Source organism: Plectropomus leopardus, chromosome 11 (genome assembly GCF_008729295.1).
Source record: "Plectropomus leopardus isolate mb chromosome 11, YSFRI_Pleo_2.0, whole genome shotgun sequence".
Classification (NCBI taxonomy): domain Eukaryota; kingdom Metazoa; phylum Chordata; class Actinopteri; order Perciformes; family Serranidae; genus Plectropomus; species Plectropomus leopardus.
This window is the reverse complement of record NC_056473.1, coordinates 29,100,215-29,237,224: the sequence shown is the minus strand read 5'-3', so window position 1 is coordinate 29,237,224 and position 137,010 is coordinate 29,100,215. Positions and strand designations below refer to the sequence as shown.

The 137,010-nt window shown below is 38.6% G+C and overlaps 4 protein-coding genes across 4 annotated transcripts in view; 2 read left to right on the top strand and 2 right to left on the bottom strand.

Annotated features, from left to right (window-relative positions):
• Nucleotides 1-15,467: 15,467 nt before the first annotated feature.
• olfml1 (olfactomedin-like 1) lies at nucleotides 15,468-20,711 on the top strand. Its single transcript, XM_042496412.1, has 8 exons — nucleotides 15,468-15,931; nucleotides 17,475-17,578; nucleotides 17,679-17,869; nucleotides 18,139-18,242; nucleotides 18,775-18,966; nucleotides 19,597-19,777; nucleotides 19,861-20,020; nucleotides 20,277-20,711. Exons 1-8 carry the CDS (start codon nucleotides 15,788-15,790, stop codon nucleotides 20,431-20,433), a joined length of 1,233 nt encoding a protein of 410 aa, XP_042352346.1. The 5' UTR covers nucleotides 15,468-15,787; the 3' UTR covers nucleotides 20,434-20,711.
• A 1,546-nt stretch (nucleotides 20,712-22,257) lies between these two features.
• Nucleotides 22,258-86,089, top strand: si:ch211-266k8.4. Its single transcript, XM_042496620.1, has 15 exons — nucleotides 22,258-22,488; nucleotides 24,925-25,012; nucleotides 25,514-25,621; nucleotides 26,477-26,669; nucleotides 26,863-26,988; nucleotides 28,436-28,559; nucleotides 29,199-29,268; nucleotides 32,076-32,190; nucleotides 32,967-33,084; nucleotides 38,153-38,265; nucleotides 59,463-59,567; nucleotides 61,536-61,726; nucleotides 64,665-64,771; nucleotides 69,504-69,797; nucleotides 85,595-86,089. The coding sequence occupies exons 1-15, from the start codon at nucleotides 22,346-22,348 to the stop codon at nucleotides 85,659-85,661; spliced, it is 1,962 nt and encodes a 653-aa protein (XP_042352554.1). The 5' UTR covers nucleotides 22,258-22,345; the 3' UTR covers nucleotides 85,662-86,089.
• A 24,297-nt stretch (nucleotides 86,090-110,386) lies between these two features.
• Nucleotides 110,387-114,130, bottom strand: LOC121950693 (ras association domain-containing protein 10-like). The gene has a single exon (XM_042496771.1). It carries the CDS (start codon nucleotides 113,657-113,659, stop codon nucleotides 112,208-112,210), a length of 1,452 nt encoding a protein of 483 aa, XP_042352705.1. The 5' UTR covers nucleotides 113,660-114,130; the 3' UTR covers nucleotides 110,387-112,207.
• Nucleotides 114,131-135,413: 21,283 nt separating this feature from the next.
• tead1a (TEA domain family member 1a) overlaps nucleotides 135,414-137,010 on the bottom strand; it is a 52,231-nt gene continuing 50,634 nt past the window's right edge. The window contains exon 12 of the mRNA XM_042496097.1: nucleotides 135,414-137,010. This exon is cut by the window's right edge and continues 3,322 nt beyond it. The gene's annotated coding sequence lies outside the window, so the exon portion shown is untranslated.

Sequence of the window (137,010 nt, the reverse complement as noted above, 5' to 3'; positions counted from 1 at the left end):
TGCTAAATGGTCTGCTATGCTCATCAACTAGTCACTAACTTAAGTGTTTTTTTCCTGAGGCCAGCATGGTTTCTTAAAAATATTTTTGCGGTGGGAGTGCCACGTAAATACAGATTGTTCTCATCTCAACTCATCACATGGTGCCACTTTGTCAGTGACCTTCTCTGTCTACTTATGACATTTTAAGTATCCTTATGCGTCAGCTGTTTATACTCCAGATGCTGTCACTGCGATGCTTACAAATGCACACGGTGGGATGACAGCACGTTGTTATGTATACACAACAGCACATGGCAACCAACACCAACCGTGACAATGGTTAGGATTGGGCAACAAAGTCGTGACTGCTTAGGTTTAGGCAAAAGATGCACAAGGTAAGGTGTGGGGGAAAAACAACGTACATCCACATGGGAAGCAAATGCCGGACTCCCGCATAATAGTTGGTTGTTTGTGGGACCCATCCACATCCCCACCAACCCACCCACCCTATAAGCACATTTGCACTCCTTTTATTACATTGTTACCAGGAGTATCAATACCTGACGCTGTATTTAAGCATTTCATGCGCAAGCAACCTGTCCATTCAGCCCTGTGCTCAAGTGACGCCGTCTGTGCACATTGCATATGGACAGGCCCAGCGCTGTCCGACTGTCCGCTGGTGTATAATAACAACTGCATTGGTTCTGTTCAAGCGCGTTCTCATCTGTGGCCATCTCGCCACGTTCCAGTTGGATGCAGAAGGTGGCTTTTGGCGTCACGCTCTATGCTGAAAGCATTGACAGAGTGGACGTATTTGACAAATTTGGAGTGGGAACAGCTGGTATATATCGCTGCACTACAAATGCCAGCAGCGTGAGGAGGCGCTGGGCATAAAGTTGAAAAACTGAAAGCTGAAAAATGTTCAACTTTGGTTAAAAACACAGGGAACATCACTGTCAATTCAGCCATTCACTCACAGTGGAGAAGGGACAAATACATCAAGGACAAACTGTCATGTAGAAGTACAGGAACAAGTGCTGAAAAACAGGAGAAATATGTTAACATACTCTACATGTATCATGTTTTCTCTCATGAAGCAACACAGACCGGCAGGCCCGTCCTCTCCTTATATGCTTCAGCCATCCTGACATCCAAAGCAGATACTCTACCTTGTGCCGACATGTTTACTTCTGCGTATATTCCATAACATAGCAACCAGATGCAACCAAAGCATGTCAGCTAAAAAAAAAACGTGGTGCCTTCAAAGTGCTCTGAAACGCTCCCAGCTGGGTGTTCTCTGAGGAGTGGGAGGCATTTTCAGTAGGGGAAAAATGGTTGGATGGACATGGCCCCTAACTTTGTTGCTGTTATGTTGGTAGGCACAGGACTTGCAGCTTCAATGCCTAGATTGTAAAGAAGTTCTCCTCCAAAAGGCAGATAGCCATATTGACCATATGGGATGACCTTCAGTGCGATCAAAAGCAATCAATGATTCCTTTCATCCCCTCAGTCTGCAGACTGATTTGGACAATACTCAGGCCATATCTGTTCAATAGCTATTGAACCATCTCTCAGTTTATGTCTTGAGTGTGCATTTGAGTGTGAGTATTATACTGTTTATGCAATGACCCATTGGTCACTCTCAAAAACATTTTAACCAGCTTTGTATTCAGGCATAATTGTAGTATGAAAGTGCAATAAAACAATGTTATCGTCTCTTATGATTCATCCCAATAATCTGATACTACAGCATTCATTAGAATAAACTGGTTCTTTTTATAATTTTAGTATTTCTGGGAAAAGCTTTGGACCAGCCGGATATTATCTCCACTGTCTAACACACCCTGCGAATTGAAAGGTTCTTTTTTATGGCCTGGAGTGAATTTATAATGTAATCTGGGGAGGATTTGAATTAGATTTTCCTATTAGCCAGTCCCTGACTGAACCAAGACATCTGCTTTGAATCTCGCCTTATACAATAGAATTATCTCTGAGTCTGTTCGGGCAAGGTCTTCCTGTCCAGTCTTTCTTTCGACTTCAGCTCTCCATCATATCTTACACTCCTACTGCTGTTTGTATTTAAGTCTTAACGATGCTACTGTACCATTTTGATATGTACCTGATTGGTGGATAGCACTAACGGTTGATTTTCACAGCAGCATATTGTGTTAAGTGAGAATCTACACAAATGCTGACAAAGTGTTTGGACTCTGTCTATCTCTCTCTCATCTTAAAAAAATTGTCAAAATTCGGAGTATAAACTGTTTGTTCTTTTAAATAACATATTTCATTGTTAGAACTTAAGTATTTTTGCTTGCCACTAATGAAAAACCTGTAATGTAAAATATGTAACTGCAACTCATGTGCTTTTAAGCAGCAGAAGTGAAATTGTTTTACAATGTTGGATATGTAACTACAATTCCATGGCAGAGCTTTTTTTTAATGAATAGATTTCTACTAAAACTCAGACTGAATGCAGACTTCTCCCATGTGTTTTTAATGGCCTGATAACAAATGGGTAAAAATGGTATGCAATGCGAATTAAATGAGCAGATAACGGCCTTTCAACCTAATAGTGGGTGTGTCAGGCCACCTCAGACTCATATCTACTAGGCTTAAAATGACAGATAATGGCCATTAAATAGGCTGATAGCATCTTAACATGGTTGCACAGTTTTGTTAGGTTACACTGTAACTCTCATCTTCATGTGCAAAAACTATGTGTTAAGTTTAATAAAAATACAATATTGTACACAGGCGAGAACAACAGTCAGTGATAACCTTTGGTTACCCATAGGTGAAGGTTGTGTGTTTCTTTACGTATCTGCCACCCCTCCTTCCCACCTACCTACTTGACAAAGACTTTCTTTGTCCTTATACTACATCACCTGACTCCCTTCTTTACTCCTTTCATCATTATTACAGCCATAAAAGGATTAACCCATGTTTATTAATAACTACCATACCGATACCATGTTCTTGTGGGGCAATCTGCGTAAGATAATGAGGACGGTTAGTTTGCACACAAGAGTCCGTCTGACGAACTTCCCTACTCACATCAACTTAGCGTTGGCAAAACGAACTACGCAACAATCTCACTACAATAAGATCACAACAATAAAACTGAATGGACGATTAACACATTATGTAATAATAATAATGCTGAAATACTCATCGAAGGTGTTCAGGAAAAGATGTGGTAAACATTGCTTTCTATCTGAAAGTAATAATATTTACAGATTTCTCTCAGGACAGCTTTTTTGTCTGTTTTGCACAACCTTAAGTGCTTCCCAGCAAACATAAACATGTTAGGTGTGAGGTGGGGGAGTGGGGTGGGTATTTATGCAAATAAAATCAGATCACTCTATTATGCCCATGCTATTTTAAGAGCTTCTTTGCATTAAACTAACCAAATTATGACCTCGACACAGTTTCTGTTTTGTGAGCATTAGCAGTAAATGTGGCCACTCACGCAGATGCAGACTTGTTTATAATATTGTTTTCCAGTAATTACATTATCTCTCACCTGATAATCAGAGAGAATTGACATGTCAAAATGTCTTCCATAAAAAAGGTCTGATGACTTTGTATGCAGTCGCACCACCTCTAAAATTTGTTCCATCTGTGATCACACCTTTAAGCTGCTTTAAATGGATCGATGGGGTTCGTCAAAATGGGGCTGTATGAGACACTAATCCATAGTCAGTGTATCATATATAGTATGTCAGTCGGTAAGCGCCCACTTTGGAAAGGCAGGGTGCCATACTGACACAGAGGCTAAGCAATGTACTGTTATGGACGGAGGCAGCAACAAAACGTATTTTAACCACCTCTTGTCGAAACCACCTGTCTCCATTCAGAAAAACAATAATTTAAGCTTGCTGAACACAGGAGCTTTAGGTCTGCTGCTGCTGCTTTGGTCAGTTAGATAGTTTGTGTTATTGTTTGATGTGAATCCAAATGAACCCTTTTAAATTCCAGAGTCACACATAACACCAACTAACTAACTCAGAAGTGTCAGAATTTTTATGAATGGGTGCCAGATTAGATGATGTGAAATGCCTACAGACCAGCTGCTTCTACTTCCACCACTCCTAAAATTGAAGGCCCTCACTGTTGCTGTGGACACCTAGCATGAAATGACTGCTGCCGATAGTCATGCCATCGTGAGGTGAAGGGAAAAAATGCAAAGTGATCTTGCTTGATTAACCAATATCGTGTGGTGAGCCACATATAATATATTTTGAAAGACAAGCTGGGAGCTGCTTAAATGGGTCGGTGGGGCGATTGGCCCTGGGGATGGACTTTTGACATGCCTGAACCAACTAGAGACCAGCGGCTTCAGTGATTTTAAATCACTGTTTTTCCCAGTGGAGTCAAGCTTTCATGAGTTCAGAATACCGGCTTTGTTTTCCCATTTGAAATCACTGTCTGACATCAACGTAAAGCAGTGAAAATACTCTCAACACTCTCACAGCAGTACTTTGCTTAGCTTCGATGTTGGACTCCAGCCTGTGTGCCGAATGAGATCTACTTTTGTCATATACTGTCTATGAACATCTATTAAACTTCATATAACCTCACTTCAAAAAATCGGAACAATCCCTTTAAAAGTATTAGCATCACACTTACACACTCACGCACAGCATTTCAAATTTATCCTTATCTCAACTGAAGATGTACAGACACCGTGTGTTGTGTCCTATACAGAATTTAAAGGCCCACAAGAAAAATAGGTGATTTTGTGATATTGGGCTATTTGAGTATAAATAATATTTACTTAACTTTACATTTTATCTTTTTACTATGTCAATGAATAAATCCCATGAAGGGACAGAAACCTACATCAGAATTTATTTCCCAGCAAACACACCTCTGTAGCTGTAGCTTGGAAAAAAGGGAACAAACAGCACACTTTTCTGCAAAAGAACTTCACTGTCATCCAAAACCAATTAAGTGTGCATAAAAGAGCTGTACCTTAAACTTAGGTGACATATTTCTTCACCATGAGCGGATCTAGCATAGTTTATTCCTCTCCACTTGTTAAATCGGGAGCTGCGTATTGGACCATGTGCAGACACATCTGCCAGATCAACACACCGGGCTGCTTTCCAGAGATCGATAATACTGTTGCAGAGTTTTTCAGGAAAAAGCCATGCTTTTCAGTGAAGCAACATGTCACCAAAGGGCATCTGTGTGGCCTCTGTATGTGTTTTTGATTGGTTTTGGACAAAAAAAACTATAGCTCCCATGAAAGTTTAACCCTTACGAGACAAACTTTTTTCTCAGCCAAGGCTTGGATAGTCAGATCTCAGTCCTCATTGGTGTATTACAGGTGAGGTAATAACAAATATTAAGCGTGCAGGAGGTGTCATGAAATAGAGTGTGGAAGCTTGATGTTTTACTGTGATAAATATCATATAAGACCCAGCAGAAACATTTGAGGGGTTAGAGTGGTTTGTTGGGTAAACAGGAGTTAAAAGGAATATTGTGTCGAGCAGAATACTAAAGAAATAATAGCCAACTTTCAGTTTTAAAGATTTAAAACAAGATTAGGGGAATAGAAAACAGTTCAACCATTAAATTGTGTAGCTCAAGAAATCCCACGGCTCCTAATGTTCCTATGAATCTTCTTTTAAGAGGCTGTTTATTCTTACATAACTCTATGCAGGCAATGTACTATTTCATGAACACTTATGTATCGCCAATTAGCTTCAGACAAGCTTCGCTTAAAACGATCCAAGAGAACAAGGAGCACATTCTTAATCTTTGGTTTTTGTGTCACATCTAAAAACAAAAAGAACATCTGCTCTGAGATATCCTCCCACTGAAACTCTCAACAGGGATCAATGGACACACCTGGTTGCACAGCACACTTCAGTGAGTTGCATTCCCCGCTGATTGTGTGTTTGTTTGTCCTTGAATGAATGAGAGCATTTGCTCATTAGCAGGGTGTGGTTTCCTGCATATGCACCATGGAAATGGGCTTCTAACAGTAGCACTTTACTGAGAGTGCTGTGATGGCCGAGATAGCATCAGACCCTCATGGAGCTATGCATTTGAGTAACGTCGGTGTACGGATATGGTTCTGTTTGTTATTTATACAGCAGCTAGCTAATTAGACTGGCTGCATCATTATACAACATTAAGTTGTTGTATAAGTTTATTATCTGCATTTTATATAATGTACAAGCTCTTAAATCACGTGCAAGCAATAACAAAGTCGGGTTTAGTTGTCATAGTGCATGTCTGTTCTGGCATTAAATGCAATTATGAATAAATACATCATTGCATTATCTTTAAAAACATATTTCCTGATCTGAAATCAGGGAGAAATGAACATCAGCAAGCAAGATTACAATATGGAACAATCGATATTATGAAACATCCTTCCATACGTCCATTATCTGTACTTCATAAGGGTTGCAGGGGGCTGGAGCCCATCCCAGCTGACTTTGGTCAAGAGGCAGGTTACACCCTGGACAGGTCGCCAGACTATAGGGATGGCACACAAAGACAGACAGACATTCATGCTCACATTTACACTTAAGGGCAGTTTAGAGTCAACAATATGACCTGATCTGCAAGTATTTGGAGTGTGGGAGCAAGCTGGAGAATCTGGAGAAAATCCACATTCAGTACATTTACATGCACAAGAAGTTGAGCCATGGTTTTGTAGCTCAATTAGGTCACTTTATTAGACTACTCTCCTTGTCGAAGATTACAAGCAACGGGGGAGAATCAATTTCTTGCTGGAAGTATATCCAACTCCTCCAGGTGGCGCTTTGCTTCCTTTCGGCTAGTTGCGATTGGACTTTATTCCAGTTAATCTATTATGTCACATACCAAACAAGTTAGCAAGTGGCAAACGGGTTGCATGTTGAATGGTGACAACACAGATGACTTTTCGGTGCTGTACATTTTGTACGTACTCTACTACTTTTTGTTTATTCCTTCATCTTGTCATGTTTTCTTCTCTTCCTCTTAACTTTTTTTTAAAGGTTACTTTTTGGGTGTGAAAACTACACACAGTACAGCATCAGCTCTCAAAACCAGAGAACAAGGTCCACATTTTAGATGTTTATTTTTTTGTCAAAGCTGCTGTGAGGCAAGAGCTGCTAACTGTTGCAACGACTGGCAAAATAATTAAGTAATCAAAGTAATAGTACACTGATTACTCTAGTTACTGTTCCCATGTGTTATCCTGACCAAACATTAGTCGTGTCGGACCAGTGAGACTTAACATAATGAGGCTTTAACTTGATGGATTGGGTGTATCCTGTACGATGTAGACATAACTGAAGGTGAAGTTATAGATCTTACAAAGTCACTTGTGATGTTTCTTCAAATCACAGTTGCATGTTTCATATGTATTTTATCAAGGTTTCTAAAGTGACGTATATAAGCTGACTTTGTCAGCAGGCAGCAGAGGGGATGGTAGATGGTGTGACACCTGCAAAGTTGCACAGCACTACAGACCACGTTTCAAGACCAATAAACAACTCAAACATTTGCCTTTTGCTGTGATTTGAGCACCTTTATAGGCACCAAATTTGGGTGTCTTTTTAGCAACCTGTGGCCCTTTTGCCAGTGGCTATTCTGCCCCCAAAGGTAGGTGTTTTTAGGGACCTGTTGCTGGGTTTCTGGCAGGCACAGTGCCCCCAAAAGTTGTTTTTGACAGTGACATTGTTGCATTTTCTACTAGAATAGAGGCAAAAAAAAAGCTTTTTTTTTTTTTTTACATCACTACTCTTCTAGCTGATATTATGCCCCCAAAATATGGTATTTCAAGCCAAAATGAGATCTTTGCCTCATCTAAACCAAGTGGTTTTGTGCCTAAACCCAACCTCCTGTTAACTACAGCTTTCTTTAAATGTGTCATTTTAACATATCCACAATGTAATAACATGGCTTACAGAACAAATCAGCGTAATGAATCCAAGTCACTGTTCTGCAAGATGAGAATTAAATGTTTCTATCCTTAATTAGATGTGAAAGCTCTGATGCAACATTCCCCTGTGCTGAAGAAGGTGTTTTGTCTCTCAAAATGTGTTTTGCAGCTCATAGAAGTCCTGAAAAGGTCACCCAATAAAGCTTTGGGTTGCGTGTTGCTGTGTATGCCCATGACTGCTTTTGTGTGTCTGTGGAGAGGTGCTTTGTGACCCTACTATTACATTCCTTCACCAGTACACCTATACACTTCACTCCAGTCTCTATAGCAACTAATGTCCACTGTGGTGGACATTAGTTGTTCTTCAGAGCCTCTCCACTGCAGTGTAGTCTCTGCAATCATTTACCAGTTACTCATCTTCCATTGTATTTCTTACTAACAGTGATTCTAAGGTTCACTTCGTAACTTCCTGAAGAAGGCTGGACGCCAAAACGTGTCATTTTTTAATCACGTTCTACTTTTTGAACCTGCAAATGAAATAAAGGCATTTTAACTTTCTTTTCAAATAAATAAATGCATTGAAACAAACTGCTTGTGATGCATGTGTAAACAGACTTAATTGGACGTGAAAAATGATCTAACAAAAGTAAAAATGCTGTGACCACTGGTGCCAGATGCATTACTTTTAATGCCTCTGAATATCCTGTGATTTTGGCAAAACAGCATGAAGAGTTTAGAAGTAAGGTGCTGTTAACAAAAACACATTTGTCTAGTGGTAGTCATTAAGACAAAAATGGCAAAGTCCACATGAGGCAGGCCACAAGTATGCAAATAGCAGGTCAGTACAATAGTGTAGTGATTAATGACTCGTGAATGTGCTGTGTAGGTCATTTTATTTCAGCACCACAGACAGCTCTGCAGGCAGAAAATCCCAAGGCTGTTCATGTGAGATTTTGTTTACCCTGAATATAGCCCTGCAGCCAGGCATTTCTTTCAGTCTTTGCACACATTACACATCCTTTTCAAACAACAGATTTTTGAAATAGTAATTTAACATAAAGCGAGGTGACACATAATTACAATTTTTTCAGTCTGTTTCATTATTTACTTTGTCCCTGTGTCTGGCATAACTGATGATTGCATGAAAATATTTAACTACAATGATAAATGATCCCACTCATGACTTTTCTAAAAAGCATCAAATGACTCACATGTGAAATGAGATTTATGCCTTCTCTCTCAGTTGCCTGCTATAAACAACTTCATTTCTTGTCTGAGAGTGTTGGTGTATTTCTGATTCAGTTGAAATGCCCTGGGCACTAATTGTTCTGTGGATAAGGAGCTTAAACTTAACACTCTTTTTTAGCACATGGCACCTTATTGCTCAAAGGTAATAGTGTATTTCTGACATAGGGCTTTTCTTTAAACCTGCATTAATCTATTTTCAGACCACTTGCGGGCAGCTCAACAAGCTTTGAAGACCACTCTGACATCTCATGAAACTAGAAATCACTTAGCAAACAGTTGACAACATTAGTGTTTATATTGGGTTGTATATATTTTCACCTGATAAATGTGAGTCCAGTATTCAGTATTGCAAGGGTGGCATGAAGTACGAGTGCTGCTGTAGATACACGCATTGACTTAGCTTTAATTTACCATTTTTGTCTACACTATCCATACCCACTTTACTAACATGCAGTGTCTTACATTCCTGATTATAATTTAGTATCAACTTATTTGCATGTAAAATTATTCAGGCTACACAACACTCACACATTACTGCTTCTCAGGTTTAAGACAGAAATAAACCTATAGATGAAAATGTGTTTTACTCAAGTTGTTAAACAGTTCCAACTGAACATATCAAGGCCAGCTGCAGATAGTGTCATCAGTCTCAGTCAGATCCCGCCCTCGCTCCTCTACAGTGCCAGCCTCTCAGCCTAATATGGCCACTTCTGGCTGTAATACACCAAAAATGGCTACAGCTAAAATGCCGAACTTGAGGATTAAAAATAGAAACCAAGGTGTGATCTCACACTAGCTATGTCCATTTTTTTAGTCCTTTGTAGTGTACAGTGGGTTATTACTGGGGAAAAAAAACAAGAAACCACTTGCTATGGTACTGCAGCTGCAACACAGCAATGTAAAACATATTGATCCAGGGTTGTAAATTTGGGCGGGGGCAGTCTCTTTACTGATTGTATATCAGAAAGAACCAGACATGGTGGAAGCAAGAGGAGAGTCATAACAAAGGGTAAGACATTTTCCATTTGTCTTATTGGGAAATTAAGCTTTTTTTGTTTTTTTGTTGTTTTTTTTTTGCAATAAATGTCATAATAAATTTTAAAATTTTAAAAAATTGGGAGATGACAAGATGTCACAGTTTGAAAAAGAAATGTGTGCATTATTTGGGAAGAATTTATAAGAGACTAAGGAATATACAGAAAGACGGGACAAACAACAGCTGATATACAGTGTCATGCACCTGTGTTGATTTACCTTAGAAAATCATTGTGATAGTCTTGCATACTTTGAATAAGAAGAGTTCTCTCTTTAAAGGATTAACCTCGTTGTAGTTGTGTTATGTTCGCTCTAGTTACATGTTCATTAGCAAATGCAGACAAGTCTAATTTGCTCTGAAATATAAATAATGGAAAGGGTGAAGTTCCTGACAGTAGAAAGGTCACAGTGAAGTAACAATACATTTTACTTGAATTAAACCTAATTAATTTCTATACCTGGGGTTGACTTGGCATTCACCTTGACTTACTGCACCAGGGAGCGTCCTGGTAATTAAATTTTTAAGAGTGGAACCACGGGAAGTCAGACGACCCACGGAGTGACAGAGAGATGGATGAAGTGAAAGAGTGAGGTGGAGAACAGAGAGGGAAGGTCAGAGAGCAACTGTGGAACAAGAGGAACAAGACGCACTTTGACACACAGGAGATATTGCACACATGCCATATGAAATGGGAAGGTTAAGGTGTTTTATACAGAATAGGATGAGTAGACGAGAGTAGAGAAGGATAGTAGTGAAAAACAGAAACAAGACTATGAAAATACAGCAATGTTAGCTAATCATGACATTACCTGTAAGCAAGATTTCATTAGCTGTATTGATATAAGTTCTTCATCTGCATAGACAGATACCGAAGCAGTAGTCTGTCAAATTAATCCAAATCTTTGGGGAATCAGCATGAAAAAAATAAATAAAAATTTCACCTTATGGTTTCTGTTGGGGTTTTTTTCTCCATGAAGTGACTGAGTTCGAGTGAGTGTGATATAGTGGACACATGTCTTTTTTCACTCTCTGTCCTCCACATTGTTCAGCCTCTACAGAGTCAGCTGTCTCCAGGCGGAACCTGTCTGCACTGGCTGGCATTAAAACCTCATCATCTGCCAGAAACAAAGACTGGCAGGAAAGGTCAGAGATGATGTCAGATTCCCAAGAGTGATGGGAAGTTGGCATCACTCAATCACTCACACACACACACACGCACACGCGCACACACACACACACACACACACACACACACTATACTGTAAAAGTAATACATTGAAAGCGCATCCACAAACAGGTACTAACACAAACTAAATGTAAACACATATACAACCTTGGCCTTGTTGTAACAGAAAAACACATTTGCAACAGTACTTAGATAAAAATGCACATACAGTGTAGGGCCATTATTGTTGCAGAATTATGTGCAAATGTGTGTAGAGAGCAGGGGTAAAGTATAGTTTATTGTTGTGGGTATACTGTGATCACCAGGATCAGAATGGCCATAAGCAATACCCAGCCCAGTAATGTCCAACTGAAAATCTCTGAGTGCAACTGCTGACTGGCCGAAAAGCTACTGAGGCACAGTGCAGGCAGAGCAGAGCAGTACAGGCGGATCTCCACAAGATCTCCTGCCTGAGTTGTATCTGATGACTCTCTTTTCAAGCTCTCTTCTTGTATGCATTCACAAACATCAGTAGGCATTTAGAGATTATTTTACGCATTTACAAATTTGATTAAACAAACACAGATTGATATACGGTTGGACTACTCTCCACACACATTTGCAAATAGTTCTGCAGCAATAATGGCCCCATACACATGCATAAAAACACACACAGGCTTCATACACAGATCCACATGTATACACAAACACACTAAGATAGTAAAAAAAATATACAGGAATACAGTAAATATGAGCAAAAAAGTAAACATATTGTAAACATACTAAGTACAGAATCAAGCACAAACCTAGCCTACACACACATGCACACACACACACACACACACACACACACACACACACAGTTCTATGGATTGCTGCTGTGAGTCCTGAAAGTGAACCCAGTCGGATGTCTTGCTGAGACTCTATGGATATTTTATAGGTCTCTTCCATGAACTGGAATGAATCTTTCATGAGGTTACATCCCATTGTGTGTGTACATGTAGTTGGTTTGTGTGCCCACGTTTGTTTAGAGCACAGTTAGAGGACTACAAAGTAGCAGTTAAGACTATCAACTAAAATTAGATAAAATCTTACTTTACCTTACCTCTCCACATGTACCTACTCCCTGAAAACGGATACTTAGCATAGGGTGATTCTTGTACTGTATTCTTCTATGTTTCACTCTGTTTTGTCAATCTGAATGGTCCAGATGGACTTCAATCTCTGGAAAGTATTTAGGTTGGCAGTGAGTCCAAAATGATATGCAGAGGAAAACAGAATGTTGAGCTTAAGTTATCAGGATGGTGTTATGAAGCTACTGGCCTGGAGGGTGTGGAACAAAAGATTTTATTTTGTTACTGGAGCGTTGTGAAAACACGGGAGAAAGTTACAAGTTGTGAGTAACAAGATAACTACCAGAATTTTAGCAAAAACAAAAAGAAAAAAATGTGTAAAAAAAAAAAAAAAAAGATAAATAGATATATTGATATGCCTTTGTAGCCATGTTTTCAAAAGAAGTCAAATCAATTTGCACAAGGTTTTAAGGTTTACATGCATGTGGGGGGCATCTGAATGCAACACGAGAAAATTAATTTATAACAAGGCAAGGGTGGCAAAAAAAAGTTGTAGAGCCTCAGTTGTGTTCCACTAAGACAGCTGTCATTCTGCATCCATTCATTATCCATAACAGCTTATAATAACGGCAGACTGGAGCTAATCCCAGCTGATATTGGGTGAAGGTGGGGTGCACCCAGGGGGTACACCCTGGACAGGCTGCCAGACTTCGCAGAGCTGACACATATTCACACTCACATTCATTCTTACAGGCACTTTAGAGTCAACAGTTAACCTAACCTGCATGTCTTTGGACTGAGGCAGGAAGCCGGAGGATGCTGGCATCCTCATGCTGGCACAGCGGGAACATGCAAACTCCACAAAAAAAGAAGCCTGAACCTGAGCTTGAACCCCAATCCCTCTTGCTGGGAGGTGACAGCACACCCACTGAGCCGCCCTCATTCTGTATAATGAGTACTGTATTAGCACTTAAAGTACTCAAGGAAAGGTTGACAATTTTTGAAGTCTGTTTATGCTGACCAATAAAAAAAACTCCATAATATGCATTTAATGTATGTGATAGATTACAGAGTCCACAGTTGTTTCTCTGCAAAACAAAATATTCAGAAGTTTTAGCTTTCAAATGAGGCTTCAGTAGTTTTTTTTCAGTCAATCTTTAACCGGGTTGCCAGAAGAAAATGTTGGCATTGCACTTTTCTGTAAATCACGCACTTTTTTGTACCTTTCATATGGATCAAATAAAATTTCTAAAGTGATGTAGTTAATGAGCTGACTTTATCATTGGGAGGAGGTGTGGATGGTGTGACTCTTCACTCTGTTTTCTGCTGTTTTTCAGCACCTAAACGTAGACATTTTTTAGGGATCTGCAGCTGTGTCTCCTGTAGCTTTTTAGTGAGAAACATGGATGTTTTTAGCAACTAGTCGCTGTTTCTACACTTGAAATAATACCACAAAAGCAGTTTTTTTTTTTTACAGAGATGTTGCTGTGTTTTCTGTCAGTACCAAAATCAGCTATGTCAGCCAAAATATGTTTTTTCCCAATGAAAACCGCAAGGATTTTCTGTGGAAAACTAACCGCACATTAATCATAGTGCTGTTGAAACATAAAGAAAGTAATGCACAGTTGTAAGATATTCTTGGTTTGCAGAGTCCTTTCAGTGTTTATACATTAGGTATACTGCATGAGAGACTATTATAAACATATTTCAGGGCTACATTTAAAATAGCTTATGAGTCATAGACTGAAGTCACACACAGAGATTTTTTTTTTTGTATTTAGGCGATGCAAGCCAAAAGGTTAGAAGCCACAGCAGCTGAGTGCATGTCTAATAGGAACCTGATTGGTCCCTACGTATTCCCAGCTGCCTTATTATTACCACTGCACCCTACAAAGGATTTAACAGTAGGCTATAATAACAGACCACAGGTGAATTGGTGGGGAGGTGGGTGGCTGTGGTGGGGACATGGTGGTTAGGTCGGCTCCTAAAAGACTAGTGCAAAATGTTGTATGTGGTATTCCTTTTGTGATGTGGCGCCATCTCATGGTAGAATCCTTGTAAAAGCCTGACAGAAAATAAAATACTCAAGATCTCAACCGAAGATGTTGAAAGGGATATACTGTATATTTCTTTGTTAGCATGTTAGTGTCTTATCTTCTACTGTCCTCGTCTTGTTCACATAAAGTTGCTGCTCTAAGCAGTGCTCTGTGTTCAGTATGCACCAGATCTAGCAGAGTGTTAAAAGCTGACAGCCAGATGTTGTCTGTCATAACAAAAAAAGCCCAGGAAGCCAGCCCAGGTGGCTCTGAAAAGCACCAGATGGAGATTAAAGTCGTCAACCAAGAGCAGCAAACCACAAATTATCCATAATGGCAGTGACAACTTTTGGACCTAAATCAGTCAGAGTGTCACCAAGAAGGGTAATAAGACCAGAAACCTCACTGCCAAAAAATGTTCGAACTTGGATTCTTAAAGTCAGATATCTGTTCATTTTGTTTTGTCTGACTTGTTAAGCCTTCAGTCTCGTCGGTCAAAATAATCACTACTTTTGGGGTTATGGGGACATTAGATAATAGCATATCTTTTACAGTATAGTCTAGAATTAGTAGCAAAAAATTACAAGGCAGCTATGTAATATTTGCTTTGTGTCTATATAATATAATATCAAAATACAAACCTGTAATCCTGCAGGTGGGAACATCCGTTGTGTCTCACAAGATAACAACATACTTAGTGTGTTTAGTTTTCTGATTTCAGTATTCTTAACTGTGCTTAATTTTTATACAAAAGGATGCGATGCTGATGCTATTGTAAGTTACAACCTTGTTAACAACTTTATTAAACAGCCTCTGCTCTGTTTGAGAACTGAGGACGTGTCAGTGGGCCATCTGGAGAGTATTACAACAAAAAACTTGCAGGATTGACCAATAGGATATGAACTGTCTTTGTTGTTTCTCTCTCCCCCGTCTCTTTTGGTTTTTTTCCTCATACCTCAAGTACACAAACTCCAGAAATGAGAAGAGTGGGCGAGAGACAGGCAGAGAGACAGAGTGAAAGAGAGAGAGGGGCTGGGAGGGACTGTGGGTGAGGTTCACTTGGATCCCTTCCACTAGAGCAAAAATTGTTTAAAGAAGCAAGACGGAAAGTTCTGGAGCTCTAACAGTGCTAAAACACTTAGTGAGCACAGCAGGAAGAAGGAAGAATATTCATCCATTTAAGAACCATTAGGGATTTCTTTTAACACGGAAACAAACTGGAACTGAAGCCACATGGATTGATCTTTTTTCTTACTTTCAGTGTTCAGACTGTGTCAGTGGGTTTTACTCAGCAGGAGTGCTGCAGAAAAGGAGAAAGAGTGAAGTTTTTACTGCATCAGTTTCAGCGGTGATTTGTTGATGGAAGTTCGAGTGATGTTGGGCAGAGTGGTTCCTGTCCTGCTCCTGTCTTTCTATCTGACTTTGGGTTCAGTCCAGAGCCAGGGTTCCTCTCAGGATGCCTTTATCATCCAGTACCTGGAGAGGAGACTGTCTCAGATAGAGGTATGTACAAGCTGCACTTTTTCTTTCTTTTTTTTTTTTTTTTTTGCACAGCTAAAAACATTCATTTTTTTCACTGCTTACTCCACCTGATAATGACTGCAGACATATCTTAAACTTCATTTTATATCATTTTGAATAATATTTTTATCTTTGCATCTCTTGTCTGCACTTTTGCTGTTTTCTATTTTACCTTATATGTCATTAATTGTAAATCTGTATCTTTTATTATGTTTCGAATTTACATCTAAACATCAGCTACCTGCATCCGTCAGGCGACATCAGAGCACTATAATTTAAACCCTTGCAGCTGTTGCTCATACATGACTGACATGGAGATTTTCAACTTTTCTTGCTATGATGTTCTTTTAAAAATCACATGTTAAAATGAGCAGAATAATGAATTACGTAATGACAATACCACATGTGTTATGGTTATACCATGCTCAGATTATCTGGCTTCCACATTTTTGGCATCCACCTAATTTTATAATGTCTTCCTGTCACTGGTAAGAGCTGAGTCAACAAATCTCTAATGAATATCAATGAATGTGTTTGCCAGATCTGTAAAAATACAGTGTACTGCATGTCTCAGTGAGGTTGTGTGGTATTTTATTTCAGTGCTGTCAGGTTCTAGTGTGAATAATCTATCATTAGCATCGGCAGCGTTTAATGCTCATGCTGAGACAAAGTGCAACAAATTGTACTTTAATATACTTTTGAGGTACTTACAATTTACTTGAGTATTTCTATTTCACGCTACTTTGTACTTCTATGGCATTATGGAGGCAAATAATGATTCAGTTTTATTCATTGTGATTAAACCCTTAAGATGAACCATCTTGTTTTTGAGGACTCCTACAGTAAAATGTTTTACTTTATACTCCTTTACATTTATCTTGCAGCTTTTAAATCATGAATACATAATAAAAAAAAATCAAGTAAAACTAAATATGATACACGTTTATTATTTAAGACACCCATCAGTATAAGTAAGCTCCACTTGTACCACCTGCAGCATTAATGCATTATGTATTATAATCCAGTAATGTTTTGCATATGATTCTGAAACAGACAGTTATGCATAGTGTGTTTTTACTTTTGGCACTTTAAGTATACTTTGATGCTACTTGAGTAAGATTTTGAATTCAGGACTTTTACTTGCAAAACAGCATTTTTATACTGTGGTTTGTGTAAGTGATACTCATGTGACAATAGTAACTCAGCTCGAAAATATTGGTGTAATATCAACTTAGGCCCAGACACACCTAAATGACATCAAAGAACTAGTAGAGACAAAGCCAGTTGTTGCGTTGCTTCAGGTGTCTTGTGTCTAAGCAAAAAGTTCTTTGAAAATACCGCCAAGACTACAGCCAGAAGCCATCTTGCACAAATGTTCTGCACCTAATATGACGAGCCTGTTGAAATGAGCAAGGGTGCATTTTATTCCCTTTGAATTCACCAATTGTAAGAAGATGCATTCTTAAAAGGTGATACATTATTGCTTTAATTCTGTATTTATAACATTTTTCTGTGTCAATGCCAGGAGCGTCTGAGTCAATGTGAGCAAAAGACAGTGAGCGTTACCCAGAAGACCTATGACCTCTCCTCTGAAGTCAGAGGTTACCTGTCCACTCTCAATGTTCTGAGGTAGGCCTGTCTGTAAAACTAATGTATCATGTGACTTAATGAAGGAACCACAGTAGTTACTTAGTGAGATCTGTGATAATTAAATTGTTTTGTACCATAGGTCAGAAGTGAGGAGCCAGGTGGACAGCGTATGCGTGCGTGTAGACAGGGTGGAGAGAGAGCTGGAATATCTTGAAAACAAGATTCCCACTCAGACTGACATTGAGATGGAAGAGGCGCTGCTGGAACAACAGATAAAGGCTGCAGAGCTGGACCAGCTGAAAAAGAGAGCCACGATCAAAGTGGAGAATGGTAGGTACTGCACATTGTGTTTGTGTGTGTTGCTACATAGCGATTTTAGGGTTTGGGATGGGGGTAGGCCTTTGATGTAATAGTTAAGGAATGGGTAAGAGGTTTCTGCAAAGATAGAAGTAAAGGGGTGTGTGTGTGTGCTTGGATGGTATTAATGATTACCACATTTAGCTGTTTAGTGGTCAAAAAGAAAAAAAGGAACGGATACAGGATGTATTGCACAGGACATTGTGCTGCAGTTCATTCAGTCTTCTTTCCAACATCCCCAGACTGCAGCACAGCTTTGAATCAAATCAAGTCTCTCAAGATCGTGAAGAGGACAGGAGACCCTTATGGTTCCTGGTTCAGGGACCCAACTGAAGGATCAGAAAAGGTCTCTACTTTTTAAAGATGACATGATTACTGTGATAATGGACTGTTTACAGTGGAGAGATCTTTCTGTGTGGGCAGCAGACTTTCTCCCAGTATGGGGCTGCTGGTCAACAAATCTTAATTTTTGTACTTATATTTAGGTCTAATTACGGAAGCCCTGAGGGGCAAGTTAAAAAAAATTCATGTATGAAATAGAGTGGGAAAAAAATTATTTGCGAGAAAAAAAATTAGAAGAAAAAAAATAATTTAGCAAGAAAAAATGTTCTTGCAAAAAAAAAAATAAAAAAATTCTGCACTTTATTTCACGCATGAATGGTTTTTTTTGTAACTTAGAAAATGGATCACCAGAAAAAAAAAAAACTCACTTGTCCCTCAGGGCTTCTGTATCTAATACACCCATTGATGTTTAAAAAAAAAAGGAAATTTGCCAAATGCATGAACACCACAGATTAATTAATAATATAATTGTACTTATAAAAAGAATAGAGGCCAAACTGCAACTTCTCAACTGGTCACAACTGTAAATCTTTCAGGTCTACCTGCTCAGTGGAATTCGAAACGACACTCTGCTGGAGTACGTTTCTCTGCACAGTTTCACTGAGAGGACCACCAAACCACCAGCCAGGGTCGTGCAGCTGCCCTTCTCCTGGCAGGGAACAGGTCATGTGGTCTACAGCGGATTCCTCTACTACCACAAGGCAGACACTCCCAACCAGATATTGAAGGTGTGTGACTGAGTAAAGTAATCAGAGTCAGGCAGTTCTTTGTTACTTCTATGTTTGTATAACATAGAAGTTGAATAAAACAGTTTTTTCCCTGTCATGTTGAAGAAACACATTGCTTGGCAACAGTTACTGACTGCTGATTGCAGTTCACTGATTGTGGATTTTGACAGTGGAGGTAAAACTGCAGTGCAGCTTTTGTCTGGAGACTGACTTTAGACCATTTCAAAAGGGCTCAGACATTTGGAGATGATTGTTGCCTTATTTCCTGTTAGCTGAGGTCAGTGAGCTAACAATGCCAAAAGAAACACTTTCGTTCCAGTGAACTGAGTTGACTTTTCTCAATATACTCACAGTGTTTTGGAACAGATAATTGAGAGTCTACTGAGAAAAAGCATGTTTTAAAAAATAAATAAATACAATTATACTATTGGAAATACACTAGCTTGCAAACCCATACCCACTGAGCCTAACTATAGCATGTTTAACACGATTATATCAGAATTGGATTACCATTATTGTACGCTTCCAATTGTGTACCTAAAAACATGTCTAATAAATCTAAACAAAATCAGTACTATAATGATAGTATTTCTGAATGTTTCCATTGTAATATGTTTCCATCACATAAAGGTAGACCTGTTGAATGGTACAGTGGTTGATAGCACACTGCTCCCAGGAGCAGGCCGACTACCAGTCTACAGTCTGAACCCTAACACCTACCTGGACCTGGCTGTGGATGAGCTAGGCCTCTGGGTCATCCACGCTGACCCCGAGTATGGAGAAAACCTGGTCATCACCAAACTGGACAAAGGTACAGAGCGTTTGTACATGCATGTATGGGTAAGGTAACTTCGTCAATAATTGGCTTTTTTTGTTTTTTGTTTCTCACCTCAGTAAGTTTGGCAGTGGAGTATACCTGGGATACACAGTGTAGAAGCCGTGATGCAGAGGGAGCCTTCCTAATATGTGGGACCCTCTATGTGGTCTACAACACACGTTATGGAGGTCGCTCCACCATACAGTGTCTCTACGACATCCATGACACCATCCACAGGTTGGATTACATACTAACAGACCAATAAGATACAGTATAGCCAAGATACTCGCACAAACATGAATTCTTATAATAAACTACCCCCATGTGTATGCACTTTAAAACAAAGAGCTAAACTAAATGTTAAATCACAATGTTATACTTTTTACCCAGCTCACACAAGCATACTTTGAATTCACATCATCATGATTTCTCAGCTGAAGCAATGTCTTAATTGGATTCTACATTTTCCTTTTTCTGTGCCATCCATCTGCAGTGGTGAGAGTCCTGTAATGTTCTTCCCAAAGCGTTACACCAGCCACAGCAGCATTCACTACCACCCTGGAGAAAAACAGCTGTACACCTGGGACGACGGCTACCAGACGATATACAAAGTGGAGACACGCAGAAATGACCAAATCCCTGCAGAATGAGGATGATCTGCAGTGTTCATCCTTTTAAAATGTGTGTTATCTCTTCAAAAATAATAAAAATTATGCAAAAACAGCACTTATAGAAACATCAGTTAAGGAAACTTATTGATAAGCAGCTTAGATTCAACTGTTGCTCAGTACAGTGATCCTTTGCTGGCAATGGATGCTACCTTTATCACTATTAATCTTACAGACATAAAGATCATGTCCAAGCAAAGGCTTTTTATACATTATGTAGGCTTTACTTTGTATTACCACAATAAAAAACATTAATGTGTCATGTGGATTTTTTAGTTGCCCTCAATGAATGATTTAAAATGCTACAATAAGATAAGAGTGCGGGTCCAAATGTGGCATACAGTTGTAAATGTGGAAATTTTGGAGCTTTCTAAGTACTCTACTCTTTTGCTTTTTATTTGAAAATAACTTACACCTGTGTCACTGCTTAAAGGCAAAATATCTATCTATCTATCTATCTCTATATATATATATATATATATACACACACACACATATATATATATGAATGAATGACACAATAGTTTCAAAAACTACATTTCACGTCTCATTAACTTTTTTTAAACATATTTTTTTTTTAGCAGAATAGGAAATATAAATGAACTAAAAAGAAGTTTCTTCAACTAGCTTACTCACTCAATCATCTAATAATTGATCTGAATGTAATAACATATGAAAATGTTGTAATATCTCTTTGAAACAGAGCTCCTTTATAGCTATCTATTGTTATTACCAGAATAACTGGAAGAACTATTTGTATCCTATGGCAGGATATTTTGGAGATAACAATGGCCATCAGCCTATTAAACATTTACCATTATCTGAAATTTAAACAACTAAAGAGGGTATTGCACCATTTGCATGATCCCCACATGTTACAGTAATAAGTCAGGAAAGAGAAGACTAATCCACATAAATTAGTGATTTACCAACAGAACTGTATCGTGAAACCAATATTCCCAAAAAAGGGGTTGTGTCCTCGTTATTTAAAATGACCATAGACAGGCTATAAAATCTTTATTTACAGTGTGTGCATATGACACACTGTGTATATTCTGAGTCATCCCGCCCATTTTCAGTTGACGGTGACGTAATTGAATAAAGGGGGCAAGCTTACTATGACCGTTGAATTTGACAGCAGCGACTCCACCAACAGGGGACTCCCTGAACGGGGGCGGTGCCTTACGTCCTGCGTCACATAGGCTGTTGTGTGCCTGATGCGCGTTCACGTCGGCTCGCAATGGGTCGTCTCGTCACATTTTTTAAAAAAGTCAAACCAGCATAAACGTGATTTATGAAGTTGTTGTTTTTTTTTCTCTTCCATTAACCCCAAATTTCATGTCTTTTTTAAAATATTATATACATACATACATACATACATACATACATATATATATATATATATATATATATATATATATATTCCCTAGCTTTTTCTTTTTTCCCTAATGCAACTGTGACTTAACTCCCAGTGCATATTTTCATGACTTTTATCTCACTGTTCATTGACCAGCATAACATTATATGATATTTCTTCATAGATGACCAGCACTGGCATTCCAGGCAAAGTTTCAAATTTCCTGTTTGCTACACCGGTGTGAGACCAAAAATATAAATTATAGGGGAACATGAATAGTATTTTCTGTATGCTTTCACACTTCACATGCATATAACTCCCGTCATACTATATACATGAGCGTGCACACAGAGCACGAGACGGTTACGGAGCTCGCTGCAGCGTGCACTGTTACGTCCTGCTAAGCCACGCCCACCGCTCGCGCACCACCAACAGCCGGCCGAGCATTGTTCATTGCGGTCATTTTTGAAACGGAGCAAACTGTGTCCAGACAGCGTTGCTCCTCTGTTAACCTCCTCTGGAAACCCGTGGACAACTATGAGAAGGAGAAGCAGTAGTAACGCCAGCAGGAGAAGCTCAACTATTAGGAGACGCAGTGACAATTTGCGTTTTGATGAATTCGGCTTTGCTCTCACTAAACGAAAGGACCAAAAACTTCACCATCGATGTCACGACTACAGGTGAGGGACACGGAAGGTAACGTCAACGCTAGCTCCTCAAAACAAAAACAAAACACAGTTAAAGCTCTTTAAGCTTTTTGTTTGCTGTTATCTGAAGCTAAATTGACAAGACCAAGAGCATTTAAAGTTCGCGAGGACGGTTAATTTTACGGTTGTGTTCACTTTTTAGTCGTGTTGCCGTACTCGTATCACTTTGTTCCTTTTTTTAAATGGTTGTCAACGTTAAACCTCAATAAAATTGTGTCAGGGGTAACGTTAATGAAATCTTGTTTAACCAGTTCGGTATTTGGAAAAAGTGAAAATTACACCCATGCCTTTGTGTCGTTTAATGTGTGTTTAAAGTGGTGTTTTGCTAAATTTGAGGTAATATTCAGCCAGGAGCGTTTCTAAGATTTGAGGACAAAAGGGGGGCTTAGGTTAGCTCTGTTGTGTCAAAGACTGTTTCCCTGTCAGTATGGGTTTCTATTTATCTAAACCAGAACCAAATCCTTAGGTATTTATGGTTTGACATTTACAGCACAAATCGGTTTATGGTATAATTACAAGACAATAAAAAATAACAGATAAAAAAAACAAATAAAAAACACAAGAAAAGAAAACACTGAAGGACAAAAACCTGAAAATAAAAATCAGAGGCCAGAGGGTCAATAGTAGAAAAAAAGCACTGGAACCACTTCTATTTGAAATTATTTAGATCTTTTAATTTGTTTTTCATAGATGTATTTTCTTATATTTTAATATTTCCTGATCTATTTTTTCTTTTAAATGTTTTATATGTTGTATTTTATATTGTTTAAACTGTCGTTTCTGGTTCAGTGGTGAACCTTAGGAGCTACATAACCAGTCCTGCTTCTGCCCCTCCTTAGCATCTTGTCCAAATCCATTTTATATGATTTTTATTAGAAAATAACAATCTGTTATTACCTCCTCGAGGATCCTTCTCTAGAAAATTTTGATGAGCAAGCTTTTTTAAATGCTTTTTGTTTTTTACTTTGGTAACTTAAATACCCTTAAAAAGATTTTTTCCCAAGTGAATTATGAATTAAACATGGATCCATATTATCCTCTTTAAGGCGCGCCCTTATTTTGAAATTCTGTGTCACCATGAGACAGCGTCTGGCGGATGATGGCGAGAAGCGACAGAAAGATGTTGAGGATAAAGCTGTTTACTGGGGAATAAATCATCTGTGTGGAAATGTTTTGTTTTCGGAGAAACTGCGAGTCAACAGACAGCACACGTCATACGTAAACAAAAGCTGTATTCAGGAAATAGGATGTACCTGCTGGGCCACTTCACAGACTTCTTGCTAATATTACCTTAGCAATGTTGACTGAAAAAAACGTGCATGTAAGACTGAAAGTCATCCGTGCTGTTCTGTCAGGAGATACAGGGACTTAATCCAGCGGCAAGTAAGTCAAAGCATAAATAATAAAGTGGTAAAGTTAGGAGTAGAGGAAAACTCCGCTAGCCGCTAGGCTAATTTGTGCAACGTAAAATGCCATAGGCTTATGCTAACGTCGTTAGCATGTTGTATATGTGGGCGTAATGTGACCTACCAAAGACAGTTGTTTTGCCTGTTATGCTTGATAGTTATTATTGAGTTTTATATTTTATCGAAAAGCTGTTGTTAATCCACGTTTTGAGGATGTTGAGAGAAGTCTGTAGTCATGCCAGACAGCCCTGAAAGGGGTTGCAGCTTATCCTGTAACCGCCTGTTAAATAAGCACATAGTATTGGCTCATATCAGTCGCAGGCCCCTAAATCGAATGGAATCGAAAACGTATCGTGGTAGACTTTGCGTTATCGGCAAATATCATATTGTTGTCCAAAGTATCGGTATAATATTGTATTGTGATTAAACCAGTGATTTACACCCTTAGTTAACAGTGGTGGAATGTAACTAAGTACAATTATAAGTGCTGTTTGAATGGAATGACAGTTTATTAGATGTGGGGATAAAAATAGTCATAAAATTAAATAATTTAAAAGTAGGCCAATTTGGTGCTTTCTTGTCAGACAAACCTTTGAGATAGAATCAAGATTATTAGAGGTTATATAAATGTCTCCACTGCTTGTCAAATTCATTAGTTTGGGGGGAAAAGTCCCGTTACTTCCAGCACTTCTGAAAGTAGGTAACTGGAGCTGTGGAGAAAAGTCCCTCAAACCACACTGAAATGATTTCAGCGATCACGGGATGAAAAGCAAAAGTAAAATCTCGTCATGCACACTTAATACTTAGAGGGAAATAGAAACTGAATGAGGTCAGAGGAGTCACATCAAGTCAGGCCGGGTGTGATCATTGATGATCATCCGTCTTTGAATCATCAGAAGATGAACGCTTGATGACCAGTGTTTACAGTGAAAGCCAATATCTGCCTGATTCCTATAACTGCTGAATCAGTCCGAGCTCACCATGTTGTTGTTTTCTCTTTCAGCTACCCCCAGCTGAGCTCAGTGAGGGTGAAAGAGCTGTGTGAGCTGCTCAGCTACTGGAATGGAGCCAGCTTCATCTGCAAGAGCCAGGTTGGACACTGTGTCATATAAACTGGCTCACATGTTAGACAAAAGGAGGGAGAATACACAAACAAGGGCAGAGGTCAATTATGAAACTATTTATCAAATGATTTCATTTAGAAAACAAATTATGAGAACGATCAGTAATGTCAGTGGTGTATGCAAGTGCCAGGGTAAGTGGAAAATAGCGTATGAAGATGTTGAATGCCAAAGATAAAACAAAGCAACCATGTGGGAGTGGAGAGAGCTGTAAGAGAGCGTGGCGGACTAAACTGGGCAACTTTTAAGGCTCGCTAGCTCACAAACAACCTGCACTGCCAGCCCACTACCTCAGAGCGAAGGAGAAACCCAAGCAGGCAAAGCAGAAACACAGGAGAGGGTCATCACACTTGTATAAACTGAGAAAAAGTTAAGATGTTAATCATCACCCCTGATTTTTCAGCACTGTTACCATGCAGTTATTGTTTTATCAGACAACTTGTGTTCTTCACTCTCTTGCTGTGTTTTCAGATTGAGCGATTTATCAGGATGGGTGTTCCTCCAAGCCTGCGAGGGAGAGTGTGGAAGTGTCTTCTCACCATTGACAGCCTCAAAGAAACCAGTGATTTCAACTATCAGGTAAAGTGTGACATGCAATGGAACAGACTGCTTGTGTTATCCTAATATAAATAATCTTGCAAACTGATTTGATTTGATTTATTTAGTACATATTAAAAAAAACAGCAATGTTATACATTTCAATAAAAGGAGGCATGCAGGGGAAACAAGTGAGGTTCCCCATGAAACTATCAATCAGTGCATACAGTCTCTTATCATTGATAAGAAAAAAGGTTATAAAATTGTTTAAAAATATATATACATATCGGCCATAATAAAAAAAAATCAGCTTCTAATGTATGCAAGTTGACATTCCCTCTACGGTTTGCTTTTGAGCTGAAACAGTTAGTCAATTAATCGATGTCACAAAGTGAATTAGCAAATAATTTGAGGATCAAATATTTGCTTCAGCAATTTGTCAAAACAAAAAAAAACAATATGACAATTTCAGATTCTCTGATGTGAAGAATTACTGCTTATCAGAGAGGTGCTGGGCTGTTTTAGAATATGAGATGTCCCTGCCAATCTACCACACTGATTAAAGCAGAGCTGTAGACTGTTTAAAAGTAGTCACTTTGTTTAAAATAACTTTTATTAAATAAATTAAATCAGCAGTGAGACCACTTGTATTCTGATTTACAATTTTATCCTTCCCATAAATGCTACACGAAGCATTGGCCGGCAGATGTCCCCATTTTGCCTCATTGTGTCAGAAAGCTTAATTTTCACCATCGCTACCCGTAAAAATACTTTTATTGTAGTTAAACAGGCTGGCTCTGCATGTTTTGCTGCCTGAACAATCCTGGTCATTCAGTAGCAGCAGAAATGTCACTAATTGATTTTTAATAGTGAAATGTGTCGGGCTTTCGCCAACAGAAGTGTTTGTTAGAGGTGCGAGGGCCCCTGGTGGATTTGGGAGTCAGTGAGTATGGCATCCTGTCGGCGATCACCACACTCAGCGAAACCCAGAATGATCTGGGTTTGAATAATCAGCAGCCCTCCAGCTGCCCCGAGCGCAGATACTCTGTGGACGACATCACACTCTTCAGACAAATCGCCCTCGACCTACGTGAGTTCACAGGGGGGAATTAAGTTGTATAGGACTAAAGTGTGTGTACTTTGAAAGTTGTTTTGTGTTGACAACATGGTCTCACTTTTTTAAAAGGAGGATGTTTTGGCGATTGAGAACAAGCAGATTTTAGATCTATTGTCAGGGAGGAAAAGTAGAGGCATACGTTGGACTAATTTGATCTGTTCCACAGAACGTTCCTTCCCGACGCACCGCTCTCTGATGGGGGAGAGCCCAGAAGCCATTGAGGGTCAGGCGAAACTCTTCAGGATTCTCATCGCTTATGCTAAATACAGCCCAAAGGTTGGATACAGCCAAGGTAATGAGTGGTAAAATCATATGACTTTGCTATATTTATTTAAATAACACATTTGGAATCCTAAGAGCAGTCTTAAACCAGTATAAAATGCCGCTCTCTTTGCCTCCCAGCAAATAACATTTAAGTGATTATAATCAGGCGGTTGGTTCTGTTTCAAACGCCCATTGAGAGGATTTTTATGCACGTCATTATTTTCCACATTCTTCAGTAATTTAATGAAGATATCTGCAGTACACACTGTGAACACTTGATGGAAGCAGAGGCCTATTAATCTAAAGAGTAACCGCCTTATGTTTTTCTTTGGTCATAGATTCTGAGTGAGCTACAAAACACATCTTTTTCACATTATTAATTACACATAATATCAACAATAATATTTTTCATTTATTATTTATAATAAGCCAATGTTCTAATTTATATGTGTACATATATAAGACACATTTGAATGTAGTTTAAATATTCAGTAAAGGTTGATATTGGATGAAAAAAATTTGCAGTACACAATGTGGACACTGGATGGAAGCATACGATTATTAATACAAAGAGGTACAACTTCATGTTCTTCTCTGCTCAGGAAGTCTGAGTCAGATGAAAAATGTATTCCACATTATTAATTACACATAATAGTAATAATAATATTTTTGGATTATTATATATAAGAAACCCATGTATTTATGTATCATTTATTTATTTAAAAATATTTATTAAAGGCGAAAATGGGATGAAAAAAACAAAAACGCCAATCTGGGTGAAAATCAGATTGCAAAAACATAATTTATGTTTTTATTTTTATTTTTTTCAGTAGCTCTGGATTATCAGCAGCTCTCTTTAATTATTATGTTAAGATCAGAAACTTGTACAAAGCGGTTCTCGCCATTCTTGAGAGGCTGCAAAACCTGAACAAAAAAGATCTTAAACCTGAAGTCTTGAATCCCTAGATATTTGATATATTTTCCAAAGGACTGCACATTCATTTTTTAGTTTTTGCAATTTTATTGCTTTACTTTTTGTTTCTAGAAAATAGTGTGTCCATTGTGATAGCATGGCATAGCAGTAAGTGGAAAAATCTAATGAAACTTTCCTTCTATTCTTGATTAATATTTTATTCATGGTTTACATTTCCCACTCTCCAGTGATACCTCTCCGCATTACACTTTGACCTGCCATGTATGGAAACATTAACCACTGCATCTTTCCTTTCCTTATGGCGAGATCAGATATGCATATTTTGCTATACAAAGCATGCTGAGGTTATGCTCTGCCATCTTGCTTAGTCATGTACTTTACTGCTCCTTCTAATGAAGTATTTTTGTCACGTCAGCCATTTCAGAAACATGTTTGGACCTGCTTCTTAAATGTTTATAATGTAGTGTATCAAACACCCATACCTGATACTGTAGGTAATGCAGTTTTAATTTTGGAAAAATTCTGTGCGTGTGTCTCACAGGGATGTCCTACATAGCTGCAGTGCTGCTGATGCAACTGGGAGAGGAGGAGGCGTTTTGGGCTCTGACAGCCTTGTTGGATAAACCCAAATATTTGGCCGAAGTGTTTGACCTCAGCCTCACCAGGTAAAAATGGGCTAAAAGTAAATAATAAATAAAGATACATACATGTAAATAATACTGAACTGTGAACGATAACTCTAAAGTGATTATACAGATGATTTAAAATGTACCACAAACTACTGGATGTAATGAACTTTTAAAATAACAAAATTTCTTTAAAACAATAATAAAGGGAAATCAGGAAAAAGGTCTGATCCACACTCAAAGTGGCATTTTCTATTGGACTGTGTTTGTTTTGTGCAAAGAAAGATTACTTTTTTTGTTACATATAAAATAGGAAGAAAGCTGTTGGAAAGAGGAAAAGCCAACTATGTACAAACAGCAGGGCAACTTGTAGCAGCATAACTTTTGCATGGGGCTCAATAGAAGAAACCTAATTTCAATCCGTTATACAGGTTTGACAAACAACACTTCTGTGGTGTAATTTGTGTATGGCCATATGATGTTGATATATGTATATATATATATTTAAAATTCCAACTACTCACTTTTTGCAGTTGCACCTGAAAAATAGATCTGCTAAAATTGTTCCGAAACATTTTTTTAATGTGATTCCCAAACTCTGTTGCTGTTTTCTTGAAATTCTTGATGTCAGTGGTACAGATTCAGTAAACTAAAAACAATTATCGTTGGTCTTCTCAGGGTCCAGCATCAGGTGAAGGTGTTTGACCAGTTCCTGAAACACAGGAAGCCACAGCTCTCTCAACACTTGGTGAGTGTTTTTGGATTTTTACTTCAGGTCAGATTTTCTCTCACTTGGGTTTTACTGATGACACACTTCATTTCACTGTAAAGTGACAAGCTGAGTAGGAAACGTTTCAAGTATGAATCCTGTCATGTATTTATGCTCAGACATTGAAAACTGGGAAGAAAAATAGTATCTGATTGTACTGAATTTTTGTGAGTTGACTGAGAGGGAAAGGACACTAAAAACACAAAGACAAGAAGTATCTTAAAAGTGTGTGTGTGTGTGTGTGTGTGTGTGTGTGTGCGCGCGCATGTCAGTATGTGAGTGTTTGCAGAATTTGTTTTTTAGGCCAGATATGGCCAGGTGTTGAGTAGTTCCTCCCATCTGCGAGGAAGAGGTCGCTGTAATGTATCCATCAGCAGCTGGGCCTCTCCTGTCATTCACTACATTAGGCTCTAGGCTCGTCATGTTCAGCAGCATGGGGGGTTGCAGCCTACAGCTGTGTAATTTCCGTCCCCTGCCTCTACTGTTATTTAACTATTTTTACTAACTTCAAATAGCCCCCAGCTCTCCCACCTTCCTCCCAAATGACCTCCATGCCAAATTTAAGCCTCCCAGGGCTTGATATCTTGATATTGGATGGATTGCATTGGAATTTTGTACAAACATTCATTGTTTCCAGAGGATGAATCATACTGACTTTGGTGATCCCCCAACTTTTCTCATAGCGCACCATGAGGTTTATATTTCTAGTTCTCAGCAAAACATCTCAACAGCTAATAAATAAGTTTCCATAGAATTTGGTAGAGATATTCATGCCCACTTTTGAAAGAATTGTAATACATTTGGTGGTTTCTTAACCTTTCACTTTTTAATTTGTCCAAAAATCTTCTATATGGCTAAATGCCTGCAAAATTGACATTACCATCAGCTTCAGCTGTGTCAAATTGCCAAATCATGCTTTACTATGATGACTTGTGAGAAACATTATACCTAATAAACGTAACAATTGTTATTAGGGCTGCAAAATATGCAAAAGAAATCCTATTGTGATTGTTTTGACAGACATGGCATTGCGATATAAGTTGCAATTTAAGTAGGAATAGTACATTTTAGATTTCTTTTTTCAAAAAAAAGAAAACTGTGATTTTTGATGGCATCTGTAGTAAACAAAAATGCTCCATTTTGTCTGGAATGTGCTTTGTAGGCTGGAGCGTTTCTGTAGCTCAACAGTGTTTAATTTTTTAATGGTATCAAAAATGCAAGAAAAAGAGCGCTTCCTGGACTCAAAGTCAGTCTGTTCGAGGTTCTCTTTTTCGTAGGGATGCACCGAGACTTGAAAAATCAAAAGAAAACTCCAAGATATTCTCTTTAAAAGGTTGTTTTAACATTTTAAAGACTGTGCCTTGGAGTTTTCTTTTGATTTTTTAAAAATGTATAATGGTATGTTGTGACAAATTTTACCTTTATTAAAAAAATGTAGCTCCTGGAATTTGAATATTGCACTTGATAATATTGTGATTTTGATAATATTCTGATTAATTGCTCCACCCTTATTGTCTTTGAAAGCATGTTAGCATGTTTATGTGGACATTTAACTCAAACTCTACTGCGCCGAAGTACAGTCTCATAGAGCTGTTTGCATGACCGTTGACTCTGAAGGCAGCAGTATGCTTCATCAGTTGCCTGGGTCCAGACCTTTGAATCCGCCCTCTCAACTGAGTTTGAGTTGACTGATTCTGAGGATGGAAACTGTGTCACAAGTTGACAGTTCTTTCTGATAACATGCAACTTCATCTGTGCTTGTCACATGGTCAAACAGCTTCAGAAACTGTCCTTAGTCCCTTTTGAAAATAGTGAGCCTTCCTCTGAGTGTTCCTCTTAGCCATGTTACAGTTGCAGTTTAGTTCTCCACTGTTCAGAATCACTTTTACCATTTGTGCTGCTCAAGTGTCTTTGAAGAGATTGTTATACTTCACGTCGACTCAGCAAGTCTGGGAGGAAAGCTGCCCTTTTGAAGCCAACACACATACACACACACAGCACAGGGGCTTATAGTAGACACAATAGTTACCCGCCCTTACAGAAAAAATCTATTACACATCAGTGGTCAGCGTTTCCTTTGTAATAGAGCAGTTGAGTAAAGTAAAGTAATTTTGTACTTGGGCTGTACCCACCAGACCCGAGCAAACAGCGACTGAATGCATTGTTAGTGCCAAACATTAAGGGCCCATAATATTATTATGTCCACAATTTCAATGATTAACTTAACAAGACATGTCCTGCAAATTACAAAAACAGTATTACTATAAAAAATCAATAAGGTGTATTGGGGCGGGGTGGGATTATTAGGTATTATTGAAAAAACTAGGGGAAATGTAAGTAAAACTAAAATTCTAGTAATTACATATTCAAAAAAGAACAAAACAAAAAAGAATTTACAGAAAAAAATGACAAAAAAATTAAATTCACCTCTTTTCTTAACATTGTTTTCTTCAATTTTAATTTCTGTTCTTTTTGTTTATTTTTAGGTAATTTTCTTGTAACCTTTTACTGATTTCTTGCTCATTTTTTGAGCAGTTTCTTGTTAAGTTTCTCATTACCTTATTGTGTTTTTGAAAGAAATCTAACCAATGTGCTTAGGTTTCAAGGGTTAGGAAATTCATTCAACAATGTCTCCACATCAGCTAAACTGCATATGTCTTGGAAGGGTGTTTCAGTGAGGAGCTCAGTAAAGGAGTAAAGTTGACAGAAACTGGCAGAGAAGCAAGTCTTCAATCCATTTGCTTCTGCCAAATCACCCCCCCACTGTTTTCCCATCCTCCCTGCAGGAGTCAGTAGGAGTCCTATCAGTCCATTTTGCGATGCCATGGTTCCTCACTCTCTTCACTTCCCTGCCCTGCTGGGACTCTGTGCTGGCTGTCTGGGATCTCATCATTCTACACGGTATGTATTCACACATGCACAAATGTACAAGCAAGCTGATGAAACAGACTGACATTATTGTAGATTTATCATTTGCTCACATTCACTCAGTGGGAAAGGGGGAATAAATTAGCTTTAATCTGTAGTTTTAAATGCCCAAGAAAATAATTATCTCTTTACTCCGACTTTTTTTTTTAAATTAATGTGTGCATAATTCAGTTTGATCCAGTGCCAGGGAAAAGATAAGTGCGTAAATTAGAGTGGTTAAAAGGAATACTTCACCCACAAAAAAACTATTTGTCGAAGTCAACTTAATTGTTAATTCTGCCATATGTAGAGGACACAGTTCATCAAGGTTATGCTCACTTTTCACTGTTGAGGCATGCAAGGTAAAAAAAGGTTTTGTTTATGAATTCTGTGTTATATAATGTGAGTAATGGATATGCAAATGGTCATGTTTCGGGTGAATGGGCGCCTGGTGGCTCAGTGGATAGAGCAGCGCCCCACATACAGAGGTTGTATCCTCGCCACAGCGGCTGCGGGTTCGATTCCGGCCTTGACCCTTTGCTGCATGTCGCCCTCTCTCTCTCCCCCTTTCAAGCTTAAACTGTCCTGTCCATTAAAGACAATGAACCCCCCCCCAAAAAAAATGTTTTGGGTGAGGTATTCCTTTAATTGGTCGGTATGTCACATGTAATTATTTTTTTCAATCCTATATCCTTCACACCGACTTTGTATTGAAAAAGTGTTTTGTGTATACAGTAATCATTTCTGGAAATCTTTCTGTCTCTCCTCAGGCCTGTCAGCTGTGTTTCGCACTGCTTTGACCATCATGGAGCTCCTGGAGCCTCAACTGATGGACCTGAGTGATGAGGGAGCAGTGTTACCCCTGCTGTTGAGAGTGCCTGTTGATGTGTGAGTAAAATTAAGTTTAACATCAAAAAAGCATCATTAATGAACACTGCCTGGTCTGTAGACAAACTGTTGTTTCTGTGCTTGCAAACAGAAATTATCTAACATAAAATATATAAATATACATCTCAGTGACTTATGAAATCTTTTGGTTTTATTCTTCCAAATGTGGGCAGTTTGAATCTGTCTATAATCTACATTTTGTTTAGCACAAAACACCATGAGACATGTTGTCTGAGACCTGCATCCATGAATATTGTCCCGGACCACCCTCGTGAAAGTATTGAAAGCGATAGTTCTTTCTGAAGAATGTGCAGCACAGTTCTCAGTGCTGAGAGTTTTAGACCCGGTCTTAAATAAAACCCCAGGCAGCTCATGAATATCAATCAGCTCATCAGCACTGGACATATTTTGACACCAAGCATTCCAGAAAACGCAGAATGTCATTGTTTTGCCGTGGTTGTCTTTGTACATGTTTGGATTAAACATCCTTTATGCTAAATTAGTTTCTTCAATGGCAGCCCACGCTGCTTTCAGTGGAACCCCTCTGTCCGTCTCTCACTACATTGAATATAAACGTCACATGCAGACGGGCATGTTTTGTTGACATGGAGCTGTAGTTATGGCAACTCAGCAGGGTCACTAGGTTTGTGTATACAGCCAGTGTGTTTGTGACGGACTGGTGCACAGTTATCCAGTTTATCATATTTGTTTTAATAGATAAGCTCCCTTTCAACTACTTAAATTTCACAGTCGTATGTGCTTGTGATTGCAGAATAGGCCCCACTGTTTGGGCCTAAGTTTGTTTACTTTGGACAAAGATCTGTTCAGGAGACTCTGGATAAATGAAGGCCATACAGCCAAGTGGTTTCCATGAAGGTAGCTGTGTCACAGGCCGTGATAAAGCACTTTATCATGAGCCAGAGGGGGGTGAAGGCGTACTAGGTACGCACCAATGACTTGCAAAGTGGATTATGAAGGACAAATCTTTGGGATTATTGTGGGAAACAGCTAAACGAATGTTTAACTGGCCGTCTGATTAGTCTTTTAATGCTTTACTTGCAACATTTTATTGCTCGTTTTCATAACCACTAAATAGCACAGACAGGCTCCAATAATAACTTATGTTTTCTGCACTACAACGAAAGAAACAGGACATTCTGATCCATGTGTGAACCTCTTCTTCTGTTTGTATATGCATGCATCAAGGGCAGCAGTGACAGTCCCGTTTTGTTCGAGCTCTGGTGTTCAGTGGGCAGCCTGCCACCATGTCACATTGAGAAGTCCTTGTTGCCTGCTTGGCATCGTTACGAAAGCCTGGTCAGAAGTCAACACTAAGTGGTCCGACTGTCTCCCAGGGCAGGATCCTCTTACGCTGGGAAGATACTGTTGAAGAAATAGGGGAAGGGAGTGAGTGTGTTAAAGAGCGAAAGGAAGATGAATGCAGGGTCAGAGAGAGAGAGAGAGAAGATACACTAATTGGGGAGGAGGAGGGGGGCAGAAAGAGAGAGAGAAATTAAGGAGAAGAGCAAGGCAAGATCTTCAGCCTCTCTTAATTTTCCTAAGGATCTCAGCTCTTTAAGTCTCTGTGAATGGCATAAATAGGAGTTGTCATGCACCAATAAAGCCCATTCTGATTAATGGTTGGTTGAAAGGCTCATCCATCTCATGTGTCTGTCTGTCTACACCGGGCTGTCAGTCAGCTGTCACCTCAGTCATAGGCTGCAACAATGACTCCCAGCACACCCTACGTCACCAAAGAGCAGATTCACACTCTATGAAGGAAAAACACTTTGCTTGTATTTCTTTATCCTTATCCTCATTTAAACGTTTGGTTTCGGTATAGATAAGTTGAGCAGCACTTTTTCTTCTCTCCCCCACTAGTCAGTATTTGTACCAGCTCTGCTCTCCCAGTCTGTTTTTAGCCATCCTTTTGGTGTGGCTCCATGGATGACAATGTCCACCTGTGGGTCTGTCTAACATTTTGGTCCAGACTAAAATATCTCAAGACTTACTGGATGGATTACCATTCAGTTTGTATCGGGTATTCACAGCCTACTAGAAAAATATAATCAATTGTTTCTTCATGATTGAAGTTAAGTGGGCAGACTAAAAACATTATCTTATAAGATAATAGAGGTGTTGGCGAAGTTTTCCTTTGGGAGCGTAATTTGCAGTTAAAAAAAGTTAAGATATTGCAGTGATATTGTGTATCATGACCAAAATATTGTGATAATATTGTATCATCAGGCCTGATTCCAACCCCTGTGTCCCTGTCAGAATGAGTTGTAATCACTTTGGGAACTTTTGAGTGGGAAAGTTTGCCAATTTTCAACTAGCTCTGTGTCACTGCATTGTGGGCAGTGTGGAGGAAAGCCAGACACTGTTCATCTGCACACACTGCCCAGACAGTGGTGACACTGAGCTGGTTTGAAATTTGCAAAGTATCCCTTTAATTTTTATTCATTGTGCTGTTATCAGGAACATCAAATGTGTAGTCTGCATGAGCTATTAATTAGTCACAAATTAATATTTGTTAGTCCTGTCATCTGGCTTGAACACAGTGTTTGTGTTTGTGGTGAATCTAATTATTTATCACAGTAAATTATAGCACTATACATTTTTCATTATTGCTCTCCATACAGCCTAAAACATCCACTGTTGCACAGCTGACTTACTTTCCTCTCTTTCAGCACCTATATTTCATTGTTCCTCCTCCAGTGTCCATATCTCCTGTGCCCAGTCCTGCTGGCCTGTTTCCCCCTTCCCACTCACTGCCTATGCACACTGTTTTTCCAAATGCCCTCCACCGGTCCTATCTCTTTCTCTTTTGTTTGCCCCCTCCTTCACAGTAGTCAATTCCCATAAACCTCCCCTGGGCTGTCCCTCCTCCCCCATGTTCTCATTTACTTTTCGGCACCCCCTCTCCTCCTAGATGCCTCTTTTCATTCAATCATTTATCCTCATTGACACAGTGACACCCTCGTTCAGCCTGAGGGGTCCACACATCATTTGTTTACTTCACACTGACAAGGCTGTCTTCAATAAAGTCTCTGCTTAACTTTCTTCCCTTCTCTTTTCTACATTTTAAAATTCCCAAATGCATTTAGACCGAGGATCACTCCGTGGGTCTCGCTTGTGTTCTTTCTTCTTTTGACATGATATGCATTTCAATGATGAGCGAACTAATTCTTTTCACAATATTAGCTCTTTTGAGTGTGACATAAAATTGTTTTGATCCTTTTGAGTTTTGATACTTTTTGCAAAAAAAGGTGTCAGTTTCTCTGTGACACTCCGTTATGGTACATGCATGTTTAACAGCCAGTGCTGCCAGCGCCTCAAAACTCCTCTCCAGTGCATTACCAGTCATCAAGTTACCTCAATCAGATGATGATCTTTTGTTCTTTGTTTTAGACTATTTTTGGGGCCTTTTGCCTTTAATCAAGAAGACAATTTTAGCATGAAAGGGGGGGAGAATGACTTGCAACAAAAGGCCAAGGTTGGAATCAAACCTCCGGCCGCTGCAGCAAGGACATAGTCTTTGTACATGGGGCGTCCGCTCTACTGGGTGCGCTACTGGGTGCCTCTGATCTGTTGTTCTTTGAGGAACAAGTAGCAGATGTTCCACTTACTCCCACTGCCTTTTGCTTTATATTTCATGGCTGATCTCTTTCCGTTGCTTGTCGTTATCAATTTGTTGTTTTAATTCTAAAATCCAAATTTTAGACAAAAGAGCTTTTAGAATATTTTATATTCCTTAAGTTAAGCTACTTACAAACTGAATATACCTGTATGGAGGATGCAAGTCATATCTGTGAAAGTATACTGAGGTCAGTACAGTTTCTGGACACAGAAAAGTCAGATGATATCTAGAGTTGTTCAACTGTTGCCTGGATCTACAAATGAGTGATTTACTTAATGTAGCAGGCAATCATTAGTGAAATACTTGCTGGGATCTTTTTAAATGAGCTGAAAGGGGCTTATACACATCATTCATTCTTCTTTTCTTATGATCTCTCTATTTTCATTCCCTCCCAAGCACACTTTCTATTGCTTTCTAAAACCATTTATCTTTATATGAGGATGGATAGCTCAACCATGTAATCTATCTCAATTACATATCACTGTTTTATCACCTTCTCCCCTCCTCTGTCTCCGTCACCTCTTCCTCCATTATTCTCTCCTCACATTAATGTTGCATTATATTCACCTGCATGTCCACACCTTAATTAATAAGAGCCAGGGACAAATGATAGGTTCACAATTATTTATTTATGTTTGTAAACCACACCTAACATAAAACACAATGACAAACAAAACATTAGAATGTTCATAAGGGAAGAAAAATGTATACTCGTGTGTAATATCACAAACTGAGAGGGGGAGTGTTACTGAGAAAAATCATAGAATAAGAAAAACAGAGTATTTACTTATCATATGCATAACCATACTGACATATTCATACACTCAAACATTCATCTGCATTCATGCTTGTATACTGTATGTACATACAGTGCACACTGTAAGAAATACTGGCCAAAATAACAAAGATGCACAAAGTATCAAGGTTATTTCTTTTGTTTTGAATTTATTAAAAATAACAGACCACTTTGTTGTTTATATATAATAACTCTTGCTCTGTCTTTTTGCCAGTATTATTTCATAAGATGTTACCTTTATTAAAGAATCACACCACTCCTCAAAGAAAGGCCTTTCAGAGCTCTTCTATTATTTTAGGACTAATCTGAGCACTGAAACAATTGCCATGCATAGAATTTTGGATTTTACATTATTCAATTCGTCTGCCTGAGATCTGACACATATAAGCTAGGTCCTCGAGTTCTTGATAATAGTTCCCCATGACTATCATCCATGCTCTGTAGCGCCCAAGTCAGCTCTGCTCAAAACATTACACAGGATTCCCCTTCCCTAGCTTCTGTTTTATTCCTCCCATATGTAACCATGTCGCCCAATCTGTTTCATATTTTAAATCATTTTACAGTACAATTTTCAAGTCTGTTGTAAAGCAATAACCAGGCCGTCATCCTGTACACCCCATTGTCATCTGCAGAGCCCAGTACTCCGTGTTGGTCCCTGCCCTGTGGAATACTGAAGTCCAAGACTGGGAGCTTAAATGTATGAACAGTCTGGTGCTGGATGAGAGCCACCATGGACCCAAAGCAGGTACAACACATACACACACACACACACACACACACACACACTACTCACACAGAGCAGTTGTTCTTAGGCAGGAGCTAATAATGCAGCGGGACGCAGGGGACCACTCAGCATACAGTCCCTTAAACTTTGGTTACTTATTCAGGCTACATCACTTAACCTTGGCGCACACGCTGATCCTGTTACACACATACACACACAAGTTTTGTTCTCTGGTCTTAATGTCAATGTGTCTGGTGGTTGGACTTTGGGGAAGACATCTCCAGCGTGTTCCTGAGAACACTGTGACAAAAAGAGGAAACAATCCCCCCTTGTTTACCTCTTTCCCTTAGTTCTTTTTCCTATGTGCTACGCCCTCTAATGGGATTCACTATTGGTTTACTCTTAGAGGGTCCACCCCAGCAGCCTGAGAGAGATCTCTACACTCACTGCCCAAGCAAGAAGTAGCAAGCAGGGGCGCCAAGTAGCTCAACTGGTAGAGCGGGCGCCCCATGTACAAAGGCTATTTCCTAAGTCCTGTTCAGCTCTCTGTTCACCATGATAATCTGGTGCAGTGCCCGCATCACTGCTGACACCGCGCTAAACTGCCTGTTCAATTCACACTTCATTTTACCTTCTTGTGAACAAGATCCCAAGATAAGTTCGCTTGAGACAGTGACTCACTTTAAACCTAGAGGGGGGAATCCAAAGTTTTCTGGCAGAGAGTCCTGGCCTTGTGGGGTTGTAAAACAGAAAAAATCACAAAGGCAAAAATAAATATTTCTGAAAAATAAATGGTCTCCCTAATTTAAAGAAGCTATCTTTCGCTCCTGGGAGGATTTTTTTTTCCAAAAAAACATCACATCACTCAGCTAGATTAAAAAGAGGGAATGGTTTTTGAGATTTCCAAGATAATGATATATAGCCTATGTATTTTTTTAGTATCCTTTCATGTAAACTCTTCATTTTCATTTCATTCTTTTGCCATTTCACAAATGAGAGAGCAAAACAGTTTGTTCATCTGTCGGAACTGGAACTGGACATTTAAAAGCTTTACCTCATACTGCCCTATAAACAAAACACCAATTAGCAAAAAATGGGAAATAGTTCTCTGATTCTGGGCAAACAGCATCTAAATGGTTTCAAAGAGATTTTGTCTTATTTTATTCTGGCTCGACAACAATAGATGGGCCTTAAAGAAACAGCTTTTACTTTTAGGTGTGGCATCAGTTGACAGTCCCCAAAAGACAGTCAACTTCACCCTGCCCTGATGCCAGAGTTCATGTAACAGGCTGCTAGTGTGTGTATGTGTCCGTGCTGACTATAACTTGACAGATCAAAGGAGCTTTTACCTTTTGAAGGTTGTTCAGATATCAGCTCCTCAAGATCTGGAAACCCCTCACCACTGGAGTCTCATCTTCACAAAAGATTGGAATGCAGACCTGATTTTGTGTGTGTGTGTGTGTGTGTGTGTGTGTGTGTGTGTGTGTGTGTGTGTGGGGGTGTGTGTGTGTGTGGTGGGTTTTTTTTTTCATGACTGCAATTGTGCACATATGTTTATGTCTGTGCCTACTCCTTGACTGACTCTGAAAGGCAATAAGAATGACTCACATGTTGGTGGCTACAGGGCTGTGTTTGCAAATGCAGCCGGGAAGGCGAAAGAAAGAAAGGCAAGAAAAAGAAGAGTAAGTGTGTGTGTGTGTGTGTGTGTGTGTGTGTGTGTGTGTGTGTGTGTGTGAGAGAGAGAGAGAGAGAGAAGGAGAGAGAGAGACAGACTGAAAGAATGAGTTGTGTAAGTGAGAGAGTATTTGCTAAAGGGGCAGAAGAATCCGAGAGTGCACGAGAGGTTTCCTTTCAGGGCAACTGGAAGCAACAAAAGCATGTTTTACAGGGGGAATAATCCATCACTCTGGGTTTGTGTATGTGTGCCCACCTGTGTGTGTGGTTGTATGTGAGTCAGGATGAGTCATCCTTATTTGCTGGCCTGTCAGACTGTCTGGCCCTCAAGGCAGCAGGGGAAACGAGCTGATTCATCCGCTGCCTCTCCGACACAATCAAACATTCCTGTATTTTCTCTCTCACACACACTTTCACTCACTCTCTCTGTCACTGACACCCACCACCGTCATGATGTTGTTACAAACATTGTGGCATGTGTTCCACACTCTAATAAACAGTTCAGGACCTTTACCCCTGAAGCCAAATTCATGTTGTTAACAGCTAATTGGAGGGTGCTTCTCTGTAAGAGCTGTTGCTGGAAAACATTATTGTTTGCGTGGCATCAAGAGATCCTCATGGATGAGTGGTCGTAAAGATAGAGGGTGCTGAACGCTGTAGAAAGATTAGGATTTATTCATGATTTCTAGCTCTAAGGTGAAAGTAAACTTTAACAAAACAGAAGAATTGAATAAAGCATCAATTTCTTTCCCTTGTTCACTGTTTATCAAATAATCTACACTAAATTACATTTATATGTCAGATGTGCAGTAGGGGTTAGCAGTATGGATGCATTGTGACAAAAATATTTTCCATACAGGGCTCAAACTTAACTTTTTTCATTGGTGTCCCAAACTGCCCTAAAATACAGTTTAAACTCTTCATGTAAATATTTGCCGTCCCAATTATAAAATTACTGTTTTATAGCCTAAAATCCCTTCTTGCAGCTTTGTAAGTACCTGACAGCCACGACAGGTACACTGCTTTTAGATGTCACTGTCACGGTTCATTTTCCCCCTGTGTATGTGTCCATCAGTGTGTCACAGTGATTCGCTAGAGATTAATGTTATGGTTAAATTATAGTTGGTTTTTGTTGTTTGTTTTTTTAGCCTAAGTCTTCCTTCCGTCCCGCAACCATCACAAAATATATTTATTATCTTTCGCGATCATTTGTTTGCCATCCCCTGGATGGCAGGATGCCCTTTAGTTTGAAAAACGTATCTATATATTTGAGATGGTGGTTCAAGTGGATAAAAAGGTTTCATGTGGTGTATTGTCCTTAGAAGAGGTGGTGTTGTGAATGGTGTTGTGAAGTTTCACTTGTGACAGTAGGGTTTTCTGGGGCCTGTCCAACAGCAGGCTGAGTCAGCAATAAAGAACAAAGTTGATGTGACTTCAGGTTATGCTGAGTCAGGTTTAGAAGCTCTGAAAGCAGGTAGATTTGTCCCTCTGTCCTTCCGTGGGATACTTTCCTATTGTATTCTTCTTGTTTTCCTGCCCCCACCTCCTCTTCCCCTTTCCCCTAATCTTAGCACTTTCCTCTCCTCGTCCTATCTTACATTATTCTCATTTTTATTCATCTTTCTTTTCACCCTTTCCTTCCCTCCATTGTTTCAGCTTCTCCTCCTCTCTTTCTTTACTTTGCCTCTCCTGCCCTTGTATCTATCCTTTTTTCTGTGACTCCGGGTGTAGTGGCAGATGCCAGAGTCCTGTTCTCCTCAGCAGGCTCCCATGATACCTACACCATTTGCTTCCTGTCCGCCTGCTGCTCAAGCCTTTGTGCAGTGACTCAGCATTCATTTTTTTTATTCAATGCCCCTATACAACCTCCTACAGCCAGTGCTGCTCTCATACTTCATGCACAACAGATTTTAACTTTATGATTTTTCATAGTTTGATCTGATCTTTATGGCAGTCCTGGCTTTGTAGGATGTGTACAGTGTCATTTACTCATGTATTTGATCGGCAGGATGACCAGTTGATTTAATAAGTTTCCTACCCTGAGGATCCACATTTCTCATTCATAAATAAAACACAATTAGAAAATGCTGAAATTAGTATTTACTAGTATATAGTGTTTTGCTTATTGTACTGCATGCCTGTGTTTCCTCAGTCTTCTCCCAGTGAACTCTATGTCCATCTGTTCTCTAAATCTCTCTGTTTTATCCCCTTGTTCACACCATTTTTTGACCTCGCTGTCCATCTGTTATTGGCTCCAGCACACTCACTGCAGTAGTTTATGTATATTAGTGTGTGTGTGTGTGTGTGTGTGTGTGTGTGTGTGTGTGTGTGTGCGTGCGTGTGTGTGTGTGTGCGTGTGCGTGTGCACGCGCTCTCCGCTTCCTTGGCTTATGATAAATGGATCCAGCACAGAATGCTTACTTAGTGACTCAGTGTCATGCATCTTTCATGATTTTGCTTTGTTTCAGATAAGCACAACAACAGAAGAAGATATTTTCTTAAGGTTTGTTTCTTGCACAACTTGGATAAAGAGAAATGAGAACATGCGCTGAGGGAAAAGGGGTTTGAAAAAGGAGCGGATAGTCCATGTTGAAACAAGCAAGGTCAGGTTAAAAAGGAGGGTCAATAGAAATTGGCCAAGGTTCAGAGCTGGAGCGACCACACACACAAACAGATTACGAGAGAGTCGATGAAGGGTGTTTCAAGGGCCATAATGTGGTGTTTATTGCCTACAGAAGGTGTTCTCTTTGTAACACTACTGTTGGCACCCTAAGGGCTGGTGCAAGGGGTCATGGATTCAGGTCACAGGTGTCCAAATTGAGAGGTTCTTTAAAGTTCATTAAAGGCGATAAGGCTTCTGGTCCTTGCCAGGCTTGTCAGAGCGTCCTTAGAGCCTCTTAATAGATGGCCTCACCCTCAAACTAAAGTGTATTTTGGAACACAGAGAAGTGTTCAGTGAGGTAAAAGGCTATTTTGAGTTATAACCGGAGCAGCACACCTAATATATTACATAATCTTTACATTGTAGATTTAATAATACTCAGGACCTTCAGAGCAGTAATCTGTGATTCTGCAATCTGATTAGACTAATATTAGATCAATTCAATTGCTCAGCCAACCTTGAACTGTTTCAGTAGATCTGTTCTATTGATCAGACAGTGGAAGTCACCTTGGATAAAATAAAGCTGATAGCATATTCAATGCTGTTTGTATCATGTAAGATGGACCTGTGTTTATATAACAGCAAATGTAGTAGTAACTGCAGACTTTGCATAGTGACAAATTAGGGTTGGTCCGGTTTAAACATTTTCAAATCGGTTTGATGTTAAACCAAACACCAGACCAGATTGGTATACTGAATTTTGCCATTAGGTGTTGCACTTTAATCAGCAGCCGCTCCTGAGTGGAGTGTAATGACAGTGTGTGCCAACAGCAAAGAAGCATCACTGGAGCACTGGAGCTCTCTGTCCACAACAAATCCATTACCTATGCACCCCTGTAACTTGAGATCAGATTGGAGACATAAACACTTTAAATATGGGTGAGGACATTACTTGCTATTTTTCATTTGTATTTAAAACAGAAAACACGTTTATGTTGTGATATTTATGGGAAATGACAAACAATATGGCCAACACCAAGCAGGTTGTTGTTAGTGATGGTCATTTGCGAGAAACTTTCAGCTCTCTAGCAATTTCCCAGCAGCCAGCTGCCACCTTTTTTTACTTTTTGTAGTGAAATAGGAATGCATTGTTTAGGTAATTACTCATTACAACTTCATGAATTAGTCATTCCTTTTCCATTGGGGTGCTTTCAAAGCAAGCGACAGGAGTAAGTGGAAACAGGGCATTTGACAACAGTTTAGCTCAAAACAGCACACTGTGTTACTCAAGGCCAGTTAGGACACGTCTTTTGACTACTTTAGATCCAAAATATTTTCTAATTTAATCTTCAGCGTCATTATTTGTTGCCCCCAAATACATGAACTCTTTGGCAAGTGCACGTCTCTCCCATTTCCACCTCCATTGATAATTGATCTCCATGTAGCCAGCCTCAGCTCTGCAGTCAATTGAGGATGGCCTGTCAGACACCAGTGGCTCTATTTCTCTGTTAATAAAGAAACATAACATTATGTTAATCACATTGTCAAATTGCTTAATACAAGTTTGATTTAGCATTTAGCATCAATGGCACACGTTGCTGTCGTAGGCTACATTTTAATTTGCCATGTCATTATGAAAAATGCTTGTTCAGCTCCTTTGCATGAACTTAAACTGGTTTAAAATTGTACACCAGAGTGGAGCAGCAAAACCTGACATTGACCCAGCAGTACTACAAATATTTTTTGTGATGAAATATGTTGTAGAAATGGTGTTTTTACTAGTATGTCCTAGTCAAGTTAGAGGTTAAATGGAGAAGGTTGAAATGTCTGGGTCGTCATTATTATGGTCTTGTCGTTGGAGGCCATTGCTTGAGCTGGATTGCATCTATAAGTCCCACAAGAATGTAACCTTTGTAACCTAGGTAAGGCTTTTTAGCCATGGGCACTTAGCCTACTGATGACCTCGTAGTTGGACCTGCTTTCTAGTAAGCTTTGCTCTTTGAAAAGATTTGTTGTGATCCCTCCTCCTTCTCTATCTCCATGTGTTTGTGATGGTTAAAGTGGAATGCCACCTGCTTGATCAGCCCGAGGCTAATCTACAACCCTCATTAGATACCTTTCTTGTGAGCGGGACCTTTACCTGTATAATTTGGCCACATTCTGCAGCCCATGGCGGCTTTTAACAGATTCCATTTCTATCATATACAATACTATACAGGAGTCTATATCTCACTATGTATAAGCTAGACTTGGTCAGGCTTCCAGCAGAAACAAAGGGTCAGGGTGCTTGTTTAACTGTCTGTGATGGTAAATGCCCTTTTTCAACTGACCTTTCTCTTTAACTCCAATGGGATGGGGGGGGTCACGACTTTCTTAAGCTTGTTTGTGTTCTGTACACCAACAATGACCTAGATTCTGTACGTTGTAAGTTCTTTTGTTCAACTTCAACTTGACTAGCAGGTCGCAGGAAATGAGCCAATTACCTGAGGCAGTTGCCTGGCTGTTCTCATGTTGACTGAGTTGCTGTAAATGTTGTGTTGTTGTGACTCCAGCTGACATTTGCATTCAAATGTCAAGTCATACAAATGTAATTGATGTGTCAGATTTTTACCTGGCAGTTTTTTGTTATCAAGTAATGATTTTCATATTTGTACTTGTCAGTTTCCCAATACATGTACATAAATGAGTGGAAATTCTATCAGTGCTTGTACCGTTTACAGCACAAGAACAGTTAATTAATTTGGATCTGTAATAAGCATTTCTTCAGTTCAGCAAAAAGGCCAAAGAAAGCAGTTTAATAAGAAATTAAATGCCCACCAAAATGTCTCAGAGCCCACAGTGACATCTTTAAATTGCATGTTTTGACAACAGTCCACATCACCTCTAATTGTCACGTACGACAAAGAAATGCAGCAAATCTTCACTAGTGAGAAGCTTTTTGCTTTGCTGAATTTTTTGCTTGAAATATGTTAGAAAAACTTAACAGGCCATCCAAATAGTTACATTTCTTTAGAACAACTCATGGATTAATTAGTTCATTTGAAGAGTTTGGGATTTTTTTTGTAATTCACCTTTCTCCTGAAGGGTTTGTAATGTGGAAGTTGGCATAATGTTGTAATTTCACTAGCTTCTCTTTGTAAATAAGGAGTTGTCGAGATTTAAAAAGATGGACTTTTTGGCAGGTGAACTATCTCGGTAAAAGCAAGAAAACGTAGGTTTGCATCACCTCATCTCCCCTCATTAAATCAGAGCAAGGCAGCTGGTTAGGGATTCTGTGCTTGTTTGCATATGGTCCTTAATGAGATAAAAATTTGTATGAGAATTAATTATTTGTGATTTGTGTATAAATGTGTGAGATGATGGGATAAGAAGCCGCAGGTAGGAGAGGAGATGAGAGGGCAAGAAGAGAGAAACTAATCTGTTCATAGGGGGAAAAAAAGGAAATTAGCGCTGGCTTGGATCCTGCCAAGCCCCTCAATACTTTCCTCAAGGGTTGGACCCTTAAGGCTTTCCTGCCTGCTTGCGTTCCTTTGTATGTGTGCGTGTGCATGTTCACACGCTCCAGCTCTTGCTTTGTTTCTCAGCACTACCTTCTCGCCCTTTACTGATGTTGCACCCTGTGGAGCCCCTGTGGCTATCCTGGAGTGTGTGTATTACTACATAATTGAGGTAAAAGGATAACCAGTTGTATGTGCTGGGTATTTGTTTGTGTGTGTGCGAGAGAGAACATACACTGTTTTGCGTTCATGCATGTGAATAAAGCAGCTTTGTTTGTATTCTGAAGTAGAACTTGGCTCTCAAACTCATGCAGGGGATGTGTGATTTTAATAATTAATAGATTTTCTTAATTATGTTTACTTCCGTTAAAATCTAGGGCATAATTTGTTAAAGAGGTTATGATGGGGATTTGCATACACTTAAATTTAGGTCGTCCTTTTCTTGCCAAAAAAAGACAAAAAGAGCTTTCTTGCAGCAATTTGAGCTGAAATACAGAAGAAAGAAAACATGGATAAGAAAGAAGGCATATTGATAAATGTTTGAGAAAGTGTGATTGTAGGTCAGAAAAACAAGGACAGAGGGAGGCAAACTGTTTGAGAATAGTTACTTGAAATAGAAAGACCAAAAAATGCAGAAGGCCAATGCACACAATCTGTAGAATCACACATGAACACTCTGACCCACAAAGAATTTGGAGGGCTGGTCTGACAGGCGATCACAGAGGGAAAGATCTTAACTCCATTTAACTGTGTTTAACCATACCATGACACAATAAAATATTAAATTTGTGGAGTTTAAATTAGAGGCCCAGACTCTGTTTAGATTGCTCATCACTCTAGTTTTGGCAGATATAATTACAGGTTTGAAAGTAGAGATCTGGCTGTTTTAGTTCCATTTCTGTCCTTCCAATTTCTCTTCCCTACTCTCTATTCATCCCTCAATCTTCCTCTCCCTCCCCTTCCCATTTTTCCTCCCCTTACTGTCTTAATGTGGGACACAACCTCAATTAAAAATAATGTATAATATATTAAAAGCCTGGGAAAGTTCAATCAATATTTGTGCTACTCTCTCTCAGAGTCAACAACCAGAGAAGTAAGTCTCAATATTGTGATTTCATAAAAGATAAAGTCTGGAGCTGCCTGTTTATACGTAGTTTTACCATTTGTTTTGTTAATCTGAACACAAGTTGACTGCTGAGAAAGATTGCCATTTACTTCAGGTCTATCATGTACCTCTAGTTGACACAGTTTTTGTTTGCTTACTTCACTTACGCTGGTAGGTCAAGGGGCCCCATGCACAAATTACGTCCACACTATTACTGGCTTCTTACTTGCATGCTTGCTAGTCACATTAACAATTTTGTTGGTACAGCTGGAGATATCTCTGTCAGCAGAATTCAACATGACACCTCCCCTAGGGAAAAAAAAACAAATGTTAGGCAACACTTTATCCAGCTCGTAGTAAATTTGGCACCTATTCCTTACTGGATGAGATGCAAACGAGCCAACAGTTTTTCCCAATGAAGATGCCAGACCAACGAACAGCCTAAGCTTCATGTCGCTTGTTCAAAAAACTGTTTACCCTGGTTCTATATTTCCATGCACCTCCAACCTATTTTCAGAGCAACAGCAAACTGTTGCTTAGGTTTGATCAAAGTTAGATAGGCCCCCCTGTAGTATGTCTGGACAATTTTTTGAGTTCCATTCACCAGGGTGTATATTAGAAAGAGGTGTTAAAGAGCTTTGGTGTGCTGTCACCAAAAGAACCACCACGCCCTGCACTGATGACATGGTCCTTGTCGGGAACGCATAAGGACGCTTGAGTGTTGACACCACAAATGTTTTGAGAAGATCTGGATACAGCACTGAGGTGGGGCCCTGTTCATTCATATGAGAGCTGTTTGGTAGCGCATGAAGCAAAAAAAAAACTCTATTTCTGCAGTATGAAAGTACCGGGATCTTCCGCATTACTGGACCCATGAGGCTTTTGCACTAGAGACTTACGACGGCTGAGCACACCTAAGTGTGCCCGAGCGGGTAACTTCTGCCAGAGGAGCAACTGACTTCCAATTTAGCGCTTCACTAGCTTAAATGGTGGTCAAAGAAAATGTAATCATGCAGCTCTTTTGACTTTACAAATGTTATCAAACTGAATGGCTTAAATGTGCTTAAATAGTGAAAGGGGTCATTTAATGGGGGCTTTGGATGCAAAAAAAAAAAAAAAAATCATCCACTGATTTACAGATGTCTCTTTCCCAATGTAAGTCAATGGGAAAAAGTCTTTCTGGGCTTGTGGGCTTCATGTGACGCACCCAGACGGTGTATTTTCACTTTTGGCCACTGCGTAAAATTCGCCTCAGACCTGGCGCACTTCTTGGGGACTTGGTGGATCCTACAAAACAGTTGTCAAATGCGTCTCAGACCATCCGGGCAAGAGGTTTAAATGATCGGATCACAATGTGTCTTGATGGTCGTTTACACTTGTATTTAGCCCTGTCCACTTGATTGGATCACCCGAGGCGCATGTTAATACCAGGTATAAGGCTCTTAGACAATGAATAGAAGTCTGACTTTGTGGACCCAAAGAATATTTTTATTTTGTTTTATACCCAAATGAGTTTTATTCTGTTGTAATGTTCTCAGTTGTGAAACACAAAATGCACCTATATACTCAGAGCATCCCCCTGGATGCTTTCTGTGTCATATAGAACTTCTTTCATCATTCATTGTATTTTGGACTGTCTTAGACCATAGGAATAACATATATGAATATGGAAAAAGGGCATATTCCTCTTTAAGGGTATAAAATCTGTGGCTTTGTCAACCTATATTCTACCGTGGCTTGTGTTGTGTGTTACTTATTGCTCAGTGCCCAGCTTCTCGTAACCCAGCCTCTGGAGTCCTTGTTGGACCTTTGCCCTCTGGGAATGAACTCTGACCTTGCAGTAGGCCTAAAGGCGCATTAAGAGGCAGACTCTGAATGACAGGGTGTGGTAAAGGTCAAAACTCACAGGTCAGTGGGGATCGGGGCGAACAAGCCCACTCCCTTCCATTATGTCTTTCTCCTCTGTCGTTCTCCAACATCCCTTTCTCTATCTCCATCCTATTTCGCCTCCTCTGCTTTATTCCTTTCCTCTTATGGACCTGGCAGCTTCTTTCACCCTCCACTCATTTATCTGATGTGTTTTTTCTTTTGGCTGACATTTCCACTGATTTATAAAACCACCGATTCTTTGGTAATTTGTAATTGTAAGATTTTAGTCTTAGTTGATTTGGCAGCTGTTTACTGCTGGTGGTAACAGTAAGTGTGGATTAATACTTCATGCTCCAGAGTACCCATGGTAGCAAACTCTCCTTGAGCAGCTATTTTGTCAGAAATACAACAGAAGAGCAACTGGTGTATCTGTTCACGGCACAACCAAACACATTCATATCATTTTGATAATGAAGTCAGTCAATAATTGGCCTCTTTCCTAGATGACATGAGTAACTCGTGATCTGATTTCATGCTGCAAACAGTGTAAGTAGTTTTCCACACAACAGCAGCGCACAGTAAAAGGACTCGCCTGCAGCTCTTCATCAAACAGCTCATTTTGGCTGCTCCCCTCTTCTGTTACTGCCAGTAATATTTCAAACTTACCTCCTGTCAGTTTCTCCATATTGTTTATTGTTAAACAGTTGGAACTAAAGCCAATCCTTATCAATTGCAAACTTAAATTTGCATTCCTAACTTATACCCACCTCTGAACCTCTGTCCTCCCCCTCCTGCTCTCCTTTCCTCATCAACTGCCTTGCCTTCGTCTTTTCTTTGCTGTTATTTTGTTTTTCGTCTTCCCACACTCCCTCCCTGCTCCTTCTATTCTCCGAACCATGCCCTGTTGTGGCCTCCACACTCTTAAGCCATTGATTTACCAACGCAGGGACTTTCTTTGAGCTTTGTGGGTGTGAGTGACTGAATCTGTGCATTTGTATTTCTATTAAGGGCTCACTTTTTTCCCTCTGATTGTCAACAGACACATGTTGACTGGGGTGTCTATTCACAACCACTAATTAATACACACTCAGGACTAAACAATAACTTTTAAAAATGGTTGCCAGGCATCAACTTTTAATATACCTAATATTTTCAATAATTTAATACTATGCAGTTGTACTTAAACACTTTAAGTCAAATGCCAGCTCAACTAGCACAACAGAGCAAGCTACATTTCAGCTCAGTTGAGGAGGATGCCGTTTACTTTTTGCGCTTTTACAAACGCAAGCCTCTGGTCCATGAGTAGATGCTAGCTTCCCTCTGCACGGTGATATGGTTGGCAAGGGTAGTTTGGTAGAAAGAAAAAAGTTCCTACAAGCAACTGCTCACAACAAGGTCTGTGGATTATCTTGAACTATTTCGTGATTTATAGAAAGAGATATTGCTGTTGAGTTTTTCAGATGTTTCTTTCATTGTTTTGAGAACCAAAAGCCAAGTGCCATCTAGTTACATTATTTTGGAGAGAAGGCAGACATGTCTGCGGTTGATATCTCCAGCACTCAGCAACTCACAGCAAAACAATCTCAATTCAGAAATAGCACTACAGGAAAGAGGAAAAAATGTATTTTTGATTTTTGGGGTGAACTGACACTTTAAATGCCACTTATGCAACACATATCCAATGGCAACCTGGCAACCGTTATTGTTGAGCCCTGCACACTACTCGGCTTTTCCTGTCTGTCAGTTACACACACACATGCAAAGCGGTAAACACACAAAAACCAAACAGCGGGAATTATGCAGCTGCTGTCTGCTGTCTGATTAATGAGGACATACAGTCTGTGAGATGAGATGTTGATCCCTTTGGGTACTGAAGTATTATAACAAACCCAGACTGCTGCGATAAATATGAGTGTGGGTGTTCACGTTTGACCGTAATTCTGTTTATGTGTGTTTGCTCTCGAGGACTGCCTGAGGACAAGGATATTTGCAAGAGGTTTGAACAAAATTGATTAGAATTCTTGAACGTAATAAGGAGTGATGATTGAGACTGTTTGTGGTCTGATGCTAATGAGGCTAGATTAGATATTGTAAACACTTGTTGCCATCAAGTGACTTAGAGCTGAAGTCATGATGAGAACTGAACAGGTTGAGGCCCTGCTTTGAATTCATGACTCAAAGACTTCTTCATTCATTGTAAGCAGAGGAAAGTTATCAAGTATTCATGAGGAAAACACAAAAAAAAATCATATTTTATTGTATTTTTGTTAATTTTAATTAGATTATCATCTGCATAGATGCATGAAATACTTACAGAATGATTAGAGGGAAGAAAAGAGCTGCATGACAGTACTTGCTGGAGAGTCTGGCATGTGCCTTACTCAAAAACACTTTACTGTATGTATATCTGATGACACTAATTCTGCATGTTTTTTTTCTTTATTACCCCAAAAGCATAAAATCTAGATTTTTGTAAACCAACCCACATACACAGTCCTTTGTCTAAAAAATACTTATTAAACAAACAAATGTGTGCTGCAAGTAGCCCCTAATAAATGCACTATTTATCTCACTTTGAATAATGTTTGCTAAGACCTGCAGTGACCAGTAACCTTGTTTTAAGGGCATATGTCTTGAGTAGGAACCAGTGAAATGGGGGCTGTTGAGTTAGCAAAAACAGCAAGTATTTGCGCTTCTGGTTACAGTCTTTTCATGGGATTATGGAGAAATACTAAAAACAAGCCTTATCCTTTTTGTTAACACCACTTTGTTAAAGGTTCTTTATATGACATTCAGAGCATTAATATAGCAGCAAACCACTTTTTGCTATGTAAAGATACAGTGGCCTACTGGCGTCCTGATCATAGAATGAAGTCAAGCTACATCCGTGTGAGTCTGTGTGTGCTTTAGTCTGAGCTTCTCTGTGTTTTGCTGTGGTAAGCCAGTTCGACCACATATGGCAGTTGTTCAGCGCTATTTCAAGTTAGCATCATTAGCTGCTAGCTGCTGACTCAGCTACCTCCATGGTGAGAACGGACTGCAGGCAACTCATACACTCTGAATTTACACGCGTAGAACCCCTTTAAATAGTTTGTTTAATTGTATAGTAATATAATTAGCTGGCTTTACTAGGTCAGATGAGAAAAAGTTGGTCTTCAGTAACACATGTCTATGAATGTTCATGCGTCTGAAAAAAAATTCTGGTAGATTGTTTCTTTAGCTGTTGTTCTGCTGTTTTAACTTTGCTTTTTTGTGAGTGTGTTTCGCAACATTGGCTCTACTCCTCAATCTTGGCTCTACTCCTGTCAGTGTTTTTCTGTATGTTGTGTTTCTTTAACCTCATTATCTATTTTCCTCCATCACTTGGCCTTTGACATTTCTCTGACCTCATGCCAATCTAATGTTTTTCTTTCTTTGACTGCACATACTGACCAAAATACGAGAAGACATGATATGTCTGTATGACAGATAATAAGAATGAGAAGCAAAACAGACTGAAGTGTGAACCTTTCAGACGCAAACATTTTTGCACCATCAGTTTAGATATTGTCATTGTGCCACTGATTTTACAAGGATTTCATCTGACATCTGACATTGAGGTAATGTTAGAAAGAAGTGTTGAAATTGTAGCATAAGAGTGAAGTAAAAGAGTTTTCTCTTGTGACTTTGTTCTTTGGTTGAGTGTTTTTCTTTTTAAGTGGACCACATTCTCTCTGTGGAAATCCCCTTGTCTTACTCATAATCATTGCCTCCATATTTCTGTCTATCTCCTCTTTTGTCTTCATCTTCCCCACTGTTTTTTCTCATGGATATTTTTTTACGTCTGTTGTATGAGTCCGGGCAAAATAAATGAGCTGTAGTTAATTGTTATTTTAGTCACCACATTTTAGCCTAGTACAGCCAAAATGATACAAGACCTAATTTATCCAATAAATCTTTCGTTCTAGTAGAAACATAGTAGGTTGTTCTTTCAGGCCAGTCAGATCAAACACTACAAGGTGGTTTATTCTTCATTGTAATAATACCCTTAATTTAGCCTCTTGAGTTTGGAAGAATCATTGGACGGCTGCTGAGGGCTTTGAACTATAAACAACTTTGATGTTAGAGATGAGCTAGACTGATAAAATAACTACATGTCCACACCCCTGGCCTCCGTCTGCCTGGATAAACCTTGTTAAACCCATTTGAATAAGAAACTAATACCTTTGTTCTGTGATTCAGCCTCAAGTTCCACTTACTTACCTACAATTTCTAGTGAGAAAAAGTTGCAGAAATTGAATTGTTCTGGGTGAAATATTTATTTTTTGTCTGGTACCATACATACATAGCAAAAAAAAATGTTTTTTAAGACACAAGACTAGAATCATATGCAGTGCAATACTATTTGGATTCTGATTTGTTTTTCATTCTTTTGGCCTCAACAGTGGATGTCAAATGGGACAGTGACTATGAGATTTTAAGTGCTGTATGGTCTCAGTCAAACATTAAAAAGCCAGCAGTATGACAACATTCACTGATCTACTGCATTGGTGTTTGGGGGGTGCACAATTGTGTGTATTTTTGCACTAATATGTGCTTTTATTTAAGTAAGAGAATCTGTGCTGGAAAGCTGTCCTTATCTTTGTTTTCCCTTTTGTCAAGTTGTCAGCTTATCTCTAACTGCACTTCAACATGTGGATATTATTGCGCCATTTTTCTTTTTTCTCTCTTCTTACTCACTGTTTTCCTACTTTCTGTCCCTCTCATCTCCGTCTCTCACCTTATACTTTTCTGTTTTGATATAATCATATCTTTTTCCTTGTGTTTCTCTTCTCTGCTCTTTATCTTGTTGCAGGCTGCACCCAGTACTAAAAGTTAAAACAGTCCTTTGTGTTATGTGACCCAACAGTGTGCAGAGGAAGGACATGGGATGATGGGAGGTTGTTCAGGGTCACGTCCAGTAGGCTAAAATAACAAATAACTGGACCATCTCTCACTGTTGTCTCACTGTTGACCAGCCAAAGATTATTTCCTTCAGTTCAATGGTGGTAAACTGCAGCAATAGACTGATGATTTGTTGGTAAGAGAATCTTGCATCAGCATTGTTACTGTCTTTCCACTGACTTTAAATGCCAGCTTTAAATATCGGTTTGTGTTGTTTGAAATGTTAAAAAAAAAAAACAAAAAGATTTTTTTTCAAAGACATGTCAAATAATTGTTGTGCCACTTGGTGACAAACACACTGCACAAATCACAGGGATAATATGGCCTTAAATGTAAATAAAAGGAATGATGAAAGCAATCTCAGCTAGAACTGCCTGGAGTGAAATCTGCATGAGGTGCTCACACTCTCACCACAAATTCTTCCTTTATAAATACAGGTCTATACGTAGGAAAAGATGCATGCATGGTTTTTGTGCATGCATATTGTTTGTACATCTGGCCCCTGGCATGACCTATAGTCACCATAAAATCCAAGTCAATTTGGCATTTGATTGATAGGTTAAATAATTATAAATAATGATCTGAGTTATGCCTTCACTCAACTGACTGTATCTGTACAGTCAAAGCATTCTCTTTAACACACATAATTATCTCCCCCAGGCTCAAGCCTCGAGTGGTTCATGCATTTTATTCGTGTGTGTGCATGCATGAGTGTATGTGTGTATTTTTCTGTCTGCAGCTTATACCGCAAAGTATCGGAAAAATCAGCCTCATATTTTGTGCACATATTTCTGACTGTATCCTGAAGGACGTCGTGTAGTTATGGTGATTTGCAAATGTTAAAAAAAAAACAGTTTAATTAACTGTTCAATACTATTATTGACTCCTGACTCCTTACTGTTCCCAACTGGTCAGTAGGGGCTGCAAGTTTGGTTTTTTTTTAATCGGCTTGGCTAAATTTTGGCTTTGTAAAACATAAATAAGGAGTTTATTTTTCATGAGCTTCTGAAATATGCTGTGGCACATCTTGAATAATCTTGAGTGGCCGCGATTAGCTCCTTTGGCCACCTTGCAGAAATCTGCATTCTACTGAGTGCACTTTTCTTCTTGATTAAGGTGTTTTTCTGATGTTGTGCTGGTGGCAATCCTGACAAGACAAATCAGATTCCAGTCTGTGTGACCTGAGCTCAGCATGATAGACTCTTATTACTTTGAAGAACACATTAAAAAAAAGCTTAATACAGATAGTTTAAATTTGCCTTTAGGTCACTGTGTAACTGTTGGTATTGCAATCTTGAGAACCGCTCCCTCTTTTCTCCTTACTCCAATTAAACCTAATGTTTTCTGGCTTGTCTCTTGTATTGAGCTCAGATTAGTTTTCCATTTTTTACTGACTGTGCAACATTTTCCTTGGAGAGCGTAGAGGCCATCATTTTCAGGTGTAGCATTTGAGTTACTAAGACATCTGGTATGAATGCAACCCTCATCTTATTTCTGTTTTGCTTTTGCCTTGGTTTCAAGGTTGTGTTGGAGTGGAGTTTTTCAATTTGTCTTCATGTGTATTTTCCCCGTCTTTATTCCTTCCCTCAGGACATTTTTGTGTCCATTTCTCCTTTTTTTCTGTCTACTTTTCCCCCTCTGCAAAGGATCAGCACTTCAAAGCTGCCATTGAGCAGTGTCAGTGAGCTCCCAGGCCACAGGATCTGCTGAGCCCAGCCTTACATTAGAGCTTATTCAATCCTAGCTACAGGTGTGCTGCCCCCGCCAACTCCCAGAGGACAGCAGGCGCTTCAAACACACCAAAACACAACCTTCAAAAGGCTGCATGTCATCAGCATTAATTCCTGAACACTGAGGAATCAGCAGAGTACTCTGTCATCTGAAACTGACTTTGAAAGACACACAGGGAGAGAGAGAGTGGGCAGTAAAACCTACACTGTCATTCATACCTTCTCATTATATCCCTGAGTCATAGAGAAACCCCGGAGCTGAGCTCACAGACAGTGACGATCCCAACTGCTATGTGTGTGAGTTGTTATTTAGCCCGTATGTTTTGATTTAATAGCTTAACGTTACAACATCACATGAGTTACGCAATTTTTTTTCTTTTTTTGGTGTCTGTCTGTAAATATACTGCACATGAGTGTGTGTCTTAAAACAGACTTTGAGTTACACCAATAATGACAACTTGGGCTGCCTGACACAAACACGACCCTGACCCCCTCGCTGTGTGTTCAAGCAAGTGTTGACCTGGGTCAATTGCAATAAAGTGACTGTGCATGCAATTCACTCACTCAATAAAAGAGTCTATAGTCATGCCAGCACGCAGCTCTGTGAGAGTATACTTAGGCGAAAAGGTGCTTTGAGCTAAATGCTAACATCAGCATGCTAACACATTCACAATAACAATGGTAGCATTCTGATGTTTAGTAAATGTATAGTTTGCCATGATAACCAGATTAGTTTAGCAACTGTCAGTATGCTAACATCATGTGCTAATTATAAATTATAGACCATCTTGCAGTGGGCTTACCAGCTCTGATGCCAAACCATGCCTTAAAACGATTGTGGACCAGGGGCAAAACTTCAGGGGCACACATTTTCATTTAAGCATTAAATCAAAAATTCAGGGAACTGCCAGAATTACAGCAATCAGTGGATAACTGAGGACTTTGTCCTGCTGATGGCAGTAGAGGAAATCTCAGAGAATCACCAAATACACGGGTAGGAAGGCATTTGGTAGACTTAACTGATTGACGTGGTGACGAGGTGTCAGATGTAACCCTGTGATATGTTGCTCTGTTAATACTACCAGAGACAGCAGAAGGACTTAAGTTCTCACACTGGTTAATTTTAGCTGTTTGGCCCTTGATATCAATATTAAAACCTGTAATTTTAAAAAGATATGTTCTGGTACACTTCACTGAGCATTTGTCTTCTCAGACTAGTGATTCACTTTAGTGTGACAGAACAACCTGTGCTACAAAAAGCTGCTGTTTGTTTTGGATGTGGCAGTTAAATTAAGGCTGTGTAGGATCCAGGGTTAATTCATTTGGAGCAGGTGCTTTGATGTCAAGCCAACTTCAGCTGAATTATAATGAGTTTAAACAGCTTGTATTGTTAATGCTATGACTTCACTTTTCAAAGTAAAGGCGGCTGTTTTCCCAGTTAGTGAACTGAAGTAGACCAGGAAAAATAAGAGCAAAAGCAACCGATTGTGTTTTTAGACTAACCAAAAAATGATCAGTGTCGACTAAAGGCCAAAATGTTTAACCCCACAACAAGTAAAATACTTAGGCCTGAGAAACAGAAATAAACTGACATAATAAAAACAGGTTGTATCACACACACTCTGTTTTCAAACCTAGCCATGCTGAAACTATAAAATTAGAAAGTAGTGCAAAACATAACTGTGCCAGTCCAGTGAAAAATATGCAGAACGTATAGTAGCTCTCCCTCTCTTTGCTTCTGTCTCCTAACTGCAGCTTTTCTCCAACTGTGCTTTATCTGAACAACTTTTGCAGTGTCCTTGACACTGGTTGGCTGCATGACATTTTCTACTGCTGTTTCAAAATCATTTTTTCTCACATGATGCATACTTAACCATTAAATGGAACATGACATCGTACAGTAAAGTGCTCCACGCAGTGATGTGGCTTTGTTAACCAGCGGTGTACTGCAGTTGTATACTAAAGATGAGACAACTCTTCTCTCCTTCTGCCAAACTAGACTGAGAAAGACTTAAAACATCATAGATTAAAGTAAAGAATATTGCTACAGGTGTGGCATTGTAGTTCAGTGCTTATTGAGACACAGCCAGAATGTCGGTCCAAATTAACTGGCCGCAGGATGTCTCCACCTTGCACCAAATATATTTTGAAATAGGCTGTGGCCCCCTGTGATTTTGTATCTATAAGGGGCTTTACCCAATTATTAGAGGGACAGAATATTGATATATTTAATTGTCTTAATTTACCTGTTGTTTTATTCTTTCAGCCTTGTGATAGTCTGGCGATCTGTCCAGGGACAGGCTCCAGCCCCCATTACAGCACAAGCAGTTGCAGCTTATGAATGTATGAAGTCATTCTGTGTACCGTTCTGTGTTTTCTCAAAAGCTTTTTCTTTTTAAAGAGCATCTGGACTTGTGAGAATGAATCTGACTGATGGGTGACAGCCTCAGGAGGAGTAGTAGAACCTGTACAGAGCTGAACTCAAGCAATAAATCTCACAAACACAAACACACACACACAGTCCCTCAGACCTTTTAATTACAACATTGAGTCATACAGAAACTGTGCAGGTGAGCTCATCGGTGTTAATGCATCCGTAGTTTGTTTGAGCGTGCACATGCGTGACTATTTTGGATCTATGACAACACATTTATACCTATAATATAAAACTTATATATGATGTCAGTTCCTTTGGCTGTAGTCAGACAAGAGAAGTGTGGAATTGCTAAAAATGGTTTCAATTTGGTGTCAATGGCAGTGAACATATTGTCAGACTTACAATAGTTGACTAATTCCCCGTCTTAATTTGTTTCAAAATGCCATATGTTCCTCTCTAGTTAGTCTTTGGGTGGGAGACGACGGGAGATGTGCTGTGACATGTCAGTGTTTTTGAAGTTTGGCATTTGGCTGTGGAAGGGAACCTCTCCTTAACCGATGTCTGACAGTGATTGAGATAGATCGGAGGGAGGGAGGGAAGGAAGGAGAGAGAGAGAGAGACATGAGGCAAATGGAGAGAGCCATGGGCTGTAGGAGGTGGGGAGGGTGTGTCTGGGAAATGGAGTTGTTTTAACATCAAAGATAACCCTGCTCAGGACTCTGCGAAGACCTCACATTAGGCCAGGAGACACTGCACTTTATCATTGCCTCTTCCTGTTTGGCAGAAGCTTTATCCTTGAGGCTTGTGTTAAAGCACTGATATAGACTGTTACAAATTAGAAGTCAACATCACCTCCCGGCCTCCCACGACACAATCCTGCACACGGACTAACGTCTTGGCCTCACTCTGACCCAGTGAGTAAAAACATACAAACTAGACCTGGCTTTTCCAGAATCATTGATTATAATATTGTAAATTTTGGTCCAGTAACTCACTAGTTCAGTCTGACTTGATAGACATACATGGCAAAGACTTAATAACTTACTTTGACAAAAGATGAAAATAGTCAGCTGAAAATTAACAAGCAGTTGTATAACTGTATTTACCAGTGACAACAAATCTCAATTTTATTGGACATACTGCTGGACAGAAGATGCTGTTGGCTAGAATGGCTAAACTGGGTCAATAATCTCCAAATTACTGTAGATCTGACCCAAATAGCAACTTCTGCAATGTTTGAAAGTATCTGAGTTCAATTGACAAACTGATTGTCTTGCCTTGTTATTTTTTTTTTTCTCTGCAAGTGGCTTTGTGATCCTCCTAGGGTTAAAAACTACATAGAACTGTGTAGAAAAATGATAAGTGATCAAAATGATAAGTTCATTACTAGTTGCGGCTAATGTAGCATCATGTATTTAGTATGTTGTTGTGTCTTTTACAGAACAGTGTCAAAAACAGGGTGCCACACTGCCAGCCCAGCAGAGTGGAGGTAAAGGAAAAGAAAATGCATCAGCACCTTCAGAAGAAGAAAAGACAACTGAGAAAGGTGTGTGTGCGTGTTTGTGTGAGTGTGTGTGTGTGTGTGTGTATGTGCACACGCATATTTTTAACATCTGTCTCTTTCTATTTTTGGGGTGTGGTGAGACATCATTAGTCTATGCAACAGGTCTAGACCTCCCACCTCCATATATCTTAGCCTGACTGCTGAATGGTCTCAGCTCATTCAGGAAAAAGTATGTCAGTGGTACTAAATCACTATCAATTCGGCAGGTTCATCACAGTGCATACTTGCATGCAAAAGGTTGACAAGTACCAGCCTGCATAAAAGTGCATTAAATCACAACTTTGTAAAAAGACAATCCTCTGAAATATTTTAACTACAGTAAATTGCTTGTCATTGACCGAGGACCTTAAACAATATGTTAACTGGGGGCTGCAGCAGCTCTATTGTACAACAACAGTAAATCACTGCTCACTAAACAAATGTACTTTTTTCACAGTTGTCCCAAGGAAAGTCATTTGTGCCATTTGTGACCTCTTGGCACTCTACAGCCAAATAACAACAAAACAAACCTCTGTCACATGCAGAAAGTGTATCAAATAGTACTGTGTTATTAATAGGGTTTGGTAGATAATCTTGATAGATTATGTCTCACTGCAGAAATGTTAAAAATCAAGAGTTTAAAACCCAATTCTCAACACTATGCACTACACTAACGCTTTTTAATTCTTAGTGCCACAAGGCCAGCATCCACACTTTAACACACATTCATACGCTGATGGCAAAGGGGCAATTATAATTCACAAACACTCACACACAGATGGCGCAGCCTGTATCAATTTTATAAGACTGAGCTGTAGTTCCTGACAGCTGAACCAACTAGATGTGAAATGTAACAGATTCATACTTACCATTGATGTATTGATAAAAGACAATGGAAGTAAATTTATCTTTTTTTATTTTAATTATGAATAATTAAGAATACACCATGTTTTAAAGGTAGCAAATAGTCTGTAAGGGAAAATAAATCTAGAGAAATGCACTGAAAATCCTTTTATAATAGTATTGTTACCCTTTGTATTGGAATCAAATTGTATCTAAGTTAGTCATTTTTTTATTATCTTATGCTGTTCTGCAAACTGATAATTTAGAACCAGAAAACACATGAAAAATCTAATGCAATGAGCATGTATCATGTTAACAAATGCTATGTACAGGGTCCAAAATCTGCATTGCTTTATACGGCAGAGCGTGTGCGCAACCTATGGTGCATTTAACTAAACCTTGTAAACTCAGTAATCTAAACTGGAACAGCCATGGAGGTCATTGAAATGGGGGTAGTAGTATACTGCCATAAAGTTGACTCCAGAAGATAGCAGAAATTGTTCTAATGCTAAATCAGTGTTGAAGTTAGATTTGTCATGTTATTAAAACAATAAATCAAAATAGATTTCCTTACATTACACAGTCTTCATAATTGCCACATACCATTTAACCATTATGTTCTGCTCATGTCATTAAACATGAGCCACGGCTTCAGAGTCGGTGTGATTGTATGCAGGGGTGTGCTTACACACAAACACGGACAGTACACTGTATAAGTGGGTCTTTGTGTTCACAGCTTGCCTAAGCAGGCAGATTCTGCCCCCTGAGTAAATATGGTAAGCCACTGATAACATTAATTTGTGTATAACAAGGACACATTCACACACTAAAACACACACACAGGCGATTCAGTAGGGGTATGCCTGTAATGGAATGATAACTTGTTTTGTTACTCTAACATGCACTGCTTACAGTATCATTACAGGGTCGTCCCCACAAATTTGTAACTGAGTGGTTCTCAGGCTCTGGGTGTCTGCAAAATACAAGTGTGACTATAATAAGATGGAGTTTTGCATTTTCAAACCATCATAAATTACATTTTCTACTCTTTGTAGAAAGCCCCTGATGATCACAGAACTCAGTCCAAGGAGGATTTATGATTTTGACTCATTGCTTTTTTACCTGCAGACTCAGTTACTGGGGCTAAAAGCGTGCTGACCCGGGTGATACGTCTGGCCCAGCGGTATCTGTTGGACCCAATGGGTAGACAGAGGGTTGAAGTGAAAGGTCCTCAAACACAGGCCAAGCCCAGACAGCGCAGTCCTGCACCTGGACGAGTGTTCAGGAGTCGGACTTCAGCTTCATTAACACAAGCACAGGTAAAGGTTTGTCAGTACACTGGTAATCATGGCTCGAAACTACCTCATGCATCTTCTTGATAACTATAAACATTTTTTCTGCAGCTTTTTTTCAATTTGAATCTTTGGAAAGCAAAGCTGCACACCATAACTCATTCTCTAAAGTAACAGATTTTCTCAGATTGTGCTTTTCTTTTTTTATTTCTTTCTGTCTAACTTGTTTCGAAAAAAGTGACATTTCAGTTTTAACCTTTGAAATGCAGCTTTAATTGCATTCAGTTGATGCAATACAGTAAAATTACCATTGTACTGATGCATTTTAGTCATAGAAATATTTTACACATTTCTTTCCGTGATATTAGGTCAACGTGTTGCAAAATAAAAGTGGGAAAATCAAGAGATGACAGAACTTTTAATTACATAAAAGCCACACCCTTAGCCTTTGCCTTGCACATTTATTATGTTGTTTATTCTTGTATTTGCACTCTTAAAGCCATAGTTTGACATTTTGGAAAACAAGGCTACAGCTATAAGCCAGTTAGTTATTTTAACTTATCTTAGTTTAGTGTAAAGCCTGGTGCTGGAATATTTTTTTGCATGGCAGAGGGATTTCCATCACTATGAGGTTGACACACAGCAAGAAGAGACCACGGGAAGTAACTGCTTTGGGACAAGAAATAGTCAGGTGCATAACATTCCATAAAACAGCAACTTTGTGTTTTTAGACTGTGACTTTTGTGCAGATTAAATGTTGTAAACTTAAATGGAGCTGGTAGGCAGATTTTGTTAGTTTTGGACAGAGCTAGACTAGCGGACTCACTGCCAAGCTAAGCAAACCATCTGCTGGCTGTAGCCATATACAATATTTAGCAGACAGATGTGAGAGTCTATCTCTTCTCAAACTCGTTGCAAGAGAGGGGAGAATTGTATTTTCCAAAATGTTGAACTATCCCTTTAACTAACCATACAACAATATTACCACCCTGGCACGTGTTGCTTGTTTGCTCATCCGTCTTCATTTGGTGGGTAATATCTTTCATGCAGCACCTTGATTGGCACAGCTGGATAATGATTAATCACCTTAACCCTTCAAATTATATTCCACTTCACCCAGTGAAGCCCGCCTCACCCACCTCACCCGTGCCCATACAGTGTGCCCGCAAGAAAAGAAAGTTTGCTCGGTCACTCTCCCACTGTCCTTGTGCACAAGACCTGTTTTTCTTTTTTTTTTTTTACCTCAGCTGCAGTTCTCAGAAACATTTGTCTCGACTGCCTCCCACCTAGAGAATGTCTCAAAGACTCTAAACAGTATATGGTTTTGTTTAGCAATTAAAGGAATCAGGATTTTCTGAGAGCCAGCAGTCTGAAAGTCTCAAACAAAGAACCAAGTGTCTGACTACCAGATTTCCAACAGTTTAATTTAAATGCCAAATCCTTCTACTTAAACCAGACTGGGCAGCAGGGCCCACTAAGTTGGCTTCTGATGTTTAACACTTTTGACACAGCAGGGATTATCTCTGTTCTTACTGTGTTTAGTTTTCATAATATTTGGTAACAACGTTTCTGAGTGATTTTGTTCTTACTGCCAAAGTAAAATGCATAGGCCATTAATATTGCTAAATGACTAATCACATTGTAAGATGGAGATGACTGTTTTTTTAAGGGCCAGCTGAGTTTAGTCCTGTGAAACCACACGTCTCTGTACACAGTGGCCTCACAATCTTACTTTCAATGCAATGTAAGGTTTTATGTGACCTTCGTGCATACAAGCTGTTGCTCTGACTGCTCATTAAAAAAAGGGCCACAAATGTATACATTTTTTTTATTGTTACCAAACTATGAGGAAGAGGGATTTTATAAAAGCAAGCAGAAGACAGATAAACAAAATAAGAGAGAGAAGGTGAGGGAGGATAAGAGTAGAATTAAGTAAAGACAAAACTCCATCTGCACGCTGTAACTAGAAGATATTCTGTTTATTTATTTCTGTTTTTTCTCTGATAAGTTTTCCTTCTCTGATCATTTGGGAAATGCTGCTCTTTAGAGAAGTTTCTCCTGTGACCCAGAAAAGACACCGTTTGAAAAATTATTGGAAAATGTGATTGAAACATTGCCCAGGGGATTTATCTTGGAATACATTTGTAGTGTATTGTCACAGTGACAAGAGAGCTGTCACTGTTTGAAAGACCTTTTGAGTGAAGATGATCCAAATTTTAGTCCAAATATTTCCCCCTCTTTCATCCTGTCCCCCTTTGACCCATTCTTTAAATCATTCTCCCTCCCATCAACCTATTCAGAGTTGTAAGAAAAGATCGAAGACTTTTTCTGTACTTCTTTTGTTTCTTTTTCTGTTTTTAAGAGCACTTCCACATTTGCCAAGATAATCCATCCATCTGTCGGATGGGACGTATCACCGTGCTGATTAAATAGCATGATTATTACACAGGTGTGCATTAGACTGGTCATAATAAAACACTACACTAAAGCTTGCCAAAAATGGAAAAGGAAAAAAAATGGTGTTTTATTTTCTTGTATATGGTTTCTAAATACCAGTATGATTTTTCTGAAACACACTACAAATGCCAGGGAAGTCCACATTAAAAAAAAACAAAAGAAGAAATAAATCCTGTAGAATATGATATTTTCATGAGGAAAGTGGGATGGAAAATAAGCCTCTTACAGTACAGAAGATGTGGCTTTAAGTGCCCTCCAACACACTCACACATACACCCACTGGACTAAGTCCAAAAACTGATTAAAACACATCCTTTCAGCAGCACCTTGTTGATGTTGGTTAACCACAAAGACTACAGAGGGTGGGGATTGTGTCTCAGTATGAAGAGGAGAAATACCTCTTTACTTTGATGAAGCACCCAGTCATCTCGTTTATGGTCAGATAGATTCTTGTCATAGCTTCTCTCTTATTCCAGCTCCTTCACCTTCTCTTTCTTTCCTCTTTCAGATGAGATCCAGGAGACGGAGCCAGCAGAGAGACGGGGCACAGCAGCCTGTGGTGCAGGACAACAGTGGTGATGTCACCGTGACAGCTACAGCTGGGAAAACTGACAGGTGAGGACAAAGGTTAAACATCACAAACACAACATGACATACCTGCACTCATGCATGCCAGCTCCTCTCTAAAGTGTTTGTTTTTTACCGTTGACTGTGAATTTTAGCATGTTACTGCTAGTCGTCCATGTTCCCTCCAGATCTTTGTATACCATATACAGAAAGTGAGAATAGTAACGTGAACACCTGCACTCTAACTGTACAATTGCAATCAAATACATAAGGCCCACAGTAAGTCTTTCTGACGTTCATATTGTCATTCATTAAAGGTGCATTATGTAAGTTTCAGCCACCCAGTCCAACCAAGTTGGGGGCAGTATTCCACCCTTTAAATGTCAGTCTACTATTGTGTCCATACAAGCGCAATTTACAGCCATCAGTCATAAATAAAGGCAACTCATAACTGGCAGCATAGCAAGAATACAGCTGGTCAAAGTAAGGCTGGCTGCCTTATGATCTTCACATGTGACGTTTACTTGCTTATTTAGCTCAGTTTTAGCAGTGCCACAGTTACAAGAAAATAGTCACATTATGCCATCTGAAAAGTTGGCATGATATGATTGTAACACAACTATAAGCCTACAGTTTGTGTTGTCATTAGTTACACTGAAGATGTTTTGTTAAATAGCCCACGTTAGATATAACTCACTAGTCTAAAAGAAACGTTTCAACATTACATCCAGATCTTACATAATACACCTTTAACTCTTTAAAGAGGTTTAAATAGACACATTTAAATAGACTTTAAAGACCATTTCATGTGGACAGGGCAGAAAGGTGGTAAAACAGTCTGCGTCTGTCTTTAAATGAATATGAGTGATTCTTACAGTATCTGTTGTCCACAGCGGCTTCATACTATATGAAAAGTTTCTCCTTTAGTTTATTAAATCCCTGCAGCCGTCTGAAGGTAGCAGGACCCACAGAGTATGTTGATAAATCTTCAGCCTCTGATTTGACAGGCTCAGCACAGTGTCATGATGCACTGCCTTCCCATGTGTTTACCTTTATTAAATCATGCTGCTACTTAATAACCGCACGCACATCTACACACAGCTGACTGGTGGGCTTTACCTCATCACTCTGCCTTTTTCTTCCATTAACATATAAACAATTTACAATCTGAAATTCAGTATATTAAAGACTGAAGTAGTGCTGGATTGATGTGATCTCATAAACAGATTTACAAAACAATATCTCATATTTATTGTTGTAGTCACTGTGCGAATGAAACATAAAACATAAAAATTGTGGTGCTGTGAGTTTGTGTTGTGCCGCTCTGCAGCAATCAGACAAAGGTAGGATTTCCTAAAGAAGCGCCTTTACATTTGTTGAGCTGTTGTTGACATAAATTCCACACAGCTGCTTCAGGGCGATGAGACCACTGATGTGACTGGCTGAGAGTGTATTTATATATCACCACACCCTCTGATCTATATTCCTCTTCATCCAGCCTTTTTTGCACTATGTGCTACTGCACATGAACCAAAATAGTGCAGAGAAAATTAATGAGCTTGCACATGCAAAAAACACCTACACTTTACAGCATGCCAGGCACACTTTTAAACATGCATGTCCAAATGTGCCTTTTTAGCCTAGTTTATTATCATGTAAATGTGCACAGCAGAAGAAGAAAAAGTGGGAAGGACAAGTTATTAATTTTGACTTGTTTCTCACATGCTGTCACAGGTGCCTATATGTGCTTGTCAGTTTAAGTACAGATGGTTCCACACTGTATTCTGTGTTTGACGTCTGCGTCTTTAGTGGAACTCCATTATTTACCAATTGAAGTTGTACTATTTCACTGTGTCTTCAGGTATTGTCTCTTTGTAATAAAACCAGCTGGTCCTTCAGCAGCACTTAGAATTTCACAATAGTCTTCTAATCCTCTCATTGTAATGCTGTTTTTTCCTCTGAGAGGCACACTGCTCAAAACAAAAGGCTGTCACTCTTGTGTTAGTGTGTGTGTGTGTGTGTGTGTGTGTGTGTGTGTGTGTGTGTGTGTGTGTGTGTGTGTGTGTGTGTGTGTGTGTGTGTGTGTGTGTGTGTGTGTTTCCACCATGTTTATGCATGCACGTGTATGTGCGCGTGTTTCAAGCATACTTGTCATTCCTCACAGACTTGGCCTTTGTGTTTTGTGGTTTAGGTTGTTTTAACCAGGCTGTGGGGCACCAGGGGTCATCAGGGGTCACCTAAAGGATTATTGTAATTGGGTGGCAAATTAGTGTTAGACGATAGAACTGGACAGCGTTGTCTGCCAAGTGTTGACAACACAAGTCCATAAAAATAAAACCAAACAGTGACATCAAGACAAGTTGAAAGAGGTAGAACTCTAGAGAGGGAGTTATACATTTGAGTTAAAAACAGACACTTTATATATAAGTCTTTAGCCCTTTCACACATGGGATATGTATGATTATTGTCTGTATCTGTTAAGAATATAACTTTTGTTATCATCTGACCTTGTGTAAGTGTCTTTTATGTAAATGACCCTTACAGCTTTATTCAGCTTTATGGAAAGAGCCACAATGATCACACAATATATGGCCCCTGGTCCTCAAGAGGATAACAGCAGTGGGTTGAAAATTAATATTCGAAAAAAGAAAGGCCGTTTTCTTTTCTCTCACACACTGCATCATTGTTCCATTTTTTAAACTTATTTCACTGTTGGAGTCTTAATTAATGACCATTGTGAGGGCGAGGGACACTTGCTTCCTTCTCACTCAGTGACAGCCCTGCCACATTTTCTCATTAACTTTCATTATAAAGTGAGTTCTGCTGCCAATCTCATAATGTTCAACAGTGCGTGAGCATTTAATGACAAGACTAAAAGTTTGGACTCATTTAATTCCTGTTTCTCATATGCCATAAGTAAAGAGTTTTGCTGGATATTTATAATGTTTTGAACGCCGTCAATGTACGTCCAACAGAAGTGCTTGTTTTTGCCGCAGGCTTCGATTGTTATTCTAAGTGTCTGACAACAGTTTTGAAAGGATCTCCACAAAAATCTACAGTGATCATAAAAGAGTAAGATTTTTTTATTTCAACCATAAACAGCCCCAAAACTGTAATAGCTATACACACCAAACTCCTTTTAAATAAACATTAGCTTTATCGTGTATAGAGATATCACATTTTTACATCTTAACTGAGTTAATCAAGTCTTTATTTTAACCAAATCAGAGACAGTGATTGTTGGAACAGAGAAAAGACGAACCAAGACAGATTTGCGAGTTTTATTTTGCTTCTGTTGATTTTGAATGAAATGTGTTTTCTGATGATAAAATTACTGTTTAATTTAAGGTCCCTTTCAGTGGACTTAATTTGAATTGGCAGTCAGCACTGGCTCAGTTTAAAAAAAATGTTGTTCTGATTTGTCACTAAGACACAAATGCATGGAAGAATAAGGTACAGGTTGGAAAATACCAAAGTTACCCTGTAACTTAAAGCTTACTGTAAAAAAAAAGCTCTGCCTATTTATTTATTTATTTATTTAAGTAAAACAAAAAAAAACATAAAAACCTGTGGAACTGCCCATATTTCAGTTGGAGTAGGATAGGATTTAGGAGCTAACGGCTGCCACTCCAGACATCAAGGAAACAGTTTATCTTGTGAAGACTTGGATCATATCAGACTTTGCTAAGTGGACCCTGCTTCAGAGGGGTCAAAGTTCAGGGCTCAGTGCCCTTACTTAGCCTTAAGGGTCACACTACTTGAATACCACGGTCACTTGACATTATACCATGACCATGTCACATATCTCTTGCCGTACTGTATTGTCTAAGCATCTTGGCTGTCTATATGTCTTTGTCTCTGTTAGAATTATAGTCAGACATGTTGAATTTGTGAAGAAACCGGTAGACAAAACATGAAGTCAGCTAGAGGACGGGAGCATTTAAACAATAGTAGGAATGCTCTGCGTTCCTTTGTGGTATTTCCCTCTTTCAGATTTTCCCCTGTCCTCCTGCCCGCCTCAGCAGGTTTATATGCACCCTTACATGGACCCTACACACTTTGATAGTTTGACAGCTGGTGGCTTCTGTCCTCAGGTCAGGACCTAAAATCTGTCTTTGGATGATCTTTGTGACATATGACTTTGAAGTCCCAGGATCAGCATCATTTTAGTATTGAGAGCTGCATTACTCTTATATGTTTCTTTCATGTCCTCAAATATTAAGTTACAAACTTTGGTGTTATTTTATTCATTACATATTGGTTTTACACCTTTTACCTTTAAGATACAATGCAGCACTTTCATCTTCATATATTCAGAATACATAGTGTCACTACATGTTTTTCATCATTTGCTGCTTCCAATTCTTGCAGAGTTAGCAGTGCTCTCTCCCCACAGTGTGTTTCAGTGTGCATCACTGCACCCCCACCCCTGCTCTGTAATAAGCTAGCCACTATGCAGGTGTTGGTACTGTAGGCCGCACCTGTCCTGAGGATAAAGGGCACAACACATCACTGTGGATATACAGTAATCCCATCTGAGAGTTGGGAGAGGTGGTGATCCGGAGAGACGCATATTCTCTCTCGTTGTTGTTGGTGTTTTGTGTTGTCATTGTTTAAGGTCTTTTAAAATTTTAGAAACTTATAAGATGCGCAGATTGACCTATTTTATTTTGCCATTTTAAAAGTTTCATTTCAGCAAGAAGAATTTGGTGCCACCTAAATCCAAATAGGAAAATGAATGCTAAACATTATGAATAACTCCGTGTGATTTTGTTCCCAGATCAGAGCAAACCTTCAAGAGGACAGGTACAGGACCTTTCAGCAAGGTGGCCAGTCGCCGTAGCAACCACAGCCTTGCACAGCCCAACAGAGTCAAGTCCCTCCGTCTTCTACGAAATGGCAAGAACCCGCAGAACCAGACCGCTCCCTCCTCCTCTGTCCTCCCCTCTACCCTCCGTGCCTCTACCCTTCCTCCATCTTCCTCCATCCTGTCTTCAAGCCCTCCATCGTCCAGTGGTCCTCAGAGCGGTGATCAGCAGAAGCAGCCAGACACACCGAGGACGGCTCTCATCAAGTAAGAATCTCTTCTTTTTTCCAGTCAAATAGTTTGAAATAATAAGAGCTTTTTCACACTGAGAATGAAAACTACTGGCAGCTCTGCAACACTTTTACTGCTCTTAATGTGCCTGCTGTGTAATGGATAAAATCCCACATCACATCACCCCCCGCCCCCTCCACACACACACACACACACACACACACACACACACAGAGGAAAACATACAAATACACAGCAACATACAATATAAACAGTGCACAAAATCTTCATGTATCCATTCATCCACCCCTGCTCAGTGTCAGTGAGGCAGACTAGATGTTTAGTGCCACACCCACAGGACTAAGGACAATTTTGGTATTTCCATTTAAATCTCCCCACACAGGGACTGAATTATTTATCTTATATTTTAAGTTAAGGTGATTTAGACACATGCATCACTGAACAACAGATAATTGTGCTGCATACTTATGTGTACATTAATTGCTCTGATTAATATAGTGATATAATATTGTTAATATATAGATGAATAATCTTAACACAGTTGACTTTTAGAAGGATGATCGAGATTGCTTGGGGATGAAAATCACATTTTTCTGTGGCTATTTCCTGTGACAGTACAGTAAAGCAAAAAAAATGAAAGTTCTAAATAATGTAAAATTATTTTGTTGGGACTTTTCAATGGTATATATGGTTGTGTTAGTAGTTAGTTACACATCATACAAAACAGCCATTTAAACACATTAAAATTTGACAAAACAATCATTACTTATTACTATCTATAATTGACATCATACACAACATTCAGCATTTTTGGGTTGAGTTGTAAGATGGAACAGCCTTACTGGCAATTACCAATATCAAACTTGCCAAAAAAGCCCTTCTATTGACAGATGACGGATGTAGAGGAAAGCTGCAGTCAAGCTTAAAGTAAGTCTGGTAAGCAGAGTAAACCACATCAAACAGTATATCGAGTTTCACACCATCAAACCAGCAACTTGTAAACCTGTGTTAATCTGGTTTGAGGCTCTGCGTGGAGGAAGTGTGCTTATTTTACAGACAGCGACGCCCCACATCAAACATCTTCTCACTGATCAATCCAAAAGCTGCCAGAGAAACATTTTTTCCTTGTAGCGTGTGTGAAACAATTTGTTTTCAAGTGAGCTAATCTGATTCAGATCTGGACCTATTTATTTATTTATTGTAGTATTTTTTGTGTGTAATATCAAACATTTGGTTGAGGTGGTTAAATGACACAACAGAACATCATCAAGCTAAACACGGCTTTACAGCCTCGTAGCAGTGGTGATGCAATAGTAACATATTTCGTTTATAGTCTAACATTAGATTTTTACTACTGTAGATTGTTTTTACTTTTCAAAAATCCTAGAAGTGGTGTTTTTTTTTGTGAAGATTATCTTGTTGAACAAAACGTTCAATTTCAATTCAGTTTTATTTATAAAGCCCATTATCACAAAACACAGTTTGCCCCAGAGGGCTTTACAACATACAACATCCCTCTGACCTTAGACTGTCACACCGTCAAAGGAAAACTTCCCCAGAAAAACCTGTAATGGGAAAAAAATGGTAGAAACCTCAGGAAGAGTGACTGAGGAGGGATCCCTCTTCCGGGACGGGCAGACGTGCAATAGATGTTGTAAATAACAATTAAATTACATAAATGACAAAAAGGAAAGGGGGGGGGATCATAAACACTTGTTTGCCACAGAGCTTTTTTTCTGCAACAAGCCAAAAATCCAATAAAAAATCTCAAAGGCCTTTTAACAAGGGAACCAGGGTGATGTTAGTTTTCAGGTTGGCCTCCAGGAAAATGTTATCCTTGTTTCAGGCACCCTCTGTATCTTGGTTGATTATTCAGTAATAACTGAAACCTGTCAAGTTGTTGCCAAAGTGATAGGAAACACACAATGTTGGGAAATATAGCCACGCTGCTCAGTTTAAAAACAACCTTTTAATCTGTCACCATGTTAATGTTGATGGAGCAAGACTGGTAAATCATTAACCACAGATATTTTTGTCCAATCATAATATTTTGATTCTGATGAATGTTTTATATTGCTAAATGTCATATTTTTAACCACAAAAACAAAACAGAGCACCACAGCCAGGTTTCTGGGTGATTATCAGACTGATTGGCTTGTGTCATGCCTGAGTGTAAACACCAATAGTAAATGATGTGTTAATGATCTCTTTAATGGGTTTATGAGATGAGCATGTGTGAGCGACTGGCAGACAGAGAGAGTTAACCCTTCCTGTTGTGTTTTCCATAGCATTTTACAGCAGGGCAGGGTGGGGTCACCACAGCACAGAAATAGACCTGTAGTTTCCTGTTTAGTAGGTTACACACCTTCTACACAAGATGTCCCTCCCAAGAATCTCATGGGAGGTACAAACATCGACTATTGCCAGAACAACTTTTGTTATGCTTGTATGTACATTCCTGTTTGGGAATTTACATTGATAGATTTGTTTGTGGCTGAGTGAGCTGCCTGTGATTGAGTGAGTGATGTGCAGTTTTTCTCTGTGTGTGGGAAACAAGGAAATACAAATGACATGCACAGGAAGATGAGCTCAGCTGTTCCGTCTTCACCACCTCACTGATGGACAGTATCTGCCTGCTGGAGGCTTCGACACACCCAGACCGAAATTATTTTTCCACTTTCTGTAGCTTCCCTCATGCAGCAGGACAGATCAGAGGCAGGATACAATGAAGGGGAGTGAAAAAGAGATTTGTGGTGCAGTAAACATTGGATACTTAAAGGAAAGGATGGATGTCTTCATACACAGATCCACTTCTCTATTGGAGATTAGATGCATTCTTGCCAATGAATACAATTTCTCACTAACAAAGGAAAACAAGCAGGTACTTGGAATATATTGAGCCTTTTAACCACTATATTTATATTATACATCAAATACCTGCTAAATACCCCAGTTTTAAAGCCAATACAGAGTATTATGATTCCCCTCATGTATAAAAAGTGGATAGGGTTGATGATACTCAAAATTTTAGTGAATTTGCTCTCACTCACTCTTTTTGACATGGATTAAGCAAATTACCTTAATTATCCTGCTGCACAACCAACTGTCGAAGAGTCTTTTGCCAAGGTGAGAATATGCTCTCTAATCAAAACAAGCCAAAGACCCAAACTAATATGTGGCTTTTGTTTTTTGTTTTTTGTTTTTTTTTTTTCAACTTTCCTCATAAATAATCATGAAAATGTAGTATTTACTCTGAAACTCATCATGATATCAAAAGCTCATGTCATGACATCCTTAAATTGGACTCCCTGTCCCTGATCAAAATAAACAGGTCAAAGAATAAATGCACATAAAACGGGCATGAAAGGACGCGATGCAACCACAACATTGTGATTGCATGCCTTAGATGACTGGACTACTGGGTCACTCAGCAGTCATTGTTATTTTCTTTTTCCTTTCTTTTCTTCAGTTAGTATTAAGTAAAGTTTTAGAAGTATTAAATTGTTCTGGAACCTACTTGAGCTTGACATAATCCCAGAATTTAATGCTTATACGTCCCATTTTCATTGTGTTGTCTCAGCTCTGCCAACGCGCACGTGTTACTAGCATTGCGACAGGTTGGCAGGCAGGAAAACATTATTCCAAGTGCGAATCACAGTGATAATTATGACTGTCACTCTGCCAGGTAACCAGCTTAACCAGTATTCTGCCACTCAAACACACAAACACAGTCTTTTACACTTGAAAACACATTGGCATTGTCATTATGTAATCATTATTTTCTAGATTGCATGCTTTGTTCCATGTTGCGTGTGTTGTCTGTCTTATATATTTTTGCAGCTTGTCTATTAACTATAAATTATGCGTATTTTTATTGAACCATCATCAAAATCAACATTCGTGGACACACTGACAGAGAAACACACACACACAGTCTCTCTTTGGCATATTTTTACAGAAACAGGGTGTGTAAGGTTTCTTAATTAAGTCTTACAATGACATGGCTCACTTACTGAATTATTAAAGGATTTATTTTTAATCTCTTTTGTATTAAATTATAATAGACAGATATTCTCAGGAGACATAACAGCTTGTCATTGTGATCTCTGCTTCGGGAGTGATCTTGCTAAGAAGTGCTGGCTTAAAATCTATATCTGGTTTGTTATGTCTTATAATCCTTGCATATGTAAAGGGCTTAACACTAACTTTTAAAAAGTGGCGTCAACTTTTGGTTGCTGAAACTGAATATGATTGCCATTTTTAGTAGCCTTTTATTTTTAGTAATTGTCAGCTTAATAATGAAAATGTGACATAAAATAATAAACACAATTAGAAGATCCAGCAGATGAGGTAAGGATGTAAAGAGTTATTATTTTTTTGCACGACATAATAGGTGTTGGAAAGTACAATAAGGACCTTTCGGTTGGCATTAATTTTACAAATGGCGGTGTTCATCTGCCTGTAAATGGGTGTGTCAGCTCTTTCAGCCTCCACCTCGTTATGTCGTTTGGCTGCCAGCTTGTGTTGCTTCAGTTTTTAGGATGTGCTACCTATAAGTGAACTTGATATGTCACTTATCGAGGTGTTGTTTTACATGCTTTGCTGTGAAATTTTCCATCTAGCTCAAAGATGCCATATCACTAGTTAGGCTGTCCATGGATTCCAAACCCCAAAAAATAGTAGCCACCTTGCAGTAAAACATGATAATGAATGCTCATTTCAAACTATCAGTAATGTTGATAAGTTAATTTAGACTTTTTAGACTAGAATTTAGGCCAGTACCTTTATTATAAGGCTCAAATATGTTTTGCCGCTCAAGGCAGATTTTCTATTTTCTGGACCTTTTGACCTCTTTTGATTGTGTCTCTAATGCCTCCACATGCATGTAAATAAAACAACGTGCATTGCAGCATTGTCATGAGACCACTGTCCACTGCTTCTAGTTCTGACTTTAACTGTAATATTTAAATATCATCAATGTAAACAAATATTTACAATGTATTTTGGGGTGTATGCTTTGCATTTTATTGTCAATATTCTTTATGTTTTAAAAAGTGGTTGCCACTGATGGCAACAAACATCCAAGAATTGGCTGTCGATATCCCCAAATTGCTGCCAAGGGCAACTTGGCAAACATTACTGCCAAGCCCTGATATGCGAATTTGTCCACCTGGGCAAAAATTGTGAAGGTTAACCAGCAGTTTGGTTCCTTTGTATGAAGTCGATCATTGTGTGCAGGGTACAGAATAAAGTCACTGAACCAATTAGAGCTATAGTTTTTCCCACGTTACAGCAGCTGCACATATGTGACCCCTGCAGCCTGCCAGAAGTGTTGGGGCTGTGTGTGTGTGTGTGTGTGTGTGTGTGTGTGTGTGTGTGTGTGTGTGTGTGTGTGTGTGTGTGTGTGTGTGTGTGTGTGTGTGTGTGTGTGTGCGCGCGTGTGTCTGTGTGTGTGTGTGTGTGTGTGTGTGCGCGTGTGTCTGTGTGTGTGTGTGTGTGTGTCATTGACATGATCTGTCAATGCTTTCGTACTGCCTTTAATGACAAAGGCCAAGCAGTGTGTCCAGTGTAGGTGGCATGTGTGAGAGACATGGTATGAAGAGACAAAAACATGATTCATGTCTGTGCATACTGCATGAGCTTGTGTGTGTGTGTGTGTGTGTGTGTGTTGGCTGAAGCTTGTCATCTGATCCTCTTGGGTTGTAGGCTGTATGTTCAGCAGTGTGGGAGCCACTCTCCTGTCTTGTACTCACCTCTCATCTCCTCTCCCTGGGGAAATGTTTGTGGACACATGTTTTACGTAAATGCACACACACGCGCACACACACACACAAATCTATACCATCAGTCTATATTAACATTCTATACGTGATCATGTGTTTTGTAACATGGTTGTTCATGTGTATGCTGATGTGCCTTTGAGTTGTGCATGCTTCGTGTGATAAAACCCGATGCAAAAATAAACCTGATTATGGCCATATGCATGAAAAGTTCTTAATCAGGCAAATTCAAGCATATGGGTGGATGTACACACACATGCACACCACCTCTGCCATTGTTAAGGGAATCGTTAAGATGCAGGTGTAGTGGTGTTATGTAACACGGTGGTGAGGACACAAGACGGATGAGTGATCAAACACATACACACAGCTCAGCCTATTTAAAGAAACAAAGGAACAGCGGAGGCCTTACTGCAGTTTTTGGTGCTCAGACCAGCCAAGCGATACCTTCATTCCCCTGACTACGACAAACAAATGGCTTTGTTTTTTAATGTACTGTAGTTTAACATAAAAAGTCTAATTTCTTTATTTTATAATCTCTATAAATCCATTGTGCACTGTGTAATGTATTATCAACTCACTGTTTGGTTTCTAAATAGTGTAAATTACTGTTTTGTTTTGTTTTTCATCTATACATGAGATAGATTCTATCGGCAAGGCCTAATTACCCTATAGTAACGTGCAGAGTGGAAGACCTACAACTACAGATGGTGAAATACTTTAAAGAAAAAATGTTGGATTTTCAACAATGGTCCTAGTGTATAAATTGTAGCCAGTTGTAGAGATTTGGGAAACAGAACAGAAAAAAGAAGCTTCTTTAAGCTTTCCAAAGCTCAAATGTATCATAAATCTTTTTCTTTATGTTTCAAACACAGAAGATAATCCCCTGGATTAGCTCTTGTAATTTAGTGTGTATCTATCTAACTGTGGGGAAACTTTCCAGCTACAGGAATTAGCCAACCACCTTTTCTTTTGGAGCATTAATCAACATTTATAAGTTATCCTCTTGTTCATGCTGGTATTTTACTAGCGGGACCCCATGAAGATTAGCCACTGCCCTGGTAGCAACTAATAGGGATCCTTTTAAACAAATAAACAAATAAATATATTTCCTATAAAGGAGCTGTATGCAGCATTTAGAACATAAATATTGTGGCATATCACTATTTCCTTTGTAAAGATAAAGTAAAATAATGGCATCCTTATCAGCAAATGAAGTCACCCTACCTGTGTGAGTTGAACTCTCTGTTTCTCTGTTCATTGTTGTGGTAGATGGTCCGGTCGCATGTCGCATGTGCTTTTGAGTCCCTGTCAGTGTATCCCACTGGCTAGTTTCTCACTTGCGCTCTGCACTGTGCTAATATGATGGTTACCGCTGATATCAGGACAGAGAGGTTGCAAAAGCCTAGTGCCCAGTTTATGGAGTTAGCATGGTTAGCTGTTAGCCACTGGCTCCCTCCATCATAGATATGCTGTGAACATTGCATAAAGCTCCTTTGAGCAAGTTAAGCTCATTCTATAATGAACATTTTATAACAATGTGACGGGAGTAGCTTTTTCATGAGAACGTAATGCAATGGCCAAAAATGGGCATATCCTTTATTACACAGTTTGCCTTTCACCTGTCAAGCGTTTTATCACATGTAAACTTCAGGGTTAATTTTAAATATATATTGAGAAAAAACTGAGTTTGTTAAATTTTGCCGCCTGTCAGAGCTTTTATTTTGTATCTTTTTCTTGATACAGTGGAAACTGTGAATGCACTTGGGGCTCAAGGACCCATTATGCAACACAGAGACTTTTGTTGAGCAGCTTTCATCTCAGCTGCATGTACTTTAAAGTGATCTGGAAAGGCTTATCAGATGATATGGGATGTGAATATGCTCTAATTGAAAGGTTTTTGTTGCCCAGAAAGAGAAGCTACTACTTTCTTTATCAAATTTACTATAATTTTTGTAATTTCATGAAGACAGGAATAATTGTATCCATTACTGGCAATTTAATTATATTAAGACACTGTGATATTTGGTACACCTGTTCGTAAAACCTGTTGCATAATATGGCGGGCTCAACCAATGTGAAATGTGAGTGTTTTAATTGATAATGAGATCATTACTGCCCTTTTCTGTTGATGTGCTCAGTTTTTGTTTTTTTCAGATTTCATCAAATATGCATGTGTGCTCTCCACTTTGTGTTGAGCGCTGTTCTCTTGACACAATACACCACTGTAATCTTAATCATTCATGACATCACTCCAGATTTCCCAGCGATGGCCGGCTGTTGTTTGGTCTGCGTGTGTGTTTAAGCTGACTGCCACTGCAGCAGGCTTTACCCTTGTCAACGATAACATTCTTCAGGTCACACAGGAGTGAAAAAACAAGACTCACGCTGATACCCCACACTGTAGTGTTTGCTTGATCTAAGATTCAGCCTCAAGACTTACATAAACACACACACTATACTTGTTAAAGAACATGTTAAACCTAAGCCTGTATGTTTTGAAAGAGAAATACAATAGCAGAGGTGAATTAACTTTTTAAACTCTGGCTGAACTTTATTTCCCCTGAAGGTTTTGGCATTTGTCAACTCCAGTTTGTGGTCTAAATGTCTCTTTTTGTTTCCAAGTCTTCTTTTCATTTTTGATATATCTGTCCAAAACCAAGGTAACCTCTTATTAAACAGTCGCTTGTCTAATAAGTTATTATTATAGCCAATATAAAGACTACTCAGATTTCTTAAGCTCCTTACTATAGTTTAAACCAATTCAAACGTGACCACTTTGGGTAACCCCTTATCATGCTTGTCACATAATTACAGTTAAACTTGTACATGTATAAACAGAGTGTTACATTGAAAGGGGGTCAGCCTCAAGGCAGAGGTATAGCATAAGTGAATGGCAGCTTTGGCCCACGCCTTGCTGTTTATCTAGAAAGGTGAACAAAAGCCAACAGGTATAAATGTAAAAGTGAGTGAACCATGAATGGACCACACCTCGCTGTTTTTCTAAAAGCTGAATGAAAAGGGTCCCCCCCATGCCTGCAGTGAAAGGAAGTGATAAATTGAATAGATTAAAAATAAATTGCTGTGTGAGGTAGGCTTGTTGTTTATTTCTTTCAGTGCAACAAAGGGAGCTGTCATTGCTGATAGAAAAAAAAAGGAAAATGTATAGGTTTTTTTTTTTTGCTGACCCACAATCTTAATGAAAGGATTGGTTTGAATGCTAGTCATTGCAGTAAATGGAAAAGGTCAAATTTAATTACTTTCAAGGAAAAAGGGCCTTCAAGGTTAAAAGTAGCAAAGTAAATAGAGCCGGGATTAAAGGACAATGCAGATTCCAAGTCTTCTGATGCAAAGGGAATGGGGATGTTTTTGTGCAGCTATTCATGCAAGATTCAAGGATTTATTTATCACACTCTCATATTTCCCAGTATGCACAGTGAATCGCAGTGGTGGCATACTCTAGAGAATTTCCTTAAAGGTCAATGTTCAATAGGAACCGAGTCCATATAGCAACTTTGACAAAACATCTCAGCCTATAGGACACCTTGTATTCCTTCACATCTTTTGTAGCAAGTCTGGAGCCTCAACCAGCAATAGGGCCACGCAATCCAGTGGCAAAAAAAAGCTTGTGAAAATGCAGTCTTGATTTTTTGCAGATTTTATTTCAACTTTCTGCCCTCTGCCGCATGTCGTCCCCTCTCCCTCACCCTTTCATCCTTTCTCAAGCTGTCTTATCAAATAAAGGCAACAAAAAAAATGATAATGAGAAAATAACAATAAATGTTTGGTGGTTAAACAGCCACTGGAAGATGCAGCAATGACTCACTAAAAACAACTGGTTTTGTTGTGTGTTGGCCCCAAACATTGGTCTGTAAATTGGCCGGCATCTCGCCATGGTGCAAGCCCTCCATCAACTCCTCTACCTCCCAATGGCAAAGTCAGCTTATATACTGTGTCACTTTAGAAATGTTGATTTAATACATGTAAAACACACAACTGCAACCAATCTGTGCTTTGCAGAAACTTACAATACCAACACTTTCTTCTTGCGACTGGGCTTGGCCATCCAAAGTAGCACGGATGATCCATTAACCCGTTAATCTGACCTGGAAGTGACCATACAGTCACTGTGGGGATTATATTATTTGCAAGCATTGAAATGAAGCTTGTCATTACTTCCATAGACTCACTGATGTTGTCAGAGTTGTATTGGAACATATAGCATCTTAACACCCCTGTAACCCTACAAGATGTTAAACACAGCCCTGCAGAGTCAATTGCCTCTTTGTCTTGTTTCTGATTTGATATTTTGTGTTTGTAGCAATATCAACAGCAAGGTAGTTAAAATGAAATATAAGAACTATAACTTGACAATAACATTTGACAGAATGACTGTACTGACAAAGAAAAGAGCATCAACTACAGATATTCAAACACTAGAGAAAGTTATTTGATGGATATTTGAAAAGCAAAGAGAAATTCAAAAGAATCACATCTTTGTTTACCCTGTATAATAGCAGAGGAATTCCCCTGAGACCTCCTGCAGTTGAGGGAGTAGGACAATAAGTGAATGTGCTTCTACAGTAATGTCCCCCATCTCCTTGAGTTTGTGTAAGAATCAGACAAAAGATTCCCCTGTGGCTCCAAGTGTGGCAGTAATGGGAAAGGTAAAGTGAACTCGCTGATGATGTCTGTATCTTATTGCAAACTTGATCAATACGGAGTTGCCTAGAGGCTCAGAGATGTAACATAAGACATGTAGTAAAGGTAGAATTAAACTATCATTACTGTTAAGAGAACAGTGGAAACAGTGTAAGATATCAACTTACTACTAACCTACCCTGATCTACATTTTATTTGCTTTTAATGAACCGCATGCTAGAAGTCTTTAGTAACTTCCCAGGACTTCCTCTAGCCCGTATCTAAGATTGTATCTGGTCTCCGCTGTGTCCTACCTTGAACACCTGCTGGGGACAGGATGAGGGTGATGGGGCTGTAAAGGTTGGTGGTGAATGATAGAGTCTATTGTTTATTTGTCAAAGGCAGAGATTGTCGCTAAATTGCCAAATGAACATACCAATGTTAAATAAAAAGAACACAGGCAAGTTAAAAAAAATCTTTGACAGAACAGCAATAAGAAATCGCCTCAGTGAGTCCTCTTTCTAACCTATAGTACCATCAAAGAAGAGCCAGATACATGTTAAACCCAAAGCCCCCAATTCAACTCTCCTATAATATCTTCACGTCATTGTTTACCTGTTAACCCGCCTCTCTCCTCTCACAGAGGATGTTTGAGTTCAGACCTCACCTTAGGTCATTTCTTAAGTCATTTTTTGTTAAACTTGTTTGACAGTAACTGAGGTAAAGTTAGCTTCCAATTTCATCCTTTGATTTTATGTAGTTATCTCCAGTAAAGTCATGGAGTCTCACTTTATTGCGACAAAGATCTGCAAAAGATAACTTCATTGCCAAGACACATTCTTGTGCATTGCCAGTTGTAGTTTTGCCTATTGGAGTCCTGTCATTAAAGGTTTTGACATACATACAATCTCAGAACAATGCCATAACTCTGATAAATCAACTCAAACATGAATACCATCATAGAGATCTTAGTGGATATGCAGATTAGCTGATTAATTAACAATTTTGATAATTGACGTAAATGTTTTAGTCATTCATGAAGCAAAACTATGTGGTTCCAGTTGTGACCAGTACTCTTTAGCAGCATGTTGTACAGACATTCATGTTCGCCTCGGGATTAATCATGATAACTTTTAACTATACTTTTCATCCAGCGCCATCATTAAGTTAAAATTTTAATGTGATCCCTCTTTTGGGTTTATATCATAACTATTATATTTGTTGAGTGCTGATAAGCAAATGTTAGTATGTTAGCACATTGAACTATAGTTGTGAACTTTCAGACTGTTCTCTGTGCTAATTAATTAGAGATCATTTATATGTTTTTTTTTTTGTTGCTGTTTTTTTTAAGGGACCATGTACAGTTTAAAACATGAATGTTAGCCATTGGATGCACCGTACCAGATTATATCTCAAAGCATCTGCAGTCCCTCTGCAGGTCAGAACAAATACACAGCACAATGACATGACAAAGTTGTACAAGAAGAGGAGAAAAAGAAAAGACACACACAAGACAAATAATGCACACAGGATATAAAATGATACAAAGAAGACACAAGACAGACAATACAACAAAAAAACAACAAAAAGCACATCACTTACAAACTTTTTTATATGTTGAAACATTACCTGCTAAACATGAACGTTATCATTAGCATTTAGCTCTAAATTTTGCTGCGCCTTAATACATTTATATATCATTTTAAGCTAAATGTCTTATTAAGTGTTGTTCCCCGTATGCTAACTTGTAATCTTGTTATGAGCATTTTTTACTTTATTCCTAAATCTTACAGACTTATTAACGTTTAGCAGTCTTATTAATGTGGTGTCGACATGCTTACAGCACCATACTACAGGTACGCATTGTTCCTCTGAGGTGCATTTGACAGTGGTGTCAGGTGTCACTGATGCATCTCTGTGCTAACAACTTAGTCAGGGCAGAAAGAGCTGAGTAACTGAGCCCAGTTGGCGTGACTTGCCGAATTGCTGCAAAGGAATGGTTTTACTGGTGCAGCATATTATGGCTATCAATGAGTCTCTCTCCAGTTTCCTTTTCCTTACAGTGTAATTGAATTTAAATTATGCATGCTGTATGTCTGCTGGAGCAGAAAGGTAATAATCACTTTCTTTGTTCAGGTGTGTCTACGGCACACATGTGCATCTATACATGTGTATGCACGAATAGCAAAAAGAAGCAACCTGAGCTTCTGTTCAACTAACTGATGTGCCTGGCTAACACTTTCCCATTACTGTACCAGACACACAATAGACGTACAGGACTCTGTGTGTGTGTGTGTGTGTGTGTGTGTGTGTGTGTGCATGTGCGTGTGTACGTGCGTGTGTGTGTAACAGAGCTCTGCTCACCTGACTATGTCACTTCACCACCTTTGTCTAAATTATTCCCACCCCACTGTAGCGTGGTCCCAACTTGACACCCAGTCTAAATGTTTTAGCAGTTCCATTGTGGCTCTTTATGACTGGAAACTATATTAACTCAGCAGTTTGTAGGACTGTGGAGCAAACTATTTAAAGCTCTACATTATTTGCCAATGTGGAGCCAGTTTGGATCACTAGACTTGTGTTCATTTTTCAGTTCAGTAATTCCTGATAGACATGAATGTTATCATCGTCTTTTTTTTTTTGAGGTCAGAGGTTTGGAGGATGTTTATAACAGAGGCATGCCAGATATGAATCATGACTTAAACCTCAGTAGTGTTCCATATCCGTGGTGTATGATTGTTATCACGTTTTCACAGCCCAGAAACTAATCAGTTGACAATATCTGCAAGCTGAAATTTTTATGAATGCTTGTGTGTAAACAAGAAGGGCAGATTTTCGGGAATGTCTCTCTTTATCTATTGCATACTTTGTACGCAGATTTGCAGCTAAAATACTAAGCGCTGCCATACTGAGTAGAAGCAGATTTTTTTGGAGGGGTGGGGTAATTTGCTTCATGAATGTCTATGCAACATCCATCCATCTTGTCCTGACAAAGTTTTAAAAAGCATTGAATTCATAAACCAACCAACCAGCTGAGATGACTACATGGACAGTTGTTCATTTAGAAATAGCAACAGTGCCTTATTCCCTCAAAATTAAAAAATTGCCATTTTTGAATTTGTGTTTCTATAAAGATTAATCAAGTTTTGGTGAGCTTTAGAGGTGGGGGCTGGGATTTTTTTACTGCTGGCACACAGAGCCAGACGAGCTGTTTCCCCCTTCTTCCACTCTTTTTGAAGTCATTTTCATGGAGCTCCATACTTTTGACATACGGGCATGGTGTCCATCCTCTCATGCGTGCAACACTGTCAGATTACAGCCAGTATTGTTTTTCAGTTAAGTGCACTTTTCATGCATTAGCAGAGGTAACATGAGAGTGATGGATATAATGGCAGGAATGAAGGGACTGAATAGAGATCAAAGGTATATGTTGTAAGGAGGAGTTATTGCTTTTACAAGTCTCGGTGTCCACCTCGATGGGAGGAAACTGCATCTGCACACATGTACACAACATAGACTGTATGAAATAATGGACATAGCCACTGTGACGTAACCCATTGGTTTATGAACTCCAATTTTGAAGCCCAAGTTTGGCATTTTGGCTGTCACCATCTTGGATTTTAGGAGCCAGAAATGACCACATTTGGGCCAGGATGTGAAACTAACCCTAACACAAGCTGTTTTTTCAGCTGGCACTGTGCATTCAGAGCTTTGGTTATCTGTGATAATGCTAATGCAAAATGTTGCTAGCATAAAACAGGCTTAAAACCAATTAAACAAAATGACATTTCTGCAAAAACTACATATCAGTCTCAAAAAGCTAAACAAAACTTTTTAGGCAAATGAAATGTCAAAATTAACTTTAATGTAATGAAAACACACTGAAATAGCAACAGCTATGACTTCACCTATACTCTGTGAATCAGGGATTATGCCATGGTACACAAACCAAACAGATTATTCACCATGAAGGTCCTGCTCCAGTGACTGTGTGAACGCATTTCTGTGTGCTGGTGACAAAGATGCCCTTTATGTCTCATGTTTAGTATTACCTCTGTGGGTGATAGGGGGTGTATTATTCTCCTGCTGGTTTGTATTGTTTCTTCCGTTTGAGCCATATGTTGTCTTACTTTGGTACCATTCTGAATACTCAGGGAATATCCATTATATTAGGTGGACTTTAGTTTTTTTGGGTGTAAATGGGATTATCTAAGTTCATTTAAAGGCTGTGGACTGAATGGCGTGGGGCCCACCTCACTGGTTGCTCCATAGGCTTGTGCTGCTTACTGGCAGTGACTGACTTGGCCATACGCTTGTGTAGCATGGGGGCCGATGTCATGGAGCACCATTACCATAGAGTCAATTCTTCCATTGAATTACCTCCACAGACTTGTATTGTGGGAAAGCCAGACTGAGGCCTGGCCCCAGTGAATGGCTGTTTACCATCAGGTTGGGTCTGTCTGCAACCACATGCAGCTAAAGCCACCGTAGCTAACCTGCTCAGGGTAATCGCTGCACACTCATACTGACTCAAACACATAGTGAAGATCAGACCAATCAGCACTGACTCAGTCAAACACACTCGAGAAGAAACAACTCATATCTCTCTTTAAGGCACATGCGCTCCCCCCTCACACACCCTCACACAACAGTCTAAATCAGACATTTTAATCCAAGGAACTGTGAGCCGTGTTTATTTCATGTGGAGTCAATGCACACTGGGCTGTAAGTGGTTGATGGAGCAGAGTTAAGCTGCACTGACAATAATGATATGCTCACTTTGAGTCTGAAAAGGGGCTGTCATGTCGTGTGTTGTTGTTGAGATGACCAGATCCAGGGGTCTGCAGCATGAATTGAGCTTAAAAATAATAGACCCAAGGGTCGCTCAGCTATGAAATGTAATTGTGTGAAAAAATTAAATATCCAACAGGAAGGGAATCAGAAACAAGCAAGGAAAAGCAGGTGGCATCTGAAATGTTTCAGAGCTTTCAGCTTTTTGATTTAAACACTCCCATGGCCTCGATCTGAGAGGATGCATTTTTGCAGCTTGCTGCGCCTTTTTTGTTCTTATTTTTTCTGGACAAAGAGAATAAATATCTGCACACTGGAGTAAAGCTCCCAATATTTAATTGATTACAATAACATATTGGGAGCTGTACTCCAGTGTACAGATATTTTTTCTCCTTGTTACATTAATATGTAGTTTTATCAGGCACCTGGCCTCAAAACAGGTTGGATGTTTACACAACTACTCTGCTGAGCTTCGTCATTTTCCATGGGCAAACACGAAATAACCTTCAAGCTGAAATGGATTAAATCTAAACTTTAACTGACCACATTGTCCTGTATTTGTTCTCTGAAACTATTAATTTATTTGCCTTTTTCTTTCAGGGAGTTATCTTCGAGACATCAGGCCAGTGTCCCATTCAGGAACGCCAGAGAGTCCAAGATGATCTGACACTGAAGTGTGTTAGAGTGGACAAGTGAAGTGACACAATGCACTAATTATATTTGAAGTAAGTAGTTATGTAAATCAGATGATTTTAGTTGGACTTCAATCAAACTAACTCACATTAGGAACCTATTGCAGTATATGCCATGAGGGGACTCAACGTCCATACCAGCATACGAACTGCAGGTCATCTGAATTCATGTTTACATCCTGGAGTGCTGTAGAACCAGATTTCTACCTGAGGATTTGCTAGAGTATGTTAATACTTCTTATGTTTTTAATATATAGTGTAAGTTTTTGCATGCATGCATGCGCACATGTGCATGCTGCCCAGATCTATTTTGATACAACTTTGCACTGCAGTGGAGCTGTTTATTTTTCCAGTTGACCCATAAAAGCTTAAACATGACTCTGTTTTTATTGTCTTACACAGTTGGCACTAATAAAATATTGATAATCTTTTTAATGGTGACTTGTTATTTATTTAGGAGGATGTCTGTCCTGGACTGTAGAGCCGCTGTGCTTAAAGTGGGAGTATGGTGAGATCTCTTCATTCAGTTCTTCCTCAGTTCTCCGTCAGTTTTTTCACTGAGCCAAAACCTCACTCAGATCATATAATTATCTGAGTTGGAGCTTCTCATATCAAATGAGTCACAGCTAGACAGTGCTGACAGTTCTCACAGTCTGTTATGTTTATTACGTTTTAATTGAGTAAAAATGTTTTATGCTTTTGAAATTCAAATGTCAGTTGGGTTTTATCAGATATGCTCTAAGATAAAAACAGCGGTTGAAATGCTTCAGATGACCACATTTTACTGAGTGTGACATCTAGGGAACATACAAATACTGACAATAACATTCCTTGAACTTGAGCCTAAACAATTGCAGATGTTCGACTTTTTATTTATTTTTTTTTTTCCGAGCATTTTAAGTACTCTGGTGCATATTTTCATGTCCATGTGAAGTTACTGAGGCTGATATCAAAACTCCCAAAGAACTCTGCACTTCTTTGTTATTTTCCCTAGTCTGTCTCCTTTTTCCCCTCATTTCTACACATTTAGCAGCTTTATTTCTATTGCAGCCACCACATTAGCCATCATGATTTCCAATGGAAGGCGATGTAGGCGTGTTATGTGAGTGATAATGGAAAGGCAAGCCCCTTATACAATTTAGTAATTGCGGATTCAAAACTTCCAGTTGATCCACTCAACTTTTGAAGAGTTATGAGATACGATAACACCTCTTGTAGCGCCTGCTGCATCATACCTGAGGGAGTCACTTCCTACCAACAAGCACATCGCCATAGCTGTTTATAAACTGGCTACCTGTGCAGAGTACAGGGTAAAAGAGAAAAAGTTTTTTCAAAATTGTCGTGTTTCCATTAGGCATATTTTATATTTGCAATTTCAATTTGTGCATTTTGAGGGTTAATTATATACAAATAGTCATTTGTGGGGTTGAGGTATTCCTTTAAGATATGATGACTTTTTCTTTTACATGTTAGATCTCATAGGCAGTACTATTACAACTATAACATTGTATTCAGACTGTTTCCTCTGTTCCTTTAATACCTGGAAATCCAGGTGTCTCAGTTCATTAACACTCAGTGTCAAGATAGGACAGCTTGATTTACTGCTAGAATTAAACTGTCATGAGAGAAAACACAGTTAATTGGATTTGCAGTGGATGGATGAGGGGTGTGACCTCAAACAAACACAGTGAAACTTGGCTCAATGATACTTAAAGTTGTTTCCGAAAAAAAAAAAATGGCAGGTGAACACAAAGAAGGGACAGATTATGGGAACGTTTTGGTCTCTCCTCCAACAGCTTTCTTCTTCCTGTGTTAAACTGCTTTGTTCGTCCCATGCCTCTTTCCTCTGTGTGAATTCTTCTGGTAGTGACCTATTAAAAGCAGAGGAATGTACAGAGTGGACCCTCTGACCTTGTAATGGTTTGACTCGGTAGTTCAGGATCAAAGGCAAACTGCACAAACTGACAGAAATGCGGGGGTGGACAGAGGGGTCGCATACCTCTGTTCACTTAGCCTGCACAGTTTCAGTGCGTCACATTATGAAATCATCGCTGTATGAGAAACATTAAGCCTTAACCGCTTAGAGATTTGAATTTGTCACAGTGTCTGGTGTATATTTTGTAACTGGCTTTACAGGAAACTAAATCTATTTTGAGGTTGACTGTGAAACAAAACATCAGTTCAGTCAAACATTAACATTTCGGCTGTTTTATTCATAAGCCCCTAAAAATATTGTTAATCGGCTTTGAAGATATGTGTTTATTTAAGGAGGTGTTAACACTACAAAAGCACACCTTTTTTGCTTCAGCATGATGACTAACGGGTATATTTTGGTGCTGAAAATGATCTTTTCTTTCCTGGATGATATGTCATCATGAGAATTGTTTTGCCCTTGTGATGATTCACAGGAAGAATCCTGAAAATTGCTGTTTGGGATGTCCTGGGAGCTGAAGGATGTAAGACATGTAGCGTGTTATTAGTAATTGTTCCGGTTCTTGTCTGTTTGTTTGCATGCTTGACTTAAGGTCTCAACGAGTATTTAACAGATTTTAGTGAATATATGTGGAAAGAAAGGTCATGGAGCAAAAAGGTTTCTGGTGTGTTATCACGACTATGTGCCCAAGAGAACTTTATCACCATCATGATCTCATCCTTACTCATCAAATTTTGTTGCCTGGGCAAAAGCCAATATTATAATAATGACACTGGGCGCAGCCTTTGCGTTGTATCTTAATAGGGAAGGGGTTTTGAATTAAGTCATATGAGTCGACTCTCATGAGTAGGAAGGAGTATGTAGTTAAGTTTCAGATGGGAATACACGACACAGCTTTAGACAGGATTTTCTAAAGGATTCACAGTTGTGATGACTCTCTCCTAGTCCGCACCAGTCAGCACGAGTCGCGTGGCAGGTTGGCACAAAAACTGTGTTCTTCCTCTTCTACTTCTTCAACTTCTGCTTCTTCAACTTCTTCAACTTACAAGTCAAAATAACTCATTGACTTTTGGTTTTAAATGGGACACAAACACTGTTCTCCTGGGTCAAAGTCCTGTGCTTGATGGACCCATTGTGCTCGTTACATAGCGTCCACTGCACTAAATATGTGATAATGACCCAGATGAGTTTAACTTGGTGTTGGCTGAAACTGCCCAAGTGGTGTAGTGAAGTTGTGGCAGTATATAGAAAACCTATATAGAAAAAAGTATGTTATTTATCATTTACTTTGCTAAAAATAAATAAATAAATAATCAACTAATTATATTGGTGACATTCAGACGCTAGAAGTATTGGTCAAACCTCTCTCCTTATAGGTCAAGTCCTGTCAGTCACATGATCGAAGAATTCAAAGTTTTGATGACCGACTTTAATTCCCCTGAAACATTTAGTTTGGTGTCATAAATTCAGATTTGTGAAATACAGAAAATTCAAGGTTTTTTATATTCTAAAAAGTGATAGTGGGGGAAAAAAAGTGAATTTTTTTTTAAAAAATGAAATTAAAATCAGATTCATTAAGATAGAAGGCTTTCAGAAAAGGCATTTAAATTTTAACATTAAGTCTTACATAGTAATTGAAGTGTTTCAAATACATATTTGCTTTAAAAATGTATTTTTTCCCAGGCTTTTTTGCTTAATATGTGTTTCATTAGTTTGCCCTGTGCATCAAATGTGCATTACATGGAAACCGCATCCTTATATGAACTTAAAGCCCATCTGCAATGCCCACTTATATTATGTACAGTTGCAGGCAAAGGTCTTAATCTGTGTGCATCCAGAATATTCCATGTAAAATGTGAAAAGTTGCAGTTTAAAAAGCAAGAGAATGACAGCAAGTAGAAACATGCAAACAGGAGAAACAGAATAACCATTTTAGAACGACGGAGAAGGGAATTTTTGTGAGAGGAATTCAGAGCGAGTTTGAAATCCATAGCTGGAACCGGAGGTTAATGATTGCCTCCTGTTTCCTAACATCCTCCCTGTTGAGCTAATCTACAATCACATTCCTTCATTCTGGGGGAAAGTGGAGGAGAGTCCCTCTGAACCTGATATCACAACACAGTGGATGAGCACTAAGGTGAACTAACCAGGGAGTGTCTCGCTTTCAGTCCTGGCAAGGACCGTAGTGTCATAACTAATGATAACAACATAAATAATCACTTCAAATGTGTATGCATGATTAGTTCAAGTACTGGCATGAGCAAACATACCAGTGGTTGCACAAGAAGGTATAGGACAGAGGCTACAGGTGTATTTTCTTCTGAAGGGATTTTAAAACAATTCTTGGCACAATTCTTCAGATAGTGAAGACACTTTGTTCTCAGTCAGTGTATGAAAACATTACAAAAAACAAGTTCATTGACGTGTTATGTGCTTTGGCTGCACTCTATTCTGGATTAGATTGCACCAGCTATTTGTAAATTTCAGTGGAAAAGCATCCCTTAATTCTTAGTAGTACTTCTTTTAAACTAGTCATTTCCCAATTTGGGTTGCACCCATAGACTGTATAAAAATAATGGATGTAGCCCTGTGATGTCACATTAATTTGTGGCCTAAAACCATTACAACACAACAAAAAACCACCCTTGCGCTCTTTATGGTACGTTGTTAACAGCAGCAATTTAACCTGACGCCATCCTGCTGCGTGTCATGTGGGCGCTGTCGGTGCTGTCCAGCCCTCTGCCGGTGTATGATAACACTGCAACTGGTTCTGGCCAGCCAGGTTCCCACCTGACCTTTTGCAGACGTTAAAGATGGATTTTGGCATCATAATAGTACACCAAAAGCATCCTCAGAGCTACAGCATTTTACAAGTTCTGAATGAGAGCGGGCTAGTTTGCTCTGAGTTTTCCATTTAGCCAAACACCAGCAACTTGTGGCAATTAGTAGGTGCAAACGTGTGAGGTAGTTTGTCAGGTGTAACCTTTTTTTCTTAGTAATGCATGAATCTTCCCTTACCAAAAAACAGTGTAAATGCATGATTAAAAAAACATGTTTTGAGAGTTTTTATGTAAAAATCCCTCTCACTTAAAAAGTAAAACATTTAAATGATCATGCAACTGCTGAGGTCAGTGATGTCAGATTTAGAAGTATGGCACCTGAATGACCTGCTTGGGGAGTAAAGGGAGCAGTAGTTTGGCTGAGCTTATGAGCCAGAGAGCAGAAAATAGAAACTGGAAATTAGGGTCTTTCTAACCCCGTCTCACACACACTTTTCCAGCTGCTGACGAGAGCAGAAAAGGAAAGTTAAAATGCGTTACACACTCACACACGTCATATACAAACACACATGGTGCAGAGGTAATAGGAAGTGGCAGACAGGAAAGCAAAAGGCAGCATCTGTTTCCCTCTATTCATGTGTGGGTGACGCTGATGAAGCTGGAGCCAGATGAACATCCTGCATGCCGCCTGCCCTATCGCCTGGTATTTCACTCATACACACACATCATTCCTCTCCAGATGTGCAGCCTTGCTGTTGCTGCTTTTAGCATCATCTGTAAAATCACTAACGGTGCTGTGTGTCATTTCTCCAGGGACGCCACCATCCAATAATACTGGATGTCTGTCTGGTTCAGTGGATACGAGCATGGGACAGAACGCAGCGTTTGAGCCAGATATGCATCAGTTGGTTTTCTCTGGACCAAATCAGTGCACAGGTTTACAAGAATAATTCATTTTAAAATACACATATGCGTTTTAAACCAATGTTATTTGAGAACATTGATGCCACTCTCAGATTTGAGAGTTAGGAATTGAAGTTATTTATTTATTTTTCTGAGCATTTTAAAGGTTCTGTGTGCGACATTCAGAGTATAAATACGGCATGAATCCCCATATTTGGTGTGAAAGTGAAGTACTGCTGTCTTTAGTGGAGAGTGAGGTCACACTATCTGTGCTTGCTGTTTGATGAGCTTCTCTATTCGCTGTTGTGTTAGAGCAGGGACTCTCAACTTGCTTTGCTTGGGAGCCACTTTGCAGTATGACAGAAGGCCTGGGGCCAGTAGCAGCAGCCCAATGTATGTTTCTAGGATTTTAGGACATTTCTCAGATTTTAGGATGTTTCTAGGAATTTAGGACCTTTATAGGAATTTTGCACGTTTCTTGGATTTCAGCATGTGTCTAGGACTTTAAAATATTTTTACGGTTTTAAGACATTTCTTGGTTTTAAGAACATTTCTCAAATTTTACATTTCAAGGATTTAAGGATGTGTCAAGGATTTCAAAACATTTCTAGGATTTAATTACCCTTTTTTAGGATTTTATGGACATTTCTTGGATTTTAGGGCTTTTTTTAGGACTTTAGGGGGTTAGCTAGGATCTCTTTCAGGAGTGCTAGGGTTCCTCCACTGGCACAGTCCTGTCCTGTATACACCCTTCGCTCTGTCAGCACTGTGGGTACTTTGGCACTTTTTATGAAATTAGCACCATTAGCTCCTAGCTGACAGCTCAGTCACCTTCATGTTGAGACTCATGTCCAAGGCCGTATTAATTTGTTGTACCTTTGTCCTTGATTTCTTTAAGTTCACTGAGTTTCTCAAACACAATTCCTGTGCACTCCCAGGAAGCTCATTTGATGGATATATTTTAAGTAAGCTGTCATTATAACAGAGGACTGAATTATATCCTGTCACTCCCATTTGAATGCTGTTTATCAAATGCAATACTTCCAGATGATGGATTGTGCAGCAGGTAGAAAGCAGAGTAGAGCTGTTACATGGGTGTCATGAGCTTTTTTAACACGCATGCCAACAAAGCCCTTGACAAGACTAAAACCAACAATGGATTGCTCCTGCTAACAAGTATTGCTCTGTCATTACAATGAACTCACGCTGTGTTTATTTGATGTCAGCCCCACACACACAGTACTGCTGCCATATATATGTAGTGGAGCAATAATGTGTTTTTCCTGTTTTAGAAACATTTGCTGAAAACTGCTGTTTGATGAAATGTCTAAGCCTTTTAAAATTGAAACAACATACTTGTGAGCCATTTTTAAAGATTTGTATAGTAAAGTATAGTCTTGGGGCTGAGAGGCATAGACATGGTAAAGGTGGAAGTCACATGGGATTGAAAGACAGAAATATTGTTTCTTTTGGTGTTTACATTTCTGTAGAATCAGTTGATTTTGTGATTTAACTCTTTGAAACTTGAGAAAATTTGTTGGTTTTTTTTTTTTTCAAAAGCACGGGGAGAAAGTAATGAGCAACTTAAACAACTACAAAATTAGCAAGATATTAGTATAAAAGTACCTGGAAATAAGAAAAATTTTAAAAAAAGATATTATTAAAAAACAAACAGAAATTGTCTTTAAGGAAATTCTTTTAATGTAATACAATAACATAATTGATGATTATTATTATTTTGAGAATTTTTTTTTTCCTCTTTTACACAATTTAAAATATATTATAACATTTATATAATATATAAACCACCCTTTTAAAAAAAAAAAAAAAATACCATTTGTCTGTTGAAGGGTTGATATATTTTTGTATCTAAGTTCAGTTGATTTCTTTTTTCATTTGGAGAGCAATTTTTTACATTCTGAACAAACCTATCAGAAACTATCAGATCTCGTGTCACTAATGAGGTTGTAAACCCGCCACAGCAGCCTGTCCCGCGCCTTTCTAAATAATAATATATGGTATAATTATGTAATTAGCTGCCCAACCTCAGGCTACAGTATGTGTGTTAACATAACCCAACTGTGACCCCTCTGCGTAATTACAAACCCACCCTGCCAGCATGATAGTCAAAGGGTGGGCTTTATTTTGTCCAGAGTGGTCTGTTTTGTGACACGGGGGCACCACAATTTCAAAGTAAAGTTAGCTCTCTAAATACATTATTAAAATCACATTTTAAAATCCTCAGAGGAAGATGCAGTTTTTCTTCTTCCCCTAAATCTATTAATCTCAGATCTGATGAAGCCATTAAACAGCTTTGCGCTCTTTAAGGCTTAAGCTGCTTCTTAACTGATCTCATCAAATTTCAATCAACTTCCTCATTTAGCTCACATTATACTGTGGCATGACAACACACATCTATGCAGGAAGGAGGGATTTACACAAGTGCCCCAGAGCCTTTCATGTCTTTTACGAAGCAAATATCAATGTGTGTGTGTGTGTGTGTGTGTGTGTGTGTGTATGAGTGTGAGTGTGTTTGTGCTTTTACAAAGTGTAAAGCATCATTACCTGTCTCTACATCCTATGGAAGATGATTGATAAGTTGTTGATGCTTAGCTCTGATACCACCCACGTGTGGGAACTCGTTTTCTTGTATACACACACACACACACACACTAACAAAGTCGTCATCTCTTCTCTGTCTGGAAATATTTTGAAGTCTGGTATGAAAAAAGATGTTACACCATTTCTCCTTTGTAGTCAAAAGTGGCCAGGTCAACATGTCATAGTTCCTAGGCAACTTAGTCTGCAAGTTGTCTCGGTTTTGACTTGTGTGCAGGAAAAAAATTAACAAGGTTTATTTTGGAATACAGAAAAATATAGCAGGCAAAGTCCGTCCATAATCCCTATCTCACCAAAACACAAACCACAGCCAAAAACTTTTATGGATCCACACCTACGCAGACCTATTCTCTCTTGTTATGCGCACTAGACAACCTAACGACACCATAGCTGTGTGTGTGCTGCATTCTAACAGAAATAACACAATAAGGAATGCAACGATAAAATAACTTTGGTTTAGTTTATTACTGAACACCATTCAAAATCTGTAGAAACTGTTGTAAAAACTTTAATAATATTAAAACTCATATATCTCACATACCAACATTTTTTTCAAGTATAAAATATGTATTTAAGGGTTGGTCACTGTTCACAGATCTGGTTAACGTCGTATCCTCCACTGTTTAAAACAGTCTGACAAAGGCAAATCTGTTTGCCTTTGACAGCCGTGAGGAACGTGAGGTCAAGGCAGATTCAGGCAGCGTGTGTTGACTCCTGGTTGATGTTTAATTCAGAGTTTACATTACTGCCATGGGTGGAGCACAGTCTCCATACCTGCCAACATATCACTGACTGATGCAGCAACTACCTCACCCAACTGATAAACACGGCTGGAAATACACTGGTTAATGTGTAACCATATTTAAAATCAGTATCATAGATATTGAAATCACAGTTTGAATTACTTTTAAAGCAGATGTGTTGGTATTGTATGTTTCTGCAAAATCGCAAATATGTTACATTTGTATTATATTAAGTTTTTTTTTTACATCAGTGTTTTTCCAGCAGCTTTCTATACACTAAAAATGGGTGTTTTTTAATGACCCCTCACTATGTTTCCAGCAACTTTTTAACCACCAAAGATGGGTGCTTTTTAATCACTATTTTTCTGGCAACATAAGAGCCACCACACCTGTATGTTTTTTAGTAGCTCATGACTGTTTTTCTGGCAGCTTTTTTGCCGCCCACATAGGTATATTTTAATGGCCTGTCACTATTTTTCCAGCAATTTTTCAGCTAACAATCATGTTTTTTTGTTTCATTGGAGATAGTGCCACGAAAAGGGGTTATTTTTTACAGACTTTGCTACATTTCCACTGGGGTTTGTGGCACTGAAAGCGAGTATTTTAAGCCAAAACAACTAGTTTTTGTGCCTAAACCTAACCTTGTAATCCACAGCATTGTTGCAACGTATAGATCCGGACGTTACGTTTCAACATATCTGCTACATCATAACGTACATAGTAATGTACAAATGTAACAGTTAAGTGGTTTGCAGAAATGTATAATGCCTGCAGTTAGGCTCCATAATTGGTTTGGATTACACATGCTAAGCAAGTGATATCAAATAGGGTCACTTTCTGCTGAGGAAATAGTCCCAGTATGAGTCTGATATCTCAAAACCAAAAGTCTCTGCATTGCTTAATAGCTGTAGCTTAGAACATGTTTATGTAATGTGGGTGAAATGCACCTTTAAAAGATGCAGCTTATTTCATTAACTGAACAGAATTTAATTTTTGTTGCATCACAAATCTGTTCTTTTCTATCAGCCTGATGGTGATACCTTTTGTTCCACTCCATCCGACCCGGCCCAGCCCATCTGGAAAACCAGTGACTAAAATAGATGAGTACACTTCCTCTGTGATGGTACTGATGTCAACATCACGCCAGATAAATTGTTCTGATGTTCGCTGCCAGTTTTTCAATGTGCTTCTTTGTCTTTCATCTCTTGTTTTTTCCAACAGATGATGCACCGAATGCACCTTCCCTCCTCAACGCACATGACCGCCGGCTCTGAATCGGTGAGTCCTCTGTTGGCATTTTCTGTTCTCCAAACTACACTTCCCTTTTCCTCTGTTTTTGTAAAGTGGTCAGATAGGAGAATAATGTTGAAGAAGCTGTTGATAAAGCTTAGTTCTGCTGTCGAGAAGATGCAGTTCACACCCACAGTTAAATGATCCTACTAATAAACGTCTGTGTAGCCAAAGACTCATTGCTCTGATTGAGCTCCACTGTCATTCAAGAACTTACACATCAGTGAACTACCATGGATGAAATGTTTTTGAATAGGCCTTCTAATACTTTGTGATGTCAGTGCTAAAGGCACCCTTTGGCGTCTTTATGAGATGCTCTGCACTTTTATTTGACTCTGATGTAAATCTGCAGCAACAGTTGATGCTGAGAGCAACTGCCGTAGTATAAAGAGCGAGAAAGTCAGTGTTGTTTTAATGTAACGTAAAATCACGTACGTACCTCTGGCCTGCGTGAAACCAAAAGTCATTGTTGTTTTAGCATGATGTTGTACTATTTATGAGCAGTCATCAAGCCCTGAAGTTACCTATCAACCATACTTCAAAAAAGAAAAAAAGCATTATCTTTTTGTATTTCTGATAACTTGAATACAAGCTGACTTTGCCATTGGGTGGTGGAGGAGGGAAAAGTGGACGGAGAAACTCCGTCCGAAGTCCAATGTTTGAGACCAACAAACAACAGCAAGACATCGCTGCATTTCCAGCGCTGATTATGCCACCAGAAGCAGTTATTTTAAGCCAGTGCATGATCTTCAGTATCCATAACCAAGTGGGATTTTTGCATAAACATAACCACGTTTATTGATGGTTAACATGTATAATGCCAAATTATGTTTATCATCTTAATTCAGCATGTTAGCATGCTAACATTTGCTAAATAGCAATAAGCAAGATAAAAAGTTAGATGGTGACAATCCATCCAATAGTTGTTGAGACATTTCAATTTAAAAGCCACAAATGTGGACTGATGATGTCTAAGGGAAATTCATAATGTGAATGATTGTCTGGAGAAAATGACCATTAACTCAAGTCGATGTTGAGATATTTAATGGAACGATTTAAACTTTGATCTGCTGGTGGTACTGGATGGAAAGTTGGTATCACCAAAGCCATTACAGTTTATCCACTGGGAACCTCATTTGTCTGTACGACACTCAATGGTAATTCATTTATAGTTGTTGAGATGTTTCAGTCTGCACCAAAGTGATGGACCGACCCACAAACAGACAGACACACAATACCTAGAGCAGGAATACTCAACTTTCTTTGCTGAAGGGCCACTTTTGCAAAATAACAAGAGGACAAGATTTTAGAATGTTTCTAGGATTTTAGCATATTTAGGATTTTAGGACATTTCTGTGGTTTTAGGACATATCTAGGATTTTAGTATGTTTCTAGAATTTTTGGACTTTTCTAGGTTTCAAGGATTTTAGGCTGTTTCTCAAAATTTTAGGACATTTCTAGGATTTCAGGACATTAGGCACTTAGCTAGGACCTCTGTTGGGGGGTGCGGGGGATCCTCCACTGGATCTTTCTTTGATAAACAAGCTCTTTTTGATGCTGTTTAATGCATCCTGGCACCTTATGTATACTAAAAGTACAAAAAGAATTCTCAGTGTGAATCACTTTATTTTTATGGAGAATTAGAAAATGATTAGGGAGCCACTTGGCACCCTATCAGGGGCCAGATTTGGCCCCGAAGGCCTAAAGTTGAGTATCACTAACATAGAGCCATGCCACTATAGCAAAAATGATGAGATCATTTAACCACAGACCACATATTGAGTTACTATCATCTAAAGTTTAGGGATGTGTCATATCATTAGGGTGGAGGTTTCATCCTTTTGTCGTCATATAATGTAAATTCCAGATTTGAGGTCTTAACATTAAACTTTATGAAGCATGAAGAACATATTTACAAGTAAAAGTTGAAGTACAGTTTTTTTTAACCACTTCAATGCAGTTTGACTCTTACTCAAGTACAATCCCAGCAGTCAAGTCATCACTACTGATTCGGCAAGTTACAAATGACATGAGGAAACCAGCAGCAGATCAAAGAAATCTAATATAACTACAGATCTTCAAACCTGGTTTTTATTCACACGGATTCAGTGAACTCTCTGTGGAGCAGCTGTTCTTTGTTTAGCACTGGAGCTCTTTAGTTTGTGTCTGTGTTTTTTTTTTTCTGTCTCTGACATCACCACCGCCACTCTGTCTGTCTGGCTAAGCTGCTTTCGTAAAATATTGATCATGTCTCCGCCCTTCCCTGCTGGCATTTGCCTTAATTGACTGGCAGCCGAGTGCAGGAACAGAGCTGGAGAGATGATTGAAGTGACAGAATAAAACAGAGAGGAGAAAAGAACAGAACCGGCTCGTCAAGTCCGTAAACGTCAAGGCCTGAGTCCTTCCCTCTTCCGCTATAAATCACAGCGTCTCATTCTTGTTTATCTGTTCTCACACTCTGCTCTCACTGCACTGTGGCCTCTCTCTTGTTGTGATCTCACTCCATCCATCTCCGCTTTTTGGGTGATGAGAGACTAAATATGACGGAGCATTTTCAGGGCGACACACTCCAACGTAATCCAATTCAAGACGGTTGTGTTTAATTATATGATGTAGATCAGTGTGTGTATTCAGAGCTGCACTATGTAAACTACTGACAGATTTTACCAGCGTGAATTACAACGTGGTGCTGCAGTAAAAGTATCCCATCCCCGTTGTTTACCCAAGGGAGGTTTTGTTGTCCAATCAGGAAATGACAAATCATAGGTTTAAGGAATAGTTCAGTATTTTAGAAAATGCTTTTGTTTGTTTTCTAAAGCGACATGAGAAGGAAAGCATCAATATTCTCCCTCTCTGTTTTACACACTGTTTAAGCTGCTGTATATTTATACTTCTCTTTTACTACATTCCTGTTCACTTTAAGTTTATTCATTTGCAGTTTCATCTTATATTACTATTTCATTTTAGCTGAAATCCAATGTTGAAAGAACAAAGCATATTTACCGTGCGTCAGCAACAACACAAACTGTGAGGTCTTGCTTTACTTTCCTCACATCTGTTTTCTTAATGTGCGCTGTGCTGATTTCATTCCCTGTCAGGCATCGCCGTCACCAATTCAACATGTTGAAAAAAAAGCCTATACAAGTCTACAATGGTAATTTAGGGCCAGCAGGCAAGACAGACTGTAGAGGTTTGGATGACAGGTGCACACCAACAGCCAGAAATTGACTATCGGCTGACTATTGGGGCTTGGTATGTCAGGGCCTTTAAATTTCAATATACCAACAACATTATTAAGTACAAATGTGAAGATTTTGGTTTGGAAGTTGAAATCCTACATTTAGTTGCTGCCATTTTTAGAAAAAAGGTTGACCCAAAAACTGCAGCATTGTTGAAAACATGTTATGTAACCTGCAGACAGTAATAGAGTAATGTTAAGTGTTTGGATGTATTTTGGTCTCCAGATTTGTCAGGCAGTAGGGAATGCTGTCACTCCAGACAAGCAAATGTAAAATAAATTCTGACGTGGCAGACTTGTGTTGGTATGAAGCATCCCAGAACCAAAAAAAAGTACTAGTTGTCAGTCTTTCTATCTTTCATTCTTGTCTCTGGCACACAGCATATGTCGAAACCTGCATTACTTAGCTGAAATTGTCTACTCACATCCATTCCCATGAAGCGTGGCTTACTGTCTGATGACTGGAAAAGCTTGTTTCTGTTTTGTTATTGCTCTCTCCATCGACATTAATCAAATGTATGCAGTTTAGAAAAAGTTATTAGAGATGCCCCTAGGCCTGCTTTGCCTCTAGCATTTGAGAAGTCAAGTCACAAGTTGGCAACACTGACAAAATGCATCAAGTACACACCTGTTTCTGGAAATGTTAAAACACATTGTGTGAAATGTGGGAAACCACCAGCAAACACCAACAGACCAGCTGATGGGTAGTTACATCCTCATGTAATTACTGTGGTCGATATCCATAAAGTGCTCTATTCTGATGAAGTTCAACTTTCTCATCGTAATCTTTGCCGTCTAATAACTTTTACCGTCTTTGTCCTGCTGTTGTTACACACATGTCTGAAGTAGCCACAACCATAGATGTATCATAATAACTAGATACCAGACCCCAAGATGCCGCTTATTCAGTTCAATGGAACCGCTCACCCGTTGCATACGTTTCCACAGTAAACGGTCCACTAAATATTTGCAGTAGTTTTTCTCATGGGCCTGCGAGTTCCCGCTCGGCTCATAGACTTTACATCGTGATGACATGACAGATTTTTAAAGCGCTTTTCTTGGCTCAAGGAAAGATTCACAAATAAAAAACCACTTGGATACAACCCCTTGACTTGTCCATGGACTTGCTCATTTTGTCGAGCTGTGACGTTTAGTCTGTGCATGTCTAGATAGATAGATAGATAGATAGATAGATAGATAGATAGGCAGATTGGCAGATAGGTAGGTGCGGTGTATTTTTACTGCTTTCTGATCATAAAAAAATACTTGCAATCGAACAGAAAGTTAAAATTCTACTAATATACGACTAATATATGTCTGTACTCTGAACTGTCTCAATTACGGCATGAAACATTCTGCAAACCTTTCTCATAAATCTATTTCCTGTTAACTTTGATTCAAATATTGCTGAACTTTTAAAAATGGAGCCTCGGCCATCAAACCATTGAGAAAAACAAAACAAAAATTCGACATCAAGGGTTTAAACTTATCATATTCTGATCTCTATGTCATCCTCCTGGATTTTCCCTGTCACTTTCTTCAGTATATTACTTTAACAGGAGCAGTGATGACTGCACACCGAGTTTCAAAGTTTTTCTCAGAGTCACTTCAGCAGGAAGGAAGCTTCCTTTTTATGGGGTTTAAATCATCCTTGTAAAAGTGATCCCCACTGCTCAAATTACATGTGCTGTTCGAAAATCTTTAATGCTCCCCTACTTTTTTTTTCACTGGTCTCTTACGTTCCAGCTAATGCATTTTGACTTTCTCATAGCTGATGTCACCACATTGTGATATTCTAAGTAAAACGCATAATATTTCACCTCCTTGACAGCCTCACGAGCGTTTTAATTCCGGTTGACATACTAGAACAGCAGCTCTGGCCCTACAAGCTGTTACTGCTTTATTATTTATGTGAGGATGTGAATTTAGACACAATCTGCCTTGTGGTAAAAAAATAAATATAAATAAATAATATAACTGACAAGCGCTATAAATCATGAGCTAATCGACTTGTTACTCAGGGGTCAGTGCTCTACGTAAGCTATGATAAAAGGTTAATGAAGGAGTGGGATCTAATAGGTCATGGTCACTGCACAATCCTGCTGTAACGTGTGATGGGGGTCCAGCAGAGAACTTTTGTCCATGTCAGCCTTACAGGGAAGCGATGACATTTGGCCATTCAGACATCACTTTAGTTTAAAGTGAAACAGCTACTACTGACATTCAAGATCCCCAGCAAATAAATCCTATTGACTTTGGTGATCCCCTAACTTTTAATCTGGTGCCATCATTAGGTTGGTATTTTTGGTTTGGAGTTAAATGTCTCATCAACTATTGGTTCGATTGCCATGAAATTTGGAATGGGTATTAATGTTCCCCCTATGATGTATTATTATAGATTTGCTGATCTCTTAACTTTTCTGCCATCAAGTTGGACGCCCTGTCTCTATTTATTCCCGTCGCTCAATTTGAAAGCTCCCCAATAGTCAAAAGCTGGTTAATTCATGAAGCTGAAATATGGAATTATCGACAAAACGCCTCCTTATTAAGATACAGAAACCTTTATAAGGTGGCAGCTGGCTGGAGGGATATCATTAGGAAGCTGAAAGTTCAGGTAAATGTCCATTGCTCATAACAACTTCTTGCTGTTGTCTATTTTGTATGTCATTTTTAGTAAATATCATGATATGAAATGTGCGTTTTCTGTTTAAAAAATACAAACATAGATAGACAGTAAGTGCTCGCCCATCTTTTAAGGGGTTGTGTCTATAGTTGTGCGCACAGCTTTACTGATTTTGACATTTGCAGAAGCCAGCAGGAGGAGAGTCTGCAGACTGGTGACCTGATTACCTTGTTATGATTAGTGTTTCACAGCCACATGCTACAACCATCTGAAGGTTACCACAAAAAGCACCACCAACACTTGCAAAATTGACATAAAAGCATAAATTTAGGCCAAAATCAGCAGAGCTGACTCAGAGGAAACTGGCGATGTTTGTGCATATGTCACTCCCATTTACTACCTCATGCAATATTTTTACAGCCCGTCATTTTCATATTAGGGACAGAATTCTGCATGTGAAATGTATGCATTATATGGTACCCTTACAAATTATTATAATTATTATATAATTATTTCAGTTGTATTTTCAGTATTAGGTATTGTCACTCTTGGATTTCCATAGATTGGATTTAAAGATCTACAGAGGAAAGACATTTTTTGTTGTCTATGTACTAAACTTGTCCCTTTACAAGCAGTTGACCAACAAGTTGATCTCCCAAATCCTGCGTGTACTTCGGTAAGATGATAGAAGCCACGTAGGGACTCAGCAGGAAGGTTAGGTGTAGGTTTCACTCTTATCACAGCGGCTGATCGCTGCTGGCACAAAGCTGCTGAAACACATAACACACGATGTTAACCAGGCTACAGAAAATCAACAGAATATCCCCACGTCTGTCTGGTGCAGTCTAAATAAATCCCTTTAAAGGTCCTGTAGGGTTTCATTTTAACTGTGGATGAACTCTTGATGAGGTGTTTTAAATATCCAAAACCAAAAATTAATCTGTCACCAGCTGTGTGACCGACGGCTGTCCCTGAGCGCTGGCAACACACACACAGCTTAAAATGGCAAATTATTGCACTGCTGTATCGTTCTTGTTTCCTTTAAATCTCAAATTTGATGATGATCAACTGTCCGAAGTGTGAGTGCACAACATCAGATGTCCCTCCGCCCTCCCTCCACCCGTCACATCTGTTGTGACATGAACAGAGAGTTCACTGGGTTAACTTAGATGAGCAGAAATGGAGCGCTGAAGAGCTGAGCCACCAGAACGTCCCATGTCTATTCCGAGTTTCTAATCCATCCCGATGATGAAATGCTGGTATTGTTAATAAATAATGCCAATGATGCCAGCTGTGTGTGTGATTTGGAGGGCACATAAACCTCTAGAGAACCCATCTCACCCGGATCACAGACACTACACACACACACACACACACACACACACACACACACATCGTCCTGTCTGCAAGCTCTCGTCAGGGATTAACTCTACTGCACATGCTCACACACATTCACACACCACCTCTTTCATCCAAGCAGGACAGCTGTTCATGTATTCATCTCCTCAGCCTGAAGCACTCAGCAAAACTAATTTATTTTAGCCGTTTGTTCTTTTTTACCGTTTTTTCAGTTCAGTAAAAATGTTGCATTTTTCTTGCACTTCCCTGCCTCTGTAATCACCCAGACACACACAAAGGAACACATAGATAAAGGGTTAAGAGCAAGGGTGCCCACCTTTTAGCAACAATGCAAACATGAGAAGGTTTGATATGTCTTTTTAAGTCTAAAGCAGGTGATGTATGGCCTGTGCAGAATTTTCCAACCGTATTACCCCAAATATTCCTCTAAATTCTGCCCTGGTCAAGTGGGATTGTCTTGCTCCCATCTTTTCTGTGTCTGTAATATTGCTATTGTAGACCAAAAGAAGAAGTTTATACATGCCTAAAACCATCTCCCTCTCATTTGCAAATGTTTTAGTCTGTGATCCAGATGTGCATGGCAAACTTTATAGGTTCATTTTGAGGTTATTTTTGTGATAATAGCTTTTCATTTCAAAAAAGAGAGAAAAGAAATTGAATTTTGTTCAACTCTCCGTAAATGGGATTATAGCATCGTCTTTCATAATTTGACCTATCTGATGTATGTTATGTCCTTGCTTAGGTATGTTGATTAATGGGTTAATTTTTCCATAGCAGACATGAATGAAGAGAAGTACCCCTGTTACTTAACTTTGTATAAATAATTTTAACCACACTAATGGAAAATTGTATAAATGCATTATTTAAGCTACATGTTCTCATCCCAAGTTGTCACATATTCCTGCTTTGCAGGGTTAGGGACTTCAGCGTCTACATATTACGCTTTGAGTATCCTTTTGCATCTGCTCTTTCTGCTACGGGATGCCGCAACCGTCAAAACAAGCACGTGGTGGGATGGCGCTGCATGTGTTTATGTTTAGTCAAACATAAGGACATGGCAAACAATGGTGAGGCTTCAACAAATGCACATGCTGGCATGGATGGTTAGGATTAGGGCAAGGAGGCACTCGATAAAGTGTAGAAACAAAACATCACATTCAGACAGTAAGCGGACACCTCACTCTCGTATGAAAGTCCTGAGTTTGTTCGAGCCGCACACCCTATAGGCTCCCTCGTGCTCCTTCAATTATGTCATTACCATCACTTTTTCAGCCTGATGCCACCCTGTTGCGTTTCATGTGGACATGACAGTCCACGCGAAAATGACTGGATGGCGCTTGAATTCTTACATTATTGTGAAGTGCACACAAAGCACATCAGTGCTCACACATTATTGTACTCCTATAAATAGTATGCATGTACATAAGCTGTTGGCTAAGTCAACTGATGTTGAAACACACATACAGCATGTGTTTTCAGGTCTGGTTATATAAACTGTAGTGTTTTTGGTAGCTGTGCACATCTGCTGCTAACTGGCCCTTATACCACCTCGCACTGTTTCTGCCAAACACAACACCAGGGGGTCCAACACACACAAAAAAATACTCTAACAAGGTTGCATAATCTAACCATATCGCTCGCTCTTCCAGTCTATCTATCCCTGTTTGTCTTTGTTTATTCAGCCTCACACACACACATACACACACAGTTTTAAGTATTCCCTGCAGCCTGAACGTCAAGTTACATAAATTCCAGTGTTTTGAGTAAAATGAATAGTCTCACACTGCCTATGCCAAGCATGACACTAAGAGGTCAAACACACACACACCTAGTGGCCATATACAGTAAGAATAGTTAAGCCTTTTATATAATAGCATGTTTGCTCTCTTGTACAATAGTTTATTTTGAGATTTGCAGTTTTTCACAGAGAAAATAATTTGTGGTTGGAACATAATGAGCAAAACTCTTCTGCTGTATTTGTGGTTTCAAAGTTTCGATTGGTGTTTTTTCATGTTTTTCCTCAGTGAAAACAGATTGTATCCATTGTAAATGACATGAATCTAAGCTGTGTTTGACTGTCTAAGACAGATGTTGAGTGGAATATTATCTTTTGCATTTTAGTTTTTACCTGAATTGTTTTCCCTGTGCCCTTTAGAGCTCACTGTGCAAAAGTTTGACCTTTGCAGTTGTAATTCAAGTGTGCTGCTTTCTGCATTACAGTGGGAGTGAGACTTGAGTCTAGAAAAGAAAAACAGTTTACGTACAAGCTTACCCCCACCCCCACCTCTCAAGAAAGTTAGCAAATTCTTGAGGACCACTGACCTGTATTGATACTGACATCTAAGGCTTTCTCAGCATCTGAAGACAATCAATGGTCATTTTGACGTTATTTGCCTCCCGATTGTCAAACTCTGAGAACCTGTTGCTTGTAGAGGCTGTTAGGTCAAAAAAGAAGGGTGAGGAAAGCAGAGAAGAGAATGAGGAGCCCATCAAATGAAACTGAGAGTGTAACTGAACCGCAATCTGCTACTAAAGACACAGGAGAAAGTTGGTGTCAACTGCAGGCGTGAATCACTCAAACATTTGTACTTTCAGTCCTAACTGGACAAAGTCAGCAGCCAGTACAGCTGATGTAGCCACCGATGAATTCAATAAAAGGTGAACAGGAACCGAGACTGATTTAAAAACCAGTCGGTGTAGGAATGAAATGGATGGTATCAGATGACAGCAGGCATATAGAGTGACACATTTAAATGAGACAGAGACCAGCAGGCTGGCAGGCGACTGAGCTGTCAGACGGTCCCTCAGGGAGAAACGTCTTACCTCCACATGATAATATAAAAGTTTTGGAGACGCTCAGATATTTCCTGTGTTGCTGCAGCAGCCATGTAAAACATACCATATGCTATTACTATATTCATTAAATGAAAATATGTAGGGAATAGTGAAATATTTGTTGTTTTGTTTTGGGTTTTCTTGTTTTTGTTTTTGTTTTTTCTATCAGGGTTACCTGACCCCTGAAATTATAGTCTTATGACATATTTCAGGTCAACATTTTTTAAACATGTTTGATATTAAGGAGTTGAAATCTGGATGATTACGATTATGGTTATGCCAGTGCTTCTCCAACAGCAAGAGAGACAAGTCTACAAGGAGACATAAGTTAACAATAGTCCTGTAGCAGCTGACAGTGTTGCATGGCATTAGGAAACTTTCTAAACTTAGAGGATAACAGCCCCAAATTGTCAATTGCCAAGTTATTTTTATTATTGTAAGACACACAGAAACAAAATAAAACAAAACTTTGGTTCATGTTCCAACAATCACCAACTCTGTGATTGTTGAAATACACCCTTAATTTCCCCAGGCAGATGTGAAAATATGCTGGCTCTATACATGCTTAAATGACTGTTTTGTTTTTTTTTTCAAATGGAGTCTGATGGGTTTGACGATGGCAATCTGTGAGCTGTTACTAGTCAAACAAAAGGAAACTTACTCCAAAAAAAAAGTCTCTCGTAGAGATCCTTTCCATAACTTGTCAGACACTTATAATAACAATCTGAGCACATCAGTGCCAAAATCAAGTGCTTTTAGTGAACGTAAGTTGATGCGCGGTCACGCCCTCAGTGATTGCATCTCAACCTGTTTTGCTGCAGCAGTTGCACTAAATACTGGACCAGTTTCAAAAATTGTCATTTCAATAGTCATTTCGACATAACATGGGAAAGGAGGGTCCAGGTTGAAAAAATGCCAAAGTTAGGTCGCCCAGTAGTTCACCCAGTAAAGCGAGTTCCCCATGTTCAAAGGCTGTCTTTGCTGCAGCAACCGCAGGCTCTTTGCTGCATGTCTGTCCCTCTCTCTCCCCCTTTAACGCTGAGGCTTTCCTATCTTACCCTTCAAATCAACTCTTCAGCTTAATTCAGTGTTGACGCTTTAACAGAAACTTCAAATCATGTCAGCACTTCAAATAGCTTCCATTTAAACTTGTTTCATTAAGTATGTTTTGACTTCAACTTTTTCAGTATTTCAGCTATTTTAATTACTTTGGAATGCAAATTTCCAGTATCCAGTGCATGAAAATTTTGCCTTTAGTAGCTTTTGACAACTGACAACTTTTTTTAATTTATTCACTTGACACTAATATCTTTCCGAATATCCACTTAAGTTAAACTTCACTACACTTGGACAACTTGAACTCCTTTTGGTGCTTGAACTTCAACTGAATGACTTAACCTTAACGATTGTTACTTCTTTCAGTTACAGTTTTTGGTTGCCAAGTCAACTTAAACCACAAATTATTTTAGTATTTTGGCTACTTCAAATGTTTCAACTGCAAGTATTCCACATTGAGCACACATATATTTAGATTTTCCTTGTTCTTACTGCATTTTTCAAGACAACACTTACCCTCCTGTGTGTGGATTTCAACTAACAGGCACACACTTTTTAGGGATTCCCCCACTGATGCTTATAATACTCACAGCTTGTTGGGTAAACACTTGCTGCGTTGGAGCCTTTTTCTCTGCACTCATGAGAGCATTTCCACTGTGGATGTAGATCTAAAGCTTATTTCATGAACAGGCTCTGTAGATAACGCTACACATGCCAAACGTGCCTCAGAACACCAGGGTGTGGTATAATCATCAGAGATGTGCATCAAAGAACAAGGAAAACATGCACAAAATTATAACCTTTGTTAGAAGACATGTCTGGAATTCTCATGGTCTAGTAGGTTTGACAGGTGCTTTCGGACCAGAGGACCTTTTTCATAGATCTAGGTACCTAGTACTAGGAATAATCGTCCTTAGAACAGCATTTTAGTGACTTTGTTTTGGCTCCAACAGTGGTTTTATGTTCCCCCATTGGTGAATGTGTAACTAATTTGTGCTGTTCTGCTGCTCAGGATCCGTGGGCCTGAACCCTCCCTTATCTTGTGCCATTGGCTGGTGGAATTTGGGAACCTGCAGCCAATTAGTCCACCTGGGGTAAGTAAAGGCTGAGAAGCCACTAATCTCTGTTTGCTGCCATTAATGGATGCGCTTTTATGTTGATGAAACATTTTGTAAAGACAATAATGTGTGTCTTTGTCAAGCTGAGTAATTAATATTGCTGCTGTTAAACTTTGTTAACATACTGTTTACCTGTTGGGCCAGTATGGATGTTTTTTTTATTTATCTGTGTTAATTGTCATTTACCTGTTGAAATAATATTGCTGTTGTTAGATTTATCAATACTTAGCTAATGTTACCTGTTGCTGCTATTTTGTCTAAAGCTTAACCCCTAAATTTCTTGCCAGGAGGCTCTGTAGGGGAGAGCTGCCAGTTTTGTTACATCCCTTTTCTCCAGATTTTCCTATTTTGTTTGGGAGTTTTAGGTTTAGGATTGTACCTTTTCAGGGTTCCCACAGTAATGAAACACAAAACAAAAAAAAACTGAAAAATCATAGAATTACCGGTCACATTATCCAAGACTTGAGAAGTAATGGAACTAGTAAAACTCATTGAAAGTTTTGGAAAAATCATGGAAATGTGTTGTGTATGGGAGGCATATGTGGAGGTATGTGTTACTAAATGGTAACTTGAACTGTACAGCTTTGCTCTCTACATCCAGGTCTCTGTTTCATCCTGTCATAATTAATGCAGGAGTTCATGCAAGAGCGATCAGGAAGCAGCAATTAAGCATAACTATGCATGACGAGTGTGACAGAATAACAGGAGCAGAGCAATATGCACTTTACAAAAACCACAGATTCACACATGCCTTTCACTGTCATGCACTGCGGCCTAGAGGTATGCATACTATCTTTCTGTTCAAAAACCACACATGAAACGCAAAACTATGTGTGGAAAAGAGGTTTAGCCGAAGGGGGGAGTCGTCTCTTAACTGTGGTGTAAAAACACTGAGCTGCTTGCACATAAAAATGCTTTCAGACACGTCAAACATGCCAAATAAAGCCACACTACAAGCAGGATAGGTTCTGCGTTTTATTTCAACACAAACAGTCGTGTAATAATGTGCTGACTGGCATTATGATGCAGCCACAGTGCATCTGAGAACGCTTGCTGTAGCCTCAGAGTAGTTGATATTTATCTTGACAAAACAGGCTGGATGTCATGGACTGAGAGGCCCAAACTATCCCTGATCACATAAATTAGCCACACACAGGTCATTTTGGTATTTGGATACAGTGAACAGCTAACTCCACAGAAACAGCATCATCGGTCTCTTCTAGTTGTTTCAAGGTTATTCATTCATTTTACAGTTAAAAAAGCATGTAAGATTTGACATCACAACAGCCTGACAAAAATACAGAGATTTAGTAAAATGTTGATCTCAAAATAATGTATTGTGGTAGTTTCTATATAATTTTCTGTTGCTTGTTGTTTATGCAGCACCTGGAAGAGCGTACCAGGAAGCACAGCTAATGCTGCTCTGCAGCAACTTTTTTTTTTCCAGGATGTAAAAAGTGAACTGAAGCTTAAAATAGTTCACTTAATGTCACAGTGTTCAGAGATACAGGGACTGTGGGATTACTAAATAGGGTCATTTCTCACAAAAGCAACTTAGAATCCAATTTCATAGGTGTTTGTACTCACAGATGGCCTCAAATCACCTGGCTGGAACATTATCACTCTAATGAACAAGACGTTTGTAGTGGTTATCAGCATTATAGATAAAGTCTTCGTTATCAGCGTATAGTTTAGAAGCTGTCAAACGGACGTGTTTCTTGCGATGTATATGAGCTGGCTTTGTCAGCAGGAGGTGGAGGGAATGGTTGATGGCTTGACATCTAGGCGAGATGCCTGCCAAGCTGTAGACCACTGTCTGAGAATAACACACAAGGCAGTTGTTCGGTAGTGACACACTGAGGCGTTTCCAGGGGCTTTGTGCCACCAAAAGTTTTTTTTTGGGGGGGGGGGGGGCAAAACATGATGTTTTTCTAACTATAACCATGTGTTTTATGTGCCTAAACATAACCACACGTTAACCACGGCGTTGTTGAAATGTAAAGACACGTGATGTTTGGACATTTATTAAGTTGATAACAACAACCTAAACACACTGGCTGGTGTAGCAGCAGCCCTCTAATCCATATCTATGACGCTGATAACAGTGGGACCAAGATATTGTTTGTTTTACAAGTCACAGGTATGTCTCAAGTCAAGTTCTAAGTTAAGTCCCAAGTCCTAAACGTTGAGTTTTGAGACCTTAACAAGTCTAATACCATTTTCACAACAGAGTAATGACATTTTACAGTTACAGGTATCAAGTATTTTCAAGTCAAAAGATTCAAGTCCATGTCAAGTTACAAGTCATACGTAACATCCAAGTCAATTGCAAGTCTTGTTTGATTTTGTAAAAGTGAAGCCTAAAGGCATCAAATTGTGCCTCGAGTCCTCACCTCTGCTGATAACCACTACGAACAGCTATTTAATAATATGACACCATTCAAAACGGGAGCTTAAAAATGCACAGGCCTGGCAACAATGTAAAGACTTACATGAAAGGGCATGTTTTAAATAAATGTTACATTTTTTGTTACACTGGACATGAGAATAACTGCATCAAGTTAGTTAAATATGAAAAGCCAAGGAAGCTGAAAACATAAATTCTAATATAATGTGTTTTTCACCTTGCTGGCTTTTCATACAGTATTAATGTAGATCTAATGTGTAGGCTCGAATTTGTAGTCCTGTTATGTTCGTTTTTACTCGCACCATAACTTGCACCCTCTGATGAAACGTTCCTTCGATAGAGGAAATAATTCCTTGACTTGAAGCACGATGTAAACGTGAATCTTTTCATATCTGTTAAAGTTGATTTTCGGGGAAAGCAAGCCACCACCAGAACAGTTGGCAAGAAATCTAACATTTGTTTTTTTGGAGTTTGACCCAAACTAGTAACTAAAAATCAGAATATCTCTGTCTGTGCTGCTTAAATTTCAACTATTCTCTATTTTTTTTTTTTTTTTGTTGTTTTTTTGTTCTCTTCGGGGTTCTTTAATTCTTCAGAGTAAAGAATCTGAGCAAAAAATCACCCTCTGCTTGCCTGAAATGCACACAGCTTTTGACTTTGTCTTGTTTTAAAGGGGCACAATGAAACAGCCACAAAAGAGCTACTATGCCCAAAAAAATAATAATAAAAATTAGGAATCAGATATTGCATTTTAAATCCAACCTGAAAGTTGACCAGTACAGGACATATTGTTAAATAAATAGGACGTTTTGTGCTTAAAAGACTGACACTATTACAGGACAATATCAAAAGATCTACTCTGCTTAGCCAGCAGAAAGTGAGTGTTTCAGCTTCAGTCCACAAGTTGTGCAGTGTTCATTTTTTCCAAATACAGACAAGACAAGAAGTCACTTTTAACCGGCTACAATTTACTTTAAATTTCCGTCTTATTTTGAAGAGGCTGAGGTGACGCTGAACCCAGGTTGATCATGCATTTGTTTGACTGAAAGAGCTTCCATAGCACGCTGACCGGACTGTAGGTTTAATGTTTACTGTGCATTACGGTACACTTGATGATGACCTTTTAAAGGAAACCTGTCTGTTTGTGTCCATTAGGCACACTTACAGAGTACAACACTCTACCTTACCTCTCAGTCGCCTCAGCAAAAAGTCAGACTGTATCCTGACAAAAGCAAGCTGTGATTAACTCTTTGTAAACCTGTGATCATGTTTACCTTAAAGTTAGTTTCTTGCTGAAGACTACAGATTACAAGTGGCTTATTATAATACTCCTCTAGGCTAGTTCTCTTAATAAGTGGTACTTTTTTTGACTCTCATGGAAGTCAAAGGTCAGCTATGGAGCAGCATGGCCTATCAAACCTCTCTAAGCATGCTGTCCCTCCTAGCTTATTGTGCAACTACATATAGGAATTATTGCTATAGAATTACAGTGTCCAGACTGAGGTGCATTATGGGGAGGGAAGACTCGACCCCAGTATTGCCAACACTGATTCTCTGCCCCTGAGTTTGTGGCTTTGAAATGCATAAAAGTCCAACATGCTTCCAAACAAAGTGAGTCTATACGAGGGACTCGCACACAGGTGGGTTATCCGAGTCCTGGCTGTGCATGGAGCTCAGACCTGTGTCCGAGTCTTCATCGTTTGTGTTGCAGGCCTTGGACAGACCTCTGGCCTGCTCCACCCAAACGCTGCTCTTCTCTGCTGACTCCGGCTCAGCCTCAGCGCTCACTGCGCCCAGCTCTGCCTTCCCATCATCAGCCAGTGTGCTGTTCACCTGCTCTAGCTCCATGGTCTCGACTTTGGCCAGTAGGTCCAGCAGTTCACTCTCCCTGGTCTCCCAGAGTGCCAGACTCAGGTCCAAGTCCCCCCTGATGGCGTCAAGGTCTGTCTTCAGCCGCAGGCCGATGTACAGACTGGTGTCCAACTGCGTTTTGATCCTCATCTCCTCCAGCGCGCACTCGTTCTCAGACAAACTCTCCACATCTGGTTCCACAGCTGGAGCGTCAGACGCTGCCAGGCACATCTCCTCCGCGAGGCTGTCTGTGTCCTTCGCCGCCTCCGCTCCTCTCTCCTCCCTCCCCTCCCGCCGCCGCTTCATCCACCGCCGGTTGAGCTCCTCCTGGATCTCCCCCGTGATGCTTTCCACGAGCGCCTCGCGCTCCGTCAGCTCCTCCTGCAGCCGCACCACCTCCTCACACTGGCGCGCGTACTCCTCGAACTGCGCCACCGCCTCCGCTGTGCACCGCGCGTCCTGCCGCTCTGCTTTGCGCTTACAGTCCGAAGATGCGGGAGCCTCCGTGGAGGAGTCCACCATGTATGTGTCCTGCACATAGTTCACCCCGTGTCTCTTGATGCGGTCGAAGTGCACTTTGGCTTCGTACCGCTCGATCTCCCGGTCCAGCTCCTTGATCCTCTGGATCTGCTGGCGGATCGTGTGGTCCTGGGAGATCACCAAGTGAACCAGCGTCTCCATCTTCTCCACGGAGCCCTTATCTTTAGAAACAGCCTGCTCTTTCTTTTTGTTCATCTTATCCAACTTCCTGAAAGCCTTCCTGACTATGCGCCTCTGTTTCTCCTGGGACAAATTGGCTGCAGCGGCAGCGGCGGTCCAGCAAGTCCTGGCAGTGCCCTTCAGCACTCCGCCCGGGCCGCCGCTCTCCTTGCTCTGGACCACCCGGGCCTCGGCGCTGCGGGGCCCGTTGTTTGGCAGCGAAGCCTCGTTCTTCACCAGGACGAAGCGGACATTCTCCTGCTCGTCCCCCCAGGCGCTCCACAGCCTGAGGATTTTGGTCTTGTTGGGCAAAATCCTCTCGAAGCCTCTCCACTTCTCCACCACGCAGTAGGACTGCGGGGAGCCGGACAGCATCGCCGCCGAGGCGCCCTGCTGCAGGTTCTGATCCTCCAGCAGGACTTTGACCACGTCGGCGCAGGTGGTTCGCTTCGTCAGCCCAGAGACAAGCTTCTCCTCCCGGCAGACCCACACAGAGATCTTCCCCTCCTCCGGCTCCATCTCAACGAGAGAAAAAAGTTTCTGCAACCTCAGTCTGTTTGTGGAAACTCACAAAGTTAAAGAAAGTAGTCCTTATATTTTCTCGCTACATTTAAAGTTGAGTTAAAACTTCATTTGGGAAAAAACTGAAGCAAAACATGCACCCAGAAGCAAAGCCTCTGCGCTCTCGTCGCCTTAAACACGCTCAGTCAAAAAAACATAACCTTGTAACGCTTTGTAGGAAAGTCAGAGTCGTCCTCAAAAAAATAAATCCATTCATATTTTCCCAGTCATCTGTTCCCGGTCTGCCTGCCGGGACATCATCTCTCTCTCCCGGGCAGATTGAGCTCAGCCCCGCGCGCTGCTCCGGAGAGGAGAGGGGCGTCCTTGCATGAGGACAGGCTGCTCTCTCTGCTGAATGCGGGACAAACAGGAGGGTGCTGTAACGGCTGGGACACGCCCCCCCACTCCTCCTCTCTGTCTCTCTCTCTCTCTCTCTCTCACACACACACACACACACACACACACACACACACTCCTCCTACATAGGGAAACCTGGACTCAGATGTTGAAACAAACCTGCAGTAGTTTTTGTCGAGGTTTGACTCCTTTTAAATCCTTCATAATCTCTGCCATGTACACACTTATGGCCTGACTTCTGTATTTACACATGCATGACAGTGTGTGGTGTTTTTGAGGTCAGTAATCAGTGTCTGGATTTGTATCAACAATAGTTGCAAAAGTAGATTGTCTTGAACAGTGTTAGGGAGTAACTAGTTGCATGTAACTAGTTACAGTCATTAAATTACAAAATAAATGTAACTGTAATCAGTCACACTTTCTGGGAAAACAAATGAAATTAAAATAAAGATAGTAATGAAATGTTGGTGATTACAAAAGGATTACATATCCCCTTATAAAAAATTATAAGGTTTTTTTAGTAAAACAGTATGCATGTTGAATATGTTATATTATTATATTATAGCATATTTTTGGACAGCACGGGAACAGCAAACTACTATAACTAAACTATAAAACTATACTATACATGCTTTATTTTTAAATACTTATAGACTGTGCTAATTGTTTTCCTTAAATGTATCTGTTTTTATACTTATATTTTATATACTTGCTCTTGTACTTATTTACTTTGGATAATTCTCTATGCTGGCATCAGAGCAACTGTAAGGAACCACAGTTTCTCCTTAAGGATCAAGAATTTTTTTCTGATATTTGAAGGCATTGAGACAAATTTAAGTGCAGTGTTTTTGCCCTTTTATTTTTAGGTCTTTGCAGCTTTGCCCTATTTAAAACAAAAAGTATTCAAATGTAATAACTTACATCACTTTGATGAAGCAATTGACATAGTTATGTAACATCACATTTTAACAGCGTAACTTGTTGTCTGTAATCTATCACATTTTAAAAGTAATCCTTCCAGCACTGGACACAAAGTAAGAAAGTTTATGAACTGAACTAATGTGAAGTGTAATTTTGAGGCACTGGGTTATTTACGTTATATTCTACATTATACTTATACTCCAGAGGATCTTTTGTCATTGAGCACGAGTTTTGTAAAAAAGATCAAGAATTGGAAAGGACAGCACAAGAGGTAAAGGATGCTGTGCCTTGCCACAGAATAAGCCTCTGTATAATAACCTCTGTATAATAAAGCTTGTTCTTAAAGGTGTGGTTTCCCCCCTGTATTTATAAATAAAATTTATATTCAGTTGCTTACAAATCTCATTTTTCTCAGTAGTCATTTTTAATTTAGCCTTTTTTTTGGCTGCAGTTATGTGGATTATGTCGCACAAAAGTAGATCTAATGAGTCCAGGTTACAAGCCAAGAAGAACCACAGAGTAAAGCTAAAACACAGATGAAGCTCTTACTCAGCAGTGTTGCACTGCAGTATGCATTGTTATACAGTTTCATCTTCATAATCCCCACACAGCTGAACAGAGCTCAGCTGGATTGATCATAAAGCAGAGCGAAATCCATCTATTACACTGCGGGCTGCTGGTATAATGTCTGACCCCATAATCTGCTCTTTCAACTATTTCAGGCCACAATATGGTAGCTTAGACTCATAAAAGGATTTTTTCCACAGTGAGTGTTTTGGTGTGTGTGAGTATTACATTAATAGCAAGTGTTCATCCCCACCAGCTACCATTAGTCCATGAGTTTTTGTACTTTAGCCTTAGCTCAGAGGGATGCATCAGGACACATTTGTTGGTAAAATAACTGCGCAGAAAAGCATCTGGGAATGTGTGTGTGTGTGTGTGGGGGTGTGTGCGCGCATGTATGTGTGGAAACATATCAGACACAAACACTCCATGTTGCTCACAGCAGCATGTGTGCCCACGTTCAGAGCATGCATTGCAAACACAATAGATCTGAGTAAAGAGGATTGTTGGTACTGCGTCTGGGATGTGAGATAACAGAAGGTTTTTCTAATCTTTGATCCCATTTCCTGTGAGGTCATCACTTGCGTCTGACCTGCAGACTTCTTATTGGTCATCCAGGGTTTGGTACTTCCAGTGTTACCACAATGCATGTGACCACAAGGCAAGTCGGACTAACCCAAACATGTACTGCCACAAAAAAGTTCTGTTGTTATTTGATGGTAAATGTAAATGTTAGATGAGGTTTTTGCACTTTTATGATTGAAAACGCGATGTAGTGTTTTGCAAAGGTGGAATCCATGACATATACTGAGATGTGATAATGATAATGATTGTGCATTTTTTGGGCTATTCATGCAAATGTGTGCATGAAAGTGTTGCTTTAATCTCATCATGAATAGATGTATAGAGGTTTGGTGGTGCTGCGTGTTAAATGCTTTGATTATGGCTCTCTCTGGTGTTCATAAAGGAAATTACATGATAGGAATCATTGGAACCTTTGGGCTTGAAAATATTTATTTTTTTCCCAAACCCAGCGATTAAAAAGCATGTGCAATATATTTTCCTCCCGTTTAATAATTTTTCCTTCCTTCCATGAACACTTGACTTGAATTCCGATGATTTCATCTATTTTACTGTACTTTTTTCAATTACTTCAATAACTTTTTGTGTATCCATGATTGTTACTTCAAACGTACATACTGTGAATTGAAATGTGAAGGTTAAATGCACCCGCAGAAAAAGTCACCATGTAGAGGATGCTAGTGTTGTGGTGAAACAAATTTATACAATAGTAGATCAAAATACACTTATAGTATCGTATGTCTGAAAAAGTGTACAGTATAAATAATAAATAATAGCTTAGCATGTCATTCAAAATATTTTACAAAAAAAGTCATAGTACAATATTTGGCTCAAAATATGAAAAAAAAGTTGTAGTATCTTATGATATACAAAATATAAAACAGTCAAGTCAAGTATAATATGTGGTTTAAAATATCACAACAAAAGAAAAGAATGTTGTTAAAAATGATAAATATGTGATAGTATAAGGTTGTTCGGAATATAATAAAAAGTCATGGTATGTTGTAAAAATCTCATGAAAAAAGGGTTTGTGTATCATCTGTTCATTTAATTATTTAATTCCACCTGGAAAACTAAAAAGCCTTTGTTTTTTGGTTTTTCTGTCAAAACCAAGGCATTTGTTTTTTCAGGATTTGCTTGAAAGGAAAAATGAAATAAACAAGGAAACAAAAACAAAACAACAATTGAATTTTACATTGTTCTTTATTTTCTTTATTTTATTTATCATTCTGTCGCAGTTCCACACATTGCACATGCGATGCTAGAAAAGTTAACGCTCAAAGTTTAGGACATGAAGGTAAAGAAAATATCAAAAATATTTTAGGGAAATCAGAGCCGAGGTCATGTGGGTGAAAAGTCCAAATTGGAGCTAAAGGTGACGACCAACTTATGTTCTGATATGATACGTCTTTCAAAATTTGGCAAAAATGACATAGTATAGTATGTTGTTCAAACTTTGATGAGAATGTCAAAGTAAATTTTGTCGTTAGTATGTCGATCAAAGCGTGACCAAAACCCCATAGTAAAATATGTCATTTAAAATTAAAATTGAAAATTTGTGCTGAAAATGTCACATTATAGTATGTCATTTAAATTTACTGAAAACTTCATCCTATAGTATGTCATTCAAAATTTGACCAAATTGTCATACTATACTATGTCATTCAAAATTTGACAAAAATATCAAGAGTACTTGTATGTTGTTCAAAATTTGACCAAAACGTAATAGCATAAAATAAACGTATTGTTATGTTTGTATAGTTTGTCATCAAAAATCTGGCTAAAATGCCTTGCCATAGTAATTTATCAAAAATGTGACCAAAACATTACACTGTAGTATGTCATCCAAAATTTAACCAAAACGTCATAGTATAGTCTGTTATTAAAAATTGACCAAAATGTCATACTATAGCATGTCATCCAAAATCTGACCAAAAACTCATATTATAGCATGTCATCAAAAATCTGACCAAAACATGATACTTTAGCATTTTAATATTTTACATATATTAAATATTTTGACATTTTTCAACAAACTATACTGTGACTTTTAAGTCAATTTTTCAACATGCTATATTATTATTATAATGCTATATCATGATGTTTTTGCCGTTTTTTTCAACATACTATACTATCACGTCTCGACATGCTATTTTATATTATGTGGTTTTCAGCTGTTTTTGTCATATTTTGATATCTTCCAAATACAATATTATAATGTTTTTGGACATTTTTTCAACTTTCTGTGCTATGATGTATCTTGACATAGTATTTTATCTAGTTTTCAGGTGTTTTTTGAACATATTATATTTTGACATGTGGTTTTCAGCCATTGTTGGGACATGTCAAAATTTGAGCTTTTTCAGCATACTAAACGTGGTTTTCAGCCATTTTTTCAGCATGCAATATTATAACGTTTGGGCCTTTTATTCACATACTATACCATGGCACATCTCCACAGGCTGTAATATGCAGTTTTCAGCCAGTTTTGGGACATGTCAAAATTTGAGATTTTTCACCATACTATACTATGCAGTTTTCGGTCATTTTTAAAACATCCTATATTATGACATTTTGGACCTTTTTTATGGGGCATCTCTGTGGGCTGTAATATGCTGTTTTCATCCATATTTGGAACGTCAAAATGTGAGTTTTTTTGCCATTATATGCAGTTTTTAGCCTTTCTATACAACTTCGACTTCCTATACAATACCGCGTCTTTACAGGCTGCAATATGTTATTTTCAGCCATTTTTTGGCCTTTTTGTTTTCAAAATTTGACATTTTTCAAAAGACTATACCATACAGTTTTTGGCCATTTTTTTGACATACTATATATGATATTCTTGGCCTTTTTTGACCCTTTTTTCCAGATGCTATGTTATGAAGTGTCTCTACGAGCTATAATTAGCCATTTTCAGCCATTTTTTGGAAATGTCAAAAACATCGATGCTGTGAGGTTTTTAGCCATTGTTTTGACATTATAGATTAAAAAGGTTTTTTTTACTTTTTTTTTTTTTTACCCTTTTTCCCCACAAGCTATTCTATAACGGGTCTCTAGGAGATATTATGAGCTGTTTTCAACCTTTTTTGGAAATGTGAGATTTCAAAGAGAGATTTTTTGCAATTTTGGCCATATGTTCAACACGCTAAATTATGACTTTTTTGGCCATTTTTGCACTTTGTATGCTAGCACACGACTCTGCAGGCTATAATAAGCCGTTTTCAGCCATTTTGGGGGCATTTAAAAATTTTAAATTTTTCGGCATACTTTAGCATGCGATATTTGGCCAATTTCTGGACATGCTAAATTATGACTTTTTTGGCGGTATTCTTTCAACTTTGTATGCTATTATACAACTCTACAGGCTATAATATGTTGTTTTCAGCCATTTTCAGGGAATGTCAAAATCTGACTTTTTTCATCATATTATAGCATGAGATTTTTGGCAATTTTTTTGAAATTCTAAATTGTGACTTTTTTTGCATTTTTTTTAACTTGTGTACTATAAAGCGACTCTACCGGCTATAATATGTTGTTTGCAGCCATTTTTGGGGCATGTCAAAATTTGACATTTTTCGCCATACTATGACCTTACTCCTTGGTCATTTTTTCAACATGCTAATTTATTGGTTTTTGGACTGTTTTTGGATGTTTTATCAACACTGTATTCATTACATGCCTAGACATGCTATTTTCAGCTGTTTTATGGAAATCTCAAATTTTGACATTTTTGCCATACTAAAGCCTTGCTTTTTTTACTCATTTTTTCAACATGCTGTATTATTGTATTTATGGCCATTTTTGCACGTTTAAATGCTATGGCGTGTCTCAGTCTGCTATTTTATGCTGTTTCGAAGTGTTTTCAGCTGTTTTTATAACATGCCATTTTTTGACGTTTTTGCCATACTAAAGCCTTGCTTTCTTGGTCTTTTTTTCGACATGCTAAATTATGGTGTTTTTGGACATTTTTGCATTTTTAAATGCTATGGCATGTCTCAGTCTGCTATTTTCTGCTGTTTTGAGGTGTTTTCAGCTGTTTTTATAACATGCCATTTTTTGTCATTTTTGCCATACTATAGCCTTGCTTTCTTGGTCATTTTTTCGACATGCTAGATTACTGTTTTATTGGACATTTTTGCACGTTTAAATGCTATGGCGTGTCACAGTGCGCTATTTTCTGCTGTTTTGAAGTGTTTTCAGCTGTTTTTATAACATGCCATTTTTTGACATTTTTGCCATACTATAGCCTTGCTTTCTTGGTCATTTTTTCGACATGCTAGATTACTGTTTTATTGGACATTTTTGCACGTTTAAATGCTATGGCGTGTCACAGTGCGCTATTTTCTGCTGTTTTGAAGTGTTTTCAGCTGTTTTTATAACATGCCATTTTTTGACATTTTTGCCATACTATAGCCTTGCTTTCTTGGTCATTTTTTCGACATGCTAGATTACTGTTTTATTGGACATTTTTGCACGTTTAAATGCTATGGCGTGTCACAGTGCGCTATTTTCTGCTGTTTTGAAGTGTTTTCAGCTGTTTTTATAACATGCCATTTTTTGACATTTTTGCCATACTATAGCCTTGCTTTCTTGGTCATTTTTTCGACATGCTAGATTACTGTTTTATTGGACATTTTTGCACGTTTAAATGCTATGGCGTGTCACAGTGCGCTATTTTCTGCTGTTTTGAAGTGTTTTCAGCTGTTTTTATAACATGCCATTTTTTGACATTTTTGCCATACTATAGCCTTGCTTTCTTGGTCATTTTTTCGACATGCTAGATTACTGTTTTATTGGACATTTTTGCACGTTTAAATGCTATGGCGTGTCACAGTGCGCTATTTTCTGCTGTTTTGAAGTGTTTTCAGCTGTTTTTATAACATGCCATTTTTTGACATTTTTGCCATACTATAGCCTTGCTTTCTTGGTCATTTTTTCGACATGCTAGATTACTGTTTTATTGGACATTTTTGCACGTTTAAATGCTATGGCGTGTCACAGTGCGCTATTTTCTGCTGTTTTGAAGTGTTTTCAGCTGTTTTTATAACATGCCATTTTTTGACATTTTTGCCATACTATAGCCTTGCTTTCTTGGTCATTTTTTCGACATGCTAGATTACTGTTTTATTGGACATTTTTGCACGTTTAAATGCTATGGCGTGTCACAGTGCGCTATTTTCTGCTGTTTTGAAGTGTTTTCAGCTGTTTTTATAACATGCCATTTTTTGACATTTTTGCCATACTATAGCCTTGCTTTCTTGGTCATTTTTTCGACATGCTAGATTACTGTTTTATTGGACATTTTTGCACGTTTAAATGCTATGGCGTGTCACAGTGCGCTATTTTCTGCTGTTTTGAAGTGTTTTCAGCTGTTTTTATAACATGCCATTTTTTGACATTTTTGCCATACTATAGCCTTGCTTTCTTGGTCATTTTTTCGACATGCTAGATTACTGTTTTATTGGACATTTTTGCACGTTTAAATGCTATGGCGTGTCACAGTGCGCTATTTTCTGCTGTTTTGAAGTGTTTTCAGCTGTTTTTATAACATGCCATTTTTTGACATTTTTGCCATACTATAGCCTTGCTTTCTTGGTCATTTTTTCGACATGCTAGATTACTGTTTTATTGGACATTTTTGCACGTTTAAATGCTATGGCGTGTCACAGTGCGCTATTTTCTGCTGTTTTGAAGTGTTTTCAGCTGTTTTTATAACATGCCATTTTTTGACATTTTTGCCATACTATAGCCTTGCTTTCTTGGTCATTTTTTCGACATGCTAGATTACTGTTTTATTGGACATTTTTGCACGTTTAAATGCTATGGCGTGTCACAGTGCGCTATTTTCTGCTGTTTTGAAGTGTTTTCAGCTGTTTTTATAACATGCCATTTTTTGACATTTTTGCCATACTATAGCCTTGCTTTCTTGGTCATTTTTTCGACATGCTAGATTACTGTTTTATTGGACATTTTTGCACGTTTAAATGCTATGGCGTGTCACAGTGCGCTATTTTCTGCTGTTTTGAAGTGTTTTCAGCTGTTTTTATAACATGCCATTTTTTGACATTTTTGCCATACTATAGCCTTGCTTTCTTGGTCATTTTTTCGACATGCTAGATTACTGTTTTATTGGACATTTTTGCACGTTTAAATGCTATGGCGTGTCACAGTGCGCTATTTTCTGCTGTTTTGAAGTGTTTTCAGCTGTTTTTATAACATGCCATTTTTTGACATTTTTGCCATACTATAGCCTTGCTTTCTTGGTCATTTTTTCGACATGCTAGATTACTGTTTTATTGGACATTTTTGCACGTTTAAATGCTATGGCGTGTCACAGTGCGCTATTTTCTGCTGTTTTGAAGTGTTTTCAGCTGTTTTTATAACATGCCATTTTTTGACATTTTTGCCATACTATAGCCTTGCTTTCTTGGTCATTTTTTCGACATGCTAGATTACTGTTTTATTGGACATTTTTGCACGTTTAAATGCTATGGCGTGTCACAGTGCGCTATTTTCTGCTGTTTTGAAGTGTTTTCAGCTGTTTTTATAACATGCCATTTTTTGACATTTTTGCCATACTATAGCCTTGCTTTCTTGGTCATTTTTTCGACATGCTAGATTACTGTTTTATTGGACATTTTTGCACGTTTAAATGCTATGGCGTGTCACAGTGCGCTATTTTCTGCTGTTTTGAAGTGTTTTCAGCTGTTTTTATAACATGCCATTTTTTGACATTTTTGCCATACTATAGCCTTGCTTTCTTGGTCATTTTTTCGACATGCTAGATTACTGTTTTATTGGACATTTTTGCACGTTTAAATGCTATGGCGTGTCACAGTGCGCTATTTTCTGCTGTTTTGAAGTGTTTTCAGCTGTTTTTATAACATGCCATTTTTTGACATTTTTGCCATACTATAGCCTTGCTTTCTTGGTCATTTTTTCGACATGCTAGATTACTGTTTTATTGGACATTTTTGCACGTTTAAATGCTATGGCGTGTCACAGTGCGCTATTTTCTGCTGTTTTGAAGTGTTTTCAGCTGTTTTTATAACATGCCATTTTTTGACATTTTTGCCATACTATAGCCTTGCTTTCTTGGTCATTTTTTCGACATGCTAGATTACTGTTTTATTGGACATTTTTGCACGTTTAAATGCTATGGCGTGTCACAGTGCGCTATTTTCTGCTGTTTTGAAGTGTTTTCAGCTGTTTTTATAACATGCCATTTTTTGACATTTTTGCCATACTATAGCCTTGCTTTCTTGGTCATTTTTTCGACATGCTAGATTACTGTTTTATTGGACATTTTTGCACGTTTAAATGCTATGGCGTGTCACAGTGCGCTATTTTCTGCTGTTTTGAAGTGTTTTCAGCTGTTTTTATAACATGCCATTTTTTGACATTTTTGCCATACTATAGCCTTGCTTTCTTGGTCATTTTTTCGACATGCTAGATTACTGTTTTATTGGACATTTTTGCACGTTTAAATGCTATGGCGTGTCACAGTGCGCTATTTTCTGCTGTTTTGAAGTGTTTTCAGCTGTTTTTATAACATGCCATTTTTTGACATTTTTGCCATACTATAGCCTTGCTTTCTTGGTCATTTTTTCGACATGCTAGATTACTGTTTTATTGGACATTTTTGCACGTTTAAATGCTATGGCGTGTCACAGTGCGCTATTTTCTGCTGTTTTGAAGTGTTTTCAGCTGTTTTTATAACATGCCATTTTTTGACATTTTTGCCATACTATAGCCTTGCTTTCTTGGTCATTTTTTCGACATGCTAGATTACTGTTTTATTGGACATTTTTGCACGTTTAAATGCTATGGCGTGTCACAGTGCGCTATTTTCTGCTGTTTTGAAGTGTTTTCAGCTGTTTTTATAACATGCCATTTTTTGACATTTTTGCCATACTATAGCCTTGCTTTCTTGGTCATTTTTTCGACATGCTAGATTACTGTTTTATTGGACATTTTTGCACGTTTAAATGCTATGGCGTGTCACAGTGCGCTATTTTCTGCTGTTTTGAAGTGTTTTCAGCTGTTTTTATAACATGCCATTTTTTGACATTTTTGCCATACTATAGCCTTGCTTTCTTGGTCATTTTTTCGACATGCTAGATTACTGTTTTATTGGACATTTTTGCACGTTTAAATGCTATGGCGTGTCACAGTGCGCTATTTTCTGCTGTTTTGAAGTGTTTTCAGCTGTTTTTATAACATGCCATTTTTTGACATTTTTGCCATACTATAGCCTTGCTTTCTTGGTCATTTTTTCGACATGCTAGATTACTGTTTTATTGGACATTTTTGCACGTTTAAATGCTATGGCGTGTCACAGTGCGCTATTTTCTGCTGTTTTGAAGTGTTTTCAGCTGTTTTTATAACATGCCATTTTTTGACATTTTTGCCATACTATAGCCTTGCTTTCTTGGTCATTTTTTCGACATGCTAGATTACTGTTTTATTGGACATTTTTGCACGTTTAAATGCTATGGCGTGTCACAGTGCGCTATTTTCTGCTGTTTTGAAGTGTTTTCAGCTGTTTTTATAACATGCCATTTTTTGACATTTTTGCCATACTATAGCCTTGCTTTCTTGGTCATTTTTTCGACATGCTAGATTACTGTTTTATTGGACATTTTTGCACGTTTAAATGCTATGGCGTGTCACAGTGCGCTATTTTCTGCTGTTTTGAAGTGTTTTCAGCTGTTTTTATAACATGCCATTTTTTGACATTTTTGCCATACTATAGCCTTGCTTTCTTGGTCATTTTTTCGACATGCTAGATTACTGTTTTATTGGACATTTTTGCACGTTTAAATGCTATGGCGTGTCACAGTGCGCTATTTTCTGCTGTTTTGAAGTGTTTTCAGCTGTTTTTATAACATGCCATTTTTTGACATTTTTGCCATACTATAGCCTTGCTTTCTTGGTCATTTTTTCGACATGCTAGATTACTGTTTTATTGGACATTTTTGCACGTTTAAATGCTATGGCGTGTCACAGTGCGCTATTTTCTGCTGTTTTGAAGTGTTTTCAGCTGTTTTTATAACATGCCATTTTTTGACATTTTTGCCATACTATAGCCTTGCTTTCTTGGTCATTTTTTCGACATGCTAGATTACTGTTTTATTGGACATTTTTGCACGTTTAAATGCTATGGCGTGTCACAGTGCGCTATTTTCTGCTGTTTTGAAGTGTTTTCAGCTGTTTTTATAACATGCCATTTTTTGACATTTTTGCCATACTATAGCCTTGCTTTCTTGGTCATTTTTTCGACATGCTAGATTACTGTTTTATTGGACATTTTTGCACGTTTAAATGCTATGGCGTGTCACAGTGCGCTATTTTCTGCTGTTTTGAAGTGTTTTCAGCTGTTTTTATAACATGCCATTTTTTGACATTTTTGCCATACTATAGCCTTGCTTTCTTGGTCATTTTTTCGACATGCTAGATTACTGTTTTATTGGACATTTTTGCACGTTTAAATGCTATGGCGTGTCACAGTGCGCTATTTTCTGCTGTTTTGAAGTGTTTTCAGCTGTTTTTATAACATGCCATTTTTTGACATTTTTGCCATACTATAGCCTTGCTTTCTTGGTCATTTTTTCGACATGCTAGATTACTGTTTTATTGGACATTTTTGCACGTTTAAATGCTATGGCGTGTCACAGTGCGCTATTTTCTGCTGTTTTGAAGTGTTTTCAGCTGTTTTTATAACATGCCATTTTTTGACATTTTTGCCATACTATAGCCTTGCTTTCTTGGTCATTTTTTCGACATGCTAGATTACTGTTTTATTGGACATTTTTGCACGTTTAAATGCTATGGCGTGTCACAGTGCGCTATTTTCTGCTGTTTTGAAGTGTTTTCAGCTGTTTTTATAACATGCCATTTTTTGACATTTTTGCCATACTATAGCCTTGCTTTCTTGGTCATTTTTTCGACATGCTAGATTACTGTTTTATTGGACATTTTTGCACGTTTAAATGCTATGGCGTGTCACAGTGCGCTATTTTCTGCTGTTTTGAAGTGTTTTCAGCTGTTTTTATAACATGCCATTTTTTGACATTTTTGCCATACTATAGCCTTGCTTTCTTGGTCATTTTTTCGACATGCTAGATTACTGTTTTATTGGACATTTTTGCACGTTTAAATGCTATGGCGTGTCACAGTGCGCTATTTTCTGCTGTTTTGAAGTGTTTTCAGCTGTTTTTATAACATGCCATTTTTTGACATTTTTGCCATACTATAGCCTTGCTTTCTTGGTCATTTTTTCGACATGCTAGATTACTGTTTTATTGGACATTTTTGCACGTTTAAATGCTATGGCGTGTCACAGTGCGCTATTTTCTGCTGTTTTGAAGTGTTTTCAGCTGTTTTTATAACATGCCATTTTTTGACATTTTTGCCATACTATAGCCTTGCTTTCTTGGTCATTTTTTCGACATGCTAGATTACTGTTTTATTGGACATTTTTGCACGTTTAAATGCTATGGCGTGTCACAGTGCGCTATTTTCTGCTGTTTTGAAGTGTTTTCAGCTGTTTTTATAACATGCCATTTTTTGACATTTTTGCCATACTATAGCCTTGCTTTCTTGGTCATTTTTTCGACATGCTAGATTACTGTTTTATTGGACATTTTTGCACGTTTAAATGCTATGGCGTGTCACAGTGCGCTATTTTCTGCTGTTTTGAAGTGTTTTCAGCTGTTTTTATAACATGCCATTTTTTGACATTTTTGCCATACTATAGCCTTGCTTTCTTGGTCATTTTTTCGACATGCTAGATTACTGTTTTATTGGACATTTTTGCACGTTTAAATGCTATGGCGTGTCACAGTGCGCTATTTTCTGCTGTTTTGAAGTGTTTTCAGCTGTTTTTATAACATGCCATTTTTTGACATTTTTGCCATACTATAGCCTTGCTTTCTTGGTCATTTTTTCGACATGCTAGATTACTGTTTTATTGGACATTTTTGCACGTTTAAATGCTATGGCGTGTCACAGTGCGCTATTTTCTGCTGTTTTGAAGTGTTTTCAGCTGTTTTTATAACATGCCATTTTTTGACATTTTTGCCATACTATAGCCTTGCTTTCTTGGTCATTTTTTCGACATGCTAGATTACTGTTTTATTGGACATTTTTGCACGTTTAAATGCTATGGCGTGTCACAGTGCGCTATTTTCTGCTGTTTTGAAGTGTTTTCAGCTGTTTTTATAACATGCCATTTTTTGACATTTTTGCCATACTATAGCCTTGCTTTCTTGGTCATTTTTTCGACATGCTAGATTACTGTTTTATTGGACATTTTTGCACGTTTAAATGCTATGGCGTGTCACAGTGCGCTATTTTCTGCTGTTTTGAAGTGTTTTCAGCTGTTTTTATAACATGCCATTTTTTGACATTTTTGCCATACTATAGCCTTGCTTTCTTGGTCATTTTTTCGACATGCTAGATTACTGTTTTATTGGACATTTTTGCACGTTTAAATGCTATGGCGTGTCACAGTGCGCTATTTTCTGCTGTTTTGAAGTGTTTTCAGCTGTTTTTATAACATGCCATTTTTTGACATTTTTGCCATACTATAGCCTTGCTTTCTTGGTCATTTTTTCGACATGCTAGATTACTGTTTTATTGGACATTTTTGCACGTTTAAATGCTATGGCGTGTCACAGTGCGCTATTTTCTGCTGTTTTGAAGTGTTTTCAGCTGTTTTTATAACATGCCATTTTTTGACATTTTTGCCATACTATAGCCTTGCTTTCTTGGTCATTTTTTCGACATGCTAGATTACTGTTTTATTGGACATTTTTGCACGTTTAAATGCTATGGCGTGTCACAGTGCGCTATTTTCTGCTGTTTTGAAGTGTTTTCAGCTGTTTTTATAACATGCCATTTTTTGACATTTTTGCCATACTATAGCCTTGCTTTCTTGGTCATTTTTTCGACATGCTAGATTACTGTTTTATTGGACATTTTTGCACGTTTAAATGCTATGGCGTGTCACAGTGCGCTATTTTCTGCTGTTTTGAAGTGTTTTCAGCTGTTTTTATAACATGCCATTTTTTGACATTTTTGCCATACTATAGCCTTGCTTTCTTGGTCATTTTTTCGACATGCTAGATTACTGTTTTATTGGACATTTTTGCACGTTTAAATGCTATGGCGTGTCACAGTGCGCTATTTTCTGCTGTTTTGAAGTGTTTTCAGCTGTTTTTATAACATGCCATTTTTTGACATTTTTGCCATACTATAGCCTTGCTTTCTTGGTCATTTTTTCGACATGCTAGATTACTGTTTTATTGGACATTTTTGCACGTTTAAATGCTATGGCGTGTCACAGTGCGCTATTTTCTGCTGTTTTGAAGTGTTTTCAGCTGTTTTTATAACATGCCATTTTTTGACATTTTTGCCATACTATAGCCTTGCTTTCTTGGTCATTTTTTCGACATGCTAGATTACTGTTTTATTGGACATTTTTGCACGTTTAAATGCTATGGCGTGTCACAGTGCGCTATTTTCTGCTGTTTTGAAGTGTTTTCAGCTGTTTTTATAACATGCCATTTTTTGACATTTTTGCCATACTATAGCCTTGCTTTCTTGGTCATTTTTTCGACATGCTAGATTACTGTTTTATTGGACATTTTTGCACGTTTAAATGCTATGGCGTGTCACAGTGCGCTATTTTCTGCTGTTTTGAAGTGTTTTCAGCTGTTTTTATAACATGCCATTTTTTGACATTTTTGCCATACTATAGCCTTGCTTTCTTGGTCATTTTTTCGACATGCTAGATTACTGTTTTATTGGACATTTTTGCACGTTTAAATGCTATGGCGTGTCACAGTGCGCTATTTTCTGCTGTTTTGAAGTGTTTTCAGCTGTTTTTATAACATGCCATTTTTTGACATTTTTGCCATACTATAGCCTTGCTTTCTTGGTCATTTTTTCGACATGCTAGATTACTGTTTTATTGGACATTTTTGCACGTTTAAATGCTATGGCGTGTCACAGTGCGCTATTTTCTGCTGTTTTGAAGTGTTTTCAGCTGTTTTTATAACATGCCATTTTTTGACATTTTTGCCATACTATAGCCTTGCTTTCTTGGTCATTTTTTCGACATGCTAGATTACTGTTTTATTGGACATTTTTGCACGTTTAAATGCTATGGCGTGTCACAGTGCGCTATTTTCTGCTGTTTTGAAGTGTTTTCAGCTGTTTTTATAACATGCCATTTTTTGACATTTTTGCCATACTATAGCCTTGCTTTCTTGGTCATTTTTTCGACATGCTAGATTACTGTTTTATTGGACATTTTTGCACGTTTAAATGCTATGGCGTGTCACAGTGCGCTATTTTCTGCTGTTTTGAAGTGTTTTCAGCTGTTTTTATAACATGCCATTTTTTGACATTTTTGCCATACTATAGCCTTGCTTTCTTGGTCATTTTTTCGACATGCTAGATTACTGTTTTATTGGACATTTTTGCACGTTTAAATGCTATGGCGTGTCACAGTGCGCTATTTTCTGCTGTTTTGAAGTGTTTTCAGCTGTTTTTATAACATGCCATTTTTTGACATTTTTGCCATACTATAGCCTTGCTTTCTTGGTCATTTTTTCGACATGCTAGATTACTGTTTTATTGGACATTTTTGCACGTTTAAATGCTATGGCGTGTCACAGTGCGCTATTTTCTGCTGTTTTGAAGTGTTTTCAGCTGTTTTTATAACATGCCATTTTTTGACATTTTTGCCATACTATAGCCTTGCTTTCTTGGTCATTTTTTCGACATGCTAGATTACTGTTTTATTGGACATTTTTGCACGTTTAAATGCTATGGCGTGTCACAGTGCGCTATTTTCTGCTGTTTTGAAGTGTTTTCAGCTGTTTTTATAACATGCCATTTTTTGACATTTTTGCCATACTATAGCCTTGCTTTCTTGGTCATTTTTTCGACATGCTAGATTACTGTTTTATTGGACATTTTTGCACGTTTAAATGCTATGGCGTGTCACAGTGCGCTATTTTCTGCTGTTTTGAAGTGTTTTCAGCTGTTTTTATAACATGCCATTTTTTGACATTTTTGCCATACTATAGCCTTGCTTTCTTGGTCATTTTTTCGACATGCTAGATTACTGTTTTATTGGACATTTTTGCACGTTTAAATGCTATGGCGTGTCACAGTGCGCTATTTTCTGCTGTTTTGAAGTGTTTTCAGCTGTTTTTATAACATGCCATTTTTTGACATTTTTGCCATACTATAGCCTTGCTTTCTTGGTCATTTTTTCGACATGCTAGATTACTGTTTTATTGGACATTTTTGCACGTTTAAATGCTATGGCGTGTCACAGTGCGCTATTTTCTGCTGTTTTGAAGTGTTTTCAGCTGTTTTTATAACATGCCATTTTTTGACATTTTTGCCATACTATAGCCTTGCTTTCTTGGTCATTTTTTCGACATGCTAGATTACTGTTTTATTGGACATTTTTGCACGTTTAAATGCTATGGCGTGTCACAGTGCGCTATTTTCTGCTGTTTTGAAGTGTTTTCAGCTGTTTTTATAACATGCCATTTTTTGACATTTTTGCCATACTATAGCCTTGCTTTCTTGGTCATTTTTTCGACATGCTAGATTACTGTTTTATTGGACATTTTTGCACGTTTAAATGCTATGGCGTGTCACAGTGCGCTATTTTCTGCTGTTTTGAAGTGTTTTCAGCTGTTTTTATAACATGCCATTTTTTGACATTTTTGCCATACTATAGCCTTGCTTTCTTGGTCATTTTTTCGACATGCTAGATTACTGTTTTATTGGACATTTTTGCACGTTTAAATGCTATGGCGTGTCACAGTGCGCTATTTTCTGCTGTTTTGAAGTGTTTTCAGCTGTTTTTATAACATGCCATTTTTTGACATTTTTGCCATACTATAGCCTTGCTTTCTTGGTCATTTTTTCGACATGCTAGATTACTGTTTTATTGGACATTTTTGCACGTTTAAATGCTATGGCGTGTCACAGTGCGCTATTTTCTGCTGTTTTGAAGTGTTTTCAGCTGTTTTTATAACATGCCATTTTTTGACATTTTTGCCATACTATAGCCTTGCTTTCTTGGTCATTTTTTCGACATGCTAGATTACTGTTTTATTGGACATTTTTGCACGTTTAAATGCTATGGCGTGTCACAGTGCGCTATTTTCTGCTGTTTTGAAGTGTTTTCAGCTGTTTTTATAACATGCCATTTTTTGACATTTTTGCCATACTATAGCCTTGCTTTCTTGGTCATTTTTTCGACATGCTAGATTACTGTTTTATTGGACATTTTTGCACGTTTAAATGCTATGGCGTGTCACAGTGCGCTATTTTCTGCTGTTTTGAAGTGTTTTCAGCTGTTTTTATAACATGCCATTTTTTGACATTTTTGCCATACTATAGCCTTGCTTTCTTGGTCATTTTTTCGACATGCTAGATTACTGTTTTATTGGACATTTTTGCACGTTTAAATGCTATGGCGTGTCACAGTGCGCTATTTTCTGCTGTTTTGAAGTGTTTTCAGCTGTTTTTATAACATGCCATTTTTTGACATTTTTGCCATACTATAGCCTTGCTTTCTTGGTCATTTTTTCGACATGCTAGATTACTGTTTTATTGGACATTTTTGCACGTTTAAATGCTATGGCGTGTCACAGTGCGCTATTTTCTGCTGTTTTGAAGTGTTTTCAGCTGTTTTTATAACATGCCATTTTTTGACATTTTTGCCATACTATAGCCTTGCTTTCTTGGTCATTTTTTCGACATGCTAGATTACTGTTTTATTGGACATTTTTGCACGTTTAAATGCTATGGCGTGTCACAGTGCGCTATTTTCTGCTGTTTTGAAGTGTTTTCAGCTGTTTTTATAACATGCCATTTTTTGACATTTTTGCCATACTATAGCCTTGCTTTCTTGGTCATTTTTTCGACATGCTAGATTACTGTTTTATTGGACATTTTTGCACGTTTAAATGCTATGGCGTGTCACAGTGCGCTATTTTCTGCTGTTTTGAAGTGTTTTCAGCTGTTTTTATAACATGCCATTTTTTGACATTTTTGCCATACTATAGCCTTGCTTTCTTGGTCATTTTTTCGACATGCTAGATTACTGTTTTATTGGACATTTTTGCACGTTTAAATGCTATGGCGTGTCACAGTGCGCTATTTTCTGCTGTTTTGAAGTGTTTTCAGCTGTTTTTATAACATGCCATTTTTTGACATTTTTGCCATACTATAGCCTTGCTTTCTTGGTCATTTTTTCGACATGCTAGATTACTGTTTTATTGGACATTTTTGCACGTTTAAATGCTATGGCGTGTCACAGTGCGCTATTTTCTGCTGTTTTGAAGTGTTTTCAGCTGTTTTTATAACATGCCATTTTTTGACATTTTTGCCATACTATAGCCTTGCTTTCTTGGTCATTTTTTCGACATGCTAGATTACTGTTTTATTGGACATTTTTGCACGTTTAAATGCTATGGCGTGTCACAGTGCGCTATTTTCTGCTGTTTTGAAGTGTTTTCAGCTGTTTTTATAACATGCCATTTTTTGACATTTTTGCCATACTATAGCCTTGCTTTCTTGGTCATTTTTTCGACATGCTAGATTACTGTTTTATTGGACATTTTTGCACGTTTAAATGCTATGGCGTGTCACAGTGCGCTATTTTCTGCTGTTTTGAAGTGTTTTCAGCTGTTTTTATAACATGCCATTTTTTGACATTTTTGCCATACTATAGCCTTGCTTTCTTGGTCATTTTTTCGACATGCTAGATTACTGTTTTATTGGACATTTTTGCACGTTTAAATGCTATGGCGTGTCACAGTGCGCTATTTTCTGCTGTTTTGAAGTGTTTTCAGCTGTTTTTATAACATGCCATTTTTTGACATTTTTGCCATACTATAGCCTTGCTTTCTTGGTCATTTTTTCGACATGCTAGATTACTGTTTTATTGGACATTTTTGCACGTTTAAATGCTATGGCGTGTCACAGTGCGCTATTTTCTGCTGTTTTGAAGTGTTTTCAGCTGTTTTTATAACATGCCATTTTTTGACATTTTTGCCATACTATAGCCTTGCTTTCTTGGTCATTTTTTCGACATGCTAGATTACTGTTTTATTGGACATTTTTGCACGTTTAAATGCTATGGCGTGTCACAGTGCGCTATTTTCTGCTGTTTTGAAGTGTTTTCAGCTGTTTTTATAACATGCCATTTTTTGACATTTTTGCCATACTATAGCCTTGCTTTCTTGGTCATTTTTTCGACATGCTAGATTACTGTTTTATTGGACATTTTTGCACGTTTAAATGCTATGGCGTGTCACAGTGCGCTATTTTCTGCTGTTTTGAAGTGTTTTCAGCTGTTTTTATAACATGCCATTTTTTGACATTTTTGCCATACTATAGCCTTGCTTTCTTGGTCATTTTTTCGACATGCTAGATTACTGTTTTATTGGACATTTTTGCACGTTTAAATGCTATGGCGTGTCACAGTGCGCTATTTTCTGCTGTTTTGAAGTGTTTTCAGCTGTTTTTATAACATGCCATTTTTTGACATTTTTGCCATACTATAGCCTTGCTTTCTTGGTCATTTTTTCGACATGCTAGATTACTGTTTTATTGGACATTTTTGCACGTTTAAATGCTATGGCGTGTCACAGTGCGCTATTTTCTGCTGTTTTGAAGTGTTTTCAGCTGTTTTTATAACATGCCATTTTTTGACATTTTTGCCATACTATAGCCTTGCTTTCTTGGTCATTTTTTCGACATGCTAGATTACTGTTTTATTGGACATTTTTGCACGTTTAAATGCTATGGCGTGTCACAGTGCGCTATTTTCTGCTGTTTTGAAGTGTTTTCAGCTGTTTTTATAACATGCCATTTTTTGACATTTTTGCCATACTATAGCCTTGCTTTCTTGGTCATTTTTTCGACATGCTAGATTACTGTTTTATTGGACATTTTTGCACGTTTAAATGCTATGGCGTGTCACAGTGCGCTATTTTCTGCTGTTTTGAAGTGTTTTCAGCTGTTTTTATAACATGCCATTTTTTGACATTTTTGCCATACTATAGCCTTGCTTTCTTGGTCATTTTTTCGACATGCTAGATTACTGTTTTATTGGACATTTTTGCACGTTTAAATGCTATGGCGTGTCACAGTGCGCTATTTTCTGCTGTTTTGAAGTGTTTTCAGCTGTTTTTATAACATGCCATTTTTTGACATTTTTGCCATACTATAGCCTTGCTTTCTTGGTCATTTTTTCGACATGCTAGATTACTGTTTTATTGGACATTTTTGCACGTTTAAATGCTATGGCGTGTCACAGTGCGCTATTTTCTGCTGTTTTGAAGCGTTTTCAGCTGTTTTTATAACATGCCATTTTTTGACATTTTTGCCATACTATAGCCTTGCTTTCTTGGTCATTTTTTCGACATGCTAGATTACTGTTTTATTGGACATTTTTGCACGTTTAAATGCTATGGCGTGTCACAGTGCGCTATTTTCTGCTGTTTTGAAGTGTTTTCAGCTGTTTTTATAACATGCCATTTTTTGACATTTTTGCCATACTATAGCCTTGCTTTCTTGGTCATTTTTTCGACATGCTAGATTACTGTTTTATTGGACATTTTTGCACGTTTAAATGCTATGGCATGTCACAGTGCGCTATTTTATGCTGTTTTGAAGTGTTTTCAGCTGTTTTTATAACATGCCATTTTTTGACATTTTTGCCATACTATAGCCTTGCTTTCTTGGTCATTTTTTTGACTTGCTAGATTACTGTTTTTTTGGACATTTTTGCACGTTTAAATGCTATGGCGTGTCACAGTGCGCTATTTTATGCTGTTTTGAAGTGTTTTCAGCTGTTTTTATAACATGCCATTTTTTGACATTTTTGCCATACTATAGCCTTGCTTTCTTGGTCATTTTTTTGACTTGCTAGATTACTGTTTAATGAGTAATGTCAAGGGGGCATTTGGAAGTGCAAGTGTTAAGCACAAGTTAAGTTAAGCATGAATTCTGGAGTTATGGCCAGATTCTAATCAGTTCATTCAGTTCAGTCCAAGTGGACATTTGCAAAATTTGGGTCAATTTGGGACTCCCTGAAGGCCTTCTTAAGATATTGTGCTCATGGATACAAGGCCACGGTAACCTTGACCTTTGACAACCTAAATCTTAACAGTTTTTCCTTGATTTCAAGTGAATCTTTGTGCCAAACATGTGGACTAACAAGTAAACACAAAATCCAAGATCACAGTTTGGAACTGACCGTTTATTTAAACTGAATAGCATATGCGTACAAAGTCTCTACAAAGCTAGAAAATATCTAACATACTTTTAGCCATGGGGGCGGGGGGGGGTACAAAGCAAAGATCAGACCCTGTGCAGTACCAATAGACACACGACTAACGCTTGGATTTTCCTAAATGTACTCTCTTCTTCACAAAATAGGATAAACATTAGAATATCAAAGATATACACAACATCTGTAATAAACATTATTGTCACCTTTATATAAAGCACCTTATCAAAAAACCCCTCAGTGCACATACAGCTGCACATGCACCAGAGCGAAAAGATTCAAGGCCATTTTGGAACTGATTACAGACAGGATTTCTGTGCCACGTGTGGTTCAGAAAAGAAGATTTTAAAAAACTTGCAAGTACAAGACAACATTAACAACACAGGAGACAATGACTCCAAAACTAGTAACAAGCAACCTTTAGGACACGTGTATACACTGATTTTGGCGTGGCTTTAGCTTGAGCACATTCTGCAGTTGATTATAATTGGACGTTACAAAATAAAGCCCTGGAGTTGTTGAGTTTAATAAAAATTTGGGGCATTTTAATAAATACATTTCCTGTGTCCTTCCCAAGTCTGTCAACCAAGATGATAAGAGGTGTCCATATTTAATAAGGTCAAATTAAAAAATGTCTTTAAAGACAAAAACATGTTAAATGTACACTTTCTAAACCTGGTTCTGTGCAGCTCTATTTCCATTACTTTTTGCTTAGGGAATGTTCATTATAACATGGGAGGCACTTCAAATTATTTTTTAAGCACTGGGGAGGGAGGTATGTTTTGATATTAGGGGAGGGAGATTAAACATTAAATGGTTGTATTTTGTTTTGTTTTTTTTATGCTCGTAACCCTAAAATTTGGGTTTGAAAGGCATATTTTCTCCAGAATCACATCATTTAAACTGTAAATTATGTTTTACTATGGTGAAAGGAGGGTCATGGATGTTCCCCCAACCAGGAAAAATATCAGTAGCTCTTGGGAGGGATATTAAAGAAAAATGGTTTCACGCCCCAGCCAGCCCCCCAACTCTGACAAGTAAAGTACAGTCCCTTACTTTGTTTTTTTGTTGTGTTTTTACTTACATTTGTGCAATTTTACAGTGTAGCCCATGAGCTACAGGCGTTTGAAACTACTTTTTGGCAGAAGCTTGTAAGATACTCTAGCTTGTAATAAATCCATTTTCCTCTGTATTCTGTGTCAAGTGATGACTGTCTTTGGTAAGCAGGTGGTAGATAAATGTCCAGGCAGAGGGTCATTATTGCAAAATCAGCTCATCTGAGGCCGTGCGTTAAGTTTTCATGTACATGTTACATGTAAGTAATCAGCTGCAAAGGTCTGGTAGCCTGCCTGTGAACAGTAAACCACTGCAGTGTGAGACAAAACTCTGTAAAAGTTGAAAGCAGGGGAATTTTGAAAGGGTTTTTCCTGACAATGATTCACCACCACGGTGTTGAAAGGATTGCGTTTTGTTGTGGACAGGTGGCTGTAAACCTAAAAGACACCCACAAGAGTCTTTCGACAAATGGAGTCAAAATATAGTGGTT

Coding starts and splice junctions, on each gene's coding strand:
- si:ch211-266k8.4 (XM_042496620.1), top strand. CDS start 22,346: ATGAGAAGGAGAAGCAGTAGTAACGCCAGCAGGAGAAGCTCAACTATT. Junction 22,489..24,924: donor CATCGATGTCACGACTACAG/GTGAGGGACACG, acceptor TTTCTCTTTCAG/CTACCCCCAGCTGAGCTCAG. Junction 61,727..64,664: donor CTTCATTAACACAAGCACAG/GTAAAGGTTTGT, acceptor TTCCTCTTTCAG/ATGAGATCCAGGAGACGGAG.
- LOC121950693 (XM_042496771.1), bottom strand. CDS start 113,659: ATGGAGCCGGAGGAGGGGAAGATCTCTGTGTGGGTCTGCCGGGAGGAG.
- olfml1 (XM_042496412.1), top strand. CDS start 15,788: ATGGAAGTTCGAGTGATGTTGGGCAGAGTGGTTCCTGTCCTGCTCCTG. Junction 15,932..17,474: donor GGAGACTGTCTCAGATAGAG/GTATGTACAAGC, acceptor TGTCAATGCCAG/GAGCGTCTGAGTCAATGTGA. Junction 18,967..19,596: donor CTCCCAACCAGATATTGAAG/GTGTGTGACTGA, acceptor CATCACATAAAG/GTAGACCTGTTGAATGGTAC.